Source organism: Erythrolamprus reginae, chromosome 4 (assembly GCF_031021105.1).
Source record: "Erythrolamprus reginae isolate rEryReg1 chromosome 4, rEryReg1.hap1, whole genome shotgun sequence".
NCBI classification, from domain to species: Eukaryota; Metazoa; Chordata; class Lepidosauria; order Squamata; family Dipsadidae; genus Erythrolamprus; species Erythrolamprus reginae.
The window spans coordinates 59272672-59383040 of record NC_091953.1 but is presented as its reverse complement, the minus strand read 5'-3'; the positions used below and the strand labels follow the sequence as shown (position 1 = coordinate 59383040).

Sequence of the window (110369 nt, the reverse complement as noted above, 5' to 3'; positions counted from 1 at the left end):
AAGAGACACCCCCCAAAAAACAAGATCAAGAACAGGACAATGGTACCACCATCCTCCCTTACATCAAGGGCACCACAGACAAAATTAGTAAAATCCTGCACAAACATAACATCAAAACTTCATTTTGCACCAACCAAAAAATATCTAATATCCTAAGGAGCCCCAAAGATAAAATCCAATTGGAATACCAAGGAATCTATGAAATCCCTTGCAAAACATGTGCAGCCACATACATTGGACAAACCAACCGAAGAGTAAGTGCACGCCTTGCAGAACATGTGAATGCAGTTAAAAAAGAAGATAAGACTTCCTCCCTTGTCCAGCACATTAAAAAAACGGCACAAAATTTACTTTGAAAAAACTAAATTACTTCACAAAACAGAGAATTTATATAGAAGAATTGCCCTAGAAGCCATAGAAATTGAAAGGAGCCCGCTTTGCATGAATAAAAGAGATGACACGTCCCGCCTACCAGAAATTTGGAAACCAGCCTTAAACAAAAAAAACACTTCATAAAAATCACCATGTCAATCCTTCTAATAATTATGATTACACCAACCAATCAGATCACTGAAACATAATCACCCAATCTATTTGCTACATTCAAACCAAATCTCCACCCCCACACTATACACTAGGAAGAAATGACAGTTGCAGACATTCCATTTTACAACAGCACGAAGCTTGGAAACTTCAGCCTGATGATGATGGATGTGATTTCACCGAAACGTCGCATAAACATGCAAAATATTACACAGGGCAAAACCCGAACTCAGAACAATCTACACATACAGTATATATATATGTCAAATGTTTTTTTGCTGAATTTTTAAAATATGTTTATATATTTTTTATATTCATGTTTATATGTTTATGTTTATATTTTTATATATATGGTTTCATAGATTTTCACGGGTATAGGTATGAAGGTCTTGACATATTCGGGTTTCTTCCCGTTTAAGTTTCAGAGATTTCTGGTGACATTTCGACGAGGTCCCACTCGTCAACTTCAGGCTGCTGCTTTTGTCCTTGTTACACCCCAGACACACATTACAAAACAGCTAAGTAGTCTGCAAGCTCCAACTACTCAGGATATCACCCCCAGTCCACAAACATCAACTAATCAGCATACAGTACATCAATTACATCAATGACCCCAGGTATTACCCCGCTGACTCACCAGGAAGTTTCAACACAGCTTGCAGCTGCTGAGTCAGTACTGTACTCCACACCACCAGTATTTATAGAGGGAAGGTAGCTCAGGTCTCACTATGTTCGCCCTAGCAAAAGGACAAAAGCACCAGCCTGAAGATGACGAGTGGGACCTCGTCAAAACGTTGCCTTTACCATTTACATAAAGATCCTCCTCCAAGCAGATTAAAAAATTCTAGTTTGACCCCAAACCATTGTGGTTATAGCATTTTATAAGTGTGCAAACAAATATTTTTAATAGAAGGAATGCTGCAGATACAGTTGAACAGCTGAATGTAAATTATGAAAAATATAAAAAGTTGGGACAATAGAGCTAATTTCTAAATGACAGAGTGCATAGGCTGTTTGCAAGCTGAGAAGACTGTGGATAACAATGGCAAGGAACTGATTGGATAGAGAAGTAATTTTGCTCTGGTAATATAGTCTGCCAATTCCCCCTCTTGAATTTTAAAACAGAGTACTGTGGAAATATGCATTATGGGATAGTCTACCGAAATAGAGCACTTGTATAAATTATAGTGAAATAATGAGAAGCTACAGCCAGCTAGCAGCTAGTAAATTTTACAATTTAAATGCATTTTACGGATTATGATGCAAAAACGTTCATTGCCCACTTTACTTTATAAAATATCAGTTTTAATTTAGCACATTGTAAAAAGTCTCTTTGATTTAAAAAGTAAAGAGAACTTACCCAAACCTTCCAAAGTATTCTGCAAAACAATATACTGAAGTCAGTCTCAGTGTTCTTTCTTCTAAATTGTGAAGAGCAGCACTAAAAAGAAAATCTTCAACTGATGTCAGATTAAGTTACAAAAGCATTGAGTGTGTGCAAAGCTTTGTGTCTAGTTGAAAGAATGCTTTCCTACGCACAACTGACAGATAATTGCCTGAAATTCCATCCCTCTGTCCAATCAAGAGGAAAATAAAGGTTACAAATCCGGGAGGGAATAGCCATGGATAATAAGATTGTTTAGCATTTAAGGCTACTGTGAATATTTATTTATATAGCATATTTTATTTATTTATTTATTTTATTTAATTTATTTATTTTGTCCAATACACAATGAGGGTTTTAGTGGGTATATATCTATATACACATAGTAAAATACATGATGAAGGTTATAGAGGAGATACTCATAGTAAAATATATCTAAGAAAGAATAGAAAAGAAGGTATAGTAATAGAACATATCAATGAAAGAATAGAAGAAGAGATATAGGAATAGAAGAAAGGTATAGGAGATATAGGAGAGCAATAGGACAGGGGACGGAAGGCACTCTAGTGCACTTGTACTCGCCCCTTACTGACTTCTTAGGAATCTGAATAGGTCAACCGTAGATAATCTAAGGGTAAAGTGTTGGGGGTTTGGGGATGACACTATGGAGTCTGGTAATGAGTTCCACGCTTCGACAACTCGGTTACTGAAGTCATATTTTTTACAGTCAAGTTTGGAGCGGTTAATATTAAGTTTAAATCTGTTGTGTGCTCTTGTGTTGTTGTGGTTGAAGCTGAAGTAGTCGCCGACAGGCAGGACCTTGCAGCATATGATTTTGTGGGCAATACTTAGATCTTGTTTAAGGCGTCTTAGTTCTAAACTTTCTAGGCCCAGGATTGAAAGTCTAGTCTCGTAGGGTATTCTATTTCGAGTGGAGGATGCTATTGTGGATAGAGACAATTTTATATTAAACAACAAAAACCAGGGATATTCAGGAGCCTAGGAATGACCTAGGAATGAGCATCTACAAGACATTGAGTCAATAAAAATTTGCTTAGATATAAGGAAACATTTTTCTTATATACAGGAAAGCTAGAAAAGTATTGGTAAAGATAAGGAACAAAATCCTATCTGAAAGTAAGACCCGATTTCTAAAAGAAAATAATGTGAAATATTAATATGAAATAAAAGCCAAATTTATCAGAATGTAAGCCAGAACTTAATAGTACACTGATCCTTAGTTTTTCACTGGGGATGCGTTCCAAGACCACCCGTGAAAAATCAATTTCCGTGAAGCAGAGGAAAGATATTTTTAAATGTATTTAACGAGTATTTGGACTTTAAAAACCCACCCTTTGCATTAAACAGTCATTCTACAATGTTTCTCAGCTGGAACTACATGTTATATCCTACCAGTTTCTTTAATAGAGTACAGTAGTACTGTAGAAAATTTTTATGAATTTTTAATGAATTTAAATTTTTTAATGGATTTAATGGATATAAGCCCCCTTTGAAAACCCATGAAATAGCGAATCCGTGAAAGATGAACTGTGAAGTAGTGAGGGATTACTGTATTACTTTTCTAATAGATTTAATTTTCCAAATACAAATATAACATTAGCCACACAAAAATATTTTTGGCATTTGATTTATTGGATGAAAATGCCATTGTACTATAGAGGGAAATTCTATTTACTCTACGTCTTGTAGATGCTCATACTTATGTCATAGATCAGTGATGGCGAACTTATGGCATGGGTGTCACAGGTGGCATGCGGAGCCACATCTGCTGGCACGCGAGCTGCTGCCCTAGCTCAGCTCCAACGTGCATGTGTGTGCCGGCCAGCTGATTTTTGGCTCTCACGAAGTCTCAAGGGTGTTTTTGGCTTCCAGAGAGCCTCCAGGGGGATGAGGGAAGGCGTTTTACCCTCCCCAGGAAAACATTTGAAGCCTAGGGAGGGCAAAACATGAACTTATTGGCCCCATCAGAAATTGGGAAACAAGCTGTTTCCAGACTCCAGAGAGCCTCCGGGGAAGGGGGAGCTGTTTTTGCCCTCCCCAGGCATTGAATTATGAGTATGGGCACTTGTGCATGCATGATAACATTCATGCACACTCTTTCAGCATCTGAAGAAAAAAAGATTTGCCATCACTGTCATAGATGGTTTCTGAATATCTCTGGCTTTGGTTGTTTAATATAAAATTGTGTCTATCCATAATAGCATCATACGCTATATAAATAAATATTCACAGTAGCTTTAAATACTAAACAATCTTATTATCCATGGCTATTCCCTCAGGACATATATCTCCTGGATTTGTAACCTTTATTACATCAACAACGGGCCTTTAATTCACGAGCTTTATACCTCTATAAAATGCAACATTCCTAAGGACATTGATAAGGGGTGTGCTTACAATTCCCTTCCCCATTCAAAATGAGAGGCAGGATCATACTGTCAAAATAACAAATACCGGTACTTTAATTGGCATTCACATTTTTTAAAGGCTAAATATACCACATAAATTATTAGCCAAAGATAATCCCCAAGTCATAGACTAGTTCTCTTAAATAAAGCACCACCTCCTCAGGCAATAGCATAGCCCAGTGATGGCAAACATTTGCCCCCATCAGGTACCAAAAAAGTGTGCATATGCACCATTGCGCATGTGCAAGTGCCCACACCCATAATTCAATACCTGGGGAGGGCATAAAAAGCTTCCCCTGCCCCCCAAAGGCCAGAAAAAGCTTGTTTCCCAACTTCTGATGGACCCAGTAGGCTCATGTTTTGCCCTCCCCAGGCTCTAAAGGCTGCCCTGGAGCCAAAGGAGGGTAAAAATGCCCTCCCACATTGCCTCGAAAGCTTTCTGGAAGCCAAAAATGCCCTCCCAGAGCCTCTGTGTGAACCAAAAACCAGCTGGCTGGCACACACATGCACATTGTAGCTGACCTAGGGCTATGGCTTGGTTGCCAGCAGATATGACTCTGCGTGGCACCTGTGCCATAGGTTCGCCATCACTGGCATAACCAGAAGAGAACCATAATGGACAAATAGGAATGCTGCCTTGCTTGGGTTTAACTTCAATCTACTTCTTCCCATTCAGGGTTGTTGAAGTGAGGATGGATTGCATGGAAATGATTTTTCATGGTGGTATTATTGCCAGGCAATGGACATTAACGACCATGATTCCTTAGCATATCAACAGTTGTCAGTTATTATGTATAGTGCTTTTCTTCTATGTATCTCTAGAAGGCAGTAACGTTTAAACATTATGATGTGATTTCTGTGTTAAGGTGGTTAAATTAATTGGTTTAATTTAATTGGATCTCTCCAACATTTTCTTACAATCAGAATCTGTGTTTACTTTCACTTCTCTTATCTCTCAACTAGGATGAGAAGACTTTATACTTTTCAAGACTTTTCACTTTGATTCCCTTTTTGCACTGCATGCTCAGTGACAATTTGGGTGTTTTTTCTCTCATTTTGGCTTGTTTTACTTGTTTCTGCGAACAGATCCTATTGATCTTCTCTGAGTAGCCTTCTGTTCTCCCATTACTCGGGAAACTTTCAACCTTTTCTTCAGTGACCTGTTTGCAACAATGATAAGTCTTGAGCCGCTGTTTCTCTCTTGGGTTTCTTCTGCTTTTCACATAATTTGGAGGCTTTCAGCTTTTTCAGGACCTCAGTGTGCTCCAATAGTGTCTCAAGCTATTTTTCATAAGCAGAAACTCTTGCAGGAGTCCCTATTTTTAAAGGCACTTCTCAGAAATAAACACAAAGCACACACACTCAATTGTGACAGCAGCCAAAACAAAGTGGATAATAGTCTTATTCTGCTTTAAAAACTTGCCCCATCCACTAGCATCCCAACTACATCAGAAAAGCTTGAGTGATTAGATAAATCCTCGGAGAGGGGCAGCATACAAATCTAAATAATAATAATAATAATAATAATAATAATAATAATAATAACAACAACAACAACAACAACAACAACAACAATATAATAGTAATAGTAATAATTTGTATAGGTTATTAGTAGTAATTATTAATTACTAGTTATTACTAATTATTAGTAATTATTTGGATAGATTTCTGGCTAGAGACGAGAGGATCAATTAGCTGGGCATACTCTTCTAAAATAGTAAAAAATAATTAAATTAAATGAAAATAAATAAAATAAATAAAACAATACCTCGCGACTCATAAGGCTATTAAGTTTGTTGCAAAGACTCCGGGGGAAAAAAGGTTACAATTATTTCATGAATTTTAATAATTTAATATATACCGTTGAATTTCATCATTAATGTTGTAGCATAATTAGTATGGATTCATTACAGAATAACTATAGTCAAACAAGAGTTTTATTGTCCCTTTAATGCCGATGCAGGAAGAGATTTTATCTTCCTACGCTACCACGATCCGCTCCTCGGGACTCACACGCTGTCCTTAGGAAAACTACGTCTCCCAGAACCCCTTTCGACATAATAGATTCCAGAGGGACTGGAGGTTACGTCGCAGTTGCTGCTTAGTGCCAAGGCTGTTAGCGATGGTAGGTCGTTATCGAATAACGTATTAAGTCTGAAAACGCAGCCGACGTGTTAAAGATGACTGGCGGGAGGAGTGGAAAAAAGTGGTGAGATTGTTAGGTGTAGCGAGGGAAGGAGAGGAAGGTTTTGCCTTATTTTTTCTTTCTTTCCCTGGATAAAAGGGATTTAAATGTCGCAGATCCCAAATGCTGTTTTCTGCGGTTGTGGCAGCGCACCAAGCTCTTCGCTCCCCCTCCCCGCCCCTCAGTCTCTTTATCAAGTACAAATGTGGGTTTGATTCAGGCCTGAGAACTGCGAGTACATGAACGAGATAGCAAAACTGAGCTTGCACCAAATGCCAGTCCTACATTGCTTCTTTGCACTTGTTTGATTTTGCAGAGAGGGAAGCAGGTTAAGTTAGCACCATGAACAAGTGAATTGTAAGAAACATAACTACAGTACTTCAATTCTCAGGAATGAAAGAAGTTATCCCTTATTTCACAATCCTTTATTGTGAAATAAAGGGTAACACGAGATAGAAAAAACAAAGTATTTGATTTTTATCTGTATTAATAATCCAAATACATTTGCTAGTTCTCTTATTTTACTTAAAATGTATGTCTGTTTATATATGTATGAGGTAGCATCTAGATCTGGCCATGAGAGATATGTATGGTTTTATTATGGGTTTTTTAATTATCTTTTTTAAATTGTTCCTTTTAGATGTTTTCTTTGCTGTAAGCCGCCCAGAGTCCTTAAAATAAAATAAAATAAAAATAAAATATAAACATAAAAAATAATAAAAATAAAAATAAAATACATATCATTCTTTATTGGCCAATTGTGATTGGACACACAAGGAATTTGTCTTTGGTGCATATGCTCTCAGTGTACATAAAAGAAAATAGACATTTGTCAAGAATCATGAGGTACAACACTTAATAATTGTCATAGGAGTCAAGTAAGCAATGAAGAAACAATCAATATTAATAAAAATCTTAAAGATACAAGCAACAGGTTACAGTCATACAGTCATTATGGAATCAGCTCCCCTCAGAGATTCTTACTGCCCCCACCCTCCTTGCCTTCCAAAAAGGTTTAAAAATTCATCTTTGCCGCCAGGCCTGGGATTCCTTATTAGACCTTCCCCCCTGACTGATGAATGCTTAGTTTGACTGCTGAATGAATGATATTGATAGTTTTTAATTAGAATTTTAATTGTTTTTTAAAGTATAATTGGATTGTTATTATTGTTTCCTGTTTTTCTGTACATGCTGTGAGCTGCCCCGAGTCCTCGGAGAGGGGCGGCATATAAATCCAATTAAATAAATAAATTAGTGGGAGGAAATGGATGATAGGAATAATGAGAAAAAACTAGTAACAGTAGTGCAGACTTAGTAAATAGTTTGACAGTGTTGAGGGAATTATTTGAGAGTCTTCAGAGAGGGGTGGCATACAAATCTAATAAATTATTATTATTAATTATTTGTTTAGCAGAGTGATGGCGTTTGGGAAAATATATATATGAATGATGTTTATATTTTAGTGAGAATTTTTATTTTTTCACAGTCTAAAAAGAAATCCAGTATAACCCAGTATTTTCAAGATGTGTTAAATAACCATGCTTTTATAGAAGAATGAGAGGTAAGTATTCATGGTTTTGATTTTACAGTATTAAGAAATCCATTGTTTTACATATCATTGTTTGTAGCCTAACAACATAATGCTAGCATTCTGCAACTTCTGGGTCAAAATTTGTATGGTTAGCTTCCTAGTTGGAGTAATAAATTGTTGATTTTTTAATCAATTACATTTTGTCACACCGTTTGATGAAAATGGACTGTATTTCTTTCAGCCAGTATCTGTTGGGTATGTGAGTCTATATTGAACTCTTAATTCATAATTGTTTATTACTTAAGACAATAATTTCAGTTGTTTTAATACAGCATGGCAGAATCAATGTGTTTTCTAAACTAGTTAATTCCACTGACATAATGCAATATCCAGCAGTACATATAAAAATGCAGTACACAAACCTTTGGATAAACCATTCAATTTGGTTTTCTAAAATTCTTTAACGGGAAAAATTGTATTAACAATAGGTAATTTAAGTATAAATTCATAATAATTAATTTAATTCTATTTAAACTTATTCAGATTTACAATTAAGTGATGGTTAAAATATAGCTACACTGAAGAATAATGAAGTGGGTCTGTGCAGTGCTGATGAGAAAAATACACCATGTCCAGATGTGTTCGGCGTTGGTTCCAAAGAAAGCAAAATCAGTTCAACGTTGCTTTATCTGTAACTGTAGGCTGATGTCAGACCACAAGCCTCGGAACGTTATAGACTCTTACAAGCTACTTAAGCTTCAGGAAGGGTGTTCACTGGATGATGTTAAAAATTCATTTTTAGAGCTTGCTAAGCAATACCATCCAGATAGTGGATCAGTTACAGCAGATTCTACCATTTTTGTTCAGATCGAAGAAGCATACCGAGTTGTTGTTGATGATATGTCCAAGAAAATAAAATCAGGAAATAAGGAAGAGGATGATGATGAAGACAAATTGAAATCTAAAGCCTTGCAACATAGACAGTATTTAAATTTCGAAGGTATTGGTTTCGGTACTCCAAGTCAAAGAGAAAGGCAATATATACAGTTCAGAGTTGATAGAGCTTCTGAACAAATCATGGAATATCGACAGAGACAAATGGAGAGGCAACTAGCCACGGGAGATGTTATGCTAGCTAAAGATGTAAGGCAAAGCAAAAAAGTAAAAATAACCCAAGCAATTGAACGCTTGGTTGAAGACCTCATTCAAGAATCTATGGCAAAAGGAGACTTTGATAATCTAACTGGTAAAGGAAAGCCATTACAAAAATTTTCAGACTGTCCACATGTTGATCCTATGACACACAATTTGAATAGGATTCTGATAGATAATGGATACCAACCAGAATGGATAGTTATACAGAAAGAAATACGGGAAACAATTGAAAAGTTAAGAAAGACTGTTATAGCTTCCAGGAATAAGTTAGGTGATCCATTGACTGTCCAAAAAGCGAAGCAATGGAAGGAAGTTTGTGAAGAATTTAGGGAAAACATTAAGATACTAAACAAAAGAATTAACGATTTCAATTTAGTTGTTCCTATTCTTAGCAGACAGATGGTCCATTTTAATGCAGATAAAGAGATTGCACGTGTACAAGACGTCTTTGAAGCCCAAGTGAAAAATAAGTCCAAGGCAGAAGCAAAGAAAACAGAAGCTGAATTGGAACATAGTAGACATGACATAAAAACCATTGTTTTGAAGTGGATATCTCTTATTTTGAAGTAAGATCAAGAATTTAGTCATTTAATTTTATAATCAATGAACTTTAAATAAGATTCATAACACACACCGAAGGGTTTTTTTTTATGTCCTATTGGAATAATCCCTTATTCAAACTGAAAAACTGGACTGAATTGTAAAACTACAAATAAATATTTATTAATCGTATTTTGGTTGAGATTCTTTTGTCAATGTAATATTTAGATAAGGTACCTAAAAGGTGCTAATTTACATATGTTCAAAATTTGGAACCTGTGACTCCTGTTGTGTAGTTCCCTCTGTTAAACTACTGTTCCCATCACCCATCTCCTCCCACAAATGACTGTGTGATGGTAACTTGGTTGCTTGTATTGTTACAATTTATATTGACTGGTTCCTAATATGATTTAATTGCTTATTTGTATCCGAACTATCATTAAATGTTGTACCTTATGATTCTTGACAAACTTACCTTTTATGTACACTGAGAGCATCTGCACCAAGACAAATTCCTTGTGTGTACAATCACACTTGGCCAATAAAATTCTATTCTGTTCTATTCCTATTCTATTCTATTCTAATTCCTATTCCTATTTTCCTGTTCTTATTCTATCCTATCCTATCCCTATCCCTATCCTGTTCAGCATTTTATGACATAATACAAAAAGTCATAAAGCTTTTCCTGTGGTCACCTTCTTGTTAAGATATTCATGAACTGGAAGAGTCATGTTGACAAGTTAACCAATGAATAGGCATACTAGCAACTACCGGTAAGTCAGCCAATGGAAGCTAAACACTTCTGAGTCTGTGCAGAGAATCGAAATTGAAACCTAAACTTAAGGCTGGGTGTGGTTCAGTACTCTACTCTTGTCACTGTATTCTCAGCCCTCTTTGTGCTTGTCTGCTCTGCTGAAAAGCTAACTCGCCTGCTTGTGCTTACTTGAAGAAATAATTTACCTGTGGTAATGTATATATATTATGTTTTTTAAAAAGTTTATGAATCCAGCTGAATCAATCATCTGTGTGTGCTTCTGGAAATTTATTTTTCTGCAACAAACTCTGATACTTCTGATGTTTTCTATGTTATACAGTTCGACACAGTCTATTTTCAAGGCAGATGTATCTCTTATATTTCCTTGTTTAAGAATGTTTCCATTATATTAGAAACTCTGTCATTGTTGAAGGCTTTGAGGAATCTGCTAAAGAAATACCTTGGAAACGATGGTTGAATGGGTCACTGGTTGTCTAGTGTACTACTAAAATTATCCTGTTTGTGTGAAATCTTTAGCTGGGCAAAACGGTATAATTTTTAAACCCAAGCAGGCTAACATAGAGTAGGTGTAACATTATAACATTAAAAATGTCATAAAACAGTTCCAGTGCCATACAGTTCAGTATGGACTACTTTCAAGGCAAGAGATATCTCTGAATATTTCCATAATATTTAAGAACTTTTGCCCTGTATCATAAGCTCCACCATTGCTAAAGTAGGCATTGCAGAATCTGATAAGGAAATACAGTGGTACCTCATCATACGAACTTAATTGGTTCCAGGAGGAGGTTCATAAGGTGAAAGGTTCGTAAGATGAAACAATGTTTCCCATTGGAATCAATGTAAAAGCAAATACAGTAATGCGTGCAAATCCTTCAGGAAAATCCCAAACTTTAGAAGGGAGGCGAACAGAGGGTAGGGAGGAGCAGCTAAAGGGGGCGGGTGGAAGAAGCAAGGCTAGGCTAAAGGGTGAGTGGGAAGGAAGAAAGGCAAGGGGGGCGCCCCTCCCTTTTCTTTCTTAAAAAGACACCGTTTCAGTGCCTTTGCAAGCATGCAAGATTTTTACTCCTCCAAGCTGCCCCTCCCTTTTCTTTCTTCAAAAGACACCGTTTCAGTGCCTTTGCAAGCATGCAAAATCTTTACTCCTCCAAGCTGCCCCTCCCTTTTCTTTCTTCAAAAAAGGGGAAAAAAAGAAACCCCTTCATCCCAGCAGCAGCTGCTTGGGTTCGTAAGGTGAAAATAGTTCGGAAGAAGAGGCAAAAAAATCTTAAACACCGGGTTCGTATCTTGAAAAGTTCCTTAGAATAGGCGTTCGTAAGATGAGGTACCACTGTATACAGTATCTGAAATGATCACACAATAGGTCATGGATTGTCTGGTAATGGCATTGAATTTAGCGGATACACAAATGAGAATCTGCCAGCAGGATCCAGATTTAATTATGTTAGAAGGATACATTTGGTTTAGAATGATAAATTTCTCAAATATGCGTTAAGTACTGGAAAAAAACACTGAAAAGTCTATTGACTCAAATATCTTCAAATATTTCAAGGTTATTTAAAACCATGCTATCTGATGTTCCAGTAGAACATATTCCACAACATAAAGGATCAACCGGCTGAAGGACAGCTTTCCAGTGGTATTCACAATGATTAAGGCTTTCTTAAGGAAATTGAAAGTTTTCTCTAATAAGACAAAAAAAGGTTTTGTCTAATAAGACGAAAAGGAGGGCACACATTCTGGCAGTGTTAAGTGTAAGAAGATTGCAAATGGCTAAAGAGCAGATAGCAAGAATAAGAACAAATACAGATTGTCCTTGTTTAGCAACAGGGAATGTAACTGTTCCATAACAGATGAAAAAGTTACTTTACAACCACTGCTTGCATTTATATCCTTCGCACGTCTATAAAGCAAAGGAAAGCCAAAGATCATAAGCAACTGTTTCACTTAATGACTGATTTGCTGATCACAGTTGTTCCTTAAATAAGGACTAGCTGTAGGCAGTTTTCACAATGAAGTGGAGTTCCTAAAGGATCTTTGTTGGGACCAGTACTTTTTTAACTATCTCTAGTCAAGATCTATAGCCAACTCATAAACAGTCTGGACTGCAGATAAGCAATGACCTGGCTACTGTTTCCAATTATGTTAGATTAAAGGTAATAGAACACCAAAGAGATTGTGAAGAGCTCTAGTAGGCTTTCTCTGAACTCTCAGAATTCTCAACCAAATGGCAAATAGAATACAATTCATATGTGTAATACATTGTACATAAGAACCGGTTTGATGCAGTAGTTAAATACCAGGCTAGAAACTACAAGACTGAATTAAAATGCTGCATGGATTCTTAGTCATGAAACCAATTGGGTAACTTTGGGCCTGTCTCTTTTTGCCCTAGGACAGTGCTTCCCAACCTTGGCAACTTGAAGATATCTGGACTTCAACTCCCAGAATTCCCCAGCCAGCATTTGCTGGCTGGGGAATTCTGGGAGTTGAAGTCCAGATATCTTCAAGTTGCCAAGGTTGGGAAACACTGTCCTAGGAGAAAGACATCAGCCTGCTTCTGCAAAACCAGTTTTCTCTACTGGTTAGGGCAGGGTTGTCAAACTCCCAGCCCACAGGCAGGATACGTCACATGCTGGGCACACCCACGCCCGATTTAGCAAAGGTGAAAAAAAGTACCGATACATCATATGATGCTGCCATGACAATGTGAGTTTGACAACCCCGGGTTAAGGGATCAGACTAGAAATGAGGAGATGTTGAGTTCTAGTCTTGCTGTAGGCATGAAAGCCAGCTTGATGACTTGGGCCAGTCACTCAGTCTCAGCCCAATCCACCTCATAGAGTTGTTGTTGTGGGGAAAATAGGACAAGGAAGGTGTATTAGCTATATTTGCTGCCTTGAGTTATTTATAAAAATAATAACGGTATATAAATATTACCAAGGGAACTGCAGGACCTTATGTGGGAAGTCAACCATGACTCAAGACCAACTTAAGAGTACTGTACACACATAAAAATTATACATGCAGCCAAAATTATACATGTAGCTAGGGATTAATAGAAATAACATCTTTTTGGAAAATATCTATATAGAGCACTAGATAAGTTGTAATCACCACACTTTAAAAACCTGGACATAAACTGTTTCAACATTGCCCCTCAGGATGCCACCATAGGACATTGCATGCCAAAACAACTAGACAAGGGACAGTTTTTTTCCCCTCTCATGCCATCACCTAATTATCACAGCACTGTCTTATGTCTAAGGATAGTTTACAATGTAGCAAGGTTGTATTTTTATCTTTCTCACTGTCTTTCCTGTTATTGTCTCCTGTTGATAACTTATGCTTATACTAGCTGATAACCCAGCATTGCTTCGGTATTTATAGATGTCAAAGTGTTTGTCTGAGAAGGAACCATGGGGAGGGGCCTTTCTTCCCCTTACTCCCATGCCCATCATCCCTGGCCTTTCCCTTCCCCCTCCCATGCGCTCTAGGAAGCAGCATTCTCTCTACTTAATGGCTCGGGCCTTCCTGAGTTATTGTTTGTTTGTCAAACATGTACAAGATGGCACATATGAATATAAACATGGACATGAACGAAGGAAATGAATACAAATAAATGAGGACAGGTTATATTGGAACACACACAGTGAGGGGTGTTAGGGTTGTCTTACCCCTGCAGTATTTGTTTCCAGAGGGTAAATCATCTGTGTACCAAGCTTGGTTTTATTTATTTATTTATTTATTTGGTTTGTTGGTTGGTTGGTTGATTGATTTCTCTGCCGCCCCTCTCCGAGGACTCGGGGTGGCTCAAGATAATTACTTTGTTGTTTGTAAGTGCACAGAGCTTATGCACCAGGACAAATTCCTTGTGTGTCCTATCACACTTGGGCCAATAAAGAATATTCTATCACCACATTTTAAAAAAGTACAGTATATAGTAACAGATGGTAAAAAGAACAGAAGAGGGCAAATAAAAGAGGGCTGAAAGATTTTATAAGAACAAGGTATTTGAAAACTCTATCCTGGAAAAAAGGCAAATAGGAAAGCAAATTATATAAAATCATGCATGGAGTAAATGAAGATGCTGTCTTCCCTCTCTCAGACACTCGGACTGGGAACCAGTGAAGCTGATTGGAAACAGATTTGAAACAAAAATGTAAAAAAAACCTAGTTATGACTCTGTTGTAGTTATCAGCACCTGTGATGATCATAAGTGCACTAGAGTGCCTTCCACCCCTGTCCTATTGTCTCTGCTATATCCCATATATCTTCTCTTCTGTCCCTATATCTTTCTTCTATTCTCTCATTATTTTATCCTATACTCTCTCTTCTATTCTTTCTCTAATTCTATTTCCCCGAAGGTGTCCTCTATTACCTTCATTGTGTATTATTGTGTATTGGACAAAATAAATAAATAAATAAAATAAAAATACATCTATATATCACCTCTTATATTATCCAGAGCAACTCTGAACCACTTACAAGGGGATTAAAATATATGTATGTTTTATATTATAAAACAATATAAAGTATATATTGGACATTGACTAAATAAATGGAGGACAGACTAACAAAGCTATTGCTTCTGAAGATTCAGTTTTACCTCCTAAGTGGGGTAACTAATCTTCCTGGTAGGAAAGGAATAATGGAGGGAGAATTATAATTCTCCATTCTGCTTTCAAGTACTGGTATCTCAAAACCTATCTAGATTTACACTGCAAAAGAAATTGTTGATTCAATGCTGGCTTTGTATGAATACCTTAAAAGTGAGCAAAATGAAAACTGCAATAAAGTTAGAAGTGCATTTGCTAGCTAACTTTGCATTTGGCAGCTCTAGGATTGCACTCATTTAACTGGAAAGAATCCCTGTTCAGTTCATTGGGGCTCATCTTCAAATAAAAATGACTTAGAACAGAACACAATAACAGAGTTAAAAGGGATTTTGGAGATCTTCTCGTCCAATCTCCTGCTCAGGAAGGAAACCTTATACCATTGCAGACAAATCATTGCCCAATCTTTTCTTAAAAACTTCCCGTGTTGGTGCATTCACAACTTCGGGAGGCAAGTTGTTCCACTGATTAATTGTTCTGTCAGGAAATTTCTCCTTAGCTCTAGGTTGTGTCTCTTTTTGGTTAGTTTCCATCCATTGCTTCTTGTCCTACCCCCATGACGGCAGACCTATAACACACTACAGCCTTAGCTCAGCTCCAGTGCACATTTGTGTGTTGGCCAGCTGATTTTTGGCTTGCATGGAGGCTCTGGGAGGGCGTTTTTGGCCTCCAGGGGAGCAGGAGAGGGTGTTTTCGCCCTCCTCAAGTTCCAGGGAAGCCTCTGGAACATGGCAAGGGTGAAAAGTGGGCCTACTGGGCCCACCGGAAATTTGGGGAGCAGGGCATCATGCACAAATGCACAGGATGGGGCAGCACAGAGGGGGTCGTCGCACATATGCATGGGGGGATCACACACACATGCAGGGGTGGGGCATTGAATTATGGGTGTGGGCACCTGTACGCTTTCAGAACCCAAGGAAAAAAAGGTCCACCACCACTGTCCCACCCTAATATTCACTCTCTCTTTTTTGTGGCAACCTCTGAGCTATTGGAACTCTGCTATCATATCACTCCTAGTCCTTCTTTTCATTAAACTAGACATATCCAATTCCAGCAGTCGTTCTTTAGGTTCCAATCCATGACTTAAACTGGATGCAGTATTCCAAGTGTGGTCTTGTTGTCAGTTGCGAAGTTGTATCCAACTCATCACGACCCCATGGACAACATTCCTCCAATCTGGAGTCCATTTTAAGTTGACGTCCATTACTTCAGTGATTCCATCCAGCCCACCTCATTCTCTGTCGTACCCTTCTTCTTTTGCCCTCAATCTTTCCCAGCATGAGGCTTTTCTCCTTTTCATTAGGTGGCTTTATTGATTGATTGATTGATTGATTGATTTTTTTATACCGCCCTTCTCCTTAGACTCAGGGTGGCTTACAACATATTAGCAACAGCACTTTTTAACAGAGCCAGCATATTGCCCCCACAATCTGGGTCCTCATTTTACCCACCTCAGAAGGATTGAAGGCTGAGTCAACCTTGAGCCGGTGATGAGATTTGAACCGCTAATCTGCAGATCTACAGTCAGCTTTAGTGGCCTGTAGTACTGCACTCTACCTGCTGCGCCACCTTGGCTCTTATCATGGCATTATAAAATGGTATCAACACTTCAAGTATTCTGAGTCTTCGGAGAGGGGCGGCATACAAATTAATAAATTATTAGTATAAATTATTAATTATTCAAGTGATCTTGGTTCTATTCCTCTGTTAAATGGAGCCTGGATGTTAGATAGGTGAGTCTTTGTACTGACAAAACTTAGCAGAGGCTTTTTAAACAGGGAACTTTGGGCATTTTCAGCACCACTCCAGCTCAGCTTAAATAGAACAGCCAAGGGGCTTCTGAAAGCTCCTTTTATAGTATGGCTGTCAGACAGCCAACCAATCAATCACAATGCTTTAATTTCCCGCTCGAAAGCCCAATCGGGCTTCAGCATCAGCCTTCCTGGCCGGTCGTAAATCGAGGACTTTGCGTTTCTGATGGGGTTGTAAGTCGAGGACTTAACACTGGAACCCTCGACGCCGCCTAGAAATGGATAAGATCGAAATTAGCGCTACGACTTCAAGGAGTTTTCACCCTTGGACCCTTTCGCTCACTTTGCCTATTTCCTCCTGCGCCTCAGCCTGCTCTTCCACCTACACTGAAAATCGAAGAGGCCGGACGAACTTCGCTCTATGCTCACTTTTATTCCCCTCGGATGGGGTAGGCAAAGTTGGCTCTTCTATGACGTGTGGACTTCAACTCCCAGAATTCCTGAGCCAATAACACTAGCTCAGGAATTCTGGGAATTGAAGTCCACATGTCATAGAAAAACCAACTTTGCCTGCCCCGGCCCTGGGGAGAAAATAAAATAAATCGCGCCTCCGCCGCTCGTCCAATCCTCGCATTTCCTAGCAAGAAAACCCGTCCCCCCTTGTGACGAGAGGCGCCGGCTGTCGATTGGTTCAGGGCCCCTTCCTTTCTCCCATTGCCTCTTGCTGGTAGAGCCGGGTTAGCGGGGTCGCGAATGGAGTGGCGCTTTCTACCAGGTGAGGATCTAGGTTGGGGGGGAGTCGTAGCCGTCGTCGTCGTCTTCTTCTACCCGTTCGCTTTGCTGAAAAGCGGGGACTCGGACGGACCGGTAGAGACCGTATCGCCCTGCCGCTTGCTTAGTTTCTTTAATCTGAGGGAAACTGAGGTAGGGTTTTTTCCCCTTTAAATTAAATAGCCGCCGCCCGGTGCCCCTTCTCCCCCCCCCCCCTGTTGGTCATGAGATTCACAGGCGGGCAAGAATGAGTAACCCCGCTCGCTTCCCTTGGACTCCGCGGCAAAACAGGAAATATATATATCGCCTCAGCCCGGGAGATGGCGGGGAGACCCCGCGGAGCCTTAAACGCGACGACGGGGTCAAAACCAAACCAACCGCGAAGGAAAGAGAAGCCTTTAATGCCGCCCCTCAGCCGAAGTCTCTCCCCGCCTCGCTCGTTCAGCCTTCAAGCGCCCCTTTGACTTTCTTTCCTTCCTTCCTCACGCGAGGTTATTCCGTGTCTTGTGTGAATGCACCACCTTTGACCTTGGTGGTTTTTCGCATCTCTTTCCCTGCTTCCTTTTTCTTCGTCCTCCTCCCCCCCACCCTAAAGATTAAAAAACCTTATACAGGAATAGCTGGCTAAGCAGTCTCCACCTACGATATTTCTATGTAATGTTTCGGTTTAATTACACTAGGTGGAAATAGTCGCAACCCTGTAGCTTTTAATTCGAAACTGGTTCCACTGGCGTGAGTACAACTCTTGCTCGGTGGATGAAATGCTGTTTAAGACCTTTTTTGGAGAACAGTAATGATGAGAATGAGACCTTATCATCATCTTGTGCCAGCCTGTATTAAAATTGCAGCTTTAAGAAAAATGGATTATATTCTCTTGGAAATTACAGTAATAAATTGTGAATGACAAAGAGTTTCTTTTAGAGTTGAGTGTGTTTTCATTATCAGGTAAATTTTCATACAATTGTATCTTAAGTTCTTGATTTGATTATATGAATATCCAAGGTGTCCAGTAAACCTGGAAAACAGGGAAATCGGCGGTTTGGGAATTATCAGGGAATTTGTGAAAAAACCCTGGAATAAATTAGGGGGGGAAACCAAATTGTATTAAAATGTTTAAAAGTCAGGGAAAAATCATGTTTTTAAAAAAAAAAACCAAAACAGATCATGCTGCCCGGCAGAGTCAAGCAAAAATGAGCATAACTTTAGCAACAACTTGCTTCCTCAGCTACCAGTATTTCTCTACGGCTTAGCCGTTTGCCATAATGTCATCTACGACTGCACCTTAACTAGGTCGCAAGTTGCAGGGAAATATCAGGGAATTTCAAAATGCTTTCCCCTTGGACACCATGAATAATAAATTGTGAATGACAATAGTTTCTTTTAGAGTTGAGTGTGTTTTAATTACCAGGTAAATTTTCATACAATTATATCTTAAGTTCTTGATTTGATTATATTAATATCTAGTCTTCAGTAGTTGTGCACTTTATAATCTAATTCTAAATAATGGACGTGAATTGTGTGGGCTTCTAAATGAAACTATGCATTTAGAACAAAGAAACAAGTGCTGACTGTGCTATCCTAGGTTTGTACATTAACTTGTGCAAGAAACATAATCTATAGAATTTGTTCAGTCTTGAATTGGACATAATAGTTGGAGGTTATAATTCATCCAGCAATTTCAAAATTGTTAGAACCCAAATACTCTGATATTGGCTGCACAATCTTGGGTTTATTGCAGTTATAATTCAAAATATCTGAAAGGGAATTGATGGATTGCTTCTTCCTAGTTTTGCTAAGAATTGCATAAATTGCTCTTTCATCTTCATTTAGAATGATTATTTATTTATGATATATTTATTGTTTCAGCGTCAGACTGAATATTTTTGGGGAGTAGCAAGTACAGCACAAAATTGGAGGACAGAAGGGAAAGGGGGGACATGATCAAAATATTTAAATATGCTAAAGGATTAAATAAGGTTCAGGAGGGAAGTGTTTTTAATAGGAAAGTGAACACAAGAACAAGGGGGCACAATCTGAGGTTTGTTGGGGAAAAGATCAGAAGCAACGTGAGAAAATATTATTTTACTGAAAGAGTAGTAGATTCTTGGAACAAACTTCCAGCAGACATGGATGGTAAATCCATAGTAACTGAATTTAAACATGCCTGGGATAAACATATATCTATCCTAAGACAAATTACAGGAAAAAGTATAAGGGCAGACTAGATGGACCATGAGGTCTTTTTCTGCCATCAATCTTCTATGTTTCTATCTACGTTTCTAAAATTGGTTACAAGAGTTAGATGTACTTAATAGGTATTTTTGTAAAAAGAGAAAGCCTCAATGGATATACTTTTTTATCTCCATCTTTTATTTTATTTAGTTGTAAAATAAAAGAAGTGTCTCTTTTTAATCTTGAACCTGTTTCCCCAAAACTGAGGATATTTTTTATTTAAAAGTTTATTAAAATTTTCTCTGTTCCTTCTTGTGTTTTGCAATGATAAAAATTCCTTTCTCTGAATAGGGAACATGGGTTACTAATTTATCACTTCCTGGTTCTGTGTATTGTGCTAAAAGGGAATACAGTACAGTATACTATATATAGTTAACTTTATTTTTCTTATAACTATTGTATTCATAGATAATTTCTGAGTATTTTTCCCTAGAACTATTAAATATGCTTTCCTGTCAATGCTCATTCATGACTATTGAAATAACCTGTTAATTCATTGTTTCTTAAATGTTGATTTACTGTATTTATCTAGTTATCTGAAGTTTACAGAACCATGTACAAGCTGATCACATTTTAGACTAATATATTATGTAAACCTAGACATAGCCTCTAAAGTAAGAATTATTATTCTGTATAAATACATATCTAGATGAGTGTTTATTTTTGTGTCTGTATACCTTGTGTAAACATACACATTACTATTTTTCTATTTTAATGCTGAAGAACTGAGAGAAATCATTGTATAAATGCACAAGTATAGGAATGTAAAAATGGAATACAAGTGTCAAATCCAGAGTATTAAACTTAGTTATAATTGAAATCAATGCAACATTCATTCAGTTGTAATGATCAAACATGTGTAGGCTTATTAATATTTCTCTATTTGTTTATAAAGAGAATGTAGGTTGTTCATACAAAGAATGTAGCTTTTTAACTTACTGTTCATGCTGATAATTTTGAAAGTGTTCTTTCTGATTTGATGGAATAATATTCTGTGCAATTCATTGCTTTCCTTTTCTTCATGGTCTTAAGGGGCTTTGATAGTGGAGTATCAGCCTCCAAGGTACAAATGTTGATCTTCATTTTTTAAATCCCTCCTGTACTATAGGTAGGCTCCCCTCCTCAAAAGACTGTAATTGAGCATTTGGTTTGGTTTCTGCTCATTTAACTAAGTTATGAGCCAGAAAGTTATTTAAATATCTCTCCTAAGTTTGCTCAAAGGCTTTGAGCATGCCACTATTAATGTTCCCCTCCAAAACTCAATATTGCAAAATACTGAGAAATGCACAATAAGCATTCTTAAGTATATTTTGGGTCTAGTGTTACAAAACAAAAGTATAATTGAGTTCTTTGAAACAACCATTTTATCTGATCCAGGCTATTTACATGAAAATAACCACACTTATTTTCAGTTTGCTGTTCTAATCTTTTGTTTAGCGGTGGGGACTAACAAAAATCAAGAGTAAAGAAGCCCAACTGACCTTGAAAAATGGCAGGCTTCCTAGACAATTTCCGTTGGCCTGAATGTGAATGTATAGATTGGGGTGAAAGAAGAAATACAGTTGCTTCTGTGGTGGCTGGGGTTTTGGTAAGTCATATGACATTTGTGACTGATTTTAAGTCTTAGTAATATCATGACCTATATCTAAATTCTGTAAGAGCTTGTTGCATCCAACTACTTTGAAATAGTTTTAATCATTTGTGTAGCATGACATGACATTGACAGTGTACAATACATAAATATAAAATTAGGTTTGATTAGTATGAGTTACATATATTTATGAGTTTTTCTTATTTTATTTTTGCATATAAAAGAAAAAAACTGGATTAATTTCTTTTTTTCAGATTACTAAAGAGACACCTATAATTTTATGTCTATAACATTTTACCAAAAAATGGATGGATTCTCAGTTCTAATAATAAAGTGAGGTGACCTCTTGTTACTGATGATTCCTTAGATCAGTGTTTTTCAACCAGTGTGCCGCGGCACACTAGTGTGCCGCGAGACATGATCAGGTGTGCCGCGAAGCTCAGAGAGAAAGAAAGCAAGAGAGAGAAAGCAAGAGAGAGAGAAAGCAAGAGAGAAAGAAAGCAAGAGAGAGAGAAAGCAAGAGAGAAAGAAAGCAAGAGAGAGAGAAAGCAAGAGAGAGTGAAAGCAAGAGAGAGAGAAAGCAAGAGAGAGAAAGCAAGAGAGAGAGAAAGCAAGAGAGAAAGAAAGCAAGAGAGAGAGAAAGCAAGAAAGAAAGCAAGAGAGAAAGAAAGCAAGAGAGAGAAAGAGAAAGAGAACAAGAGAGAGAGAAAGAAAGCAAGAGAGAACAAGAGAAAGAAAGAGAGAGAGGGAGGGAGGGAAATATATAGAGAGAAAGACATAGAGTGAGGTAGGGAGGGAGAGAGAAAGAGAGCAAAAAAGAGGAAGGAAGGAAGAGAAAGAGGGAGAGAGAGAAAGAAAGAGGAAGAAAGGGAGAGAAAGAGGGAGGGAAAAAGAAATAGAGCGAAGGGGAGGAAGAGAGATAATTTTTTTGTCCAAACTTTTTTTATCCCTCCCCCCCCCCCGCTCAATGTGCCCCAGGGTTTCGTAAATGTAAAAAATGTGCCGCGGCTCAAAAAAGGTTGAAAATCACTGCCTTAGATCCTTACCAATATGAGAATTCATGCATTATTGTGTAAATCGTACAATATCCATTGGCAAGGAATTGGAAGGAGAGCTACTGGTTCTCTGTGAGCTATGTAGACCTGCAAATATGTAAACATGTTGATGCTTATAATATTTTGATATCCAAAATGTATTTGAAAGTAGTCATATTAAGTAGTTCAAATCAATCTCAGCCATCTGTAAGTCAGCGATTAAGAGCTGGCAAGATTGTGGAAATGATTTACCATCTATTTCTTGTATTTTAAAAATATTTTTTTTGTAGTTGTGTAGGCTAACATAAAGAAAAACTTGAAAAGTTTATTATTTTACTTATTTCCCACTTCTCAGTAAAATCTCTCAATTTATATTTGTATGTATTGCATTGGAACATCTTGGACATCATTTTGTCTCTTACACTGCAGTTCTTCACATATTTCCACAAAAATTTGCCTTAGGGAAAGATAGGGATAGATAACAGTGTTCGGAATTGTGTTCTTGTAAAGTTTCTGAAATAAAAATACATACAATGGATCAAACACTTTTTAAGTATCGTGAGCTTTGAATAAATCCAACTAACACAGTCATATCTATTTGAAAAGTAATATTTATTTATTGGCTACAAAAAGATGCTTTGTGTTTAAAAAAAAAGCCTTGAAAGTGGAATGGATTTCAAAATTTGGAAATGTTTGTTTTCTTGTGCAAACTAGAAAAACCTCTTTCCCACAGTACAGCAGAGAACTGAAAGTTCACATGCTTTATGGGTAAATATATTTTTAATGATGGCTAGTTAACATTATTCAAGATAGACTTTATAAGTGTTCCAGTATTAATAACTATTTTTCAAGTGATTGCCCCCTCCCCCGATCCATTTAGTCATTGAAGGGGAGAATTTACCATATTACAGTAAATGACTTAAGAATGTAAATTTTCAAATTACAAAAGGCTATTCGGATGTGTCTTTTTATGCAATTATTAATATTAACAACCAGAAGAATAGTAGAATTTAATACATATATGTGATAATTTTGGATAAAATACACTGAGACATCCTCAGTGCTCTCTGAACTTGGCTGTTTTCTTGCAGATTTATCATTATCCAACTGATGATGTTACCTAGTTTGGGTAATGAAATATTTGCAAGAAAATAACAAAGCTCAAAGAGCACCAAGGACCCCTCTTTTCAACCCTGAGTTACAAATATTCTCCTTTATTGGTATATACATACTATTTTTATGTTTCTATTCTGCATTGCTTTGTGTATTTTGCAGAATGCAATCCAAAAGTTGTTCCGTAGCTAGGCCCTCGGAGCGAACCCCAACTGAGAAATCACTTATTTTATGATAAAATCCACTCTTTATTTGAACACAAGCATCTATAATGAAATGCAGGGGTTTAAAATGGCACAGAAGAATTTACTTTTCTCTTTAGAGCTAATTGTAATCTATATCCGGGAAGAGCACCAGAAACCTGGACTTATTTGCATTCCTTAGATAAACTCCATTCATTACATGTCCCTTATTGAAGCTGAAATCATGATTTATAAGCCTTGTTCAATCACACCTCCCAGCCTCACATCTCTTCCATTGAACAATGTTGATTCTGCATGTCCTATTTCCCACAGTTCTATTCCTTTATACTGCCTGGAAGTGACATCACGCTCAAAGAGGCTAAGGCTGTAAACTAATACCTTTTATTCTGTAACTCCTCTCGCCTTTGGAGCAATCTTCTATAGCTAGGATCAATCCAATGTCTTTCCATTCTCATGTCTTCCTCACTCTCTGACTGGGACCACTCACCCATTGTCACATCGGCCCCCTCTAGTGGTTCCTCAGGGCTCACTTAAGTCACTTTCTACCTCACTCTCTGCTTCATCTGGCAACCCCCTTAGCATTCCAATGAAGCATTCCAATGATCATATGAAAATTTGGATGCTTTGGCAACTGACTCATATTTATAACTGTTGCAGTGTCTCTGGGGGGTGTGATCACCTTTTGTGACCTTACAAGCAAAGTCAATGGGAAAGACATATTCACTTTAAAACTGTTTGTAAACTAATAATGACAGTGATTCACTTAACTGTGATATCCAGAGGGGCCTGGCTCATCCTCCTCAGAATCTGACATGACCTTAGGTGGATAAGGAGCACTAACAACAAAAGTTAAGGTGCTTGAAAAAGAATGATAATTCATGTGAAAGGTGAGGGTTAAGAGACCCTTCTCTCAAAGTCATGGAGTCTATTTGGCTCAGTTTTACAGTGGTTGTTATAATGAAATATAATAGTATAGATTACAAATAAGTTTGTTCACTTTACTGCAGGTGGTGCTCAACTTACAACAGTTTTAGTTTATAACGGCACTGAAAAAGTGGTTTTTTTTAACCCTTTTTCACACGTAACAAGCTCTGAAGCATTCCAATGATCATACGAAAATTCGGATGCTTTGGCAACTGACTCCTATTTATAACTGTTGCAGTGTCTCTGGGGGAGGTGATCACCTTTTGTGACCTTACAAGCAAAGTCAATGGGAAAGACATATTCACATTAAAACTGTTTCTAAACTAATCATGACAGTGATTCACTTAACTGTGATAAGCAAAGTCGTAAAATGTGGAAAATGCACTTAACAAATGTTTCATTTAACAACATACATTTTGGACTCAATTGTCTGAATGTCATTAGAAAGGAATAATTTGTGACTATTTTGTTTAAAAGCTTAGTTTAAGTTATAAAATTGAATGACAAAAGTTTACATGATTATGGTGTTTAAAAAGGAGTGATGATATTGGAAAGAAAGAGATATATGTATCACATTTTTAAAGTAGTTTTGGAATTAATTTGATCAATCATATTTTTACAGTTTTTTACAGGTTGGTGGATAATGATAGATGCTGCAGTAGCTTATCCTAAGACAGAAGAAATGAATCACGCATTTCACACTTGTGGAGTATTTTCTACCCTAGCCTTTTTCATGTAAGTCAATATAAAATCATGGCGGAGGATAACACATTGTTTATGTTGGCTGATGTTGAAAAAGCTAAGCAGAATTTCAAAAGTTAGGGTTAGATTGGATGTGACACCACTAAAAAATCCCAAAGTTGTTGACCGGATTAAAAATATTAAAAATTGCCATAGCAATTCCATTTCCAAATCTTCTCCAAAATATATGTACCTTTATAGTCATCAGGAGTCATGTTTGCATAAAATGACATGTATGTATGTATGTATGTATGTATGTATGTATGTATGTATGTATGTACTTACAACCTGGTTCTGAAATTCCAACAGCTGCTCTCCTTGTCATGGGCATAGTTCCCTCTAAGCTGAGCAGTGAGCAATCGCTCACTTAAAAATCATCATCAACTCAGAGTTTTCCAAACCTGCCCAGAAGCCGAGAGGGAAAGAGTGAGAGGGAAGGAGAGAGAGAGGAAGAGAGAGAAACAGAAAAAAGAGAGGAAGAAAAAGAGAAAGAAAAAGAATGACAGCAAGGAAGAGAGAAAGAAAATCAAAATCTAGTTTGAAACTAGCTCAACTATTTAAGTGGCATTTTGATATTGATAGAGTTGCCCTATTATGAGCTCACTGTTATAGACACACAGTACAGTATTTTATTTTGAAATTCTCTGAGGCAAAACAGGGTGGGTTTGTTTGTTTATTTATTTATTATTTCTGTGCCGCCCAGTCCCAAAGGGACTGCCGCTCAGACACTATACTTTTCCGCCCCCCCCCCCAAAAAAAATTAGAGGGAACACTGGTCATGGGACTAGATTTTGGGTGCATAGTAACTGCCTTTATTTAAGACCATTTGCAGCATACCATAGTGATACAACAGTGATTTATGTTTTTGCTGAAACCAGAATGAATTTATTTATTTGGATTTCTATGCTGCCCTTCTCTGCAGATTCAGGGAGAGAATCCTCAGGATTCTCATTTGTAGGGATTCAAGGCTGAATTTACTTCTGGTTTTTGCAAAAATGCCCCATAGCAAACAATGGATTTGCTTAATGACCACAAATTCACTTACTGACCATAGTGATTCACTTATCAACTATCTAAAAAAAAAGGTTTAAAATCAGGTTGGACATGTGATGTCTGCTTTACGACTATCACAACTTAAAACCATAATGAGTGGGTTCTATTACAGTTGTAAATGGAGGACTACCTGCATGCATAAAGATTTGTTTTTAAAAACAAATTATTTAAAAACGAAGTTTCTTGTTTGCAGTAAAGATTTCCATACCATCATTCCGAATCGATGGATTTTTGTTGGTTTGTGTTCCACCTTTATATTTTTACAAATAACTCAGGGTGATGACATATTCGACACACTTCCTTTCTTCTATTTCTTCTATTCTTTTATTTTCCCCACAACATCCCATCTTGTTAGCTGAGATGGGCTGAGAGAGAATAACTGGCCCATGATCATCCAGCTCGCTTTCATGGCTAAGGCAGAACTCATTATCTCGGGCTTTTTAGGTGGAACAGAAACCAACAAAGCCTTAAACCAGTGATGGCGAACCTATGGCATGTGTTCCACAGGTGGCACGCGGAGCCATATCTGAGGGCATGCAAAGTGTTGCCCTGTGTCAGCTCCAGTGCGCATGTGTGCGTTGGCCAGCTGATTTTCAGCCTACTTTTCAGCCATTTTTTCTCTCTTCAGGCTTCGTGAAAGCCTCCTGGAGCCTGGGGAACAACAAAAAAATGGCCCTACGGACCAACTTGTGTGCATTACTCCCAGCCTCCTTTTTGCTGTTAGAGGTTTTCAGGAACTTCTTCAGCTTTGGACAGTTGAGCCAGGCCTCGCACACCTCAAGGTTTTCCTGAAGGCCCCTGCAGCCGATAACAGAGCTCCAGATCGATCCAGAATTCTGTTATTGGCTAGAGAGGCCTTCAGGAAAGGCCTCTGATAACAGAGCTCAGATCAATCCATATAAGAATTAGAAGAAATAGGATAAAAAGTAGAATAGAAATTAGAAACATAAGAACTTGATATTAGAAACAGAAGAACTTGAAATTAGAAACAGAAGAACTTGATATGAAAATGAATTATATTTGCATTATAAATATTTAATTTAAATGATAAGTATATGAAAGACTCATAGGCCGATCTTGAACTATAACTCAAATAGGAACTGCGCTTCCTATCGATATATATTTGTAAGTTATGTAATGTCTTTGGGTATATAATTTTTAAAAAAAAAAATACATTAAAATAACTATTCCTGTTTTAAACATTGATTATTGAGCTGTAATATTTTGGATTTCATATCTTGTCTGCACTACATTAAATTCAAAGAAAGATAAGCTAAAATGAATTACAAAATGGAGAAATGTAATCAAATGGATTTTATTTGTTTTTTTTCTGTTTTTAAGATTTCTTTGTGAATATGTTGCAGGATAAATGCTGTATCAAATGCTCAAGTAAGAGGTGACAGTTATGGTGATGGATGTTTTGGAAGAACAGGTGAGTCCTGATCCAAAATCTTATTATTTAGGAGAAGACGCACCACGTCACAACTTTCTATCCTTATTTTGTACCACAAGGCAAGAAGAAAGAGGTAGTCACACATGCGTTTCCTTCCTGCATTTGAGGCAAAACAACAGTAATGTTGCTTTGTAAAAGTAGTTCTTTTTTAAGTGTTAAATTTTGAGGCTGAACAAAGGAAGGGGTACAAACATCTTTGATAATTTCAGGAAAGGTTCTTGCTTTAATACAGTTTTATTAATGAACATTGGGCGCTGTGTGTTTAAAGTCTGATTCCATTGTATCTTTGCAGGCATTATTTGAACAAGTCTCCCAATGAACTTCATTGTGAAGGAAGGGGGCTTTACCAAAATAGATCTCTTTAAATTGACCCATACTGACATTGCTCAATGTCACTTAATTATTTAGCTCAAATTTATTTATTTATTTATTCATTCATTCATTCTATTTTTATGCCGCCCTTCTCCTTAGACTCAGGGCGGCTTACAACATGTTAGCAATAGCACTTTTTAACAGAGCCAGCATATTGCCCTCACAATCCGGGTCCTCATTTTACCCACTTCGGAAGGATGGAAGTCTGAGTCAACCTTGAGCCGGTAATGAGATTTGAACCGCTGACCTACAGATCTAGAGTCAGCTTCAGTGGCCTGCAGTACTGCACTCTACCTGCTGCGCCACCCCGGCTCGTTTTAAGATAACATTTATCTGGTTAATCTTCTACTGTATTGCACCTTAATTTCTTTGAATTTATAAGAGCTATTGATCTGGAATTTGAAAATAATATAGTTGTTGCTAATGTGTCCTTTTTAATCACTGAAATCTTTAACACATAAAAGTAAAGTTTGATCCAACTAATGTAAATCTTGTTTTAGGTGCTCGTGTCTGGCTCTTCATTGGCTTCATGTTGATGTTTGGCTCCCTTATTGCTTCTATATGGATCCTTTTTGGAGCATATGTTACCCAGAGTAAGAGTCCTTTCTTCCTATTTTTTAATAATAAGGGGAGGAAAAACACACTTAAGTTTTTAAATCATTAAATAACTAGCATTTTAAACCAATCAAATGCACAATAATTATGTATTTTGAAAATATTTAACATAAATAGAACATAAATATTCAGACTGCTTTACTGTTAAAAATATCCAATATAGAATATAGGACAGAACATAAAAGTACAATATAAAATAAAATGGTTACAATATAGCTTAAAGTAATTTCAAAATACTGGAGTAAATTCTCCAATTTGTGTAATATGTATTACTGTTCGGTAGTTGAAAAATTGGAAAAAACGGTTTGAACTGGAAAAGTAGAGTTTTGTTTAGTATATGCTTTCCTGAAGATGCTTAGTGCAGAATTTTAAAATGCAGGAAAGGTTCTCTTAATTGTTCTGAACAGGGCTATATAAGAATAAAATTACTTCAGTTTATTTATCACATTTATATAGCTGCCTATCTCACGAAAGTGACGCTGGGCAGTTTGATAGCAATGCCTTGGCAGACAAAATTCTATGCAGATAATCCTCAACTTACGATCACAATTGAGCCCAACATTTCTGTTGCTTAGTAAGACAGTTATTAAGTGAACTTTGCTCCATTTTGCACCTTTCTCTCTACAATTGTTAAGTGAATCACTGCAGTTGTTAAGTTATTAGCACAATTGTTAATTGAATTTGGCTTCCCCACTACGTGATCCTGGGATACTGCAGCCATCATAAATGTGAGTCAGTTGCCAAGCATCTAAATTTTGATCACATGACTACAGGGATTCTGCCATAGTCAGAAGTGTGAAAAATGCCGTAGGTCACTTTTTCGGTGCAGTTGTAACCACAGATAATCACTAAATAAACTGCTGTAGGTCAAGGACTGCCGGTACAGAGTATTTTTCAAGAGTCGGTTTAATATCAAGATTCCAAGTACGGTAATGTAGCCATTGCAAAAGAACTCCAAGGCAGGTAGATTCCTTAAAGCAGTGTTTCCCAACCTTGGCAACTTGGAGATATCTGGACTTCAACTCCCAGAATTCCCCAGCCAGCATTCGCTGGCTGGGGAATTCTGGGAGTTGAAGTCTAAATATCTTCAAGTTGCCAAGGTTGGGAAACACTGCCTTAAAGAACAGTTTTATTGGACATATCGTATTGGCACAGAGTGCTGAAAACCAAGTCTAATGGTTTCTGTGGTTTTCACCTAATTAAAAGCATAAATTTCCCATCTTTTCCCAGTCAGTCAGTCACATGGTCCAGTGAAGGTGCTGTCCAATTGCTTGGTAACTTCACTCCTCCTGTCTTCAGCTACCTGTGGGAATGCCTTGGTTTCCAGAGGAAACTATTTGTTTTGGCTAAACACACACACACACACACACACACACACACACACACACACACACGCTATCTCTACTCCTTCTCCCTAACCCTCATCTCCATTTTGGCAACATCATAGGCCTCAGTTAGGCCAGCTTCAGAGTTGATAGTATTGGAAAAAGCAAAAGCATTTCTGTTGCTCTCACCTTAAATGAGGTTTGATGGAGTCTAGTTCTAGCCTTAGGCATGAAAGCTGGCTAACTTTGAGCCAGTCACACACACTTAGCTAAATATTTTTGATAGCAGTTGTGAGAAAAATAGGAGGAAGGGGTATTACATATGTTCCCTGCCATGAGTTATTTATGAAGTAATAAATGTGGGATAAAAATCTAGTAAAATTGTTAGAGATACTTAGATCACGAGACTAAATACTAGCACTGGAATTGCACTGCATTTGTCAATTACAGCTATAGTATCTTGAGAAAAGATGCAGAGGGGTGCTCTACTTAAGACCTCCATGAACTCCAAACCATATTTTTTATTTTGAATCTAAACCCCATTAGACAAATATACTATCTTTTGCAACTGCTTTCAAGTTAAATCAACAATGCTTTTGCTTAACTAATTTAGTGCTTTTATCCTGTACGTACCCATATACTAAGTAGAAATTGTCTTTTTTATAAGACAGGCTTCATTTCCTTTTCTGTATAGTAAGAATAAATTGCAATTCTGTTTTCACAAACATATACACAAAGTACTGTAGCTAATGTTAAATTTTCTCTTATTGTGCTTGATTGAACCCAGTCTGATTAGTTCACAGTTCAACATATTGTGTGAATCCAGAAAATTAGATAAAGTGAATTGTGATTATACTACTAATACAGAACCATGTTGTATAAATACGATGTATAAGAGGATAGACTATCATTTCAGCAGACTGTAATTTGTGCCAACTCTTAAATTACCTTTAGCTTTAAAGTATTACAGAGAATTTTTAGTTTTAAAGGAGACAAAGATAATCTCAAAAACCTGGAAAAGAGCATTATTTCACATAATCTAATGATTATAGACATATCAATTGGATTTTTAAATAAGCTAAGTAATCTTTTGAAATTCAGATATATAGGTATGGATTAAAAAGCCTCTACTTGCCCTAGCTGCAGTTTAACTTCAAACTGAGTAGCAATTCAGAATTTTAAAGGGCTCCAATCCTAGGAAGGCTCAGCTTGTATAGTTTTTTTTAAACCTTTGAATTTTATAATTGGAATGTAATAACTTTTACCTTTTTCCTTTTATCAAAATAAAAAATGCATTTTGGAATTTTATTTTTAGATATTACTGTATACCCAGGATTAGCTGTGTTTTTTCAAAATGCTTTGATATTTTTTAGGTAAGTACCAATGCCTAAAGAGTTGAATGAGTAAGTTAAAGTTAATATTTTAAATTGTTAATTCAGACAGCAGATTCTTCATTACTGTTTATAAAAATTAGAAGTTAAGTAAATATTAAAGCTAGTAAAACAGGAAATAATTAAAATAGGGCATACACTAGGCTACTCCATTGTGGTATATGCAAGGCATCAGATTTCCTGCTACTATCATTTGATAGGTTAGGTAATAAATCCATTTCTAATTTCCATACTGCTGTTTAGATTTTCAAAAACAAAATTACCACCACATAGTAGAATACTTTTCCTTGTCTCTTCTGTCTGATCAAACATCTGGAGAATTGTTTTATTCAGACATACAGAACAAAGGGGGTATATATTGGTTCTGTGATTAAGCTTCCTTCAACTTGTGTCCTTGAACATCTGAAAAACAATGCTTTGTGCAAATGTATTTTAGGCCCCAATTTTTATTATCAAGTAGTTCTCAAGATGAAACCAGAAGGAACAGTACATCTTTTTTTTCTTTTTCTTCAGTATTTATTCCACTAACTTTTGCTCATTAAGGGAGGCTCTATAGACAGCATTAAATCTTTTAAAACTTGTGACTAATATTATTATCACAGTTAAAGATTTGCATAGCCTTGTTTGTATATGTACTGCAGGTAGAGACTAATCACAAGGTTATTGCAGGTTTTTTTTTAAAAAAATCATTTATTACATGCCTTTCCTCTTAAGATGGAAAAATTAGACAATACTTTTGATAGGCCACCTGCTTTGAAATGCCTGCCAATAACAATGCCACACCAGTTCAACACAATTGAGGTCAAAAGTAAAGGTGATTAGGCACAATTTCACCAATAAATCTGAGAGGTCAAATATTATTTATCCTTTTCTCTCCCTGAAATGTTTCCATTCAAGCAGTTCTTCATTAAAACACACAACTAAAATCTTTGTACATTTTAAGAATAGCCCTTTGGGTTTGTTGACTTATCTTCCTTTTCTTTCCCACACCATTTGGTTTACACAGCATGTTTACACAGTGTTTAATATATAGCAACTTTAAAAGTCGTGATGAAGTTTCTTACTGTTTTCTTTTAAAGCGGTAATTAGATTAACAGGCAATGTGGCTTCCAATCCTTCATCTCTCTGGTTTCATATTTCTTTATTTTGTTGAATTCCTTTGAAAATTAAAGAGTGCATTAACTTATCCAGCACTGATCTCTTCTGGAAATGATAATGCATTCCATTAAAGCATGGGTGTCAAACTTGTCGCGTGATGTTGCAGTCATGTGATTTATCGCAAGTTTTCCCTTCGTGGAGCTGGGGTGGACATGACCTGTGCATAATGCATCTGGCCTGCAGACCGCTAGTTTGACGCCCCCGCATTAGAGGAAAAAATAAATAAAATTTAACTAATTCAATTAATAAAGCTGTCGGTATGCTAGTTTAACTTCCACCTTTTAAAAAGTGTTGTTTGAAAAGATATCGCCAAAGCACTGGATAATGGATTATATTGGAATTACTGTAAATCCATTATTGTCATACGCTTTTTTGCTTATGAGAAGCTTATTGTCATATGCTTTTGCTTTTTAAACAAGTGATGGATCAATTAATTGAAATATATGCTAGGTTTTACTGTGCCTTTTTACTGAAGAACAAAATGTTTAACTTAACAGATCTAAATTTCTGTTTTTGTAGTACTCTAATCTACAAATTTGGAAGAACAGAAGAATTGTGGGGATAAGAATCCGTTTTCTTCATCCTGCATTGAAACTTTTTATGTAAATAATATAATTTAAATTTTGTTTTTATTTTGCCAAGCTCATTGAATTACATACATTGTATGTTTATTTATTTTTTAAAAGTGAACTGATTTTAGGATTTTGTTCCAAATTTTTAGAACAAATTTGTTCATATGTATATATTATGGTTATCTGTATTCTATAATCCTAACCCTTAATTGCAACTGGCATTGTTTTGTTCTGATGGATGCATAGGGAATATTATAAATATATAAGATTTTTAAGAACACCTACTGCTCTTAAGCACAAATAAGCCTAGTAACTTTTCAGATGGCATCAGCCAAGAGACATTTAGTGATGGAAAAGTGAGAGGATGCAAAATTCCATCATTATATGGTAATGCATGGCACTTCTTTAATCTTCAATTTTTAAAAAATGATTGTGTAAACAAATGCCCTATTCCAAAATGTTGCTTCATATAATACTAATTTCACAAGTTTGTGAATAGCCTGTGCTATGTAAATGCACTAAGAGCTTAATTTTTTTAGCACAGCATGCCTTAAAATGGGATGGTCCCTAAAAGTGCTGATAGATTTCACGTATCAAAAATCGCTATGAAATTTTACAATATGTAGGCATTTTGTTAAAGATTTTTATATCACTTAAGATTCTGTTCATATATTATTTATACATATAGATTGCAGTTATTTTAATGCGGAATTGTTGTGTATTTTATATGCTAATACAACATGCAGAGTAAAGGAAAGTTTTATGTTTAAAAAAATTCAGGAACTCTTATTATTATTCTGTGTATCTTTAGATGTGATCTTCTAGATTCCAAATTAAAAAGATCAGTGGAGAGTATATATTTTTATTACAATGTATGGCAAGAGTATCATCTTAAATGTTTTCCAATAAAATTTAGATATTTAATTTATATAAATGAACATGTATACAAAGTGGTGATATATTAATCTAGACTAACTATATACTGAAAATTATGGTATGCAATACAGTTTTAAAATTCTGTTAAATTATGAATACTCAAATTGGTCTAGTCCAGTGTTTCCCAACCTTGGAAACTTGAAGATATTTCGCTGGCTGGGGAATTCTGGGAGTTGAAGTCCAAATATCTTCAAGTTGCCAAGGTTGGGAAACACTGGTGTAGTCTGACTATAGAAGGTCTCCAGAAGCAAATACTGTACGCTACTTTTCCTACCTTGCATGGCTTTGACTTTTTCCATAGCTAGAAAATAAATCTACCCATGTAATCATCTCTTAAAGACTTTCTCAGCCCTCTCAAAGGACAGACTATGAAGCAAACTTGACATGCTAAGAGTTGTCCTGTTTCGTTTTTTCTTGGAGCAGATGATATTTCAAAGATTAAACTATTTTGTTCATTGTAATTACATTAAAGTCAAATAATCAGCAACATAAAATGCTTTGTTTTATATATCACCATGATTTTACGAGATGATCCCACAGCAGTGTTTCTTTATCTTACCTGTATATTACCAAAAGGTGCAATACAGAAATGGGGAAATGGAGTCTCCAATATGCTGCCCATGGATTTTCTCCTTGATGTTTATCAGACACACTGCCTGATAATTTTATTTGAGGGAAAGAAACTTATCTATGGACTTCAGAAAAGGAAATGGAAGAAGAAAGATAATGGTCATAATTATGATAATGCCCTCGCCTTGAACCAATAAAGCAGCTACATTTTTTGCATGGCTTCTACAACTGCTTAAAAGCTATCTCTGTCTGTGTTGTCTGTGCAGATAATCCAAAATAAAGCAATGTGCAAATCTCACAAAGATTTGCCGCATTGGAACTTAAAAGGAAGGTGTTTTGAGCTAATACTTTATAAATTACTTATTTCAAACACTTGCACAGCTGTAGCAGTATACCTCAGCTAAATATTATAGGTATACAGGTATACAGCAGTATACCTGTAGCTAAAGATTATATGAAAAGCTGTTTCTGGGGCTTTTTAAAGAGTTAGGTTTGGTGTCATATCAGGGTATTCCAAATACAGTGTTCCCTCGATTTTCGCAGGTTCAAACTTCGCGAAAAGTCTATACTCATTAATATCAAAAATATTAATTAAAAAAGTTAGCGTATTTTTCCCCTATACCACGGTTTTTGCTGCCCGGTGGCATCATATGTCATTGCAAAACATTCGTCCGTCTTTAATAAATATTTTTTTAAAATAAACTTTAATAAATAAACATGGTGAGTAACTAAATGGTTGCTAAGGGAATGGGAAATCGCAATTTATGGGTTTAAAGTGTTAAGGGAAGGCTTGTGATACTGTTCATAGCCAAAAATAGTATATTTACTTCCGCATCTCTACTTCGCGGAAATTTGACTTTTGTGGGTGGTCTCAGAACGCATCCTGCGCGAAAAGTGAGGGAACACTGTACTATGATACAAAGACAGCTGAAGTATTGCCCAGACTTTGGTAAATAATTCTAGCATGCATTGAACAAGTAATGAACAGAACTGACTTCTAACTCATTAAATGAGAGCCATAGTAGTGCAGTGATTAGAAAGAAGCATTGCAGGCTAATTCTACTGTCTGCTAGAAGTTCAATTCTCACTGGCTCAAGATTGACTCAGCCTTCCTTCCTTCTAAGGTGGGTAAAATAAGGACCCAGACTGCTGGGGGCAATATGCACTCTGTAAACCAGGGGTGTCACACTCGGAACAGCACATCAAGTATCACAACTTTTTTCCTCTTCATGGAGGTAGGCGTGACCAACCCATGACACATCTGGCCCACAAATTTGACACCTGCTGAAAACCACTTAAGAGTGGTCTGTAAAGCACTAGGAAATGGTACACAAAGTGTTAAATGCAAATATTTTCAAAAATTGTACAGCACACCACTCTTAATTCCAGCCGTAAGTCTGTTACATTCAAAAAGAGACTTTTATTTACTCATATTTTTGCACATTAAAAAAAACAATACTCAGTTGCTTTCTTGCATGTTAGCACTTTCCACCAATGAGATAAAGGGTAACTGCCAATCATTGGCTGAGTTCAATATTAATACTACATTTCATGTGGTACTTAACACAAGCATTTTAAGAATTCAGGTTTGGCTTAATACAGAGCTCCCTAGTTTTGGAGACTGAACACAGATACATTTGGAATATCCACCATCTGCGCATGCGTGCCCTTCCACGCATCCGTAGATGGTGGAGTTTCCCCGCCGGGCAGAGGCTTCCCTGGGTCTTCCCCCTCTTGCCCCGGTAAGACCCCAGCGGCGGTGGGCTGGAGCGCGAGCTTGGGGCACCCTAGCTCCGCTCCCCAGCTGGGAAGCGGATCTAGGGAGTCCCCACCGCGCGCGCGTTGCTGGGGAAAGCGCACGCGCTTGGGAACATCCCAGCTTCGCTCCCCAGCTGGGAAGCGGATCTAGGGAGTCCCCACCGCTCGCGCGTTGCTGGGGAAAGCGCGCGCGCTTGGGAACATCCCAGCTTCGCTCCCCAGCTGGGAAGCGGATCTAGGGAGTCCCCACCGCGCGCGCGTTGCTGGGGAAAGCGCGCGCGCTTGGGAACATCCCAGCTTCGCTCCCCAGCTGGGAAGCGGATCTAGGGAGTCCCCACCGCATGATGGTCTTGGTATATTCGGGTTTCTTCCCGTGTAGGATTTGGAAATTTCTGGCGACGTTTCGATGAGGTCCCACTCATCATCTTCAGGCTGGTGTTTCTCTCCTTGATCGCAAGTGAGGAGAGAAACACCAGCCTGAAGATGATGAGTGGGACCTCATCGAAACGTCGCCAGAAATTTCCAAATCCTACACGGGAAGAAACGAAATCACATTCACCATCAGGCTGAAGTTCCAATCTTTGTGTTGTTGTAAAATGGATGTTGTGTTGTTGTAAAATATATATATATGTCACATGTTTAAGCTGAATTTGAAAATTAAGGGAGACTAGGATAGATCTATTTCGGCCTTATTTTGGCCTCATCAGCTAGCCATACCCACTGGGACTTGAACCTGCAACCTTTGCCTTGTAAGGCAGAGAATTATCCTCTAGGCTACAGTATCCAATCCCTTCAGGTCTGTACCAGGGAAGGGTTACATTTTGTGTCGAATCACCCTGGTATATTGAAGGAACATCACAGCTCCTTTTTTGCCTCTCGGCTCAACCCAGGGCCATTTCCAAGGCAGTTAATTTTATTGATAGCCGACAATTCTATCTGTATGTGTCACATATATATACACACACACACACACACACTACCAGGAGGAAAACGAGGACAAATTCTGTTATCAAGAAGTTTAAGCAATTTTAATCCTTAAAACAGCATAAAGTACCATTAATCTTAGGCCGGGTGCCCAATTAAAGTTGAACTCTCAGTACAATCAAGTAGCAGCATATTCAGGTAGTTCTTGACTTACGATAGCTCACTTAGTGACCGTTCAAAGTTACACTGGGGCTGAAAAAAGCGACTTATGACAATCTTTCATACAACCTTTGCAGTATCCACATAGTCATGTGATCAAAAAATTGGATATTTAACAACTGACTTGTATAATTGTCAATGTGCCAGGCTCATGTTTGGGACCTTCTGACAAGCAGAGTCAAAGGGAAAGCCATATTCATGTAACCATATTGCTAACAACTGCAGTGATGCACTTAACTGTGGCACAAAAGGTTGTAAAATGGGGCGAAATTTGCTTTAACAAATGTTTCATTTAGCAACAAAAAGTTTGGCCTCAATTATGGTCATAGGTCAAGAACTAGCTGTAGTCAGTTCCTTCTTGCCAGTTATTTTATAAAAGGAAGTTGCTTCTCTGATAGAAAATGTTATATACAACACAAATATATTTACATCACAAATTCAGTGCAAAAACAGTATAAAAATATCTTAAGAACTCAAAATTTCCTTTGAAATCACATGCTAGTATCATGAAAACTATGAAATGATTATTTAAATTGGTAATTAAATAGGTGCCACACAAGGTTGAACACTTGAACACTTCAAATCTTGCCATGATGAAGGAAGGAAATCCAAGGAAGAGACAATCTTTAGTGATTCTTGAAAAAAAGAAATGTAGGAACTCACCCTGTAGCAATTCTGAGTAACCTCAATGCTTATGCAATTGCTTAGATATCCAGCACTGCTTAAGTAAGCTTAGCAACAAGAAGAGCAGGGAATCTTCAAATGTTGCTAGTAGCCAGTCCAATTGAATTTTTAAAAAACAAAAATTACAACTGCATCATAGTCTGGTCTGTTAAAGTCAGAAAATTACAATGTTTTAAGTTGTTGCTATCGCATGATTGTTGGAAGCAAGATCCCAATTAATAAACAGGCTGCATCTGATCCACCAGACATAACTACTAGGACCTTCAGTCCATCATGCAGGGAAGTTCTTGATTCCATCTTCTTCAAGAAGAGCACAAACTTATTCAAAACACATTATTCCATTCTCCAGCTAGTCAACAGTATTTAATTTTACTGTCAGCCAAGTGCAGAAGTTAGTGATAAATTAACGGCTTGCCACACTATCTATAGAAGGCTTGATGTTTATGGGAACTTGGGAGGGGTGATTTTCATGAGGAAACAGATGCAGCCACAAAACATTCTTTCGAGTGGTTCAAGGACATCCTATGCCCACCCACTGGGCGGAAGTGGAAGGGACTTGCCATGCTGAGTGGGCAATGTGACAAGTTTGTGGATGGGGGACAAGGGATATGAACTTTCAACTGAGTGGGAAACTCAGATTCAGGTTTCTCAGTGATGGTGCCAGGATGGCTCTGGGAATAAATTGGAACTTGGAGGAGCATTTTGACTTGGACTCTAATTTAGTTTGGATGTTACCTGGAACCTTGACATTTACATTCTTAAGATTGCTCCAAATTAAGAAGATTAATAATGTAAACATCAAGCCTATAAATTAAAACCAGGTCAAAAGTGTTATATACCTCTCGTGTATTTAACAGCATTGAAATTTCAAATAATTTCACTAGTTAAATTTAATGTCAAATCTACTGCAAAAAGTTTTAATATGATAATGCTGGTGTAAACTATCCTTGTATGATAGGACAAAACTCTAATAATTAGAAAAATGTATATGAATAAGGCAACAGGATTTGTGTTCTCCTAACATTCACACTGAAATTCTAAACCTAAGACCAGAAAATCATAAGCGGGCTTCAATTGGCTACGCTCTCTGGACCGATGTGTGAAGAACCACTGATGGGTGTCTGCTCTTTGGTGGAAAAATGGGACATGAGCAGATTTGCAGAGCAGATGTCACTCAAGAGGCAAGATTCAGAGGAAGGGAGGGTTATGGAAGAGACTGGAGATAAAGAGGAACCTCCCTCTCCATCAAGGACGGAGGCCAAACCAATTTCTGAAAACAAACCTCAAGAGGACGAGAAGTGCAGCCTAAAACCGCTGAACAAGAGCAAAGGAGAGATGCTGAATGGAGACAGTTACAATCCTTTTTCAGGTCAACTGATTGCATCCATGAAGAAAGCATGCCCAAGCACTAGAGGCTTATGGCTGCCATGTACACCTATGATATTATGGTATCAGTGGAAGTCCTAGGCCATGTTTATGCCATCCTATCCAAGCAAGTTGGCCAAGTATTGCAAGAGGAAATGAAGGAAGGGACAGCCATCTTTGTCATCAAGGCATTATTGCCAGTAGTGGAGAGCTTTGGTTTTGCTGATGAAATCAGGACGAGAATAAGCAATTGATCTTCAATCACTGGGAGATTATTTCAGACAATCCACCAAGGAGGAGTATTTGCACTTTGGGGAGAAAGATGATTCCGAGAATCAGACTTGCAAGTACATGAATGTTGTGAGGAAGCGGAAGGGATTTTATGTAGAAGACAGAATCATGGAACACACACTGAAAAGCAGAGGACTCTCAACAGAAACAAATAATTTCTCGGGCCTTCACTTTTTTCCCTTAAAAACAATATCTTCTTTTCCAAAGATTCAAAAAAGTCACCTTGGAGGTGCTGAGCTTCATGGTTTCCCTTGCCCTCGGTTGTCTATGGCTTGAGTTTGAATAAACCAAAGCTTTCTATTTTAAAAAAACCCTAAACTTGATGGTAATGAATAAGATGAAAGTGATGTAAAATATTTTTCATATTATATATCAACTATGTTCACTGGCAAGACTTGTCAGAATCTCATCATCATCTGCTTTGGAGGTAACTGAGATAATGTCCAAAGGGTCTTCTCCTGTAGATTTCTGAAATTCTTCAATTGTAATCATTTGGGGGTCATTAAGATCCTGAAAAAACCAGTAGAACTGTTAGAAACCAATAAAATTATATTCATATTTCTTATGATAATATTGAAATGCAAAATAGTAAACAGAAAAGCAATTCATAACACTTTCATTGAGGAAAATTCTATTGAAGTAAGGGGTTTCATTCATTTCATGTAAATGTTCATACAGATTTATAACTGAAATGGGGTCTTGATTGTGCGCCCCATTTTATATTTAGAAATTTCAGTTTTAAACAAATGTTATTTCTCAGATGTGCCAAACTTTAAACTAATATTTTTGTTCACAGAAATGGGATCTACTTGCAAGAAGAAAGATGGGGGCATATAATCTGGCACTACTATTGAGTGAAGAAAAATGTTTTATGCTAATGGTGATTCAGGTTGTTATAAATCTCTAACTTTAACCATGTTGGAATATATCAGAAGGTTGCAATCAGATTAAACATTAATTTATGATGGATCTGCAACATCTCTAGGAGCAAGAGCTCTATACTAAGTGGCTTTATATGTCATATCGGATGACATTCAGGAAATGGATCAGACTCAGTTTCATTTCTTTTCTAGTCTTATTTGAAATTTTTTGGCAAGAATAAAATCACTAAATTAAAATAGCCGTGCTGGATTTTTTTTTCCATTGAGAAAATCAAATATTTCCTTTAATACTGTAGCTATATCTACCATTTTTAAAAAAGTTTTTAATCGGCAAAAAAGCCAATTTGCTGTAGAGACTGAGTTCTAGTCCCAGTTTAGGCACAAAACTAGTTGGTTCACCATGGGCCAATCATTTTCAACCCTAGGAAGAAGGAGACTGCAAGTGACTTTTTAAAAAACCTCACCAGATTGAGGGGTGTGGCCAATGTCGCAGGGCTTGACCTTAATGTTATGTTTTTAAGAGGTCCATGGAGAGTTCAAGTTCTGTTATACCTAATACTTTGCTCTTAGTCCTAATGCATAAAAAAGGTCAGTTCTACTCATTCTGAGTGCTGGATCTACCATCCTAACAGGCCTTTTTGTTTGTTTGTTTGTTTGTTTTCAAATCTAATCTATACTATTGTAATCTTTGTTTTAGAATTGCTTTTTACATTTTTAAAAATGATATTTAAATAAATACATTCACTTTTATTAACTCGTATGTCTGTTTACTTCAATATAGTTTGTACTATTTTTATATTAATATTTACTTACAATTCTTATGATATAGATTATATAAGAAGTTTTTTTTTTTTAAATGTTCTTGGTATGCTAATTCATAGTTCTTATAATTCACTGCTGAAATCTAATTTTTAGATTCTCAGTTATATGTAGCTGCATAAATTTTAACCAAATACAGGCTACAGTAATTTATTATGTAAGCACTATAATGACACTTGTGGCATAGAAGGACTTGCAAAATAAATAAATAATATATCAGGAAAAAAAATTAAGGAGCAAATCCAGATTGCAATTACTGCAATTATTAGTTCCCATTTGCTGAAAAATACTAGCTGACTCAATGATAAGCAATTTCCATCTAATATTTTTTCCACAAAAAATCAAGAAATCAAATAAAGTCTAGAATTAATCAACAGTTATATGCAAAAGCCCCAGCATCCTCATTAAATTGTTTGTTTCAAGTGGACAAAACCCGATACAATGTTTACATGAAACAAAGCACATCACATCAATTTTGACAAAGTAACCCCCTGCCTTTGGAGTGCAGATTGCCCCTAAATGATCCAGCCTCATTGACATATTTATTCAATTCATTCAATTTTTATGCCGCCCTTCTCCTTAGATTCAGGGTGGTTTACAACATGTGAGCCATAGCACAGAGCCAGCATATTGCCCCCACAATCTGGGTCCTCATTTTACCCTCCTTGGAAGGATGGAAGGCTGAGTCAACCTTGAGCCAGTGATGAGATTTGAACTGCTATATTGCTATATTTATAGCAATCACGGTTTCTGTTTAATCCATGATTGAAAATCAGGGTTTAATGATAATGTTCAATTAATGGTGTACTTCCTTTGTTTTCAACCTGCATCGTTAGCTTCAGATCACAAACACAGCAAACGGGGGGGGGGGGGGGGGTAGGGGGGGAGAAGAGGATCAGGGTACAAGGGCTGCATGGTTCTGGCTAAAAGAAGCTGCAATGTTAAGTCACAAGAAAAGGACCCGCCATAATACATAAACATGTCTCAAGTCAAGTCAAGCTATGTCTGAGTGTGCTACGGAATAAAGGATGTAAATGTAAGTGAATTCCAGATACAGTTTTATTACAGTCAGACTTTATTGCAAGTCAGCAGAAATACATACCTCTGCATAGTGTGATGGTATTGTTAGAGGAGGTTGCCAAAAGGACTTAATTATATTTTGATACTTCCGAATAGTCATTAACAGTGCAAACCCCAAACCTATTATAAAAAGCCCTGCTACAAATATCAATATGTAATAGAGCATTCTTGTTCCCTCTGAAAGAGAAAGGGACATCAATATATTATGAACACAATGAAAGACGCGTATGCTACAAAATGGCAGAAACATACATGAAACAAGTTATCAATTTGTTGGATTACAATATGCAATGAACGTTCAGAAAAATGGTACCATACTATCTGTCTACTAATGAAGAAGTTCCTGTGTAGGAAGTGAGGTGCCAGTATAGCTGGAGAAAAATATACAGGACATAGGGGCAGAAAAAGCTATTAGAACAAATTGAATGTGGGTTCCTGAACAGTGTTGAGTTATATATACTGTTGACAGAAATTGGTTGGTTAGATAATTAAATAGAAAGACAGCCTTGGGGTGCCATGGTGGAATATAGATAGATGAGTTGGTAGATAAATAGATGAGAAAGAGAGAGGGGAGGGGGAGGGAGGGAGAGCGAGGGAGAGAAGGGGGAAGAGAGATGACAGACGGACAGACAGATTTGAGAAACAGGAGAAGTAATTTCTTCTCATACAGTGAAACATGTTTCATTACTTTTCTTTTTTTTTAGTTAGGTTTGGGAACAATCTCAGTGAAATAATCTGCAAACATGAAGAGAGGAATACTGTCAAAATCCAGTATATTGTGTTTTAAGAAGTCGTTCTCATCTTAATCCAATGTTTCATGGCAAATATTTTAACTTGATTTCAATTTAAAGTTCAAGTAGAATTCAAGAACAAAAATTTAAATCCTAAGAAACTGAAGAGAAGGAACAGGACTAAAGGACAAGACAACACAGTACTTTATAAACCATCCAAGATACCAAGATCAATTTTCCTCTCGAATTTAAGTGTATTTCATCTAGAAAGCTATAATGAATTGTTCATTACTGCTAAAATCTCAAGTAGCTTCTTCAGTTAATTTGTATTAAGGTTTATATGTTCCAGTAAAAAAAGACCTTGAGTACCTTACACTCTTCATTACAGTTCAACAATTTAAATCTGGATAATCAAACCACAAATTTTATAACAGTAAAATCATAATCACAACCAATATTCCTGTTGCTAGAAGAAAAATCAGGTACTTCTTCTTCAAGAGCGACACAATATTCACCCATCCTGGAGAAGAACCAGGTCTTGGTCACTTTATGAAACAGCAAAAATAAGGATTATCCTTACCTCTATAGAGATGCTATTTCATAGGAGTAGGGCTGACACAGAGAAGGATGTCTGATATTATTTAAAGCAGGGGTCTCCAACCTTGGCAACTTTAAGACTTGTGGACTTCAACTCCTCAGCTTTGCTGGCTGAAGAATTCTGGGAGTTGGAGTCCAAAAGTCTTAAGGTTCCCAAGGTTGGAGATGCAAGGAAACCTCAACAAAGAGGCAGAGGTGTGATGACATATGGACATGTGTACTCAATAAAGAAGTCTGTGTATTTGAGGCCAATCCTCACTTATACTCCTGCTTTTGTATTAAGGCCAGATTATGTTACTCCTTCCAACAGTGATCCTGGCCACTGTTTTTGAATAGCAGGCCAATTCTAATAAATACCATATTTTTTAGAGTATGAGATGCACTGGCGTATAAGATGCATCTTAGTTTTGGGGAAGGAAAATAGGGGAAAAAAATCTACCTACTAGGTCTGACTACTGTCCTTAGTCTGTTCAGCTTCAGAAGATTATTTTATCCCCTGGTTAGGGCTGAAAAAGCCTTTTTCAGAGGGGGTAGGAATAAAAAAAATATGCTGCAAGCCAGGAAGATTGTTAGCACCAAGCTAAGGCTGGAAAAAAAATAGATTCGAAAAAGCTACATTTGGAGTATAAAACACACCCAAATTTCAGCCTCTTTTAGGGAGGAAAAAGCTGTGTCTTATACTCTGAAAAATACGGTATCTTACCTATTATCATATTAGACTAGTTTGTATTTCCCAGACCTGGGAAATGTTTCTATGGCAGGAGAGATGATTTAAACAAAAAAAGAACCAATGGGTGAAATTTATTCCTTTAATTCTGCATCTACATAATTATATATCAATTCAATAGTAAGACATACCGGTGATTGAAGTCTTTGCACAATGAATACCACTTTTTTCTCCTTTGTGATGATGCAGTTCTGCTTGTATTCTAAAACAATATGTGGTTTTTTCCTTTAGATTCTTAAATCTGTGTACAGTACTCATGGTTAGCTGTAGTATAATAATAATAATAATAATAATAAAAAAACAGTTAAAACATTATTATATAGTTCCTTTATTCAAATTACAGCACTTTCATATTAATTAGAAGTATAGCTGTTTTGGTTCATGGTAGGTTCAGTATAGGGGTTTATCTGCAATTCTTTGGGTTCAATCTAGAGATAGGCAATCCCTACCCCACATGGATCCACCAGAATCCTATTCTTGGCCTTCAGGTAGCTCTCAGTAGATACAGCCAACATTTTGGTTATGTGGTAGAGCTGCAATTATATCCAATATTTTTAATTGGAATGGGGGAGGGGTGAATAGAAGGAGCACTGACTTTGTTTTGCAAGATTTCAGTACTTCTTTGCCCATTTAAAAGATGGATCTGAAAAGTTTGGCTTTAATCTTCCTAATAAAGGTACAAGGCTTCCAGAGGGTCTCGGGCAGAACAAAAAGATATTATGCCCCCTCCCAATTTTTGTAGAACTATTTCAAAGATTTCTTGTGACTGCTTTATATTCAAGAATATCTAAAACAATTACTTTTAAATTCTAAGCAATTAGGATAAAGGAAGTCCAGTATCACTGCTTAGTATGTAGTTAATCATAAATAGGATTTATAATAGGTTTGTTATCCCCAAAATCAAAGGTGCTCAAAGGGCTGCCTATCCTGTCTATGCCTTTTATAACATATCTTCTATTTTCTCTACTTTCCATGCCACATTTGCTATGGCTTTCTATAAAATGTCACAGCAGGTAGTAGCATCTTGTCAACCACACATCAAATCTGAGAAAAGTAAGAAGGGTTGGATTAATAATAAGAAAAATAATAAATAAGAAAAAAGTTCTAAAACAGTGGCAGGGACAAACTTTATATTTTAAATGTGGATATATTGAATTTGAGGTAGATTTTCCTCGACAAAACTTTAGATGTTTGTGGACCTCTGTCAAGCAATGAAAGCTGATCACTAAATATTTTTTTAAAAAAATCTTGTTATACAACCTAGTGTGATTATAATAATAGCACGTAGACTTATATACTGCTTCATGGTGCTTTTACGGCCCTTTCTAAGCGTTTTATAGAGTCAGCATATTGCCCCCAACAATCTGGATCCTCATTATCCCATCTAGATAAAGAAAAATTCTGTAATAGTTGGAAAAGCTTTAGCAATATCTAGGCTGTTTGTAGATTACAAAGGATTGGAGACCACTAATATGAAAAATCAAGTGGTCAGTCATATAGGTAAGCAGCCACAGAAATTGAATAAATAAGTAAAATCTCCCAGCCTTTGCCTCCTCCTAATTCTTATCATCATCACCTTTCTTTATTAAATACATCTAATTCTAAAGCATTTATATAGTCACCTAACTTTCAACCATTGCTATAGGTAGTGTTGTTGTTGTTACTTGTGAAGTTGTGTCTGACCCATCGCAACCCCATGGACAACCTTCTTCCAGGCCTTCCTGTCCTCTACCATCCCCCAGGGTATATTTAAGCTTATACCGACTGCTGCAGTAACTCCATCCAGCCAACCCCTTCTTTTTTTGCCCTCAATCTTTCCCAGCATTAGGCTCTTATACCAGTGAATCCTTCCTTCTCATTTGGTGGCCAAAGTACAGTGGCACCTCATGATACGAACAGGAGGAGGTTCATAAGGTGAAAAGTTCATAAGATGAAACAATGTTTCCCATAGGAATCAATGTAAAAGCAAATAATGCGTGCAAATCCTTCAGGAAAATCCCAAACTTTAGAAGGGAGGCGAACAGAGGGCAGGGAGGAGCAGCTAAAGGGGGCGGGTGGAAGAAGCAAGGCTAGGCTAAAGGGTGAGTGGGAAGGAAGAAAGGCAAGGGGGGGCACCCCTCCCTTTTCTTTCTTCAAAAAAGGGAAAAAAAGAGAAACCCCTTCATCCCAGCAGCAGCTGCTTGGGTTCGTAAGGTGAAAATAGTTCGGAAGAAGAGGCAAAAAAATCTTAAACACCGGGTTCGTATCTTGAAAAGTTCGTTAGAAGAGGCGTTCGTAAGATGAGGTACCACTGTATACTCAAAAAAATAAAGGGAACACTCAACACATCCTAGATCTGAATGAATGAAATATTCTCATTGAATATTTCATTTGCACAACTATGCCATTTGCACAACAGCATGTGAAATTGATTGTCAATCAGTGTTGCTTCCTAAGTGGACAGTTTGATATCACAGAGGTTTGATTTACTTGGAGTTATATTCTGTTGTTTAAGTGTTCCTTTTATTTTTTTTTGAGCAGTGTATTTGAGCTTCATCTTCAGGATCTGGCCTTCTAAAGAGCAATCAGGGTTGAGCTCCTTTAGGACTGACCAATTTGATTGCCTTGCAGTCCAAGGGACTCGCAGGAGTCTTCTCCAGTACCATAATTCAAAGGCCTAAATTCTTTGGTGCTCAGCCTTTCTTATGGTCCACAGCCATACATTACAACTGGGAAAACCATAGCCGTGACTATATTCAGTTTTGTTGGTAGGGTGATGACTCTGCTTTTTAGTATGCTGTCTAGATTTGTCATAGCTTTCCTCCCCAGGAGCAAGCGTCTTTTAATTTCTTGGCTGCAGTCCCCACCTGTGGGGATCTTGGAGCCAAGGAAAATAAAATCTGTGTCACTACTTCCCCTTCATCTCCATCTATTTGCCAGGAATTAAGAGAGCCGGATGCCATGATCTTAGCTTTTTAATGTTGAGTTTCAAGCCAGTTTTTGCACTCTCCTTCTTCACTCACATCAAGAGGCTCTTAAGTTCCTTTTCACTTTCTGCCATTAGAGTGGCATCATCTGCATATCTGAAGTTGTTGATATTTCTCACGGCAATCTAATTTTGAACTTTTGATTCAGTTAGTCCTGCCTTTCCCATGATGTGCTCTGCATATAAGTTAAATAGGCAGGGTGACAGTATAAAGCCTTGCCGAATTCCTTTCCCAATTTTGAACCTATTGGTGGTTCTATGTTTAGTTCTCACTGTTGCCACCTCATTTCTGCGGAAATAATATGGGGGCAACAGCAAAGAAGGCCCTCTTCCTAGATCCTCCCAGTCAGAATTCTTTGATTGACAGGGTCTGTAGCATAGTGTTGCGGCTGCCAGTTGGACAGTGAGGAGGCTGGTGTGGACTCGATGCCAGAGGCAGAGGCTCAGCCAGAGCCTTTGGAACCTTAAAAACCTCATAGCAGTGATGAGGAGGGTTTCTCCTCTTCTTGATTCAAGAGCCTGCAGAGCTGCCAAAATGCAGGAGTGGATACTCTAGAGCAGTGATGGCAAACCTATGGCACGGGTGCCACAGATGGCACAGAGCCATATCTGAGGGCACGCAAGGTGTTGCCCTATGTCAGCTGCAACATGCATGTGCCTGCTAATCAGCTGGTTTCTGTCCTCCTTTTTGGCCATTTTCGCTCTCTCCAGGCTTCAGAAAACCTCTGAACCCTGGGGGTGGCAACAAACAGCCCAAAGGGCCTATCAGAAGTCCAGAGGCTTCAATGATGCCCCTGGGGGGCAGTGCAGGGGATTGTGCGCATGTGTGTGGAACAGTGCGGGGGTGCATGCACAGGGGGGCACTGCATTATGGGTGTGGGCATGCACATGCCCGAGCAGTTGAATTGCTGCATGAAACGACGTTTGAAATTCGTGTCTTTTGATGGGCTTCACTTTATTTATTGAAGACAACTCCTGGGCATTTTGCCAAACTTTGTGAGCTATCAAAGACTAATTGCTATTTTATGATTTAAGACTTTCTGAACTTATGCCAACTGTTAATGTCTACTAATTAACAGTTGGGCTTTTGCAGAAAAGACTTCTTTGAGGTTCATGTGTGTGTGACCTCTGCTAAGACAGTTATTAGCAACTGGTTATTGATTAAAATCAGCTCAAACAAACTGGGTGTTTGCTACGTTCTTAGCTGGGGCAGAACACATACTTTCCCTGCCTGCCTGATTATGACTTGGTGATCACTGATAATTTTCTTTACCCAGGCCAACCCTGTATAAATATCTGATGGTTTCTCTATTATTTAATGACAATGATTTATATCATGCAGTGGCCCCCAACCTTTTTGGCACCAGGGACCGGTTTCCTGGAAAACATTTTTTCCACGGATTGGGGGAGGAGGATATGGCTTCAGTTTTGTTCGCACATCTGCCACTCATCTCCAGCTGTGTGGCCTGATTCCTAGTAGTCCATAGCCAAGGGGGGGAGGGTCGTTGGGGATCCCTAATCTAATGTATTTGTTTTTATTACTGAATCTTATGAATATTATTATAAATCATTTTGATCTGCAACAGTATAGGTAATGATCCAAACATAAATAAGAGATTAACAGATTTATTCAAATGTTTCCTAATAATTGTTATATTAGCAACTTGTCAAGGAAAGGCAAGTACTTACTGATTGCTCTGCTGAATTCTCCCAATATATTATATAGTAAAATAAAGATAAATTACTTTTCTCAAAGGGAGGCAAGAAACTTATAAAAATTGAATTAGCTTCTGAGGTTACATTTATTTCTCTTGGAGGTCCTATAATGGCTAAAACAAATAAACAAACACCATTATTTTAACCAAACCTCATGTCACCATTATTTAATCAAATATATACAAGAAACATATGCATGAACTATACTAGTTCATTTTAACGCCTGAGAGTATTTGCATTCCAAAAAAAAAAAGCTTATTGCAGCATTTCCTGCCACTGTCATTTGAATACATTCAATAAACCCAACTATTCATCAAGGAGCTGAAGACAACACAGTAAATGGGAGACCCCTGTGAATTGAGTTTAGTATTTTCTGCTCTAGTCTGCATTAACATCTATCCAACACCAGATCATATCTTGTATGAAAGAATTTGGTACTTTCTAATAGTAGTGGATCTAGATTTTAAGTTTATTTTAGAAACATAGAAACATAGAAGACTGACGGCAGAAAAAGACCTCATGGTCCATCTAGTCTGCCCTTATACTATTTTCTGTATTCTATCTTAGGATGGATATATGTTTATCCCAGGCATGTTTAAATTCAGTTACTGTGGATTTATCCACCACATCTGCTGGAAGTTTGTTCCAAGGATCTACTACTCTTTCAGTAAAATAATATTTTCTCACGTTGCTTTTGATCTTTCCCCCAACTAACTTCAGATTGTGTCCCCTTGTTCTTGTGTTCACTTTCCTATTAAAAACACTTCCCTCCTGGACCTTATTTAACCCTTTAACATATTTAAATGTTTCGATCATGTCCCCCCTTTTCCTTCTGTCCTCCCGATTATACAGATTGAGTTCATTAAGTCTTTCCTGATACGTTTTATGCTTCAGACCTTCCACCATTCTTGTAGCCCGTCTTTGAACCCGTTCAATTTTGTCAATATCTTTTTGTAAGTGAGGTCTCCACTACTGAACACAGTATTCCACCAGCACTCTATATAGTAAGATCATAATCTCCCTCTTCACCATGTAAGCTGGCTAGGTGACTCAAAATAAGTCAACCCACAAGGTTATTGTTGTGGAAGTGGACAGTAGAGAGGTGTATGCTACACAGGACTCCCTGAGTTTCTGAAGGAAAAACGAGACATAAATCTCACAAATGAATCAACCAAAACCTAAATAATATTATAAAAGATATGATGACAAGAGGAGCAACAGCAATAATGGGGAAAATCCTGATGCCTTTATTTGTAAAGAACCGAGATGACGAACCTATGGCGCGCATGCCGGAGGTGGCATGCAGAGCCCTCTCTGTGGGCAGCTGCTCTTATGGTTTTTGGCATGCGTATGCATGACAACCAGTTGGTCTTTATAAGCACCAAAGCCCTGGAAAATGCCCCCCAAAACACCCAAATCAGGCACTTTGGGGGGCTGTACTCAGGCCATTTTTGCAGGCCAAAAATTGCCCCCCAAACTGCCAAAAAAGAGGCATGCACATGCCGGCGTGAACATTTTTGGCACCAAGTGCCCAAACCGGAGTGCATGTGCATGTGTGCGTGCCAGAGCACCAGAAATGCGCACCAGCCAGCTGGCCTTCGGGTTTCCGATGCTCCGGCATGCATGTAGACCAACTGCTGCTGTGCATTGCCGATGCTTCAGTATGAACACTTGGTGCCAAAAGGTTTGCCATCCCTGGTATAGAATATTTAAGATAGGCCAATTATTCACATAAAACTAGAGCATATGTGCTTCTTAGTAGTCTTTTCTCTTTCTCCCCCCTTTCTCTCTTTTTCTTTCTCTCTATTTAGCTTTTCAAAGAAAAAAGAAAATCCTATCATTCCATAATGCAATGCTTATATAACTTCCTCTAAAATTTTCCTACACAGAGGCTAGTGTACCAATGAAATACTGTACATGAATATTTTTCTTGGGCTGAAAAAGGTACATCAGTGAACCTGTCTGTCCCAGTAGGAGTAAGAGATATACAATATAGATCATTGTGACTAATATGTCTCTCTGAAATGAAATGTACAATTCTGCTTATAGCATTCATTCATTCATTCATTCATTCATTCATTCATTCATTCATTCATTCGACTTGTATGCCACCCAATCCCGTAGGACTCGGGGACGCATACATTTATGAATAGCTATGTATGATAAATGTCTAATTCCTTTTTTAAAAAAAATCTTATTGACAAGTTTTTATGAGAGTCAATTTCATAAAATGCCTCTGGACCCTAGTTTAGAAAAACTGATGATGCCATTATTATTATTATTATTATTATTATTATTATTATTATTATTATTAATTAGACTTGTATGCCGCCCTTCTCTGAAGACTCGGGGCAGCTCACAGGGTACAATATAAAACAATATGTACACAAATCTAATTAATTGAAACTATAAGACCCCACTATATTAAAAACAGTCATTATAAATGATTCAGACTCTGAGACAAAATCAAGATTTGGTATTATATTTTGTTCTATTAGCCACAGTTTTCGCTTTCACACATGAAATGACTAACAGAAACATTTTAAGTCAGAGGCTTAATTCATCAGTAAATAACAAGTAACAAATAAAACATACTGTGAGCAATGAAGGTAGGGGTTTCAGTCCATTCTGATTTTAAGTTGCCTTCCTCAGCTCTAACACGCAAAATAATTCTATAAAAACCACCGATAGACCCAAAAACACATTCAGTTTTTGTGATATCTGTGCAGTTCACCTTTTCCCAATTTTCAAGGCCATTTATTCTGCAATATAATACAAAGACAGTAGAATTCCTTAGTGGTGTAATTTGAATGGCAACGTATGATAAAGAATAGAAATTTATATTTGATATTTGTCAACCATTTACTTACTTGCAATACTGAACGCTGTAAAACACCGGACCACTGATTCCCTTAACTGGAGACCAGTTCAATACATACTGAAGTTTATATGGCTTAATTGTCAGATTCTGTGGTGCTGGTAAGGAGAGAGAAAATCCTAAAAAAAGCAAAGAAACAAGAGGTGCTAAAAGGAATAAAAACATAATATCCACAATTCACCATACTCCAAAACACTTGAGGTGAGTTGGTCATTACAGATGCAGATATAATACTGTATGCTGGAGGGTAATAACTAAGCTAATTTGTCAGTGTGCCAATAGCTTAGGAACACATACTGCCATATTTTTACACCATCCTATTTCTGGTTATTCAAAGCAATCTACATAAAATTTCTCTTAATTCCCAACAATTACAAATGCAAACCTATTTGAAGCCTATCGGGGTAATTTACATTGTTTTGCAAGACACAAGCAAGGTGGGGATTCTCCTTCGTTAAAGTATCTCTCTTAATCTCATGAAATGGAAACCCAGAGCAGCCCTTCTCAAGCTGCACGCATGCAGAAATGAATAGATTGACAACGAAAATTAAAGGAGAACTCGGAGTTTTACAAAGTTTGGGGGAAATTTTATGAATGGTTTGAAAAAGAATACAGATGAAGGTTTTACTACTTAACTTAATATGAATGGGATGAAAGGAAATGCGAAATATGATTGGTGTAACACCGATGATGCAACAGACAAAGGGGGCAGCATTAGATAGATAACATTTACCTAAAATTAAACTTCAATACAATGGAAATGGAAATAAAGGTTTAGGATTATGACTATAAAGAGAAAAAACTGAGAGACGTTTTTCGGTTTCTCGTGTAATAAGAATTAGAATGAGCCACTTAGGGAAGGTCTTAGAGGGCACAGAAGGAAGTAGGAGAGGGAAAGAAAGGTGAGAGAGTAGAAGGGGAGGAAGAGAAGGAAGAAGGTAGTAGAGAAGGGAAGAGAAGGTGTAAGAAAGTAGGTAGCAGAGGTGGAATAGCCACCTGAGATAGAAAGAGGGGAGTGGGGAAAATAAATATTTGGACAGACTGAATAATAGAAAATAAAAATTGGAACATAATTTAGGTTATTGTATTATTGATTGTAGGATAATGTATGCACATGAATTGGTATTGAAAGTACAGTATATGAGATTCTTTGTATGTCTTTTAATGTGGAGAAAAATAAAAAATAAATAAAAAGGTGCACACATGGGGGAGGGACAGGAGGAAGCTACCATGGGTGCCAAGGTTAAAATCAGTGCATTTAAATGAGTCCCAATAAATGTTAGAACTGTCACAATGTTAACTTTGGACACCTTTTCCAACCTGAATTCTGGAGATACGAGAGACTAAAGAGAGAGGGCATCGGGAGGTATAAGATGCAGATTATTTTGGCAACCATATTCACTAAAACATGATGCATCAAGACAATTACTTATATTTAATGGACGTATGATTCATATTATAATCAACTCTACATATAAATCTTCATTTTTTTACTTACCTACTATCTATAATCCACACATCAGACTGAAATTACTCATTTATTTTTAAATTGTCTATCTAACCATTTTTAAAAGGAGGCACCAAGCAAATATCTGTATTGCTAGCATTTATAGCAATCCTACAGGTCAACTTAGTTCTCAGCCCATTGTCCCATAAATGTCTGTTTAAATAAACAATATTAATAACTTAAATAGGGTGATGATGCAGCTCTAGATCACTCCCGATTTGGAAAAAAAAAGCAGATTCAGAACTTTACACAGCAGTATCTTTTCATTGAGTCTGTCATCTGCAGCCCCATAACTGTCTGGTTTGGTTCTGCAACCCAACAAGACCGACAGACTTCAGAAGCCAATCAGAACTGCAGAAAAAACAACTGCTGCCAACCTGCCTTCCATTGAGGACCCAGGGGAAGAGCCTTCTCTGTGGCGGCCCCGGCCCTCTGGAACCAACTCCCCCCAGAGATTAGAATTGCCCCCACCCTCCTTGCCTTTCGTAAGCTACTTAAAACCCACCTCTGTCGTCAGGCATGGGGGAACTGAGATCCTCTTTCCCCCTAGGCCTTTACAATTCTATGCATGGTATGTATGTATGTATGTATGTATGTATGTATGTATGTATGTTTGGTTTTTATATTAATGGGGTTTTAATCGTTTTTAGTATTAGATTACTATTGTACACTGTTTTATTGTTGCTGTTAGCCGCTCCGAGTCTCCGGAGAGGGGCGGCATACAAATCCAATAAATGAATGAATGAATGAATGAATGAATGAATGAATAAATAAATAAATAAATAAATAAGAGGGCGGGGAAAATATTTACTGACCCCACGCATCCTGGACATAAACTGTTTCAACTCCTACCCACAAAACATTGCTATAGAGCACTGCATACCAAGACAACTAGACACAAGAACAGTTTGTTTCCAAATGCCATCACTCTGCTAAACAAATAATTCCCTCACCAGTATCAAACTATTTACTAAGTCTGCACTACTATTACTACTAGTTTTTTCCCCTCATCATTCCTATCACCCACTTACTCTCACTTATGACTGTATGACTGTAACTTGTTGCTTTTATCCTTAAGATTTTTATTAATATTGTTTCTTCATTGCATATTTGACCCCTATGACAATCATTAAGGGTTGTACCCAGCGGTGGGCTACTAGCTCGAACGCTAAATTGTGCTTGCCGCGGCGGATCATAAGTGCTTGCGGGACCAGCGTGATTTTGCTTCTGCACCTGTGGAGATAGCAAAATTGCACATGGAGCCGCAGGTGTGCCCGTGTTTCAGCATGCACGGAAGCAAAAAAACTCACCAAAACACGGACGCACCTGCGGCTCCGTGCACAATTTTGCTACCTCCACCAGTGCAGAAGCAAAATCATGCTGGCCCCAACAAGCACTTATGAGCCGCGACAGCAAGCCAATTAACTTAGCGTTCCGGCTAGTAGCACACTGCTGGTTGCACCTCATGATTGTTGACAAATGTATCTTTTTATTTTATGTACACTGAGAGCATATGCACCAAAGACAAATGGCCAATAAAGAATTCTATTCTATTCCTTGTGTGCCCAATCACACTTGGCCAATAAAGAATAAAGAATTCTATATTCCAAGAAACAGTCAGAACATATCAAAGCTTATCAAAAGTACTCTTGCCTCATAAAGTTTTCAGTCCAAACAGCCGACCTTTGCCTTTAAGACAAGCCTTCCTCTATCCTACAGCTGGGAAGTCTCTGACTATCGACTTTTGATTTTATAGTCTTGTATGTACGTATGTATGCATGTATGTGGCATGCATAAGTGCACCAGAGTGCCTTCCATCCCCTGTCCTAATGTTTCTCTCTTACTAGTATTATGTATATCAGGGGTCCTTAAACTTGGCAATTTTAAGACTTATGGACTTCAACTCCCAGAATTCTCCAGCCAGCTATGCTGGCTGGAGAATTCTGGGAGTTGAAGTCCACAAGTCTTAAAGTTGCCACTTTTGAAGACCCCTGATGTATACAAACATTGTTATATCTTTGTATACCACCAATATGTAGTTGATTAAATAAATAAATAAATAAAATTAAAATGTATGCCGGTCGGTCGGTCGAAAAATTTAGCCCATCTCTTATTTGGGATTTGAAAAAAACCCCACAATCTACCTAATTAAAAGGCGCGAGACCCTCCAGATTCTTTCTCTCAGGACCGCTCCAGCCGCCCGCCAACGCTATTTTTACACGCCTTTGGAAAGTACCTCCCAGCCCCTGACATAATACCTTCGACAGCCGCGAAAAGCAGCGGCCTCCAGAGGAAGAGGAACAGGAGCCGTTCGCCCAGGGGTAACATGCCGCCTGCGCTTCCTCCTCTCACGCAGCACCTCCTGAGGGGGCGAGCAGCGAGTCTCTCGGCCCGTCCGCCATTCTTTGTACCCCCAACGGCGGCAGGCCGCGACTCCTCCAGCTCCCGTGGGAGCCTGTGTCGGCGACAACCCCCTCAGCTTCCCGAATGAGGGCGGAGGCGGAACTTGCGGAGACGGCGCAAAAAGTTCAGGAGCCGGCTTCCGGGTGGCTACAAGTTCATAGCCCCGAGGAGGAACGGGAGACGGCCGGGTGCGGGTATAGGACTCGTGACCAGTTTCTCGCCTTTCCCTGCAGCGCTGCTAACCTCGGGGGCGAAATGTGAGAGGCCTCAGATTTATTTGGCCTACAATTAAATTACAATTACAATTTAAGGGGCGTACATAAGTGCACCAGAGTGCCTTCCGTCTCCTGTCCTAATGTTTCTCTTTTGCTAGTATCATGTATATAGAATAGAATAGAATTCTTTATTGGCCAACTGTGATTGGACACACAAGGAATTTATCTTAGTGTGTATGCTCTCAGTGTACATAAAAGAAAATATAGATTTGTCAAGAATCATGTGGTACAACACTTAATTATTGTCATAGGGGTCAAATAAGCAATGAAGAAACAATATTAATAAAAATCTTAGGATACAAGCAACAAGTTAAAGTCATACAGTCCTAAGTGGGAGAAAAGGGGTGATAGGAATGATGAGAAAAAACTAGTAGAAATAGTAGTGCAAACGTAGTAAAATATTTGACAGTGTTGAGGGAATTATTTGTTTATCAGAGGGATGGCGTTCGGGAAAAAACTTCTTGTGTCTAGTTGTCTTGGTATATGAATAGTATATCTTTGTATACCACCAATACTGTACTTGACAAAACAAACAAATAAAATGAATATATAAATTTCCACAATTCCCGACTTGGCATGCTCGGACTGATGAGAAGTGAAATCCAACCTTAGGAAAGCCACTGATTTTCCCTGCCTTGAAACGTTACGTTCTGCATTGTGGGGCATCTCTCAAATGGTGTTTTTTTTGAGAGGTGACTTTTGTTTTTTTCTTGAAAGACGTTTCACTTCTCTTCCAAGAAGAACGGTGGGAAATGGAAGGATCAAAAGTCAGAGCTGAAGAAGCTTCTTGGGTGAGAAGCGAAACGTCTTCAAAGAAAAAAAAAAAGTCCCGTTGCCTTTTTAAAAAGTACCTTTGAGACAACCATGACCTGGATGACTGAGAATCTCCATAGACACATGGGGAAAGTCACATATCCCTTTATTTAGCACTCATTTATTTATCTATTTATCTATTTTATTTACTTTTATTTATTTTTTTGTTTTGTAAAGTACATATTGGTGGTATACAAAGATATAACAATATTTATATACTGTACATAATACTAGTAAAAGAGAAACATTAGGACAGGAGACGGATGCATTAACATATCTATTTGAGGCATATCCGTTTGAGATATGGAGAGGGGGGATCTGCTGCTTGGGTAACAGTCTCTCCAAACCTGCCCAGGCTTCATGTTCTGGGGAATCCAGAGCATGATACCATGGTCTTTCAAGACTGAAGGATGCCAATGCAATGCAATGCAATGCAATGCTATTCATTCATTCATTCATTCATTCATTTATTTATTTATTTATTTATTTAGATTTGTATGCCGCCCCTCTCCGAAGACTCGGGGCGGCTCACAACAAGATATAACAAATCATAAATAATTCAAATAACTTAAAAATATTTAAAGATTTAAAAGGAACCCCATATACTAACAGACACACACACAAGCATACCATGTATAAAATTGAACAAGCCCGGGGGAAGTGTTTCAATTCCCCCATTCCTGACAGCAAAGGTGGGTTTTAAGGAGTTTACGGAAGGCAGGAAGAGTAGGGGCAGTTCTAATCTCTGGGGAGAGTTGGTTCCAGAGAGCCGGTGCCGCCACAGAGAAGGCTCTTCCCCTGGGGCCCGCCAACCGACATTGTTTAGTTGACGGGACCCGGAGAAGGCCCACTCTGTGGGACCTAATCGGTGGCTGGGATTCGTGCGGCAGGAGGCGGTCCCGGAGATATTCTGGTCCGGTGCCATGAAGGGCTTTAAAGGTCATAACCAACACTTTGAATTGTGACCGGAAATTGATCGGCAGCCAATGCAGGCTGCGGAGTGATGGTGAAACATGGGCATACCTAGGTAAGCCCATGACTGCTCTCGCAGCTGCATTCTGCACGATCTGAAGTTTCCGAACATTTTTCAAAGGTAGCCCCATGTAGAGAGCATTACAGTAGTCGAACCTAACGATTTGGGTTGATCAGCAGGAAGAGAAAAGTGTAGTCGAAATTATGTAGAACAGCGTGTGGCAGATTCACATCCAACACAACCTCCGAGCATGTGCAGAGATTTTTTTGGGGGGGAAACCCTGGCAGTAGCTCCACCTCTGTGAATTGCTGCTTCCTGTTTTGTCATGCACTGTATGGGAGTTTTTACTCGTAAAGGCACCTTGCTGTTCAAGGGCCGTTGCTATTGTTCGTGATGCCCGTGGCAAAAATTCAGCCAAGCTAGCTGAGATTTGAACGGGAGGTGGCCTGGAGGTTGAGCCTCTTGCCTCACAATCAGGAGGTTGTGAGTTCAATCCTAGGTAGAAGCAGATATAAGGGTCTCCTACTTGGGCAGAGGCTTGGACTAGATGACCTGCAAAGGTCCCTTCCAAATCTGTTTATCTGATGGGTCTTGGCCGTTGAAGAGGTTGCATTCTCCAGACCAGACTGGGTGGGGAGGAGAGGAAGGCAAAGACAACAACTATATCAGCTGGTGACAATGGCAGCGGAATAAAGAGTCTCTTCATCTGAGCCATGCGGTTGCAGGGCCACCAAAGTGCAGAAATGGGAGGGAAGAGGTCAAGTGGGGGCAGTTGAAGCAGAGGCAGCAGCTCACCCAGGCCAGGTGAAGTGTGAGGTTTTCACTTAATTACCGCAACAGGCTCCCAGGATTGCTTTGCTGTCACTAAGCGGCTCAATCGCACATCATGTTTTACTCAACAACCATTATGCATAACAATGGAAATTGTGGCCCCAATAACCCAAAGGCTACTTTAATTAAGGGAAATTTAATTAATGGGGAATCCAGAGCATGATACTACGATCTTCCAAGACTGAAGGATGCCAATGAACTTTAATTTTAAATTAAATTAATTAATTTTAAATTAAATTGATTAATTTTAAATTAAATTGATTAATTTTAAATTAAATTGATTAATTTTAAATTAAATTGATTAATTTTAAATTAAATTGATTAATTTTAAATTAAATTGATTAATTTTAAATTAAATTGATTAATTTTAAATTAAATTGATTAATTTTAAATTAAATTGATTAATTTTAAATTAAATTGATTAATTTTAAATTAAATTGATTAATTTTAAATTAGATTAATTTTAAATTAAATTGATTAATTTTAAATTAAATTAATTAATTTTAAATTAAATTAATTAATTTTAAATTAAATTAATTAATTTTATTAGTTTAATTAAGAAATTGCTTTATTTTGAGATAAACATCTTACAGAGCAAAGCAACGTTCAGTAGCGACCCCTTTGTTAGAGGCTTGCCCACCTCAGGGAAGGCTATCCTTTGGAGAAAAAGAAGAGGTTGCTCATCTTTAATAAAGCATCAGAATAGAAACATAGGTACAATCTGAGAATGTGAGGTACACATTTTTAACACAATGCCTACAAATCTGGCTCCTTCCCATTTCATTCTCCTACTTATCCTGGAATATTGCTTTCAAACAATTCATTTTATCTGTTTTTGGTCAATTTTATCTGTTCGCCAGACTTGAATTTCTGTCCATGCTATGTTACAAACCCTTTATTAAAAAAAATGTAAAATTAACTAATCATGGCAATTACAATGTGCTGAAACTAAGTCCTGTGATTCATAGCTTCCTCTTGTCTGTGTGTATGAGGAGAAAAATTACGGTAACTTTTTCCTTGTTGCTTAATTTCCATTGACCACAGTACATTGTTAGCTGTTACCGTAAACTGTGTCATTACATTGCCATATTTCATGTGGCTCCAGGCAATACACACTTCGGGGATGACATAAATTTATATAATAGAGGGGAAATTCCTTCATATTAAGAAAGAACCTTAACAAAAAGAAGAAAAGACAATCTCGGCGTGTATTTTTTACAGATTAAGAAATACTTCCAAATGTGTTGCCTTCTATGCCTAATCTAACATGATCCAGTTTGTGAGGGTGGGGAAAAAAGTTTTTCTCTTGGAGTTATGTAAAAAGTCTCATATTCCATTACTAGCAATTACTCGCAATACATTATTTAAAAATGTTTATCAAGTATAAAATATAGAGTAAATTACAAATGTGCCTTTTTCCCTCAGTGGTTAAAACTAATCAGAATCCTTATTTCTTTTTGCTTTGTATAGCAAATTAAACTTCAATATATCTCAGCAGAAATGATAAAACATGAAGCCATTTTTTTTGCAAATCAAATGAAATTAACATCTAAGAATTAAGACAGCTGCAAAATGCTATTGAAACATGTTCACGTTTGACCAAAAATTATTTTCGGCTTTGAATTAAGTAACCTATTTGAGGTTAGTTGGGGAAAAGATCAGAAGCAACGTGAGAAAATACTATTTTACTGAAAGAGTAGTAGATTCTTGGAACAAACTTCCAACAGACATGGTTGGTAAATCCACAGTAACTGAATTTAAACATGCCTGGGATAAACATATATCCATTCTAAGATAAAATACAGGAAATAGTATAAGGGCAGACTACATGGACCATGATGTCTTTTTCTGCCTTCAACCTTCTATGTTTAGTTCATTTATTCCTATACAGTGATACCTTGTCTTACAAACTTAATTGGTTCCGGGACAAGGTTCTTAAGGTGAAAAGTTTGTAAGATGAAACAATGTTTCCCATAGGAATCAATGGAAAAGCGATTAATGCGTGCAAGCCCAAAATTCACCCCTTTTGCCAGCTGAAGCGCCCATTTTTGCGCTGCTGAGATTCCCCTGAGGCTCCCCTCCATGGGAAACCCCACCTCCAGACTTCTGTGTTTTTGCCATGCTGCAGGGAAATCCCAGCAGGGGAATCCCAGCATTGCAAAAACGAGCGCTTCGCTGGCAACGGAAGTCCGGAGGTGGGGTTTCCCAGCGAAGGGAGCATCAGTGAAATCGCAGCATCGCAAAAACACCGAAGTCCTCGAAACCCCACCTCCGGACCTCTGTGTTTTTGCGATGCTGCGAAGTCCGGAGGCGTGGCATCCCAGCGGTGGCGGTGGGTTTTTGTAAGGTGAAAATAGTTTGTAAGAAGAAGCAAAAAAATCTTAAACCCCAGGTTTGTATCTCGAAAGTTTGTATGACGAGGCGTTTGTAAGATGAAGTATCACTGTAATTCTAAAGTGTCTTGAGAGTTCAGAATCTTAAGGATTCAACAAGAGCTCTGAATTAGTCTCTCCTCATAAATTCAGTATTCAGTATTTTTATAAAACGTAAAAAAAGTGAATATTCTAAACTACAACCAGAAGTTGACTATTTTTGTTATTGTCACTCATCGTAGCCTTTGCAGAAAAGTGAAAGTATGAGTCAAGTATCATGAGGGCTTTATTAAAGCAAATATTACTTCCTCTTGAACTCCTGGCAACCATGCATAAGCACTGTAAATACTGAAACTTTAGTGCATTCCAAACCAATGAAGCATATGCAGAAGTAGCACCTGAAGTGAATAGCCAAGGTTAGTGATGGCAAGCCCATGGCATGTTTGCCACAGGTGGCACCTGGAGCCATATCTGAGGGCACGTGAGACGGTGCCCCATTTCATCTCCAGCGTGCATGCTGGCCAGCTGATTTTCCTAACTTACGTTTGGCCCCTTAGGCTGTTTTTCGCCCTCCCCAGGGCTCAGGAGCCCTGGGAAGAGCGGAAACAACCCAACAGGCCTACCACAAGTCCGGAGGCTTTAGTAAAGCCTGTGTGCATGCATGGGGGTGGGCAGTGTGGGGGTTGTGTGAACTTGGGGGGGGAGGGTATAGCATTATGGGTGTGGGCATGCACACATGCACTATTGTGTGCATACACACCCTTTTGGAACCCAAGCCAAAAAAGGTTCGCCATAGGTCTTCCTGAGCAAGCTTTAATCGTGCCCTGATGTTCTTTATGGACATAAAGGTTCCGTCCTTAAATCGAATTTGTACAGTTTCTTTTAATTGTGGACTGCCATTTTGTCATCAATAATGGGAAGAGCTGCCTCTTATTTACAGGATAAAATTCTGGGGTTCTTTCAACAACTTGCATTCTGTTCTTGGGTTGAACTTCCTGGATTAACCAAGTTGACAGTTGTTTGATACCTCCACTGGTAGATGATCTTCTTGACAGTGGAATGCTCAATGTTCATTAGTTTTGTGATCTTATTAAATCCCTTTCCAGACTGATGGACATCCCTATATCTTCTTTCAGTGAACTCTTTTGTTCTAGGTATTGTGATTCCACCCACTTCAGCAACAAAGAAAAACAAACTAAATGGGTTTTAAATGATAGCTTCCTGCTAGATCCTCTCTAACAATGTTCTAATGATCTGAACCCAATTGGCTGCACTTGATTCTAATTTTAGGTTATTGAACTAGTGATAAATGTAATAGAATGCTTATTTTTTCCACAGGTGAACTTTGCATCTGTGTTACAATTAAATTGCAAAGATTACAAGATATAAATAGTTCATATTTGTTACTACGGTACTTAGTTTGGGTAATGAAAATAAGAAAAAATAAAATAAATAAAATAAAAAATAAAATAAATAAATAAAAACATAATGAGAAAAACAAGAAAATAAGCTCCGAGAGCACAAAGGACCCCACATATTTGCTATATATCCTCTTTATCAATATTGTTGAAATAAAGATCAAATATTGGTAGTACTCAGGTTATGACCACCTATTCAGTAACTTTTTAAAGTTATGATGGTGCAAAACAAGTGGTGCAAGTCAACTGATGGCGATTCAGGAACTTTGCACTTATGACATCAAAGTCACATGATCACTAGTTGCAACCTTCCCTGTCAGCTTTCCACAAGCAAAGTCAATGGGAAAAACCAGTACAGAAGGTTGCAAGTTGCTGTCCTAAGCCATTTTGTCTCCTGAGAAGCCTTGCTACAGACTATAGAACCTAGTGGTTTTGTACTCTATAGCAGTGTTTCCCAACCTTGGCAACTTGAAGATATTTGGACTTCAACTCCCAGAATTCCACAGCCAGCGAATTCTGGCTGGGGAATTCTGGGAGTTGAAGTCCAGATATCTTCAAGTTGCCAAGGTTGGGAAACACTGCTCTATAGCAACCTCTTGCCTGCACTCTTTAGCACAGGGGTAGGGAATGTTGACCCTTCTATGACATGGGGACTTCAACTCCCAGAATTCCTGAGCTAGCATGATTGGCTCAGGAATTCTGGAAGTTGAAGTCCACAAATCATAGAAGAGCCAACGTTCCTTACCCCTGCTAGCACATGCTCACCTACAGCAACCAACAGTCCCCTGGATCTGTGGGGGTTGCTATCACTAGATATGGTCATGTGACTTGCACTTACAATCGTATCACTTAGCAACAGAAATTCTAGTCCTCAATTGTTGTCATAACCTAAGGACTATGGTTAGTTTTCTCTTAACCACAATTGGATATGGAGTCTCAGTCATTGAACAAAAAATGCTATTGAGAGATGTCACAGGAGTGCTCATATGACTGTTTCACTCAATAATGTTAATCCTAGCACTCCCAGTTGTGGTCATTAAGCAACTGTGTGAGTCATTAAGTGGGTGAAGTCTGAGGTAAAGTCCTTTGGGCAGAAACTCCTGGAAGGCTCTGCTGAGAACCTGAAAATCCTACCAAAACCCAAGCAGGATTTTCAGCCCCTGAGATACTCACATCAAGGGTGAGTTCCTCTCCGCTCAGACCAGATCACTCCTCAGCTGTCTTTCGGGCTGAATCCACCTTCTGAGCATGTGCGGAAGTGAAACAGCATGAGGGGACGTGCGTGAAACATCACGATGTGAACAGGTGACAAAGGAAGTGGAACTGACTCACCAGTGACTTGCATCGGGCTTTCCAGGACCTCCCCAGCCTAGAATGGAGCAACCTGTCACAGCCAACTTGCCGTGGCCATCTTGCCATGATCAATTTGCCACAACCAACTCACCACGGGACACACCATGGCCAACCTGCCACAGGACCTGTCACAGGACAATTCAACAATTCATTGTAATTATTTAAAATAATTAAAACATTTCCTTTGTCATTTGTTCCTTCTTTGGCATCCTTTCTTTAATGACTATTCCACCATGTCTTCCATATTAGTGTAACTCTTGTTCTCCAGTGGCTTGGCTGTGGCGAATCATTTCTCTGCTCATAGCTAAAAGTTCTGTTTGGAGTTTGGTTCCCTCTTGTCTCTATGTGCTAATTGAAAGGTGTCTGAAGGGTGTTGTTCCCCTCCATGGGCTGAAACTCAGTCTTTCACTTGGGTGGATAGATTTAAACTCAATCTCTGCATCTTTCTCAAATTTTCTCCATCCACAGAAGGGGACTCCTGTAGGGTGCATAGAAAAGGCTTAATTCAATTAATTGATTTCAATCAATTAATTGTCTCACACATATGTCAAGCTTCAGGTTTGAAACATTCAATTTCCAAATGGGTCTTATTTTGTTCCTGTTATTGTCAACAGAACAATTCACTATTGTGCTGCGAATTTAATCCATGTTAAGCTTGTGCAAAGGATTTTGGAAGAGGTGCTTTGCAAAGCATACATTACAAATATTAAAAGTAACATTTTCTGGAAAACGTGTGCAGATGCTTCACAAACTACTCCAGCTGCTTCTGCATAAATGCATGTATAGCTGCTTTACTGTCTCCCAGATATAAATTGCTTGTGTACGTATATACTAGCATTTAGGTCTAAAACTATTTTTGCACAAATACTAATCCTCCAAATAAAAATAAGATGACTTAATTTAATTTTCTATTTAAAATGAAGCTAACGTATTAATTTGCTAATTTTTCCTTCCCTTGGAATCCAATTACAATCAGCCAGTACACATGGACGAATAGGTGGGAAATTATAAAATGATTATTCCAACATGATATAAATTGAATTGTATATATTATTTCAAATACATATCAAGCAAGTCTGACTGGCCTTCCAGCCATGTTTAAATCAAAATAAATTAGAGGATAACATTCAAAATTAAAGCCAAGGTCTGAATTACAATTAGGGGTTTTTTTGTATTAGTAAGACTTCTATACTTAGTGGAGCAATGGTAGCTCCTCTAAATGTTAAATGTTGTTTGTCTTGTTTGCCTTAAAGAAAAATCAATAAAAATATTTAAAAAAACAAAACAAAATTAAAGCCAAAAAAAGTCTTTTAAAAAAGTTTATTCAATTTTACACTGATTCTTTATTGGCAAAAGATAAATACAACATAGACCAAGACCGCCTTCTGCTGCATGAATCCCAGCGACCGGTCAGGTCCTACAGAGTTGGCCTCCTCCAGGTTCCGTCAACCAGATAATGTTATTTGGCAGGGCCCGGGGAAGAGCCTTCTTTGGGGGAGGGGGGGGTGTTCCTCTAGAATCAGCTTCTCCCCGGGAGATTCGTATGGGCCACCCCCCTCCTTATCTTCCGTAAGAGTCTGAAGACTCACTTATGCCACCAGGCCTAGGGCCATTAGATCTTTTTCCCCTGCCCAATAAGTGTGTTGAGAGAATGTGGAATGAAAGGAATGATTGTTTTTTATGGTTTTGGGGGTTTTTTAAAAAAGATTTTTAATTAGTTAATTGGATTAAGATATTTTGTATATTTTATATGTTGTGAGCCACACTGAGTCCTTGGAGAGGGGCTGCATAGAAGTCCAATAAATAAATAAATAAATAAATATGTAAAACCCTAGTTTTCCACCTAATTTTAACTTTAAATGGACTGTCTTTCTGCTATTTTAAAATAAATCTGATATTTTTATTACTGGTTAGCAAATCAAATTCTCAGAACCTGTCATACAACAAACTTAATTACTGTCCTTTATACATTCGAATTGCAGGTTCCTAAGTCTATGCTTTTAACTGTTGACTAAATTATTTGATTTATATCATAGAAACATAGAAGTCTGACGGCAGAAAAAGACCTCATGGTCCATCTAGTCTGCCCTTATACTATTTTCTGTATTTTATCTTAGGATGGATATATGTTTATCCCAGGCATGTTTAAATTCAGTTACTGTGGATTTATCTACCACATCTGCTGGAAGTTTGTTCCAAGGATCTACTACTCTTTCAGTAAAATAATATTTTCTCATGTTGCTTTTGATCTTTCCCCCAACTAACTTCAGATTGTGTCCCCTTGTTCTTGTGTTCACTTTCCTATTAAAAACACTTCCCTCCTGGACCTTATTTAACCCTTTAATATATTTAAATGTTTCGATCATGTCCCCCCTTCTCCTTCTGTCCTCCAGACTATACAGATTGAGTTCATTAAGTCTTTCCTGATACGTTTTATGCTTAAGACCTTCCACCATTCTTGTAGCCCGTCTTTGGACCCGTTCAATTTTGTCAATATCTTTTTGCAGGTGAGGTCTCCAGAACTGAACACAGTATTCCAAATGTGGTCTCACCAGCACTCTATATAGTGGGATCATAATCTCCCTCTTCCTGCTTGTTATACCTCTAGCTATGCAGCCAAGCATCCTACTTGCTTTCCCTACCGCCTGACTGCACTGTTCACCCATTTTGAGACTGTCAGAAATCACTACCCCTAAATCCTTTTCTTTTGAAGTATTTGCCAACACTGAACTGCCAATACAATACTCAGATTGAGGATTCCTTTTCCCCAAGTGCATTATTTTACATTTGGAAACATTAAACTGCAGTTTCCATTGCTTTGACCATTTATCTAGTAAAGCTAAATCATTTACCATATTACAGACGCCTCCAGGAATATCAACCCTATTGCACACTTTAGAGTCATCGGCAAATAGGCAAACCTTCCCTACCAAACCTTCCCCTATGTCACTCACAAATATATTAAAAAGAATAGGACCCAGAACAGATCTTTGTGGCACACCGCTTGTAACCTGACTCTGCTCAGAATACTCGCCATTAACAATAACTCTCTGATGTCTACGCTTCAGCCAGCTGCAAATCCATTGAACTATCCAGGGATTAAGTCCAATCTTCACTAATTTATCTATCAGCTCTTTATGTGGAACCGTATCAAAGGCTTTGCTGAAGTCCAGGTTCATCCACCTTCATCCAACACCTTTGTGACATAGTCAAAGAAATCAGTGAGATTAGTCTGACATGATTTGCCTTCAGTAAAGCCATGCTGATTTGGGTCTAATAAGTTATTGTTTTTTAGGTGCTGATTTATCCTCTTTTTGAGTAGAGTCTCCATCATTTTAACTACAACTGATGTCAAGCTAACTGGCCTGTAGTTACCAGCTTCTTCTCTACTGCCCTTCTTGTGAATAGGCACAACACTGGCCATTCTCCAATCCTCAGGAACTTCTCCTGTTAACAAGGATTGGTTAAACAAATCAGTCAAGGGGGTAGCAATGACAGATCTGAGTTTTTTAAGAACTCTGGGGTGGATGCCATCTGGACCCATTGCCTTATTTATCTTTAATCGTTCAAGTTCTTCTAAGACATCAGCTTCTAAGATCACTGGAGCTGAATCCGTACAGCTGGAAGCAATGCTATATCCCTCTATAGTATTATTTTGTAAGGTGTCTTTTGAGAAAACTGAACAGAAGTAGCTATTGAAATGGTCAGCGATCTCCTTATTCCCATTAATGCATGTATTATTCCTGGTACTAAGCTTCGTGATGCCGCAGCTTTTCTTCTTCTTATCATTAATATATCTGAAGAAGGTTTTATCCCCCTTCTTTACAGATTTGGCAATTTCTTCCTCTTTTGAGGCTTTAGCAGCATATATTATCTGTTTCGCCTCCTTCTGTCTCATTTTATATACCTCCCTATCAGCTATACTTCCAGACTCTTTATACCTCCTATAGGCAGCCTTTTTTTCATTGACTATAGCCCTTACATCATTGCTAAACCATAGCGGTTTCTTCTTCCTTTTACCTTTAGTTATTTGTCTTACATACAGTCCAGTGGCTTTTAAGATGGCCTTTTTTAATACAGTCCACTGGATGCTCGCTCCTGCCATTTTATCCCTCCCCTTTAATTCATTATCTAAATATTCTCCCATTGCATTAAAATTTGTTTTTCTGAAATCCAATACTTTGGTTGCATTATAGGATTGCTCACAATGAGTTTTTACATCAAACCACAAACATAGATGGTCACTGCAACCTAAATTTTCTCCCACCTTGACATCTGAAACCCAATTCCCATTCGTAAAAACTAAATCTAGAATATTCTCCCCTCTAGTTGGTGTCTTAACCAGCTGTGCCAGAGCTGCTCCTGTAAAGGCCTCTACTATATTCTTACTTTTGCATGTAAGGGCACTGGGGATATTCCAGTCAACATCAGGCATGTTGAAATCACCCATAACCACAATATCTCCCTTTACTGCCATTTGGGTAATTTCATCCACCATCTTGTTGTCATATTCCTCGGATTGCCCTGGAGGCATATAGATCACCCCAATTCTAATGACAGAACCTTCTTTATTTTGCATGCAAATCCAGAGAGTCTCTAGATCTTGACACGTATTTTGAATTAGTGTTGTTTTTAGACTTTCTTTAATATAAATGGCTACTCCACCTCCCCTTCTCTCTATTCTATCCTTCCTATACAGTGTATATCCTGGTATGGATATTTCCCATTCATTAGAATCCTTAAACCATGTCTCAGTTATGGCAACCAGGTCCAAATTATCTCTAGATATTATGGCCATTAATTCACAGAGCTTGTTGCTCAAGCTTCAAGCATTTGTGCACATTACCCGAAGAACATTATTTTCGTTATTAGTTTGCCCCTTATCATCAACAACTACATCTATATTATTTGCAGCTCCCTTTTCATAAGCTTCCAAAAACTGCTTTATCCTCATTGGTCGGGGACAGAAATCACCCACATCAGTTACATCTCTGTCCCCTTTACCTAGTTTAAATGCCTGTCCAAAAAAGTTCTGAATTCCTCACCGAGCACCTGGGTACCTCTGTATGATGGATGCAAACCATCCCTCTTAAACAACTCCCTATTAGACCACCTACTGACATCATGACTTACATAGCCAAAACCTTCAGCTTTACACCACTGCCTTAACCACACATTAAACTCTCTGATACACGTTGTTTTATCCTCTTGGCCACAAACCGGTAACACCTCTGAGAAAGTCACTGAATCAGTTATTTTACCCAGCTCCACACTTAGACATTGAAAATCTCTTTTTACTACATTAACATTTCTCTGGGACAAATCATTTGTGCCAAGATGCACCACCACATCAACGTTATTACCTTTACTCACAGTCTTAACAATGTTTGTAATCCGCCTCCTGTCCCTGCTGGCAGTGGCCCCTGGGAGACACCTCAGCACCTTAACCACATCCTTGCTCTGTCCCAAATCAACACCTCTAACGGTCGAATCACCCACAAGAAAATGTGTCCCCTTTTTATTTCTACTAACTGTACTTGATGGTTTGGTGACATTTACGACAACTTCCCCTTTGAACATCCCCTCATTCTCTGCCTGAGGGACCTTGCTAATATCTCCAACATCCTTACTATTTAAATCCGCAAGAACACTATAGGAATTCGATACAGAGAGACCAAAATTGCTATGTTTTTGCTCAACTGCACGCAATCTTCCTGAACCGACAGTTGTCCACACAGCCCTCCTCCTCGGGGGGCGCTGTGGAAGTGGAGGCTGGACACATGGCTGCATTACAGCACGTGGCTGGGACAATCTTTCCACTTCTGACTGCAAGCTACAAACTAAGGACTGCAATCTAGAGATCTCGCCATCTAACCTAGATGTCCTTATGCAAAGAGGGCAGTACCCCAAGTTCCACAAGGTAGTACGGAAGACAACAGCCAAACAAATGTTACACTGCACCAAGCCAGTCATCTTAACAATGTATTGAAATACAAGTACTTAGCAGGAAAATCAACAACCCCTATTGCTACCAAACTTTGCTGATTTTGGTTTATAGTTATATGATTCGCGCGCCATTAGGCGCGCGGGCCACTACCTTCCTCTCCTTCTCTGTGATCTGAAGTGCAAATTAAAATGGCTTTTTCCTGCCTTTTATACTTCCCAGTCTAATCCTGCCCCAGCCTAATCTGATTGGTCTGTGTTTGAAAACAAACTGCTAATAAAATTGTCTGTAACAGCCAGTTATAAATGCCCCTTCTCCTTGAATTCAAAAAATGCAAATGCAAAAAGTAAACAGCACTACCTTCCTCTCCTTCTCTGTGATCTTCACTATATAAAAGTGAAGATGTTGTATATAATATTCCTCCCTCCTATTTTCCCTACAACAATCCTGTGAGGTAAATTGAGCTGAAAGCGAATGACTGGCAAATATCACCCAATCATTTTCCTATTCAGTAAGAACTTATTTCTTTTTTCAGGCTAAAACTGAAATTCATTGGAAAATAGGTGTCCATACAAATAAAAACTTTCTGCTTACATTAATTTTCATTCAAAAGATTTGACCAAGATTAAGAGTGGACAACCTTCATATTGGGGAACAGACTGAAGACCGGTGAGTAATAGCACTTCAGATACCAGTTTTCCAGTGTTCACCTCCCCCCAAGTTTGTGGATGGAATATTTGATTGTGCTATCTAAAGCTGTATTAAGTCCATTAAAAGGAGTACAGTACTATACAATTTTTGTATGCATTTTGTAGCTCAAAATAGCAGGAAACTATGCTACTGATATCTGGCAATCATAGTTGAAAAGTGGTTCAGGGTGCTACAGAAAAATATTTTGGCTTTGCATACAGGTGGCTATTATATAGACTGCCTATAACTCATACAGATGATTACATTTTTACTCTGTTGTTAACATTTGTTACAAGTTTACTCTGTTGAACTACTTCACATCCAAGAATGATCTTGCTTCATCAATGAAGAACAAGGGAAGTATCAATATATAGCACAGGGAAAACATAACCACTGCATATATTTATTTGGTATACCCAGACACTCTTTCCTTTCCTCCTTCCTTCCTTCTTTCCCTTTAAAATGATGAGTAGACTTTTCCTTCAATAATTTTGAAAACACCTATAGACTGGCTCAGCCTATAATTAGTCCCTTAGAATCCACTGCAGTTAATACTGTAAGAATGAAATGCCCAGTCATGTTTTTTGTATGTATACATAAACACAGGAAAGTGATTTCAGCACCAGTCACATAAAGTCATTGTTTTTCCTATAGCAATTTAAGAAGAGGAAACAAATTTGTTCCTTCACTTGTAATAAGTGGTTCTTCCAGCAGCTGGCCACAAAGCTCAAAATCATTTTCAGCAAAGGCAGCCCATGGCCCATTTTTAGGCACAGGTCTTTGTTCTTTATAGACTAATGGTAATACACATTATTTCTATAATATCCAACTTTTCCTCATTATGATGTTTTCTCATTGTCAGCCGCCATGCTTCCTGCTTGCTTTGGCTGCCATAGAAATGGGGGGAGGAGGGAAGGTTAAGTATAGGGGTGGGGGGTGAAGACATGCTGGAGATGTCTCTTCATGTGTCCGATTAGAAGCTTAAAGATGAAAGTTCTCATCACGGTGGCCAGGCTGCATGAACATGTTTACAGCCTGCTCAAAGTAAACGGCTTTGGATGGACCAAATGTGGAGGTTCCATCTGGACGTGTGCCCACAGGACATCTTGGGGTGCCAGGATTGTATAATTTGCCTGGGGGTTTATGTGGGAAGGAATTTGGGATTATTTCTAGATACCATTTACACATTTTTGCCTCAGCTCTTGCTTTCACTTTGTCGCTCTCAGTTCTTGTCTAGTAAAAGCACCTTTCTCTATCATACAGCTGGGGTCTTTCTTTCCTGGACTTTGAACGAAAGCACCCCTGACACGCATTTTATTTCCAGGTTGCATTATCTTGCAGTTATACTGTTATTAGTTCTGAGGATTGATGGGATTCGTTATATCCAGAAATGATACAATCATCAATAAAATAGTTTCCTGAGTCTTGACTGATCTGTTCCAACTCTTTGTCAAATCTGACATCATCCAGGTTAACTTTACACGGAGGAGTAAAGCTGGAATTTATGACCACACATTTGTCTGTTTGCTCTTCTGCATTTGGGAAATACAATCTGTTCAGATCTTTTTCTCCAATGCTCTGCAGTGGGACAAAATAAAGTGATAAGAAAAATGTAAACAAAATTTAAAATAACTTATTTAAAGTTAATTTAAACTATTAAAGTATCATAAAATTTTGCTGAAGCTATACAAAGCATTATTAAAAATTGTCTAGAGACAGAATTAAGCTAACTCACTGAAGTTTAAAAAGTACTGGTTAAATTCTGAAAAGTTTATTAATTCTTCAGCATTAGCCAGACCAGCCTAATTACTAAAATATACCTTAAAATCTAAACAATTGCACAAAAATTGACAGCCAAATCAATTGCTGAACATGAGTAGGACTAAAGAACTGAACAGAATCTAAAGCCTTGTGAATTCATGGAATTCTAGAGTTTGCTGTCTTCACTTAGTCAGCAGTATAAAATAAACATCAATATCAACCATCAATAAAATGAAGAGAGATGAAATACAGAGTGCTACAGTACCCAGTAGAATGGCTTCACAGCTGCAACTTCAGTGTAATATTTAATTTGGCTATTTGCAGTACTTGAAAAAAGAATGGGGTATTTGTGAGTAGCCAATTATAACCTCAAATGAATCTGTCATCGTACAGGGTGCGTTCCAAAAGTAATGCAATTTTTTTAAAAAAGTAATTTATTGAACAGATTTGCACAAACACTTAAAATTCTTCAAAGTACTTTCCTTGGGCCTCTACACATTTTTTCCAGCAACTCTGCCATGACCGGTACGTGCCCTGGAAGGCGTCTTCAGGGATCTCTCACAAGGCCTTCGTCACAGCTGATTGGATCTCTTCCATGGACGAAAAACGGGTTCCTTTCAGGGCTGCCTTAATCCGAGGGAACAAAAAGAAGTCTGCTGCGGTGACATCAGGATTATGGGGGTGGGGGTGAGGCGGCGTTGCCACCTGGTGTTTGGTCAGGAACTCACAGACTCATAGCGCGTTGTGGCAAGGCGTGTTGTCGTGATGGAATTGCAAAGTAGCAGAGATGTCTTTTCTCGTCCTGATGACCCTTTTTCGGAGTCTTTCCAGCACATCCACATAGTAGGCAGCCTTAACTGTCTGTCCTTGAGGAATAAACTCCTTATGGACCACTCCTTTACTGTCGAAAAAGACAATGGGCATTGTTGTTTTCACTTTTGATTTGCTCATTCTTGCCTTTTTGGGCTTGGGGGACTGGTCGGTGTGCCACTCAGAACTTTGGTGTTTTGTTTCTGGGTTGTATTCAAAAACCCAGGTTTCATCACCAGTGATGACGTTGTTCAAATAATCAGGTTCAATTTCTATACGTTGCAAAAGTTTACTTGAAATTTCAGCTCGGTTGGGCACGAGCTTGGCGCACACTTTTCTCATCACTAAATCTTCAGTAACAATGTGAAACACAACAGTAGACAACAAGTTCAGTTCATTGGCAACCATCTTGATAATCAATCAACGGTCAGAGTCCAACAATTGTCGAACACAAGCCACATTGTTGTCGGTTTTGCTGGTTGACGGCCGCCCAGAATGTTGTTTGTCGTGAACTTCTTCCCGACCCTCCTTAAAGGCCTTTAACCACCTCGAAACTTGTGAGTAGGACAGAGCAGAGTCCCCGTAAGCCTCACAAATCATTTTGTTAGTCTCAAGAGATTTTTTTTCAGTTTAGCACAAACCTTAATTGCGTAATGTTGCTCGATCGTCAATTCCATTTTTGTGTGTGACATGGTCAGTGTGCAGAGGTTTACAATAAATGATGTCCTGCCATTTCCACAGCTTGGAGAGCACTGAGACTGGTTTCGTGGCAAAGCTTAGCGCCCCCCCCCCCACCTACTCCAAGTGCTTCAGTCCCACTCTGATCAGGAAATTCAATTGCATTACTTTTGTAACGTACCCTGTATCTTCCTCCTACAGAGCAGCATTCTCACAGAAATCTGTATGTGCCCACTCCCAACAGAATTGTAGAAGTTTCCACATGAACATAGGTGATGCTTCTAGTCTACCTTTCCACAATTATTTTAATTTTATTTATTTTCAATAATATGTTAAATTGTTGATAAATACCTCTATGAACTTTGGAGGTTTACATTTAGGGAAGAATGCATAGTTTATCTTTTTCCGAGCATAACAAATAGCAATGATGAAACATATTATTATCATTGGCACGACACAATAACTAATTAGGCGGATGGAGTCTGAAGATTTTCCTATAAAAAAAAAGAGAATCAAGCTAAATGGAGTGAAATTGGGTTGCACAAGAAAACAAAGAGGATTTCTTTTCAATGATAAATGAAAATGATGGTCTTGATGGCTTGTATCACACAGGACAGAATTATATATTTGCCTACATACACACCTAAAGTTTTTTCCCTTCTATTTTTGCTTATTGTAGTTTGGATAGAGAATCCTAAAATCTTCCCCAATATATTTCCATTGTACCCAATTCAACATTTTAGTCTTGTTACTATCAGGAGCAGTGGTAAAATCCTTTTTTTTTTTACTGCCAGTTCTATGGGTGTGACTTGGTGGGTATAGTGTGGCTTAGTGGGCATGGCAGGAGAAGGATACTGCAAAATCTCCATTCCTTCCCCATTCTCGGGCCAGCCAGAGGTGGCATTTGCCGATTCGCTGAACTACTCGAAACCTCTGCTACCAAACTGGTCAGAACCTGATGGATTTAACCTCTGATCAGAAGCAACTGATCCATGAAACTCAACAGAATTACTTCCCCCTCTGTCAGTAGAAGTCAGCAGTTTCATTCCCATGAAAATAACTCCTGTAGCAAGCATTCATCATCTAGAGCAGATGAAAGATTTACATTATATTTTTATGTAAATGTAATTTTATAGCAAGCTTACCAACAGCAGTGTTTAGCTACTCACAGCTTTTTATAGCACTCATACTACTATTGGTCAATTTGTAAACATACAAAATCAAGCCATACAGTAAAATATTATCCATCTTCCCAACACAATATAAAGTAGCTTGCAAATATATATCAGAAACAGGGCATTCCAAGTCTGAAAGCTCACCAGAATTAAATTTTCAATTCCTTCTGAAATATGACTAACAAAGGGGCTAGACACAACTCCAAGGAAGTCTGGCAAAATACAGGTAGTCCTCAATTTACAGTCAATTTTTTAACAACCATTCAAATTTATGACAGATTCAAAAAAGCTTCCTTCAACATTTGCCAGATTTATGACTAACAAATTATTTTTATGCAAAAATAAGGACATCCAAATGTATACGCGCTCTGAGAGTACAATTCTGTCTCAGTAAAAGCTTCAAATAAAATGATTACATGCTTTATAATAAATATGCATTTAACGTAAGATTGAAAATAGCTTCTTACTGAACCTGCCATATTATGAAATACAATCCTTTTAAATCTTTCTCAAAACCATTCCAAAGAGTCACAGTTACATTGTTTTAAAAAAATCTGTTTTCAGATCTGTAAACATTTTGAAGTTGCAGTTCTTTTAAAAGTTATTAATGTAATTTTACACTTTGAAACCCTAACAAACACAATATAAATACTAAAAATGCGAGCAGAGATAGAAGATATTCCAAATCAAATGTCAACATACCATTGGCTGTTTTAATGCAAGTTTCATTGCTAAAAGCACTACTTTTATTATATGTTTCAGAAAAAGCTTGCACTTTTAAACAATATTCTGTTGAGGAGAGCAGATTTGGGATTATAAACTCTGATGGTTTACGTCTTAGTTCCTTCTGCAAAAAAAACAAGAAAGGGGTTATACAGTATATACATAGATTATATACATGGATAACCCAGACCAATTGTAAATTGTAAAAAATTCTGAAAAAAAATATTTTATCATTGGAAGCAATATAAAGTATAATTGCAGAAATATGGGTCAATCGATATGAAGAATAGGAAAATACTGGTGACAACTGATGGACTGTCACTGGCTCTATTTTCTAGTTAGCAGTATTTGTGACGATAGTTTTACATGTTTGATTCTCCTGAAGACAGCACAGATGACAAAGTTATAACTTTCCACTTGAAGATATTGAATTGAAAAGGCAAAATTGTACGATATTATTTAAGGATTCATTTCTTAAAAGATACATTAAGATTTAAGGGTTCATTTTTTAAAAGATACATTAACCATGCTTGTACATAACTTGAAAATTATTTGAAAATAATTCAAATAATTGAATACAGAAATACAGAAGCACAAATACAGTAGCTCTTAAAAACAGCCATGTTTTTGTGTGGCTGTACGTGTATTTGAAAACTGCTATGTGGTTAGTCAATTATTTGGTGGAAATGTTATCTGAAAAAGCATGGGTGAATGCACTGCACTGTTGGCATGTACTTAACAATTTGCAATTTTAATAGGTAACTATCTTCCAAAACAAAGTCCATAAAATATTTTGAAGAGGAATCCAATGACAGCATGTTCTGCAGAAGTGAACTATATAATTTCTAAGAATGAGTCCTCAGGACCAGTAGAGGGTTGCTACCAGTATGGCAGAAGACAACTTACTGGTAGTGAATGCTGCACATGCGCGGAAGCAAAAAAATAGCCAAAATTTCGCACGCATGCGCATCCCTTCACAAGATTTCAGCGCAGAAGCAAAAACACGCAGGGACGCACGCATGTGCATGTAGAAAACTGAAACTGCGCATGTAGTACACTGGTAGTGGCAGTAATAGGAATCCGCCCCTTGTCAGGACATACATACGCCTGCAAATGCAAGACATTATTTTATTGGACTCAATGTTGAAATAGTTCAAGTGGAAATAAAAGCTGTATTTTGCCATTTCTGTTAGTAGCATGCCAGTAATTTCTTCATCATCTTCCAAGTGGTCCAGTTGGATTGCAAAAACAGAAAAAGTATCAAATATTGCATTTGCTCTTGAACAATAACAATGTTACCTCGGTAGATGAAGTTGAATACCAAACATTGTAAGTCAGTTCATATATATCACTCATTGGGTTGTTTTCAGATTTTCCAGGAGAAGTGATGAAAACATTAATTGAATTCATACTGGCATTGACTGAAACAGTTGGCGGGCCCATTTTACCTTTAAAATAATTTCATATTTATTACACTTTTAACATGCCTAATATTGGAAGCTAAAACTTTAAAACTACAGCAAAATTTCTATTTCAAAAGATTTTTTTTTAAAAGCACTTTTTAAACAGTCTCTGCCTGTAGGATAGTTGTATAATTATAATTACATTCTTTTGATATAACTGAAGATTTGCAGGAGCAATTCATAGTGAAATACTGCGACCACATTTCCATTCACTTCAAAGGGATTCTGATATTACAGGCAATTAAGAAACCATTTTCAAACTGGAGTGGGTTGGTATCAATTCAGTTTTATTGTTCTGCCTGGTTTTTGAGTCCAATTGAGTTACTAAGCAGAGTGCAAGGGATGATATGATTTTTCTTCCCAAATGGAAATTATGAGCCAATCATTTTGTACAAGGACTTTTAAGGGAATGGGCACTTCAGTGTCTGTAAGTAACTTAACCATCCAACCACATTTTTTTTTGTTCTTTTAGTCTGGAAAAGTCATCCTCATTTACCGTGCTTACTAGGAAGAGTTCAAATAAATTATTTAAGGCCATAAGCTGCCCATCCTGCATATTACTTAAGGAGAGTTTATACTTGTTTTTTAAAAAGCTCTGCTGTGACATAAAGCTATTTTGTGCTTTACAGTAAGTATGTTTTTGTATACAGAAATACACATTATTTACAAGCTGCACTTCAGAAATTTTGATAAACAATATTATGTATTTGTGTATTACAGTAGTCCCTCACCTATCGCTGGTGTTACGTTCCAGACCTGGCCGCGATAGATGAAATCCGCGATGGGGAATTTATCGACTGATAGTACTTATTTAAGTATTTATATTGTAATTGTTTGGTAAGTTTTCATTGTTTTAAGTGTTTATAAACCCTTCCCACACAGTATTTATTTTAGATACAGTATTTAAATACAGTATTTACAATTTTAGATTATTTTTTTTTTAAAAACCTGCCGATCGAGTTCGGCGGGCTGTTTAAATCTGCCGATCGACTTCCTCAGAAACCCGCAATAGTGAAGCCGCAGTAGGTGAAGCGCGGTATAGCGAGGGACTACTGTATTCATAAGCAACAATAGAATGGATGTACATAGTGAAACTTACTTTGTTCGTTAGGTTTAAATTCTAAGGTTTTAGACCAAGGTGACTTGTTTTGATGATGTATTGCCTGCACACGGAGATAGTAAATTCCATTGGAGCCAATGGAAGATGAGAGATCACAAAATGTAGCTTGGATATTTTCACATTCAGATGCATTTTTCCAGTCCTTTGAAATATCAAGAGAATGACGGGCTTTGTATCCACTATAAGAATAGAAAGTTAATTGAATGTAATATACTTACCAGCACATTATATTCCAACTCTAACCAAAAAGTAATTCTATCTTTCTGCCTTTGGCAGGACAAGAAACAGTGGAATATGTTATACTGTCATATGTATAGATAATGTCTGTTATCAATTAAACGTCCTTCGGCCCTGCCAATGATGTCACTTCGCAGTCATCATTCTTACAGCAGCACATATACATATGCACCCCTCTACTAATCTTCAAATATTTCAGCACGCACACACATGCTTCAAAACAATAAAAATAGTAGAAATGAGGTACAATATGAAAATAAGAAATACATAATAAAGATTCTTACGGAAGCAGCTGTACTATGAAGCTCACATTTCCATCATATAGATTATCCCAATATAAAAGATGTTTCATATTCAAGCTATGAATTTGAAGATTTTCAATACGAGGTAGTCCACGCCAAACTAAAGGGAGAAAAAATAATTTGAAATAGTTTTTTTTAAATAAAAATAGCAAGAATGGAGGGATAAAGACAAATCTCTAAACCAATTAAACAAGAAGCAAGAGTTGTGTTGGCCTCTTACATTACAGTAAACCATATTAAACGTAGGTTCCCCAATACCAGCAAATTCCTGTTCCCATCAGATTTCTACAATCTTGCAGAAAACAAAGTAGCCTCTCCCCTTTTCAGAATTTGACATTTTTGGTAGATTTAGGCTTTACTAAACTTGTACACTAGTTTTTGAGAAGAAAATAAATAGTATATACTCTTCAACAGCCATCTAGCTTCTGTTAAGAAATATGTTAGTAGAGTGCTGTTGAGTTTCTACTTTCTTGGCTCAATAAAATATACTATAGTTACGAACCATCCCTGTCCCTTTACCAGGCCTTAAAGGACACTCCTTAAGGTATCCACTTTGATAATTGTATCAGACAAATCTCCAAGAGATTGGTAGAAAGGGGTATAGGTAAGATAGTCAGACTAACTCCCCCCCCATATTTTGATTACAGTAGATTAGAGGGAAGAAAACCTGATTCTAAATGCCATATTATTGCAAATAAAATGCTATGTTTTTTTAAAGCGGGTTTCAAGGGATTTCCATGTTTAAAATGAAAACATAGAAATACATACCTTTAGAAGTCTCTATACAATGCATGGGACTGTAAAGAGAATCATGACCATCCACAAGTGCTCTAACTTTGAAGCAATAAATAGTTTCTGGTTCAAGATCAGAAAGGATTTCACCAGGAAAAACAGATTTTTCCTAGAAACAATTGAATTTATTGTTAATTATTATTGTAGTAATTGTATCACTATTATTGCAATACAGCAATGTTGACAAGTCTGGTTGCAGAAAGTTAAAATAAGATACGTTATTGGCTTAAACATGGGTAAGTTGATATCTTAAATTTGCCGAACTTGAATAAACACTGGTACAGTGGTACCTCGAGATACGAGTTTAATTCGTTCCGGACCTGGGCTCTTAAGTCGAGCAGCTCTTATCTCGAACGACTTTTCCCCATAGGAATTAATGTAAATAATTTTAATTGGTTCCAGCCCTCAAAAAACTCACAAAGTTAGTCTAAATTATGCAGAAAGACATGTTTTTAATGAAGAAATGTACATGTACATATAAATGAATAATGAAGTTTCTTTCACTTAACTTGTAAACTTTCTTAAACTTTTAAATTTACATATGTTCAACTTCTCTGCCACCCAATCCTGTAGGACAGAGGTCCCCAACCCTTTTTGCACCAGGGACCGGCTTTAAGCGATCAAGAGAGGAATGGGTGAATGAATGGACGGAGGGTGGGAAGGAAGGAAGGAAAGAGGGAAGGGACAGGAACAGAGGAAGGAAGCAAGGAAACTTATGAAAGGGGAGAGTAAGAGAGGAATGAGTGAAGGGAGGGAGGGAGGGAAGAAGGTGGGAAGGAGAAAGAAAAGAATAGAGGAAGGGAAGGTAAAAGAGAGAAAGAAAAAGAGCAAGAAAGAAAGCTGCAAGCACCCCCCCGAGCCCCCCAGGCCGGCTGCAACCTTTTAAAACACGCGCGCCGCTTCGCAGCTGTCTCCTGAAGCCGAACGCGGAAGTTAGCGTTTGGCTTCAGGAGACAGCTCCTTGGCGCTTGTATCTCGAATTTGGGCTTGTAAGTAGAACAAAAATATCTCTCCCCTCCCAGCTCTTATCTCGAGTTGCTCTTAAGTAGAGCAGCTCTTATGTCGGGGTTCCACTGTATAGATAAATCAAATTCAGAAAATAGCTTAACATTCCCTGGTGTGAACTTAATGTTGCTTTCCACATATTTATGTGTTTAATGAAGGCTTCCATTTCTGTTTCAACTTTGACCCAGGTATGCTCCATACATCTACAGTATACCATTGAGTTTGTGAAATTCCTGTGAAAGAAGGAATAGCCCTTTGATTCTACTTCTTCCATGTAGACATTAACCGCAATTAGGAACAACAGACGTGCTCATAGCGCAGCAGTGCTTTTCTTTGTAAAAAAAAGTCTTTATTGTATTTGAAACAGAATGGTGGTCCAGCATATTACATATGCAGTCTAGGCTAAGGTTGGCTCTGTCACTGATGTGTTGTCTTTTATTAGTTTCCTCACCCCTATAACTACTTCAAAGCAACTGAAAAGTGACATCATAAAAAAACTATTGTTTCATCATGGTTCACTTTAGTTTCTGAACCTTGCTGACTATGTCCTATGAGTTACTGGTGTGATGGGCAATGTTCCCTCTAATTTTTTTTCTGTGTGGGCGGAAAAGCATAGTGTCTGAGCGGCACATTAGGTGAGTCCTTTGGGATGGCATAGAAGTCAAAATAAATAAATAGATAGCTAGATGGATAGATAGATAGATAGATAGATAGATAGATAGAAGATAGATAGATAGATAGATAAATAGATAGATAGATAGATAAACAAACAAATTTTCATGCCTGAGCGGCACTATGCATTTTGTCAATAGTTAATGAATCTAACCATAGAGGTACTCAAATTCCGAAACAGATTCCTAAAAAGATAAATTCATGCAATCCACTTTATGAATAAATTAATGCTTTCACTGGCATAAGAGGTAGGCAAGGAAATACCTTTAAATTTCATGTTATAATATATGTTAAATAAAACAATTATAGAATTGTATAATTTAATTTTCAAATATTTATTTTATTGAAAATATGATATTTATGACTATGTTTTGATGGGATGAATGAACTTGCTTACTTTCATTGACATCACCGCACCCTTGCTGCATGGTCCCCGGCGGCCCTAGAATGCTCCCCCATCCAGCCAGGGCCAGACGCCTCCCCAGCCCACCTTGGCTCAGGCACCACGCTCTTTCTGCTCAGCCTTTGGCCGCGAAGCCCACAGCTGCAGCAGCTGGGGCTGGCGGCTGGCGGTCATCAGCGCTGAGGCTCCCTCATCCCCACCTCCTTTGCAGCCTTGTGGCTGCAAGCAAACAATGAAGCAAGCATGCACCTTCCCCCATCTCCCCCTGCTTATTCCACAGCCTGGCCCACCGCCTATATTGGAAAGAGCCTGGTGGGGACAGACCTCGGCCAGTATCTGCCTTCTAAAGCCTGGGACAAATCTGCCTTCTAAGGCTACTGAACAAAGCCAGCAGTCCGCTCGAGAGCTGCAAGCCTGCCTTGGAATCAGTTCCGGATTCATGGAGGGAAGGCATTAGGAGCGATGGGCTGTTCTGCAGGGACCACACTTCTTGCTCGCCCTCCGACCTCCTCGAATCCAGAGGAATAGTGCCGAGGATTTTAACACGTTTTTTGCTGATAAAATCGCCCAGATCCGGGCGGACCTCGACTCCAATTGGATAGAGTCGACTGACAACAAGTCAGTTGAGGTGACTGGGGCCTGTACTTGTCCACCTGTCTGGGAAGAGTTTGATCTGGTGACACCTGATGAAGTGGACAAGGCCATTGGAGCTGTGAGTTCCGCCACCTGCTTACTGGATCCGTGCCCCTCCTGGCTGGTCTCGGCCAGCAGGGAGGTGACGCAGAGCTGGGTCCAAGAGATTATCAACACTTCTTTGGGGAGGAGATCCTTCCCGGATCTTTACAAGGAGGCACTTGTGCGCCCCCTCCTCAAGAAGGCTTCCCTGGACCCAGCCATTCTTAACAACTATCGACCAGTCTCCAACCTTCCCTTTATGGGGAAGATTGTTGAGAAGGTGGTGGCGCTCCAATTCCAGCGGTCCTTGGAAGAAGCCGATTATCTAGGCCCTCAGCAGTCAAGATTCAGGCCCGGCTACAGCACGGAAACTGTTTTGGTCGCGTTGATGGATGATCTCTGGCGGGCCCAAGACAGGGGTTTATCCTCTGTCCTGGTGCTTCTTGACCACTCAGCGGCTTTCGATACCATCGACCATGGTATCCTTCTGCGCCGGCTGGAGGGGTTGGGAGTGGGAGGCACTGTTCTTCAGTGGTTCTCCTCCTACCTCTCCGGTTGGTCGCAGTTGGTGTTAGTGGGGGGTCAGAGGTCGACCTCAAGGTTACTCCCTTGTGGGGTGCCTCAGGGATCGGTCCTCTTCCCCCTGCTATTCAATATCTACATGAAACCGCTGGGTGAGATCATCCAGAGGCATGGGGTGAGGTATCATCAGTATGCTGATGATACCCAGTTATACATCTCCACCCCATGTCCAGTCAATGAAGCAGTGGAAGTGATGTGCTGGTGCCTGCAGGCTGTTGGGGTCTGGATGGGTGTCAACAGACTCAAACTCAACCCGGATAAGACGGAGTGGCTGTGGGTTCTGCCTCCCAAGGACAATTCCATCTGTCCATCCATTACCCTGGGGGGGGGGAAATTATTCACCCCCTCAGAGAGGGTACGCAACTTGGGCATCCTCCTCGATCCACAGCTCACATTAGAGAACCATCTTTCAGCTGTGGCGAGGGGGATGTTTGCCCAGTTGCGGCTCTATCTGGATCGGGACTCACTGCTCACAGTCACTCATGCCCTCATCACCTCAACATTCTGTAACGCTCTCTACATGGGGCTACCTTTGAAAAGTGTTCGGAAAGTTCAGATCGTGCAGAATGCAGCTGCGAGAGCAATCATAGGCTTTCCAAGGTATGCCCATGTTACACCAACACTCCGCAGTCTGCATTGGTTGCTGATCAATTTCCGGTCACAATTCAAAGTGTTGGTTATGACGTATAAAGCCCTTCATGGCATCGGACCAGAATATCTCTGGGACCGCCTTCTGCCGCACGAATCCCAGCGACCGATTAGGTCCCACAGAGTTGGCCTTCTCTGTGTCCCGTCGACTAAACAATGTCGTTTGGCGGGTCCCAGGGGAAGAGCCTTCTCTGTGGCTGCCCCGACCCTCTGTATCCAGCTCCCCCCTGAGATTAGAACTGCCCCCCACCCTCCTTGCCTTTCGTAAACTCCTTAAAACCCACCTCTGTCGTCAGGCATGGGGGAACTGATATAACTTCCCCAGGCCTATATTGTTTATGTATGGTATGTTGTGTGCATGTTTTTTTAAATTATGGGTTTTTAGTTTTAATTATTGGATTTGTATTCTACATTGTTTTTTCTATTGCTGTTGTGAGCCGCCCCGAGTCTACGGAGAGGGGCGACATACAACTTTAATAAATAAATAAAAACAAACAAACAAACAAACAAATAAATAAATAAAATAATGACTTGACACTGTCACTGTCCTTCAATAGTTTTTGCAGGCAATCCATAAACTTATAAGTGCAGGCAGTATCTCTCTTTGAAGCCTCAAACTTAACAGTATCCTTTAATAAACTGTTCACCTTGACTTTGTAGTCATTTGTATTCAGGACTTTTGTGCATCTTCCTTTATCAGTTGGTGACACTCGGCTCTTCCTAGGGATGTCACTGCTTACCTTTCTTGAATTGTGAGGTTGGGAGGGAGTATTTTGGCACTGATCAGAGCAATTAATACCTAATCTGTCTTCCAAGTAGAATTCCCATATTGTTCATAGCAGAGCAGCTACCCCAATGCCAATGCAGAAGTGTTTACCATTTCTCATATCAAAATGTCATCTGCCATGATAAGGCAAAAGTGATGTACATATTTTGAACTTTTCCCTTGTGGAAAAATTAATAATATGGGGAGAGGAAACTGAACAGAAACACAACACAGAACTAATTTTCACTCTTCCACTCCAACATCTTTCTGCTGATCAATAAAAATATGAATTGGGAAGGAACTTTGACTATGGTAAACACAACCAATCATTTTTTTTATATATAGCAAGAATGATATATGGTAAACACAACCACATCATTTTTTTTATATATAGCAAGAATGATATAAATTTGAGTGCATAAAAATAATGAAAACTCAAATATTTATGAAGTTATGCAGATCCAAGCAATCTTATTGGTTAAAGCTCATCTCAGGTCATTCCACAACACTGACTCCCTTGCAACTTGACTGGATTTGTGCAGTTGGGGCCTAAGTCATAGTGGATCTGAGAAACTTTACCTGGCAGACAGCCAGGATATTTATTCCAGCAGCCCTACAGATTGTTCTGTGATCTATCCTTGTCCATTAGGGCATGAGTCACCCTAAATGAGACAGCTATCTACAGATTAAATCAGAGTGAAGAAACACTGATGTTCTGGCATCCTTACTGCCACCAGGTAATCCCTAATATGAAGTTTTATCCATATTTAATCAGATTCATTCCATTCCTCCTCCAATATAACCCCAGGAGCCCTTTCTGTCATCCTCAGTAAACAAAGCTGTGCCCCAGGATTGGGACAAAGATTGAGATCATATTTGGGGGATGCCACCTATCCATTCTAGATGGCAATTAGGCTGAACAATCCACTAGATACCCACAATCTCTCTGGAATCCCATCAGGTCTAGCAGTGATCTAGGTGCACCAACATTCTGCAAGACCATGGAGCAGGGGTGGGCAATTAATTTTGCCATGGGGCCGCATGAGAAATTGGGATGGTTTTAGAGGGCTGGACTATAATTAACTCAGTATATATATATATATATATTATGAATATATAAATTAATAATGCAAAGCCATAAAATCATACAATACATATCATAAACCCCTTATTTATTATCCTATGTATCATCCATTAATTTTACCCATGTAGTTCTATACAGTTCTAAAATTCTAATCCAATTTTATGAATTAATACATCCTAATATCAAACAACACCTAAATATATCTTTTACCATCATTCCATAGTCAAACCATATTTAATAATCAACCATCCCTCCTCAAATTTCTACCACTCTCTCATTTCTGGGTACCCCCCCCTTCTCTCCTCTTTTCTCTCTCATTGGTTTCTCATTTCTAACTCTTCGTCCCTTTTTCCCTCATTCCTTCCCCCTCTCACTTCCCCTCTCTTTTTCCGTCCCTGTCTCCTCCCCCCCCTTGTGGTGTGTGTGTGTGTGTATATACACTCTTGAACCATTTCCAAAAACAGGTGAGGGCTGGGTTTTTTTCTCTCTCTTATTCTTTGGGTGCTTTTTTGGGAAATTTTTCTACAAACACACACACACACACACACACACGCATACAACAAATATTAATCATATAAGAAACAAAAATGCTACCTTAGAATGGGTTGCCTTTTTCCAGATAGTTAGCTGATATTTTAATGTGTCTTGCTGCCACATTTTTAGTTGATCTCCCTCAGGATGTATAATATTGATTTTTACATCTCCATATATAAATTCAAACGAAATTCTTGGAGGACCCACTTTAGCTATATATGAAAATATCAGCAGAAAAGATTAATAGTACTCACTCTGAAGTATTTATACATTGTACTAAGAGAGAAGAGGGTGAGATAACTATTGTCATCCACACTGGCATCAAGATGCACTATTTCCTAAATTCTATGAATTTGTTTGTGGTTAGGCCTAAAGAGTCATTGGACCTACTACTGTGTCCCATTCTTCCCCATCCCTATCAATATCCTTGTCAGGGTTTCTCAGCCCATCTACTAAAATTGCAGTAGAATTGCCCAAACTGATGTTGGGCGCCTACAACTTGCATTCCTTAGAACAGCCCAGGAATTAATTATCACCAGGACAACCACAGACCGCCTCTAAATAACCCTTCACTAGGCTGTATCTCTTTGCCCCATCTCCCAATATCAGGGGTGTCAAACTCATAGCCTGCAGGTCGGAGGCATCACATGCTGGCCATGCCCGATTTAGCAAAGGGGGGAAAAGTCATGATACGTCATGTAACCGCCACCATGACAACACAGGTTTGACACCCCTGTCCAAGATCATTCCTACAATATCATTTGGTAACCACATAATTTCAGGAGCTGCATTGGTTGCTGTTTGGTTTGCAAGTGCTGTCAATTATCTTTAAGGTCCTATATAGCGCTGGATTAGGTTATATGTGGAATTGCCTCCTCTCATATTAATCTGCCTATCTAATCAGGTTGAATAGGGTCCATGCTCTCCAGATCCTGTCTATACAAGAAATCCATCTGACTAACAGAGTTTTAGAAGCTGAGGTTTTGATTATTACTATCATATCTTAATTGCTTCCCAATAAAGATGCTTCTATTCTTTCCCATCCTAAATTAAAGACAGCAATCCACATTAGGCCACTAAGCACAGGAAGAGAGAATGTTGTAACTGAAGATTTTAATTTTGTAGACATGTGTTTGTGTATATTTGTTGCATAAATCTGAATTTGTATATGGGTTATTTTAGAGATAGGTTTATTTTTTAGGCATTTTCTGACTCTGAAGTTTTTCATGGGAAGCATTAAAACAAAAATAAAGTAAGATGAAATGGTTTGTTTGCAGCATAGTGGAATGCCAAAGGTAAACCTGAATATGAATTAGTCCACAAATCATGGTTAAAAGAATGGCATGATGTAGTGTGTAAACCCAACCATAGGTACTGTCTCCAGCTCAGCAGACTGAAACATAGTATCATTAAAAACAAATTACAACTAAATATTTATTGTAGCTTTTTTATCAAAACTTTGCAACACCTTTGCTTAGAAGCAGTACAGTACCTATATCTTGGTCTAAGATGAGAGCAGTAGCAATTGCCATACCTTATTCCCTGTCCTTGCATACTTCCTCTTGCTCATCTGCTACTCCACTTTTCAACAAATAGAATGATTCATTGTGTTTAATAGTGGCTTAAAAGGGTAGGATGGGACTAAAGTCAGTGGCAGTATCAAGCATCCTTGGCAATAGCCAAGAATTATCACTGAGTTCTCCTTTATTTAATTTCTACCTGAGTATATTGGATAGCTTTCTTCTTTATGCCATGAAACAGTTAGGAAATTAAAAATCAAGTTAATAATTTAGAAGGTAGCAATAAAGACGTCACAACCCAATGACTAAGAAGAGTCTAGGAAAAAATAAGTTTGCCCATGGCTGCCTCAGATGGTTAGAATAGATCCCAAATAAGAAAGACAGCTGGTAGAGAAAAGATAGCTGCTTTGGAATATGACACTTGTCAATTCTACTCAATGGTTGCCATTGTGGACAATCAACCATTTCTTATCGACAAAGCATAAAGAAAAATGTATTTTTTTTTTTTTAAAAAGGGAATGATCAAATTTGTCCTTTGGCTTTGGCTTTCAATCCTAAGCCCATTCAGTTCCTAGGTGAAAATAGCAATGTCCTCAAGACTGAATAGATAATGGCAGGCAAGGCAAGGAATGTAAATCAAAACAGAATCCCTTGGAAAGCTTGCCTCTGTAGTTTTACTTTCAGTAGGAACATAGAGAAGGGAAATCAAATCCACTGGAATCAACTGGAGCAATCCAAGACCCAAGGCAAGTTTGTCAGCTATTCTAAAAATGAGGGTAATAGGAGACATCATAGCAAAAGATCTGACAGTTGTTTCCAGGAGAGAAACATGCCACTTGCCTGTAATTAAGGGATTTACTCCTATGCTTAGCAAGGAACTTCATTGAGTGTCTTTGCTCCATTCTTGGCTCTATTCACCAAGTCTAAGGGCTTGAAGGTTGTCTACCATTATCTGACTCATGTGATTCCTACCTTGGATCCCCTACAGCTGACATTGCACTAGTTCAGCTGGAGCAGTTTCTTCAGAGTCTGAGTCTGAGACTATGACAAAAGTAAAATGGAAGAAGAACTAGTTTGAACCCCCTCAAAAAACAGGAAGCTTGCTAGTTGCAAAAAAAAATTAAATGTGTTGACAACTAACATGGTGTGGTTAAAAATATCAAAGACAAAAAAAAGAAGGTTCAAATTATATTCAGTCTTGAAGGGTTGAGGCAGTTTGGGATCATCCACTTCTGGGCAAGAGCTCCATTCCACCTTTAAAAGAGATATCATTCCATCGTTGCAGGTTTCAGTGGAAGCCTATCACTGGGCAACTACTATGAACATCTGATCATGTCCACACATTATGCTATGCAATAGTATAGCATACTTTTAACCATGTTTTATTAAACAATATTCATAATTAGTGTTGGTCTTTCACAATGGATTTTAAAACAAATATAATCCATAATGATTTTGAAAATGCCTCTAATTGTACTGTGGATTTCTGATACAACAGTCCAAAGTTTGCAGTCCAATTCCTTATCATTGTGAGGCAGTGAATATATAAAAATGGCAGAAGACACACTAACTCTGTATTTTTAATAACCCTACCAACTGTCTTTCAGAATGGAGCATGAACAATAGAGCCCACCACTTCCCATTAAAAGTTAAATGTCATCCCAAGACTCTGACAGGTGTCTTACTCTTGTTCTATACTGTATATTACTTATTTTTATATTTAAAATATAACTGCAAACTTTAACTGGAGAGCATGAAGTACCCCAGCCTTTATTCTGCAAATTCTCTAGCATTAAATAACAAGATCTAAAACATACATTAGCAGAGTGCCACTGTGACTGTACATTGGGAGATGCTCCTTCTGTGTCACTTTTCAACTCTGATGTTAGCCCACGAAGGAAGAAATATGGATGTTTGTTGCTATACTTTTAAGAAATTAAATAAACACCAATACCATGTTTCTTGCAGAAAGAGGAACTATGATTTCAAATGCAATGTAGACAGAAGGAAAGAGCCTGCTTCTTTTGTGACATTTATTAAGAGATCATCACAGAACTCTTGGGAAATGTCTGTATAGCAAAGAGAAAGAGAATCTGGCATGAAAGGAAGGTGGCTAATGTAAAATAATTTGAGAAAGGTTACCACCAGTAGTAAAAAGATAAGAAATGGATAGGAGAAAGGACTTGATAATCTGTCCAAAAGTAAGTAAACACATAAATGGGGGATAATGAGTAACTGCCAAAGAAAATAGTATAATTTCCTCTATTCCCTTATCTGTCTTCTTAAGAAAGATAAAAAGTTTTCATCCTCAAAGCATCTCTTGAAAAGTCCAAACTTCTATTGTATAATGGTGGGACAAGAAGAAAGGACAAGCTTCTTTAATAAATGGAAAATTCTTTAATTCCAATAGAAACTCATGATATGGCAAATTCTGATTATTATGTAGCAATAGAAAGGTAGTAGTACCCATGCTTTCAACTCAGTTCAACTCCTAATAACCCCACAGAATCCCACTTGGTGTCTCTAACAACAGTGCAAAAGAGAATTGTTATTGCCTTAATTTTTTAAAAGATTTGTCTGTGTTTTAACCAAAAACAAAAAGGGAATGTTTCAAATGCTTATAAGAAAATACATTTTATTCTGTGAAGGCCCAATGCATATTAGAAAATTATTTTATCAGGAATATTACAAAACAAAACTTCAGGAGTTTTCCAGAATGATTTGAACTTTCACACAATAAAATTATTTTCTTACTGGCACTCTGCCACGAGGAGGGAAGTCATGTCTATCTTCATCTCCAACTACTAATGAGGTCTGACACACTTAGCTTCTAACTTCAAGCAAAATCATTAAGATACTGTTGTTGCCTGTAGAGACAGTAAAATAAAGATGTATATTTAATTACCAACTTTGTTTTCTAATGCGAGTAAATAAGGCAAAGATTCATACCGTTCATAACAGGAATAAATTCTAAAGAGGCATCAGGAGAGTGATTTTTCAGAGTGTTCACTCTTACAGTCACATTATAAGATGCTAAATAATCTTGAATTGTTGACGAGAGATTACATTCTCTAACGATTATATTCTGACATTGAGGAATAGCTGCCCAGATTGCAGAGTGTCTGGAATTACTGCAAAAAGAAGCAAAAGGTCTTGGATACATTTTCAAATAAAATGCTGGGAAACAGTCATTCATGAAAAAAACAAAAGAAAGCATATTTTTATATTTGGTCCCGGAAGCTTTATTTATTTATTAAACTTATATGCCACCCATATCATCAGCAGAGATTCTAGGTAGCATACAAATCATTTAATAAAATGCCAATATGAAATATTAAAACAACAAGTGGTAAGGTTTAAGTTTGAATTAAAATTGACAAATATAGAGAGAAAAGAAGCAAGATCCACATGGGGAGGAGATGAGATTTTGTCTTAACCCATTAAAACACCTCCATACCCCTATTAAGGCACCAAGGCAGAATTGAGTCTTTAGGCCCTTTGGGAGGCCAAAAGGGAGGGTGCAACTTATCTTGGGGTGGGGAGGCAGGGGGCAGGACAGGACAGGACACTGTATTCCAGAGGGCAGGATCCAGGGCAGGAAAGACTCTTCTCCATGACTCTGCCAGCTGGCATTCCTTGACCGATGGAAAATTATGGAAAAATCCCCTATTGCAGTATTCTATTTTGTCCCATATATGAAAAACATACTTCATTTTTTAAAAAAAACAGATAAATCCGCCTTGATGTGTCCATCAATAACCTATCTACATGTATAGTGTTGTTCATTACTATTCCTGCTTTAAAGTAGCAGAAACTTTAAATGCTACATCTGCCTAATTTTAACCAAAATAGAATTCTATTCAAAAGCGTTGCAAAACAGGATAAAATGAATACTTACCTGGAGTTTTTTTGTACTGAAAATGTTACATTGAGGTCACATGGATTATCCCAGTCCCATTTCAGTACAATATTTGCATTAATAACACTGATGTTAACATTTTGTGGGCGTTCTAGACATGTTAAACCTGTGAATATTTTAGAAAAGAATATAGTAAAAGTAAACATGAGTAGGTTAAAATGATATGAGATTTCTGAATATAAATGTTTTTACTCATAACACACCGGATATGATCGGTTGAAAAGAAGACAGTGTGATGTGGATAAATGCTACCATAGGGCAGTGGTGACTAACCTTTTCCAGATTGAGTGCCCAAAGTGCATGTGCCTAAACCCCCCAAATGCAATGAGTGCATGGCCCCCGTGTATGCACCCCACCCCCATGTATGCATGTTGACTCCCATGCATGTCTCTCTCCTGCATGCACATACTCCATGCCTACCATATGCACACATGCCTCCTGCACTATCCGCATGCACCATCCGCATCCCATCCCCCAGGCATGCACGGCAGACACCCAATGATCAGCTGGCTGGTGGGAGACTTGCGCACATGCCAAACGGAGCTGAACTGGGGCAACAGATCGTGTGCCCACAGAGAGGGCATTCACCCTCACAGTATTAGTTTGTGTGTATGTCTGCTTTAATAACGGGTTTTTTAAAAATGTTTTTAAATTATTAGATTTGTCTTGAATTCAATTCAATTCAATTTATTAGATTTGTATGCCACCCCTCTCCGAAGACTTGGGGCGGCTCAATAATCTGTTTTATTGTTGTTATGAGCCGCCCCGAGTCTACAGAGAGGGGCGGCATACAAATGTAATAAAAATAAAATAAATAAATAAAATAAATTAGGGGATAGTAGAATAGAAAACAAAGAATTGGAGAAGATCACAAAAGTATCAAGATCTGAAAAATGAAACAGAAAGATTATGACCTAAACCGGCAGTGGGGGTCCTAGTAGATATTGGGACAATGAGTTCATGCCAAAAAGCTTTGGAGCAGAAAATCTGTGCATTGACAAAATTGCCGGCTGTCAATTACAAAAAGCCATGCTGCTTGAATCCACATATATATTTGATAGGAGTTAATTGTCAACTATTTTTATCTCTCCCACCTCAGATTTACCCAAAGTAGCCAAATCTCCTACACCTATCTCCAATCTTTTAGGCCAGGAGTCCCCAACATCTATTCCATGGACAAGCACTGGGCCGCAGTTGGACACATTTCTTGAAGAAAGAGGAACTAATGTAAAATAATTTGTACTTAATTAAGTAATTTGTAAGACCCTGACAGGTGTCTTACTCTTGTTCTATATATTTCTTACTTTTATATTTAAAATATACTGTAACTGCAAACTTTAACTGGAGAGCATGAAGTACTCCAGCCTTTATTCTGTAAATTCTCTAGCATTAAATAACAAGAGCCAAAACATACATTAGCCACTGTGACTGTACATTGGGAGGCGCTCCTTCTGTCTCACTTTTCCTCTGATGTTAGCCCACAAAGGAAGAAATATGGATGTTTGTTGCTATACTTTTAAGAAATTAAAAACCAATAGCATGTTTCTTGCAGATGCAGGGTAGACAGAAGGAAAGAGCCTGCTTCTTTTGTGACATTTATTATTTTTTAAATGAAAGATTAAGAGATCATCACAGAACCCGTGGGAAATGTCTGTATAGCAAAGAGAGAGAGAGAATCTGGCATGAAAGGAAAGTGACTAATGTAAAATAATTGAAAAATGATAAGTTGGAAAGAGTGAGTGAGTTTTCTAGCCTTAAGAGATGAGTGAGTGAGTAAAAAGAGAAGGGTTACCAGTACCACCAGTAGTAAAAAGATAAGAAATAATCTGTCCAAAAATTAGTGGTCCAATAAACATATAAATGGGGGATAATGATCTGGCAGCAGCACTTTGAGCTTAGCCTGCTGAGGAGTTCTGGGAGCTGAAATCCAAACTCTTAAAATTGGCAGATTTGAAGACCTCTGGTCTAGACTTCCCAATATAATAACAATAACAACAACAACAACAACAACAACGACTCTGCCATAAGCCAGTGAAAGTGGTCCCATTGGTCCTTTCCTTGAAAACCATTGGAATTGACAAAATCTCCATCTGTCAATTGCAAAAGTCTGCTTTACTGGGATCGGCAAACATAATTCGCCGCTACATCATGCAGTCCTAGGTGCTTGGGAAGCGCCCGACTGGTGATGAAATACGAAATACAGCATAGTGATCTCGTTTGCTGTGTTGTATTGACATAACAACAACAACAAGTAACAACAACAGCAACTGTGTATGGTGTTTTAGCATGTATTTGAATATTTGATTTTTAAATGTTTAGCTTTTAAAAAATATTTTAAATTAATTATTTCTATTAATTGGATTTAGAAGTGTTTTACATATTGTATTTTTATTGAAATGTTGTGAGCCGCCCTGAGTCCACGGAGAGGGGTGTCACATAAGTCCAATTAACAAAACTGAGTTGGAAGGGAACTTGGAGGTCTTCTAGTCCAACCCCCTGCTTAGTCAGGAAACCCTATACTTCAGAGAAATGGTAATCCAACATCTTCTTTAAAACTTCTAGTGTTGCAGCATTCACAATTTCTGGAGTTTTTTTAATTTAATATTTTTATTGATTTTTTAAAAAGATATAAACACTCATACAACCTAAAACAGATGCTTTGTGATTAGTGCTCACCACCAGACAAGCATTCACACCACACCACCAAATTGGGGGTGTTTCTTGTATACCATTTTAACTCAAGAGCAAGGTATCTGTTTACATATTATAGAGTGATTCCAATTTATTCCTTGTAGCTTGGTCTCAGATTCGACTCGCCATATATTGTCTTACCCTATCCCCTTGTCCCATCAGTTGTTGCAAATCAGTTTCATTAACCAAATTCATCCTTTTATCCATAATCTCAAATTGAATATGGTCCACCACGTACCGGTACCAATTTTGCATTGTCCATTTTGTCGCATCCTTCCAACCTAAGACTATTACCGCCTGAGCGCTTTCTATCGCTGCTTGTTTTATTTCTCTAAATTCTCCCGTCACATTGCTTTTAACTAATACTGCCATTTCCTTAGTAATTATCCATCGTATATTTAACACCCTATTAATATCCTCTCATTCACAACTTCTGGAGGCAAGCTGTTCCACCGATTGTTCTGTCAGGAAATTTCTCCTCAGTTCTAAGATACTTCTCTCCTTGTTTAGTTTCCACCCATTGCTTCTTGTTCTACCCTCAGGTGCTTTGGAGAGAAGATTGACTCTCTCTTCTTTGTGGCAATCCCTGAGATATTGGAATCATGCTATCATGTCCCCCCCTAGTCCTTCTTTTCATTAATCTAGACATACCCAGTTCCTGAAACCGTTCTTCATATGTTTTAGACCCCAGTCCCCTAATCATCTTTGTCGCTCTTCTCTGCACTCTTTCTAGAGTCACAACATCCTTTTTGCATAGTGGCGACCAAAACTGAAAGAAGGACCAGCCTTTTCCTGTGTCTGTGCAAGGAACTGAGTCCCAGTCAGGTAGCACAAAAGAAGGGAGGGGCCGTTTGTTTACAGCGGCCTGATAAAAGATTATCTGCTTTGTTTGAAGCTTCTTCTTCAGATCCTCTCACTGCATTCCCTCAACCTCCTGCTCCAATCCTGCACACTTGCTCCTTCTTCAGTTCAGCCTTTTTGCTTAACGAGTGCTGATACTCCGATGGTGCGGTTTACTCATGGGGAGGCCGGTATTTCCTCTTTGCCAAAGTGAGAACAGGGGGCCGCGGTTGCAAAGGGCCATTATTTCTTACGGCTATCAGCCCCCCCCCCTGCTTTATTTTTCTTCTTCAAAAGACACTCCGTTCCGTTGAGCTCAGTTCTTCGCTACGTTGGCTGGTCCGCACACCGCTGTTTCTCATAAACTGGGCGAGGAAACGACCGCTCTCATCCCGGAATGTTCCTCCTCTCTTATCCCGAGGGATGAGGCTGTTTTTCTCCGATAGAGCGGAGGCGCTTAGCAACTTTTCCTCAGTGTGTAGCTTTCTCTCCCCCGTGGGCGGCTCGCGCCCGAGGCCAGAATAAGGGACGCTCATCCCTGCCTGGGTCACCACTGAAAGCAGATTAGAAAGGAAGCACAGAGAGGGAGGGAGAGATAAGGGAACTTACACGTGCTTTTCGACCCCATTCCCACCACGGCTGCCACCACCAGCCACAGGCGCGCCCCTTCTTTCATGCCTCGTCCCACCTAAGAGCCCTTCCGAAGCGTGACGAGCAGCAGCCATCGACTAGGGTCGACAACCTCGAGCTTCAAATTGGGGCCTTTCCCAGAACCGTCACGTCACATGACCAAACGGGCTGCAACCGCTAGGGTGTGCCCAGCGCCCTCGCAAGGAAGCCCTTCCTTCAACATAGACCGGGGGTAGGCAAAGTCGCCTTTTCTGTGACTTGTGGACTTCAACTCCCAGAATTCCTGAGCTAGCATGAAGTCTACAAGTCGTAAAGAGCCGACTTTGCCTACCCCTGATATAGACGATAGAAAGTACAGAGGAGTACGCGGAGGAACACGTTTTTTCTAGCGCTCTTTTCTTATGGAATATAATTTTTTACTGGCAAAGCGTGATTAGACACATAAGGGTGCAGTCATTGGTGCAGATGCTCTCAGTGTACATAAAAGAAAATATAATTTCTCAAGAATCATGAGGCACAACGCAAAGCGTTCTGCGCATGCGCAGAGGGTAAAAGAACCCAAATGGCGGCGTCCGGGTGGGTGGAGGCGGAGCCTCGCGCTACCTTCACCACGGCTCTCCGAGGACCGACAAGCACGAACAAACCAGGGATAGGTAAAGTTGGCTCTTTTATGACTGGTGGACTTCAACTCCCAGAATTCCTGAGCCGATCATGCTAGCTCAGGAATTCTGGGAGTTGAAGTCCACATGTCATAAAAGAGCCAATTTTGCCTACCCCTGCCTTAGACCCTCTTTTATTAGGGCAAGTGTCAAAATGGACTATACCGGATAGAATAAAAACATATTTCAAACAAATGGATGTTTGAATGATTAAATTTCTTTGATGATTTATTTATTTATGATTTATTATCTCAGTGATGATTTATTTATTTATTAGATTTGTATGCTGCCCCTCTCCGTAGACTAGGGCGGCTCACAGCAATAATAAAAACAATATGCAATAACAAATCTAATATTTTAAAATATCTAAAAACCCATTATTTAAAAAGGCATACACACAAACATACCATACATAAACTATATAGGCCTAGGGGAGATGTCTCAATTCCCCCATGCCTGACGAGGTGGGTTTTAAGGAGTTTACAAAAGGCCAAGGAGGGTGTGGGCAATCCTAATCTCCCGGAGGAGCTAGTTCCAGTGGGTCGGGGCCACCACAGAGAAGGCTCTTCCCCTGGGTCCCGCCGGACGACATTGTTTAGTCGATGCTAGCACTGATGATGTTTCCTAGATTGGTAGAATAGAATAGAATAGAATTTTATTGGCCAAGTGTGATTGGACACACAAGGAATTTGTCTTGATGCATATGCTCTCAGCGTACATAAAATAAAATATACCTTTGTCAAGAATCATGTGGTACGACACTTAATGATTGTCATAGGGGTCAAATAAGCAATGAAGAAGCAATATTAATAAAAATCGTAAGATATAAGCAACAAGTTATAGATACAGTCAACATGGGAGGAAATGGGTGAAAGGAATGATGAGAAAAACTAGTAGAATAGAAGTGCAGATTTAGTAGAAAGTCTGAAAGTGTTGAGGGAATTATTTGTTTAGTGGAGTGATGGCGTTCGGGGAAAAACTGTTCTTGTGTCTAGTTGTCTTGGTGTGCACTGATATGTCTGCAAGAAAACCACCAAGATGAGAGAGTGCAAAGACCCCGCAGTTTAATCTTGAACCTGAAATATTCTCTTCTTTTCAGTCTAGACCGGGGTGTCAAACTCAAAACTTTTTTTGCTTTTACTAGTATCATGTAAATAAATATTATTATATAATACATACTTGACAAAGGTGGATGTGACACAGGACTTGTGTCTTGAGCACCTGTGCTGGCCATGTGCTAAGGCAGGACTTCCTGAGACCCTCCCTCACTGTCATATAATCTTCCTTCCTTCCTTCCTTCCTTCCTTCCTTCCTTCCTTCCTTCCTTCCTTCCTTCCTTCCTTCCTTCCCTCTCCTTATTTTTCCTTCCTTGCTCTCTTCCCATATTTTCTTCTTTTTCTTTCCACTTTCTCCTTCTCGCATGCTCAAATGCAGAAGTGGAATCATTTCTCCTTTCGTTTTGTGTTGATAGCCCTTTGCCAGTGAATATGGAGCTCACATTGAGCTCCATTTTTGCTGGCAGAGGGCTGCAGGAGGCTGTTGTGGCCAAAAATGGGTGGGGTGGGGTGGACCCCACATGCACCCCAAGCTTTGTTTTCACTGGCAGGGGCACCACGGGCCGGTCCTTTGCTGTTTCCAGGCTGGCCCCGCAACCCAGATCTAAGTACCACGTGGGCCATATCCAGCCTCCAGGCCTTGAGTTTGACACCTCTGATTTAGATATTTTTAGTATTATGCTTTTATACATTCCTAACTTTCTCGAACCATTAGGAACAAATAGAATACTGTAGTTCCAAATGCTAAATCCTAAGTCTAATTAAATCAGCCCCATTCATACAACTCATTTATAGTGTGGCAGTTGTTCTCCATCTTTTAAAAAAAATGTATTTTATTTATTCATTTATTTATTTTGTCAAACATGTACAAGATAGTAGGTACTGTATTGGTATACAGTGATCCCCCGCTCGTTGCGAGGGTTCCGTTCCAGGACCCCCCGCAACGAGCGGGTTTTCGCGAAGTAGCGCTGCGGAAGTAAAAACACCATCTGCGCATGTGCAGATGGTGTTTTTACTTCCGCAGCGCTAGCGAGGAGCCGAAGATTGGGGGCGGCGCGGCTGTTTTAAAATGTCGCCGCCGACATGGGGGGCTCGCTAGCACCCCCCTAACCCGGGTTGGGGGTTCGGGGGGGGGTGCTAGCGAGCCCCCCATGTCGGCGGGGACGTTTTAAAACACCCGCGCGACTTTCCAATGAGTCCCGAAGACAAACGTCAAACTTCCGCGTTTGTCTTCGGGACTCATTGGAAAGTCGCGCGGGTGTTTTAAAACGTCCCCGCCGACATGGGGGGCTCGCTAGCACCCCCCCGAACCCCCAACCCAGGTTTGGGGGTGTGCTAGCGAGCCCCCCATGTCGGCGGCGACGTTTTAAAACACCCGCGCGACTTTCCAATGAGTCCCGAAGACAAACGCGTTGTCTTCGGGACTCATTGGAAAGTCGCGCGGGTGTTTTAAAACGTCCCCGCTGACATGGGGGGCTCGCTAGCACTCCCCCAAACCCCCAACCCGGGTTTGGGGGTGTGCTAGCGAGCCCCCCATGTCGGCGGGGACGTTTTAAAACACCCGCGCACCTTCCCAACTGAGCCCTCAAGCCAAGCGCCAAAGGCGAACTTCTGCGCTTGGCTTGAGGGCTGTTGGGAAGCGGCCCGAGCGAACGGCGTGGGCGGGAGAAGGGCGCGCGAGCCGCGGGCGCGCGGGCAGGCAGGCTGTGGACAAGCCGTTCGCTCAGGCCGCTTCCCAGCTGAGTACTCAGCTGGGAAGCGGCCCGAGCGAAGCGGCAGCAGCGAGGAGTTTGCGTGGGCGGTGGTGGGGAAACTCCTCGCTGATGCCGGCCCAGAGGGGGAAGACCTAGGGAAGCCGCCCAGCAGCTGATCTGCCCGGCGCCATCTACGCATGCGTGCCCATAGAAAAAAAAGGGCACGCATGCGCAGATGGTGTTCTGACTTCCGGGTTCAAAAATCGCAAATTACCCTGTTCGCAATGGTCGGGGACGCAATAACCGGGGGATCACTGTAAACCTAAACACAAGCAAAGTAGATACGGGAAAATTTGGAAAATAGGACAGTAAGACAGGGACAATAGACACAATGGTGCGTGGATACACACCCCTTTTTGACGCCTCTTGCTGCCTGGCGCTTCCGTGATCAGATTTTGACAAATAATAACTGCTGCTCTACATGCAAAAACTCACCTGTTGTTCATCCCCATCTTAGTTGAGAAGACTAACTGGGACATGTTTCTATGGTACTAGCTGAAGATGCTTGTTGGGCAAAAAGCTATTTATTCCTCTTTTTAAATACTCCTGTTCCCATTAAATAAGGAACTTTCATCTGGTGCCAACTGATGCAATGTTCAGCTTGGCAGCTGAGAACGAAAGCTGATAAACAATTTAGATTATGGAAAGAAAAAAACAACACCCTGCACAGAATGTGCTAACATGAGGCACGCAATGCTCCAGATATTTAGAATCCACTTAAATAGCCGAGACCCAAAAGCAGTTCTACCAATAATGCTACAACAGGAAATAATCCAACTGCATTGGTAGTTCTGAAAGCCACGCAACATGAACTTTGTAGGGTTTTTTTGAACTTGATAAGTAGCATTAGTATTTGTGCATTTTAATTTGATTTATTTTTCTCTCTTTTAAATGCAATATTAATAATACACCTTGCAGGCTGGAATGTAGAAAGCTTTTTACTTGTTACTGCAGATGGATTGAGTGGCACTTTGTAACACTCCTGAACTGCAAGACAAACTACCTTTGCTCTCCAGGTTAGGATAGGATACTAGTGTATTGTCTTAAAAGGATGCCTGCAGTTGTCTTCTGATAAGATAGAGAACTCTTTAGTGTTGATTGATATCTTGTGTCTCTGTGGATTCTAAGTAACCTTATGATATTTTTCCTCATTGCCATCCTAAATTCTATGTCCACAAGTTCCTTGAAGCTTATTTGAATGAAAATGTTTTGGATTATGGGATGTAAATAGGTAATATAAATAGGTAAATAGGTAAGAGCCAGGGTGGTGCAGCAGGTAGAGTGCTGTACTGCAGGCCACTGAAGCTGACTGTAGATCTGAAGGTCAGCGGTTCAAATCTCATCACCGGCTCAAGGTTGACTCAACCTTCCATCCTTCCGAGGTGGGTAAAATGAGGATCCGGATTGTGGGGACAATATGCTGGCTCTGTTAAAAAGTGCTATTGCTAACATGTTGTAAGCCGCCCTGAGTCTCAGGAGAAGGGCGGCATAAAAATTGAATTGAATTAAATTAAATTAAATAAATAAATAAATAAATAAATATGTTTGACTTCATGTAACTGATTTCCTATGCAAAGATGGGGATGTGCTTGTCCTATCATAGTGATGGCAAACCTTTTTGCCGTTGCATGCCAAAAGTCCAATGCCAGCATCCAGAGTATTCCAGGCAAGGCCGCATATTCGGAGCTTCTTCAGCTGCAGAGTGGGGGAGGAAGGGATAAAGAGCTCTATCAGCGGCTGGGGAATGGCGGCTCCCAGCAGGAAGGAGCCCAGGCTATGGGGTCATCTGCACAGGTAGCCCATAGGTAGGTCGTCCACTGATGCTCTGTACCATCTGGGCCTGCGCAAGAAGCCCACATGGGCAGGGAGGGAGAGAAGCCCGGCTTGCCTTACACTGGTCCCTTAGAAAGCAACTGCTAAGATCTATTGAAATAAGATAGAAAAATGGTTAAAGGAAATTACAAATAAGGAGATTAAGAAGACTCCAGAATTTTTCTTATTAGGTATTACTGACACAAAATATAAAAAAGAAATATATTATTTAATAAGCCACATATTAGTAGTGGCAAGAATTGTATTTGTGCAAAAATGGAAAGAAAAGGAAATTCTAAAAGATGAAGCTTTTAAGAAAATTATGGAATGTGCAGAATTAGATATGATGACGAGAAGGTTAAATAATCAAATGGAAACAGAGTATTATAAAACTTGGGATAAAGTATATAATTGGTGGAATGTTAATAAAGATTATTAAAGGTACAAAAATAAACTATAGAAAAGTTAGATTTACTTGGTTGAATATATTGTATACTGATACTTAATGGATAAGTTTTTAGTTTTATTCATTGGCACAACGAAAATGCTGAAATATGTAGATTTTACAACATATTAAAGATATTAAGAGATATGTTATTAACAACTTTATCTTTCTGTATTGATCTAATTTTAGTCATACTTTTTGTATTAGAAGACTTCTATGCCTAGCGGAGCAATGGTAGCTGCTTTACATGTTAAATGTTGTATGTCTTGTTTTGTCTCATATTTTTGAAAAATCAATAAAAAATATTTTTTTTAAAAAGCGACTGCTGGGAATCTCTCTCCATGTCTTTTGGCATGTGCGCCTGTTGCTGGTCTTTGCACTCACATGAACGTCAGAAACTAGACCAGCTGGCCACTCTACATGTACACTCTGGGAACAGGAAGATCATTTTCCTGGAGAGCGCATGCGCAACCAGCAGGCTGGCACACCGGAACCCGGAAGAGCAAGGGGCGACGGGTCCACGTGCCCAGAGAAATGGCTCTGCGTGCCACTTCTGGCACGTGTGGCTTAGGTTCGCCATCATTTATTTTTATTTTATTTATTTATTTTATTTGTCATACAAATACAGTATTGTATTGTAGTATGTTTAACATAAGTACAGTATAAAGTAGAGATAGAAAAGATTAAAAAGACATTTGGACAGGAACGATAGGCACAAAGGCCTTACAGACCTCTTAGAAAAGGGGAGAGGTCCTTTTGTATTTTTCTTTGATGTGTTAACTATACAAAAAAGTGCAAGTTGATATCTGGGGTCTGCTCTTTGCACTAGAGAAGGATTTGCTTTTATCAGAATCTTCTGAATAAATTGAAATTAAATGATCTTCCTTTCCCAGCTTGCATAACTGGGGATCTGGCACGCTGGTGCCTGAATCTAGGACCATATTTGGCCATCGGTTTTTACTAAGCAAATGTAGCTGATGCTTAAAACTCTGTCAGGCCTTTTTGTGAAATTTTCTTGAATTAAAACATTAAGGACTTGACAATATGTTTCTCAAAGACAATGCATTATTTTGGGGAGAAACGGAAGGATAGGCTGTTGGAAACTGGGCAAATGATGTTCATTCATCATGTTCGAAGAGGATCTTGACATCTAATGGGTTGTGCACTGTCCACAATGTGTCTGCAGGTGGCTGATAAGGCCTATATGGGCACAAAATGTTCTGCCACATGTTGGAGAGACAAGTGTGGGCACCACTGTTGCAACATTTGAAGCTCTGGCTTTGCGGAGTGCTCGCTTCTCTTCTGCTATGGTTGTTCTTCTGGCCTCAGATGTCTGGCAGCCTTGGTGGATCTGCATGTGCCATGTTGGTCGATCTTGTGCCAGGGTTTCCCAAGAAGTGGTGTCGATATCAAGGGACTTGAAGGAGGCTTTCAACCTGTCTTTGTATCCAGGCAAGGGTTCCTCATCGCTGCCATTACCAGTATGGTTGCGCGCACGCAGCTCACATGAGATTTAGCTTCTGTGCATGTGCAGGAAGTGAAATCTTGTGCGAGGATACTCACCTGCATGAGATTTTGCCTATTTTTGATTGTTTTTTTGCTTAGGTGCATGCGGGAGCAAAAAAATCCCCAAAGTCAAGTGAAATTATTATTATTATTATTTATTTATTAGATTTGTATGCCGCCCTCTCCGTAGACTCGGGGTGGCTCACAGCAATAGTAGGAACAATATACGGTAACAAATCTAATAATTAAAAAACTAAAAAAAACCTTATTTAAAAATAAAACATACACACAAACATACCATGCATAAAATATATAGACCAGGGGAGATGTCTCAATTCCCCCATGCTGACGGCAGAGGTGGGTCTTAAGAAGTTTATGAAAGGCAAGGAGGGTGGGGGCAATCCTAATCTCCAGGGGAGCTGGTTCCAAAGGGTCGGGGCCACCACAGAGAAGGCTCTTCCCCTGGGTCCCACCAGCCGACATTGTTTAGTCCAGGGGTCTCCAACCGCCGGTCCGCGGACCGGGACCGGGCCGTTGGGGGTTTTCAGCCAGTCCGCGGCGCCAGGGCCCCCTCGGCCTTTCCGCGCTGCCCACCGCCCGCCCGATTTGCCCCCTCTGCTCCTCTGCCACCTCCTGCCTTTCACCGCAGCTCCTCCCGCACCCGGAACGCACGCCCTGCCCGCCTCACATTTGCCGAGAGGACTTTCGCCCCGGGCTCTCAGCAAGGGGGCTGCATGAGAGGCGGGGCCGGCGGAAGGTGATATTCAATGTCGGGGGCGCACGGGCGGTTTTGCGCGCGCTCCCTATCTCCCTGCTAGCCCACTTGGAATACTGTATTCAAAATAAGAAAAGCCTTCGCCGGCAAAGGCTTTTCTTATTTTGAATACGTATTCCGAGTGGGCTAGCAGGGAGATAGGGAGCGCGCGCAAAACCGCCCGTGCGCCCCCGACATTGAATATCACCTTCCGCCGGCCCCGCCTCTCATGCAAACCCCCTTGCTGAGAGCCCGGGGCGAAAGTCCTCTCGGCAAATGTGAGGCGGCCAGGGCGTGCGCGCGTCACCGCTGAGAAGAATGGAGAGAGAACGAGAGTGAGTGAAAGCAACAGACAGCAAGATAGAGAGAAAGTGAGAAAGTGAGAGAAAGGGGGGGAGAGAAAGAGATAGCAAGAGAGAGAGAACAAGAGAGAGAAAGAGCGTGAGAAACAAAACAAGAGAGAAAGAGTGAGAGAGAGAGAAAGCAAAAGAGACAGAAAGAAAACAAGAGAGAGAAAGTGAGAAGAAGAGAGAGAAAGAGGGGGAGAGAGAGAGAAAGAGAGAGGGGGGAGAGAGAGAAAGAGAGGGAGAAAGAGAGGGAGAAAGAGAGGGAAAGGGGGGAGAGATAGCAAGAGAGGGAGAGAGAAAGAGAGAGGGAAAGGGGGAGAGAGGGGGGAGAGAAAGAGGAGATAAAGGAAGAGGAGAGAGAGAAAGGAAGAGAAAGAAAGAAAGAGGGATAGAAAGAGAGAGAGAGTGAGAGATGCTCAGTGAGCCTTTCTTTGAAGTTGCCTTTCTTTCTTTCTTTCTTTCTTTCTCTTTCTTTCTTTCTTTCTTTCTTGCTCTTTTTCTTTCTCTCTTTTACCTTTCCTTCCTCTGTTTCTTTTCTTTCTCCTTCCTACCTTCTTCCCTCCCTCCCTCCAGTCCTTCCTCTCTTCCTCTCCCCTTTCATAAGTTTCCTTGCTTCCTTCCTCTGTTCCTGTACCTTCCCTCTTTCCTTCTTTCTTCCTTCCTTCCTTCCTTTCCTCCCTTCCTTTCCTCCCTCCATTTCTTGCTTTCCTTTTCCTTCCTCCCTTCTTTCCTCCCTCATTCCCTTCTTTCACTCCTTCCTCTCTTACTCTCCCCTTTCACACCTTTCTTTGCTTCTTTGCACCCTTCTTCTGTTCCTGTACCTTCCCTCTTTCCTTCCTTCCTTCCCACCCTCCGTCCATTCATTCACCCATTCCTCTCTTGATCGCCCCTTTTACGGCGCCGCTGACAGCTAGCTCCCCCCCCCCACCGGGCCATGGAAAACTGGTCTAGCTGAAAGCCGGTCCCTGGTGCAAAAAAGGTTGGGGACCTCTGGTTTAGTCGACGGGACCCGGAGAAGACCAACTCTGTGGGACCTAACTGGTCGCTGGGATTCGTGCGGCAGAAGGCGGTCCCGGAGATATTCTGGTCCGATGCCATGAAGGGCTTTATAGGTCATAACCAACACTTTGAATTGTGACCGGAAACTGATTGGCAACCAATGCAGACTGCGGAGTGTTGGTGTAACATGGACATACCTGGGGAAGCCCATGATTGCTCTCGTGGCTGCGTTCTGCACGATCTGAAGTTTCCGAACACTTTTCAAAGGTAGCCTCATGTTGAGAGCGTTACAGTAGTCGAACCTCAAGGTGATGAGGGCATGAGTGACTGTGAGCAGTGACTCCCGGTCGAAATCTTGCACATGTGAGCTTTTTGCTTTCTGTGGATGTGCAGGAGCCAAATCTCACACATTTTTTCCTACCATACTGAGTGGCCCATACTGGTAGAAACCTAATATTGTTTGTATCGCTTCCTTTGTCCCCCATGTGATCTCTTTCCTTTAGACAGCTCACCATAGAGGAGCTTTATAGGGATGCGATAGTCTGGCATCCTAGCAACATGGCCTGCCCAGCATGTCTGAGCTTTCATCAGCAGGGTGGGAATTCATGGCAGGCCTGTTCTGGAGAGGACCTCAGTGTCTGGCACCTTATCCTGCCACCGGATCCTCAGAATTCTACGGAGGCAGGTCCTGTGGAAGTGGTTCAGTTGCCTAGCATGTCTCCTGTATACAGTCCAAGTCTCACTAGCCTATAACCAGCGGTGGGCTATGAGCCGGAATGGTAAATTGCGCTTGCTGCGGCGGCTTGTGAGTGCTTGCGGGGCCAGGGCGATTTTGCTGCTGCACCCACGGAGGTAGCAAAATCGCGCATGGAGCCGCAGGTGCGCCCGTGTTTCAGCATGTGTGGAAGCAAAAAAACCTCACCAAAACACTGCTGCGCCTGCGGATCTGTGTGTGATTTTGCTACCTCCACAGGCGTAGCAACAAAATTGTGCTGGCCCCGCAAGAACTTACGAGCCCTGGCGGCCAGTGCAATTTAGCATTCCAGCTCGTAGCCCACCGCTGCATACAACAGGGTAGTTAGCACTACTGCTTGGTAGACTTTGGGCAAATAGAACTCAAATAAAGGCAGAATTGATCATATAGCAACCAACCCCTTGGTAATAAAATCACTTCATTGAAGCGAGCTTTACTTCCAGAAGGCAGATACAAATTAATCAAGTTGCCTTTCTTACAGGCAATCTCCACTATAACTGGATTTGTTGGATGAACTAAGCTACTCCATTGCAAAAGGAATTCTTGATATGCATATTACCTAATCATTTGGCTCCTGAATGCTAATTGGCATATGATTTTAATAAGAGATCAGTAGTTACTTTTCATTAGTTTCACATGCCAAGAAATACTTCTAGGTATGAAGTTTGGCTAGGTATCAAATATATCACTTCTGCCAACTTGATGGAAACATATCCTAGGCAGCTGGAGAGTATCTTAGCCATGTATATTCATTTTTATGTAGGGAATCAAAAATGGAAACAGAGAATACCCAATCTTCATTCAGTATCCATTGGCCTAAGAAAGGCGTAACTCTTCAAGTAACTCCCTGCATAGGAAGGGGAATTTAGACTTAGAAAAAAACATGGAAGTGTCTTTTTAAATGTACAGGAATTTAAAGGCAATGCTGTAAGAATGACAACAGTTGCCCTAATACAATTGGACCAAGAGAATTCCTAATCAGTGGGATGGGAAAGAGTCTTATAATTTCTCTTTCTGAAGAGAAATTATGCCCTCATTGGAATCCTCTGGAGCAGTGTTTCCCAACCTTGGCAACTTGAAGATATCTGGACTTCAACTCCCAGAATTCCCCAGCCAGCATTTGCTGGCTGGGGAATTCTGGGAGTTGAAGTCCAAGTGTATTCAAGTTGCCACGGTTGGGAAACACTGCTCTGGAGAATTCTGACCTATAAGCCGATGTTCTCTCTAATGGAAAGAAGAATCAAATATCATTAAGAAGGAAGACTGTTACTTGCCTACTACCTTTGCTGAGTCCCCTGTCCCAGGGGTGGGTTCCACTTACTTTCCCTATTGGTTTGCATCACAATAGAAGTGTTCATTTTGTGTGCATTTGCTCACTATGCTCGAGCATGCGCCTACATCTCATCGGGGAAATGACCCTCTGCGCATGCACAGAGGGTTCTTGACCAGCCACTTTCCAGAAGCGGCAAGGGCATAGACAACCGGTCATCATTGCCCTTTTGGCAAGTGGGGGAAAATTTCCACCACCAGTTCAAATGAACCAGTACAAACTGGCAACAACCCACTATTTCCCTGCCCCCAGTTTTTAACTCAGGGGCAGGGGTGGGCAGCAGGCAGGACGGGGTGGAACACAGTTCCACCGGCGGAAATGAAGCTGTGTGCACAGCTCCAGTTGACCAGTGGCAGTCACTTCCTGGATTACCAGTCTCAGCTCGACTCTCTTTCCCCCCCCCCCCTTCTGCTGCTGATGCATGCAACTTGCTTTGTTCCTCTTTCCTCCTTCCTGGCCTCGGATGAGCTACCCAGCCTGAGGTGGGGGGTGACTCAGGAAGGAGAGGGCAGGAAACGCGAAGCAAATTGTCACCCCAGTGAGTGACACTGGTGAGGTTGTAAGTCAAGGACTTAACAGTTCACTTGAATGGTGATGATCATTTAAGCCACTCCCACCTGGTCACATGACCGCCAAGCCACTCCTACCCAGTCACATGACCATCAAGTCACACCCACAAAATAAGCCACACCCACAGTGTGGCAGTAAAATTTTTGGCTACCCATTACTGCTCAGGGGCATTTATAAATATGGACCATTCACAACTGCATTCACAACAGTAAATGCCAATACTGCTCCTTCAGAGAACAATTTATTGTATATACCAGATAGCAGGAAGAGGCCTCCTTGCCTCCCAATATTCTGCAGAAATAGACACTTTTCCAGGGATGAATGGCAAACTGACATGGCTTTGTGACTTTGGGGCTGACAAGTGTAATGGAAAGTGCAGTGGTAATCAATCAACCTTTTCCAGAAAAGGACTTCATCTTGCCCAGGGCTTTTTACAGATGCTCTCTGGAACAGGGCCTTGAAGTAATAGTCTGTAGCAGGTTTTAGAGCAGGGGTCTCCGATTTTTCAACTTTAAGACCTGTGGACATCAACTCCCAGAATTCTGGGAATTGAAGTCCACAGGTTTTAAAGTTGCCAAGGTTGGAGAGCCCTGTTTTAGAGTTCTGGAAGCTGGTAGAAACAGCTTTGTCCAAGCTGTGGTCAGACGGAGCTTTTCCTAAGGAGACTAGTTATCCCCATCTTTCCTCTTAACCATTTTTGAAAAATTTGAAATGGATTTATTGGATTTATGTAAATTTAAAACTTAATAACTTTTTAAAATGTGGAATTAAGCAGTGAAAGAGTGATTAGAATGTTGATTTTGGAAAGATCTAAAGTGAGCCAGGTTGATTGGATGCAGAACAAGTTATAAGCATATTTCTTTTCGTTTGTTTAAAATCTTATTAAAGCACATGAAGTTCTGAGTTTGTCTAAGAAATCTCTTCTTGGAAAATATTTTTAATGACAGAAAAACATGATGAGAGGACACTTTGAAGGATAATTATTGCAGACAATCAGAAAGAATTAAACTTTGTAATTAAGCAATCCCTACTAATAGAAAATTGAGAAAAAATATTTTAATTCTGCAAGAATTTAAAGATATTTCACAAAAAGATACCCAGCATTACTCTTTAGACCTTCTGATTAATAAAAGTGGGCAAAAGAAGAAATAGAAGATATAACTTCAAAATCGGGCTTTTGAGATATGGATTCATAACTACAGGATCTAAAAATGATATTTTTTAAGATGCCATACCAACAAATGAAACTGGCTATTGTTTCATTAGTTAAAATGGATATACAAATAATAAATCAGAAGAATGACGTGGATACATGTATCTTAAACTCAGTAACATGACTGCCAATTTTTGTACTTTGGATTTACAAAGGGGGTGACTTATAGGTATGAAGAAATTATTGAGAAAAGCAAAAATAGAAGAAATACATTTTTGAGGCATTACTTAAAATGAATAAGCAAGACCTTTAAAACTAAAATGAAGGCTTACAAAGTGGGCCCATCCGATCAAAATTAAATTGTATACATTTCTGAAAGCTTTTAATGTTTTTTTTCTTGACTAGGATTGAATGGTGAGGATAATAATAATAATAATAATAACAATAATAATAATTATTATTATTAGATTTGTATGCTGCCCCTCTCCGAAGATTCGGGGTGGCTCACAACAACGATAACAGTACAGTACAAATCTAATAGTGAAAAACTAAAGTTAAAAACCCACTATCATTAAAAAACAATTGATAATACACAATCATACCATATTCAAGTCCTACTAGTCAGAAGGGGGCGCATTAATCCTCCCATGCCTGGTGACATAAATGAATCTTCAGAGTCTTGCGGAAAGCGAGGAGGGTGGGGTGGTTTGAATCTCCAGGGGGAATTGATTCCAGAGGCTGGGGCTGCCACTGAGAAGGCTCTTCCCCTAAGTCCCGCTAGACAACATTGTTTAGTCAATGGGACCTGGAGAAGATCAACTCTGTGGGACTAAAGATTTGTTTATGGGGAAGCCATGGAAAGAAAAAGTTTTATTGTGTTTTTAGAGAAAGCGATAAACTATGATATTATGATTAAGATGGAAAAGATACCAAAATAATTTGAGGGACAATATTTGAAGGGCTTAAAGATTAATATTGTCATTTTTTTTTCTCTAGTAGCTCTTAATGGAATTTTTCTTAATTG

The 110369-nt window shown here is 39.0% G+C and overlaps 4 protein-coding genes across 10 annotated transcripts; 2 read left to right on the top strand and 2 right to left on the bottom strand.

Annotated features, from left to right (window-relative positions):
* Positions 1–8026: 8026 nt before the first annotated feature.
* On the top strand, positions 8027–9959 carry DNAJC28 (DnaJ heat shock protein family (Hsp40) member C28). Its single transcript, XM_070750354.1, has 2 exons — positions 8027–8102; positions 8616–9959. Exon 2 carries the CDS (start codon positions 8661–8663, stop codon positions 9795–9797), a length of 1137 nt encoding a protein of 378 aa, XP_070606455.1. The 5' UTR covers positions 8027–8102; positions 8616–8660; the 3' UTR covers positions 9798–9959.
* TMEM50B (transmembrane protein 50B) lies at positions 8034–42414 on the top strand. Of its 5 annotated transcripts, XM_070750358.1 has the most exons (8): positions 17524–17684; positions 21350–21500; positions 25400–25512; positions 27936–28003; positions 28897–28989; positions 31652–31709; positions 33405–33487; positions 41001–42414. In XM_070750358.1, exons 2-7 carry the CDS (start codon positions 21402–21404, stop codon positions 33448–33450), a joined length of 477 nt encoding a protein of 158 aa, XP_070606459.1. In that variant the 5' UTR covers positions 17524–17684; positions 21350–21401; the 3' UTR covers positions 33451–33487; positions 41001–42414. The 5 variants fall into 5 exon arrangements, with proteins under 5 accessions (XP_070606460.1, XP_070606459.1, XP_070606458.1 ...); XM_070750359.1 differs by lacking the exons at positions 17524–17684; positions 41001–42414 and adding an exon at positions 8034–8102 and having other exon boundaries at positions 33405–34887; XM_070750357.1 differs by lacking the exon at positions 41001–42414 and having other exon boundaries at positions 17525–17684; positions 33405–34887.
* IFNGR2 (interferon gamma receptor 2) lies at positions 28246–56739 on the bottom strand. Of its 3 annotated transcripts, XR_011558988.1 has the most exons (9): positions 56364–56677; positions 52591–52717; positions 52316–52482; positions 49694–49833; positions 45171–45303; positions 43007–43161; positions 38528–40714; positions 34953–35088; positions 28246–29006 (listed from the first exon to the last, which is right to left on the bottom strand). XR_011558988.1 is itself a non-coding variant. In XM_070750355.1 (7 exons), the coding sequence occupies exons 1-7, from the start codon at positions 56431–56433 to the stop codon at positions 40577–40579; spliced, it is 930 nt and encodes a 309-aa protein (XP_070606456.1). In that variant the 5' UTR covers positions 56434–56739; the 3' UTR covers positions 37728–40576. The 3 variants fall into 3 exon arrangements, 1 of the variants encoding a protein (XP_070606456.1); XR_011558989.1 differs by lacking the exon at positions 34953–35088; XM_070750355.1 differs by lacking the exons at positions 28246–29006; positions 34953–35088 and having other exon boundaries at positions 37728–40714; positions 56364–56739.
* A 14827-nt stretch (positions 56740–71566) lies between these two features.
* Positions 71567–96483, bottom strand: IFNAR1 (interferon alpha and beta receptor subunit 1). The gene is made up of 11 exons (XM_070750353.1): positions 96187–96483; positions 92026–92152; positions 91077–91258; positions 86668–86819; positions 80215–80347; positions 79429–79546; positions 78887–79086; positions 77624–77772; positions 76304–76448; positions 74778–74920; positions 71567–72755 (listed from the first exon to the last, which is right to left on the bottom strand). Exons 1-11 carry the CDS (start codon positions 96251–96253, stop codon positions 72519–72521), a joined length of 1653 nt encoding a protein of 550 aa, XP_070606454.1. The 5' UTR covers positions 96254–96483; the 3' UTR covers positions 71567–72518.
* Positions 96484–110369: the final 13886 nt, after the last annotated feature.

Excerpts from the sequence above, each read along its gene's own strand:
- IFNAR1 (XM_070750353.1), bottom strand. The coding sequence starts at position 96,253 with ATGAAAGAAGGGGCGCGCCTGTGGCTGGTGGTGGCAGCCGTGGTGGGA. Across the intron at positions 76,449-77,623 it reads ATTCAACTTCATCTACCGAG|AAGGAACTAAGACGTAAACC; the intron begins GTAACATTGTTA and ends TTTTTTTTGCAG. Across the intron at positions 72,756-74,777 it reads AACCTCCAAAGTTCATAGAG|AGCATTGGAGAAAAAGATCT; the intron begins GTATTTATCAAC and ends GTCCCACTGCAG.
- DNAJC28 (XM_070750354.1), top strand. The coding sequence starts at position 8,661 with ATGAAGTGGGTCTGTGCAGTGCTGATGAGAAAAATACACCATGTCCAG.
- TMEM50B (XM_070750358.1), top strand. The coding sequence starts at position 21,402 with ATGGCAGGCTTCCTAGACAATTTCCGTTGGCCTGAATGTGAATGTATA. Across the intron at positions 25,513-27,935 it reads TCTACCCTAGCCTTTTTCAT|GATAAATGCTGTATCAAATG; the intron begins GTAAGTCAATAT and ends AATATGTTGCAG. Across the intron at positions 28,990-31,651 it reads TGGAGCATATGTTACCCAGA|ATATTACTGTATACCCAGGA; the intron begins GTAAGAGTCCTT and ends TTTTATTTTTAG.
- IFNGR2 (XM_070750355.1), bottom strand. The coding sequence starts at position 56,433 with ATGTTACCCCTGGGCGAACGGCTCCTGTTCCTCTTCCTCTGGAGGCCG. Across the intron at positions 45,304-49,693 it reads AGAATTCAGCAGAGCAATCA|CTAACCATGAGTACTGTACA; the intron begins GTAAGTACTTGC and ends ATTATACTACAG. Across the intron at positions 43,162-45,170 it reads TGCAAAGACTTCAATCACCG|AGGGAACAAGAATGCTCTAT; the intron begins GTATGTCTTACT and ends TTTCTCTTTCAG.